At 53.9% G+C, this 123416-nt stretch overlaps 5 protein-coding genes and 2 long non-coding RNA genes across 10 annotated transcripts; 2 read left to right on the forward strand and 5 right to left on the reverse strand.

Moving 5' to 3' along the window:
- The first annotated feature begins 18800 nt into the window (after positions 1-18800).
- Positions 18801-32395, forward strand: LOC115598651. Of its 3 annotated transcripts, XR_003987807.1 has the most exons (4): positions 18801-19109; positions 20094-20283; positions 21970-22136; positions 32134-32395. It is a non-coding gene; the product is annotated as an uncharacterized LOC115598651 (long non-coding RNA). The 3 variants fall into 3 exon arrangements; XR_003987806.1 differs by lacking the exon at positions 18801-19109 and having other exon boundaries at positions 19949-20283; XR_003987805.1 differs by lacking the exons at positions 18801-19109; positions 20094-20283 and adding an exon at positions 21127-21269.
- Positions 28165-33784, reverse strand: LOC115598652. 2 transcript variants are annotated; one of them, XR_003987809.1, is made up of 3 exons: positions 33349-33784; positions 29104-29168; positions 28165-28679 (listed from the first exon to the last, which is right to left on the reverse strand). It is a non-coding gene; the product is annotated as an uncharacterized LOC115598652 (long non-coding RNA). The 2 variants fall into 2 exon arrangements; XR_003987808.1 differs by having other exon boundaries at positions 33338-33784.
- Positions 33785-41039: 7255 nt separating this feature from the next.
- On the reverse strand, positions 41040-47557 carry GLUL (glutamate-ammonia ligase). Its single transcript, XM_030455674.1, is given in 8 exon segments — positions 41040-42649; positions 42651-42720; positions 43494-43693; positions 43870-43997; positions 44441-44587; positions 44859-45020; positions 46214-46404; positions 47453-47557. Coding segments are annotated over 7 exon segments (1122 nt in total). The 5' UTR covers positions 46380-46404; positions 47453-47557; the 3' UTR covers positions 41040-42400.
- Positions 47558-55865: 8308 nt separating this feature from the next.
- On the forward strand, positions 55866-71575 carry RGSL1 (regulator of G protein signaling like 1). The gene is made up of 22 exons (XM_030455266.1): positions 55866-55878; positions 56551-56654; positions 56906-56980; positions 57702-57831; positions 58949-59053; positions 59388-59549; positions 59719-60626; positions 61159-61221; positions 62031-62343; positions 62893-62988; positions 63374-63482; positions 63906-64099; positions 64524-64641; positions 65099-65195; positions 65537-65666; positions 66840-66993; positions 67411-67549; positions 68156-68280; positions 68431-68543; positions 71015-71110; positions 71210-71369; positions 71458-71575. The coding sequence occupies exons 1-22, from the start codon at positions 55866-55868 to the stop codon at positions 71573-71575; spliced, it is 3522 nt and encodes a 1173-aa protein (XP_030311126.1).
- A 1377-nt stretch (positions 71576-72952) lies between these two features.
- RNASEL (ribonuclease L) lies at positions 72953-77723 on the reverse strand. Its single transcript, XM_030455214.1, is given in 7 exon segments — positions 72953-73587; positions 74404-74495; positions 74498-74527; positions 74844-74967; positions 75072-75262; positions 75795-75883; positions 76280-77723. Coding segments are annotated over 7 exon segments (2106 nt in total). The 3' UTR covers positions 72953-73451.
- Positions 77724-86987: 9264 nt separating this feature from the next.
- Positions 86988-91096, reverse strand: RGS16 (regulator of G protein signaling 16). The gene is made up of 5 exons (XM_008499909.2): positions 91017-91096; positions 89642-89743; positions 88921-88982; positions 87468-87634; positions 86988-87225 (listed from the first exon to the last, which is right to left on the reverse strand). Exons 1-5 carry the CDS (start codon positions 91094-91096, stop codon positions 87025-87027), a joined length of 612 nt encoding a protein of 203 aa, XP_008498131.1. The 3' UTR covers positions 86988-87024.
- A 9121-nt stretch (positions 91097-100217) lies between these two features.
- RGS8 (regulator of G protein signaling 8) lies at positions 100218-112552 on the reverse strand. The gene is made up of 5 exons (XM_030455097.1): positions 112379-112552; positions 110434-110535; positions 109483-109547; positions 102250-102416; positions 100218-100699 (listed from the first exon to the last, which is right to left on the reverse strand). Exons 1-5 carry the CDS (start codon positions 112402-112404, stop codon positions 100517-100519), a joined length of 543 nt encoding a protein of 180 aa, XP_030310957.1. The 5' UTR covers positions 112405-112552; the 3' UTR covers positions 100218-100516.
- Between the last annotated feature and the right edge of the window lie 10864 nt (positions 112553-123416).

Below are 123416 nucleotides of genomic sequence, written 5' to 3' on the forward strand. Positions count from 1 at the left end.
CCTCAGGGCAGTTTTCCTGCTTTAGAGAGCAGGAGGGGATGAGATCTGGCCCAGAGAAGGGCAGATGAGTTGTGTTTCACTGGGGTAACACTGGAAGGAGGAAGGAAACCAATGTTTTCATTTTGGTGTTCCCAGCTGTGTCTCATCCTTTGGAGAAGTTAAAAAATGATGGGCCTGTGCAAGGCTGGAGTCACCTGAAAAGAGCACCCAGTGAAGAGGGGCTGGTCCATGGAGCAGGTCTGTAAATTCCCTGTGGGATGGCTGTGCTGCTCAGCTTCCCCTGATCCCTGGGGATGCTCCTACCCAGAGGAAGGTGTGCTGAAATCCCCGTGCTCTTGCAGTTCACATCATGGCTTTCCTCTTGCTCCTCTTTAAGAAGAAAACCTCTTTTCTCACTGAGGGCTTCATACTGTTACCTGTGTGCTTCAAATCTGGAAGTTGGGGGTAGGGGTTTGTTCTGAGCAGCTCTGTTTCTGCAGACATTTTGTTGGCTGGGATGGGCTCTGAAGGAACAAGTCCCTGGGCTCAGAGCCATGCATGGGTTGGAAGGCAGCCTGACCACCAGCTTGCCATTTGACAGCTCTGCCAGATAACTACCTGGCATGGCTTGAAAAGGAACATCTCCCTGCATGCAGGGGTGTTCTTTGTTGGAGGTGGTCACTTTTACCCCTGAAGAGTCAGCATGGTTTGTGTCTTGCCCAGCCTCTGTTGTCCTGCTTGGAAGAGGTTGTGCTGATTTTATTTTTCCTCCATACTTTGACCATTGCTCCTGCTTCTAAAAATACTCCTGGTGTGGTCAGCAGGGCTGGTTTAATGACTTCAGCACGTTCTGTTGGATTGCCTGGTGGACTGACAGCCACTGAGAAAGAAGAGCTACAGAAACCTGAGGGGTCAGCAGTTGTGCAAGGATTTGGTCTGAAGACTTTTGCTTGGTAAGTGGTGTGTGATGGATGAGTTGTTTGCCTGGTTTGGGACAGGGAACTGGGAGAAGGCACAGCACAGCTCCCAGACCCCAAGGTTATGGTGCAATCTAACTGAGCTTCCCTGTGCAGCCCCTTAGGAAGATGGCTTGTGTGTGTGTGTGTGTGTGTGTCTGAGAACTTGTGTTTCAGAAGCTCTTGAGCCAGTTTTTAACTAGATTTCATATTTATACCTTATGTGTTTAAAGAGATCATCAACTTGCTTGTAGAAGTGTCTGCTGGCTGCCAAATGCTTGCCCCAGGAGCCTGGAAAAAGAAAAAAAAGGCATTGATATTTACATCAAGGAGAGTCTCTGCTCTGTAATGTGGCTCAGTGCAACCCCAGGGAAGTTTTCCTGCTGGCAGAGGGTTACAGCTGCTGGATGGAAGCTACTGGAACCTTCAGAAAACCCTGAAGCAAAAGCCAAGCGTTATGCTGCAGGTAGGGATGAGGGCAGGGGGCTGTCAAAAAGCATGGGGTTCATGTGAGGAGCTTTCTGGGACTTGGATCCTGACCAGACTGGCATCTGGTGAGCAGACACTTTGTAAATACCACTCTTTTAGCAAGAGGTGAAAGGGGCTTTCTGTGTCCTCACACTCAGCAGGTCCCTTGCACAGCTCCTGTGTCTCCTTCCCACTCCTTGTCTTCCAGGGCTGCCTCTGGTCCCAGTTTGGGGGTGCTGAACCTTCCTTCCCAAGCACTGTGTTCATGAAGCTGTGGGGAACTCCTGGGGAGTCCCTTTCCAGAGGTGTCCAGCTGAGATGCCATCTGCATGGGGATACTCCAAGGTGATTCCCATCCACAGAACCATTTCCCCTGCCCCAGAGGCTCAGCTGGGACACCAGTACAGCTGATGGGGAAGGAAATGATGCTGCCCAGTAAAACCAGTACTGCAACTTCATCACGGAGCTGCTCCCAGGCAGTTGCTGGAAAGACCTTTCAGGCAAGTGCTATAAACCAGAAAATGAAGCTTTGAGACCTTCATGTGGATAACTTGAGCAGGGACATCTGGCTGGCAAAACGTTGTTTGTCATCAGGTGAGGCTGTGTGGTCCAGGAACCAAGTGTTAAATCTGTCTTCATTTGGAAAACCCTTGGGCTCTAGTATTTGGGGAACACAGCAATATCTAGTGATTAATTATCAAGAAAGAAAGGGGAAAAAAAGAGAAAAGTAAAAACCACTTCCTGCCCTTTTGTTCTTCACAACAGAGTGGTGAGAACAGTTTGTTCCCAGCAGTAACTTTTAATTATTTCACCACTGCACCATCTCTCTTACAATGCAAGTTAGAAATGTCAGTTTAATTTTCTTTTAATTGCTCAGCTAGCACATACCTGGGAAAAGCCATTATTACCAAGTGTCTGGGCCCTCTGCTTGGTCTCAGAAAGCAGCTTATTGCTGTAGGACCATGCGTTCTCCAGGTGATGCACTTCAGGCTGCCAGGGGGTTACTTAACTCCTGGGCTGGCACCAAGGGCACTCCAGGCTCCTCTGCAGGGGACACCTCTGAGGCTTCACCCGTGAGGCCCTTGCTGTAGGGGACCTGGATTTTGGAGCAGGAGGGGGCAATGCTTCTGAGGAGCAGAAAGCCACCAGCCTGTTCCTGGGTTTCTGTGGGTCACACAGACTTATGCTTGGATCTTTTTTTTCCTCCTCATGGCTACAGAGTTTATTTGAAAGCAAGGAACTTTATTTTCTGCACTTGATTAACTATTCGGGTGCTTTTAAAAATACAGAACCTCTAAGAAACAAAATGCAGATGTCATTGATTGCAGAGGGCCCAATGCTCTGCCAGGTCTCAGGTCTGTAGCTGTTTCTGTGGATGGCTCAGGAGCTCGTGTGTTACAGACAAGCAGGAGCTGCTCCTTCTGTTCATGGAGGGCACAGCAGCTCCATGTTAATGCAGAATGGTTCAGTATTTTAAAAAAAATCTTAATAATGGTCACCTGGCCACACAGAGCATTCCCAGAGAAATAACAATAGCAAGAGGGTGAGAAAGCAAGGGAGCTGGGAGCATCTCGGAGCATCTTGGAGCTGGGGTGGTGGAGGTGGGGAAGGTTCCTGCCAGCCCCCAGGGTGTCTGAGCTGAGCATCAGTGGGTGCCGGAGGAATGTCCTGCCCAGGGACAGGCACCAGGTGGCAATGTCGCCCTGCGACAAGCGCCAGGAGGCAGGAGAGGTGCTGGGGACACAAACATCCCCTCCGGGCAGAGCATCCATCCATGCCTTAGTGCTCCGAGCAGCGCTGGGGCCCTGGCAGGGCTGCTCCTGGCCCCGGGCTAACCCTGCTCCCCGAACCCCCCCGGAGGGAGAAGGGAGAAGGGAGTGGGGGTCAGGCAGGAGCCCCCCTTGCTCTCCCCTCCTGCCTGGCAGGGGCTGCCCTGGGGCTGGCAGAGGGGTCCCATGGTGTCAGCCCAGAGAGGCTCTTGCACAGATTTGGACAGCTGGGGAAACTGAGGCAGGAAGCGTGCCTGAGAACAGGTGCTGAATATGGAGCTGGTCTGGAGAAGAGGAGGCTGCAAGGAGAGCTGCTCACTGTTCAACCACCTCAAAGGAGGATGGAGCAGGGAGGGAGAAAGCCTCTTCTCCTGGGTGCTGTGTGACAGGACCAGAGGAGATGGATGCAAGCCACACCAGGGGAGGTTTAGGTGGGATATTAGGAGACGTTTTATCTCTGAAAGGGTTGTCAGACATGGGAATAGTCTGCCCAGGGCAGTGGTGGAGTCCCCAACCCTGGAGGTATTTGAAGGGCCTGTGGTCCTTAGGGCCATGGGTTAGTGGTGAGCTTCCAGCTGGTCAGAGGTTGGGGTTGGTGATGCTGAAGGGCTCTGCCAACCTCATTCTGTGGTTCTGTTTGCAGCAGTGGGGTGAAGCTGAGCTTTGGGAAAGGTTTGGTGTGACCCTGCAGGCTGCCATGCCTTGTCACCCCCGTGGCAGGGTGTATGTTCAGGGTGTATGTTCGGGGTGCAGTGTGCGGGGGGCTCGGGTGGTCGCATCTCCTCCCTGTGCTCAGAGAACCCCCCCTCTGCCCCCCTGAGTTCCCTGCAGCCATCCCTGCCCAGCCTGGCTGTGTCCCAGGGCCACAGGGCTGTCCCCAGCAGGACCCTGGGGACTTTGTGCAGCCTCACTCTCTATCTGATGGGAGGAGAGCCAGTGCTGAAAGTCTTTTCTCCTTTCCTCCCAGCTGCTCCATCCCATCCTTTATCAGGCCTGACTGCTGAGCTCAGGGAAAACAGGAGCTGTTTTCCTGCTCGGGGCAGGTCCCCAGGTTTTGCTGACGTCCCCAGGCTGACAAGGTGCTGGTGACCACATGGGTGGCACAGAGAACAGGGCATGGGTGCTGGGTGCAAGTCACGTCAGCACCCGAGGCACCTCATCCTGAGCCTGGGAAGGAGAGGCCAGAAGGTGCTGACAAATAACTTTGGGTTGCCAGATGGTGTCCTGTGGGTCTCCTCCTGCTATTGCCCAGCTTCAGCACATGTCCTCTTGGTTTGGGACCAAGCTATGTCCCGGGGAGTGGGGTGCTGAACCACACGTACCAGGCCTGTTGCCCACTCCCTGAGCAAGAAGGCTTTGAATGGGCACAGGGCCATGGCCCTGCTAAAAAAAACCCAACAAATTAATATCTTCCAGCTGAGCACTCCTGATTCAGCATTTCTCCTGCCAGCTCTTGACTCCAGTGGGTGGGAGATAAGGAGAAGATGCCGTGCTCAGAGGGAGGGCCCTTGTCTGGGCTGGGAATCTCCTGATACCAGCTCTGCACTTCCAGCACACCGGGGACAGAGGTGGAGTTTTTGGGTCATGGAAACAGGGGTGGGTCCTTGTGGTGCCCCTGTCACCAGCTCTCAGCTGTATTCCCAGTTCCATGCAAAAGGATGGGATGTGGGCACCTTAGAAAGGGCTGGGTTTAGAATGTTCCTTAGAAAAACCTGTGACTTCCCACCACGAGGCATCAGATCAGGTCTTTGGGGTCTGAGCATTTACCTAAAGTGTGGCATTGCTGTCACCTGTCGTGGTGTCCAGGCTTTGCTGCATTTTGGGGGAAGAAGTATCATGGGATGGTTTGTGTTGGCAGGGATCTTTAAGACTTACACCCCCCTGCCTGGGCAGGGACACCTTCCACTAGGCAGGGCTGCTCAGAGTCCCTTCCAGTCCCACACATCCATGAAACATGGTAAATGGTGCTTGTCAGAGAGAGATCAGACAGAGAGTGGTCCTGAGGGATGCACCGAGTCTTCAAGCTGGGCTGTGCATTGATGCTGTGTGTGGTTTCACCTGCTCCTTCCCTCTGAGATTCTGCTTTGGTCTGCAGGAGAAACTTGGCTTTTTGCATTAGCCCTGGGCTGAGATTCCTGTCCCAGCTGGAGGAACACTGGAAAGACCAAGGCATGGCACAAAGGGGCAGAGGTCTGTCCAAGATCTGTCCAAGAGGATGGAAAGTGTGATGTGTGATGAGTGGTGACCAATGGCAGAGATGGGGTTGTGGGTACCCAGAGAAGGGGTCTGGCAGTGCTAGGAAAGCTGTGGCTAGAAAGGAAGAGGAAGGAAACACTGCCCTGGGCTCAAGATCAAAACTGAGGTGATCTTCTCCACTTGCTTTGTGTGCCAGTGGCCTGGAAGTCTTGCAGAAACTAATGGAGAGGGGAAAGCAAGCAGCACTTGAATGAACTGCATGTTATTGATGAGCTTGCCCTGCAGCAGAGCTGAGGAATATGCAGTCTGCAGCTGGGGAAGGAGGCAGGGTCAGTGCAGGACCAGGAGATGACTGCCTAGCTGGACATCGCCTGTGCCACCTAAACCTGCTGGGGGTCAGATTGCTGCCAGCATTATAAACCTCTATAATTCTCTGAAGGCAAATAGGCTTTATCTCTTGAAGTGAATCTTATTAGCTAGAAGTGGACTTTGCTGCCCCTGTTGTGGCCTTTAAACCTTGCTTCAGGCTCTTCACCCTTAAATGAAACTGAGAGGGTCTGACAGAGTGGAGGAGAATTAAAAACAAAGTGTTTTTTTCCAGTGTGAGCTGCCCTGAGCCATGGGTGTCCATGTGGCTGTGTGCTGCTCTGGGAGCAGTGCAGGAACTGTGATGGGGACCCAGGGTGGTCTGGGGGCTGTGCCAAGCTCTCAGCTTCCTTTGTGCTGCCAGGTCCAGCACACCTGCAGGGCTTCAGCAGGGCTCTACCAACCCCAGCCAAACCAGTTGGGATGCTCCTTCTGTCTGGTTTGGAGCAGGAAGCTGCCCTCACTCTGCTGGTTCAGAGGAGCTTGGCAGAGGCATTCACACACCTATTGGACTTGCTGGGCTGCAGCTCACCCCTCCTGCTGTCCTACAAGCAGGAACGTGGCAAGGGACCTCTGGGCCTTTGCTGAATGTCTTTGTGTTTGCAGGAAAGCTTTTCTGGCAAGAGCAGAAATTCACCAAGGTCCTGGTACGGGGGATGCCTCAGCCTCACAGCTGATCCATGTGGTTCCTGGTAAGGTTCCTCTGCTCCCCGTGACAGTTTGGACCTCTCCTCCCAAGGGCCTGTTTCCCTTCAGTATCTCAAGGACAACCAGCACATCTCCCCTGGGAAAGGGAGCCTCTGGCCACGGGGAAAGGGAACATCATCTTATCCCCCATGCTGCCTCCTTGTCCCCCAGTGCTCTGCCTGCCCTGCCAGGCTGTCCCCTCCACATGACACAGGGAAGGAAAACATTGAACATCCCCCAAGCCTGCTGGGGGGGTGGGTGGGACTGCAGAGGGCTTGGCTGCCCCTCCAGAGGATCGCAAAGCTGCGGAGCTCTGCGTGTGCTGCTCCCGCATCAGCAGAGGGCACTGCGCATCCAGGCTCAGCCACCCGGGAAGGGAGGGAAGGTTCTCTGCACCCCTCCAGAGCCAGAGGAACCATGGACCACCAGGGACTGCTCTCTGACTGCTCTCCAGGCCTCTTCCCCAGCTCCCTGCCAGAGAGCCCCGGGGTGCAGGGCCGCCTCCCGATGGAGAGGTCGGGGCTGATGCAGGGAACCGGGAGGTACCCACGTGAAAGGACAGAGATCAAAGGGCAGCAAAGCCTCCGTGTGGTGCTGTGGAGAGCTCTGGTCCGGCAGGGATGGGTCATCCCAGGGAAACATGGAGCTGCCTTCTGGGAAGGACTGATGGAGCAGCAGGAGGGGCGGGATCTGGGATCTGGGATGTGGGCAGGGGAGCTGGGAGGGCAGCTCGGGTTTGCAGGGAGTCAGGGAGGAGCTGCCTGCAGGATGGGACCTGCAGCAGGGAGCACGGGAGCCTTTCCACCATCTGATGGCCTCTGGTTTTTGTCAGGGTATTTATCAGCAACATCCCAGTGGGGTTTGGGGCAGGCTGTGGTTTCAGTGTTTGGAGACAGACAGGGGTCTTCCCCTGAGAGTCTTGGTGTGCAAACACAGACATAAATGTCCCCATAAGTGTCCTCATCTTGTCCATGGAAACAGCTGCTTGCTGGGGTGATCAGGAACACAGATGCTGCCTCTTACATTGCTGTAGCACTGCAGGCTTTGATGCACTGGTGACTTCTTAGTGGAAGTATCTCGGGGTAAAGGCACAGAAGATCAAAGGCTCATGGTCTGGGATGGTGTGTCCTGCTGTATTTCATGGGACAGGAGGGGAGATTGATCTACAGAGTGTTTCTGTCTCTCCAGTTTCTTCACTGGCTGAAATCTGGGCATCTCTTGAGAGCTCTTCTCCATAGGAAGCCATTTGGCACACCATAACCCCAGCTGGCTGGCTGGTTCCTGTGGGACAGGAGTTACAGCTGAAGCAGGGGTTGAACATCAGCAGGAGAGCAGGCTCCTGCATCTCCAGGCAGTACTGGTGGTTCCAAGGGCTTCACTCAAAGGTATTTCTATTTCAAATGTATTTCTCTCCAGCAAAGGTGATTGCTCCCTGGGAACCTCCCTTGGTGTTCATTTGTTCACTGAAACCTTTATCAAGAGAGTGAAGGTGATTTTCCAGGCTTGTTGATGTCCTCAGGAGACAGCTTGCATGGAGGCTTTCCAAGACACTGCAATCTCAGCTATTGCCCTTTGACAGCAGCAAAGATAAAGATCCATGAACCTCCTTCTCGAGGAATCTCCCTGCTCCTCTGGCACTGCTTCCTGCAGCTTAGGGTGTGCTCTGCAGCTCCCCAGCTGAAGACACTGGAGGTTCCTCATACAGCCCTAAGTGCTCTCTGACTGCTTTCTCCTCACCCACCTGGAGCAAGGGCTTCTGAGGAGGTGTCTGAGCCCCTGCACGAGTGCAAGAAAGCATCGTGGTGGAGCTGGCTGATCTCTGACCCTGCAAGCAGAAAGGATGGATCACATCCTGCTGAGGCTGCCTAAACAAGGGGAGACAAGAGAGCTGAGCTAAAGCCTTGTTCCCTTCTGAAGTGTTGGGAAGAGTCCTGGACTGTTGGGCTTGGAGCCCTTGGGCAGATGAATGCATATGAGGCTTCTGCTCATCACTGGTAGAAGCAGGTCCAGAAACCAATTGTGCTGTGTCTTGGAAACAGGTTGGGCTTGGGTTATTTTGTGTCCACTGGTCCCCTCAGGGGATTGCCTCGGGGACCTTCCCTCTCAGTTCTTAGGAATCCACAGATTTCCAGCAGAAATGTATCTGGGGTTTTTTCCTCATCTGTTCTGGAGCCAGAGGACAGTGCTGACACAAACAGATCTTCTCCTTGCCTCTGCTCTTCGATGTTGATTTGAAGTTGGCTTTCTTTGGCCTCGGGTTTCAGAGGGATGCATTTCAAAACCAGGCATAAACGGGCTTGAAAGATTTCCTGTAGTTTTGCAAGATCTTGACCCTCTGATAGCAAGATTAGAAGAAAGTTAACAACAAAATTAGCATTGGGACTGGGGCTGCTATTGTTAAACAGACAGCACTGTAAAGCCAGCACTTCTTGTTTACAGTCAAACTCATGAATTTTTAGATATTAATGTATGAGGGATTGAGTAAACAACCATTGTGCCTCCAAGGAATGAGTCCCAGGCTGTCCTGAGCTGGAATACTTTGTACTTTTCCTGATTGCCTTCCAAGAATTTCAAATTACTTTGTAACAGAAAAACAAGCCTGCTTCAGGGAATGCTTGAGAGGTTCCTGGGACAGCCCTCCTGCCTCTGAGCTGGGCCTGGGCTGGGGACAGAGCTCTGGTGCCCTGGGATGCTGAGCACAGAGGTGTCCACAGGGAGATGGGGATCACCAGGAGGAGTCAGGAGAGTCGGGCAGGAGGTATTAAAAACCTCCTGAGGAGCACAGGTCTGCAGCCAGAGTGGAGCCCTGTCCCTGGCTTCATGGGCACTGGGACATCACAGGCACTGTCCCAGCAACCCGGTGGCTGTCACGGGGAAGAGGAGGAGAAGGGACTGGGGGGAGGTCACACAGCAGCTCAGGGACAGAGCCTGCAAGGAAGGATTCTATGGGTCTGACCCATCAACTTTCCAGGAGCAGCCAGGGGGCCTTCAGCCCATGGGCACAGCCCCCAGGGACCCAGTGACAAGGGATATGTGGGCAGGGAATGTTCCCCAAGAGCCCCTGGGAAGCAGCAGATCTCATGCTGTACACTCGTGGGCTCTCTGGGCTTTCCAGGGGGTTCTGAGCATGGTGGCCCTGACACCACGGGCTGTGAGAGCTTGCAAATCATCCCTTGTTCCCGGCTGCTCTGTGCTGGGTGAGGGCTCTGTGGGAGCAGCCAGCTCCTTGCCTAGAGCTCCTCCAACCAAAAATAACACTTGGGACAGGAGACCAACCTGCTCAGCACCCCTGCCAGCCCTGGGCAGTGCCATTTCTCTGGTTTTTGAGCTGAGACCATCAGCCAGAAGGGGAAACAACTTCCTCTGGGGGCTGGGGGCTGCAGAGAGGAGATGCAGAAGGCAGCTGGGGGCCTGGCAGCCTCCAGGTGTCTTTCTGGCCGTCCTCTCTTGGGCACCAAGAGCAGCACTTTGGTAAAGCAGGCAGGATGGAGCCCTCACTACCTGGGTCCTTCTTGGGTTCAGCTTCCAAGCCAGCAGCCTGGAGCTATGGAAAGAGTCATGAATTTGGGTTACCAAACCATCTGCTGGCTGCATTTTAAAAAGCAATTAAAGGAAAATTGTTTCCAGCCCTTCTGTTTGCAAGATGTGGTCTAAAGAAAGATAACCAAGCCAGGATCTGCCTGCAGATCTGAGTTAATTTGATCTGATCTCTGCTGGGCGTGCAGGGCAGTGAGGGCTGGAGGTGCAGGCAGGTAAACAGGGCTGACATGCTCTTAGCTTTGAATGAAGCTGAAGCCCTGCGGGACTTATCTTTTAATTACTTTTAATCAGGATTTATTAAACACAGTGAAAAGAAAAAAAAATCCTAGGAAGTTACTCTTTGGCATGAAAGAGGATGATAGAGTATTGCCCCAGAGGGATGGGCAGCAGGTCTGGGCTGGGCAGAGCTGGGTGAAGCTGCTGAAGCAATGGTCTGGGCAGCTTTTCCCACCCAGGGTACCCCAGAGGTTGGTGGGATTGGTGTGGATGGGGGCATGGGGCCCTCAGAAGACACCTCTGCTCACACACTGGCTCCCAGGCACCTCTCAGAGCATGAACGTTTTGTTTCTTCCTTTTCTCACGGTGCAAAGAGAGAGAGAAACCCAACAGGCAGGGATGAAGGCAGGGTGACATCCTTCTTCTTAGTCCTCCTTTGGCAGCTGTCACCTTGCCAGAGAACAACCTTGTGTTGGAGGGGAAGGTGAGGCCATGGTGAGGGGCATATGCACAGAGGATTTAGTATTCTTTCCTGGGTGTTCTTGTATCCACAGGGTTTTTTTTCCTGTTCTGCTGAGAAGTCACGTCCAGGAGAAATGGCAAATGAGTCCTTGTAGGGCATGAGTGGGGAGGGCACCTGTATGCCTGGGGACTGCCTGACAGCCAAAGATGGCAGCATCAGGACACCCTCAGAGGATGTGGCATGGTCTGCCCTGGTGCTTCATGCTGTGCTTGGTGGAGAGGACACAGACCCGTGGCCACCAGTGCTGAACCCCTTGTGGTGGGTGAGTATCCCTGGGGTGCTCTGGGTGCCAAGCAGAGAAATGGGGTCTGATGTTACAGAGCTCAGCTCGTTTTTTCCAGCAAGGAAAGGTGACTGAGTCTTGCGGAGGCTGGGAGGGGAGAAAATGAGATGGTGGTGGGGTGCCTGTGGGATGGATGCCAGGGGTGGCCATGGGCAGCAGGAAGGCTGCTCAGGTTTCGTTGCTTATTTGATGAGGGAGGGGGGAAACAAACCCCAAGGTGGCAAGGAGGCAGGAGAGGGGCAGCTGCTCGGTTTGTAAGCAGAAATCCCAGAGCTGATGTAAAAGCTGTCAGCAGGACCAGCCCCGGGCTGCCCGCGCCTTTGCTTCTCCTCCCGTTTGCTTCCATGGGATGGGGAGCAGGGCCAGGGCTTGGCATTCCCTCTGCTCCTCTCGGCAGGAAAACCAGGACACAAAGCCCCAGGCCAGCCTTCCCCCCCGTGCTGCCAAAGCCCCCGGAGCAGCCTCCCCACTGGGGGTCCCGCAGCCTGGGGTGTGGGGAGGGAGGGGATGGGGACCACCCGGGGACCTTTCTGGGTGCTGCAGCTCTTCTCGTGGGTGGGTGCTCCTCTGCCTGCTCCAGCTGTGCCCATCTGTGGGTGCTGGTGGCCAAGCAGAGCTGAGCTGTGCTCCAAAACCACAGGGATCTTGTCAGGGTGGGGATGCAAACCCTGGGGGGGACGACGACTCTTATCCAACCTCTTGGCCTGGGGTTGTGTAAGAGCTGGCTTTTTCCTAGGATTCCCACTCTGGGCTTGATGGGTTGGAAATAATGCAAGAGCAGCCCTTTTTCTGTTGTGGTTTTCTGTTTCTTGGGTTTGTTTTTTTTTGTTGTTGTTGGTTTTAGGCTTGGATTTTTGGTATTTTTTTTTTTTTATTTACCCCCTGATGTTTGTGCTGTTTCACTTCCGTCCTGGCCAAGCTGAGCTGTGCCAAGGCCCCAGAGCCAGGCACACCCAGAGGGAGGGGAAGCAAAGCACCCTCAGCCCACAGGAGAAAGGGGACAGAAAGCAAACACTGCAGCAGGAGACAGAAGGAGGAGGAGAAGGGTTTGTTCCATGTCTCCAGCCCAGCAACAGCTCTCCCCAGGGATGTCATGGATCCAGTTTGGTGCCCTGTCCTCTTTCCTTGCCCCGCTGCTGGGAGAGGTAAGGAAAGGCAGCACATGGGGTGTACACAGGGTTCAACACCTGCCTGGTGGTTGGGTCTCCCAGGTCCTGCTCTGGGCAGCAATATGGGCTCAAGCTCCCCAAAAGCAGCAGCACAGAATCACAGAATCCTTGTGACTGGAAAAGGGACTCTGAGGTCCCCCAGTCCTACCATACACGCAGGCAACCAGCCAAAAACCCCAAAACCCCAAACCCCTGCAGTCTCAGCCACCAGAGCATGCCCTGCAGTGCCACATCCACAGGTTTCTTAAATCCCTCCAGAATTGGTGACTCCACCACCTCCCTGGGCAGGCTGGTCCTGTGCCTGACCACTCTTTGAGTGAAGAAAATCTTCCTTGTATCAAACCTAAACCTCCCCTGGTGCTTCTTCAGGGGGTTTCCTCTGGTCCTGTCACTTGGGAGCAGAGCCCAGCACCCACCTCCCTGCAGCCTCCTCTCGGGGAGCTGTAGGGAGCAATGAGCTCTCCCTCTCCTCAGCCTCCTCTGCTCCAAACTCCCCATTCCCACTTCCCTCAGCTGCTCCTGGCATGACACCTTCCCCAGGCCCCTCACCAGCCTGGTAGCTCTGCTCTGGACAGGGGAGATCACGGGATCAAAGCTTTCTGAAACACTCGGGGCAGTTGGCCCGGGAGGTTTTGTTCTCACTATTTATAGCAGCTGGGGCTCAGCAAGTTCAGAGTTGCAGGCAAACTTTTCCAAAGCTGGGGGCCATTTGGAGAAGGGAGGAGGAAAGGGAGTTCAGCCAGGCCAGTTTCCAGCAAACGTTGACTCCTTGCCTTAGGTATGTGTTGCTCTCCATGACACACTAACAACAGAGCCTGGCTGGGGCTGTAAAGACTGAAACAAAACAAAACAAAAAGCGAATTGGCTGGGAAGGAGAACATGAAATAGAGAAAGTTTCCAAACAGCAAAGCTGTAGCATTTGAAAGTGAGAACTTTCCTTACCAGCTTGTTTTTATCCTCTGGTCAACATCCTTCTACTACAAATACACTGGGACTGTTTTCCAGGAGACAGCAAGTGATGATTGGAGGGCAGAAAGACCAAGATCCAGCTTTCTGCAGCATATTCCATGCCTAGAAACAGTGATGAGGGGCCTTGTTATCTTCCTGGGGTGGGCTTTATTGTGCTGTCACTCAAGAACATGTGGTTTTTAATGTGCTACCCCTGACAGGCAAAGTCAGGTTTCAGTGCTGAGCAGGCAAACCAAGCATGAGACCCTTGGACTCACGTCCTGTTTGATGCTACAGCCCCTGCAGAGCATGGCAGGCAGAGCTGGGGTTTTCCTGGCCACTACTGATGGTGTTTAATGGTGAGGAGCACAAGCTTCAGATGCACACCCCAGCTTTCTGCATGCCTAGAGCCTCTCTTTTGATTTAAGGCACTCAGTGTAGGTGATAAAAATATCTCCCTAATTACCAGTAGCTTCCCAGCTCACTGCCAGATCTCTGATGCTCTGTGGGAGCTGCATCTCAGAGCTGGCTTCTCCCTAAAGGAAAGGGTGCAATTAGGTGGGCAGGTAATTATAATCAGCCTAATGAGGGGACAGCTCACAGGAGGTGTGTTTGGGAGCTGGGGGGGTGTCTGGCCCAGGAGGGCTGTAGGGGATGTCAGGCTCTTGTGCTGGCAAGGCTGGGACAGGGTTCCTGCAGGCTGCTCCATCCTGATGGAACTGGGTCCTTCATCAGCAGTCACAGGGACTACCCAGGGGCTGCCTGGGGTTGTGTCCAGAGAGACAAATCCCAGAGCTGGAAGGTTTCCTTTCACCTCCAGCATCCTCACCAAAGCTGCTTGTCCTTGCTCTGGATGGTTGGATGGCAGCAGAGAAGCCAAATTGTTACCTCCAGGGAAGATCTACAGTAGGTTTTAAAGAAAGAAATGATCTGTGTGTGGCTGGAGCAGGAGATGAAGGTAGGTCTGGCCCAAGTACACATCAGGTGGCCATGGCTGAGGTTGCAAGGGGAAATATCAAGCAGAAGTGGAGGTTTCCCCTGGAGCTCTCCAGGCCATTCTTGTTTATTATTTCTGTGAATTACCACCACAAAAAAGCAGAGGAATAGCATTGACATGTGTGGATGGGGCAGAGCTGGGGCTTGTCAGGGGTATAGAGGAAGTTATAGGTGTTTTTAAAAGAGAACTGGTTGGCCTGCAAGACAACAACAATGATATGAAGCTCAGCAATATAAAGGACAAGGTCTTTGAGCTTGATACGCAACCATATATGATAAGATAGGACTTCATGTTTCCTGGAGGTGACAGGGAAGGGCTTTGGACCATGCACTGGTCTCACACAGTTCCTGAACTGCCTGAGCACTCTGATACAAAATGCAGCTGCACTCTGCTGGGCTCTCACGACAAGGGCTCTCCATTGGCATGAAAATCCTCAAGGCAAGAGCCACCCTGACCTCCACTGGAACAGTGGGTACAAATCTGATTGTCCTTTCCCTAGAAAAAGTTGGAGTCGAGAGAGTGCAAAGCAAATCCACCATCCTGGCTGCTCCAGTGGTGCCATAGGTGTGAGGGTCAGATGTGGTTGTCCTTCTCCCATCTTGTTTTTCCAACGTGGCAGAGATGGGCTCCGAGCCCAGTTTCTCCCCCTACCCAGCAGAAGAAAATGTTCTTCTCATTTTTGCCTCCTAATGATGATGATGATGACCATTCACATCTTGTTTATCTTGTTTTGTGTGTGTTCTTGCTATGAAAGACTTTGCTTGTGCTTGGAGCTCATCTTCCCAGCCCTTGGCTTTGAAGGGGTACCCTGCCCGACTGGACAGTCATTTGGTTCACTGAGAGTCTGTCTGTTCTGCAATTAACAGACAAAATGCCCACTGCTGTGGTTGGAAAGAAGTTTTAATTAAAATCCCTTGGTATTGGCTTTGGCCAGACTGTGGAGTGAATGGGAAGAGGGCAGAAGGCCCAGGTCAGGGTCTTGGGGCACCCTAGGAGAGTGTCAATTGTGCTGAGGCTGAACACAAGGAAGGACCTGGTTTATAATTGCATTGGCCTTGCTTTTACTTTTTTTTTTTTTATTTTATTTATTTTCTCGAATGACCTGCCCAGTGGGCAATTTCAAACTGATAGGAGCACAGATAGTGCCAGCCCAATGTTGGGATAGGTCCACAGGTCGCTTGGTCCTAATGAGGAACCATGAATAGAGGCTCACATCACACGAGTGAAAAACACCTCAGTCTCTTCTCTAATGAGTGAGGCTCTCCAAATGCTTTTTGTCTTGGGCTTTGCTTGGCTTTCAGGGGTGCCCAGGGCTGCATCTTCCAGGCTGGCCTCCAAGCTGTGGTCACCTACCCCATCCCCTCTCTGATGGCCACCAGGAGGGTGCCTGATGCTGCCCTGCAGCAGCCCTGTGTGTTCCCTGGGGGGGCAAAGTCCTTGGAGGGGTAGACAGCTCCTTGAGGGGATGTGGTGGGTCCTGGGTGGTCTCCCCTGGGTGGAAGTTGCCCTCTGCACCCTTGCCTGTGATGTGCTGGTCTCTGCACAAGCATTCACGTTGCTCCATGTGAGATGTTCCCCAGCAGTGCTGTACCTGCAGGAATGTCCTTTCCTCCCCATGTCAGAGCCCATTAATTAATGCAGGAGTCACGTAAAAAGTGCCAGAAAACTGGAACCATGATGGGTTCCCCTGTCACTGGCACAGAGTGAGTCCTGCTTGCTTCCATGGTGCCAGCCCCATGAGCCCATTTATGTTCTCCCTGGAGTGATGGACTCTGATTTGCACCAAAACAAGCAAAATTAAGATATAAAAAAGATGAATTTGTGCCAGCCCCACAAGCTGTCACTTGAAGGCCAACAGAAGGGTCCTACCAGCCTCAGCTACCCCTGAAGCCATCTGGATGCTTTTTGAAACGTAACTCCAAAATCTCTTTTATTTTTTCTGATTGTTAAGGTAACTTTTGGGGGCCAAATACCCTCCTCAGTTCCACGCATGGAGCCTTGACTTCCACACATAATAAGGGGGAAAAAAATCCTTTCTTGCTACCATTTGCTTTTTTGCCTTCTGCTTCCAGGTTGAATTTTGTGCTGTCGAGGTGCATGGGAGCTCTGAGGAGCTGTGGGGTTTCTCAGCCCATCCTGGTGATGCAGAAGCTGATGTCCAGGTGAGCCCGGGGCTTTTGGCTGGAGTGGGTGCAGATGCCCCTGAAGGCAAGGAGGGAGAAGGGTCAGTTTGGGGGGCTGAGAAATGTGGGGACAGCCCCAGTGGTGAAGCATGAGGGTAGCTCTAGGGACCTGTCAGTGGTGGCATTTGGGGCCACAAGTGAAACATCCCTGCTGGCATCGGGGTAGCCCCGTGCAGGAGCAGCCACCTGAGCAAACCCAGCTTTGGGGATGGAATTAGCATTTTGGGGCAGTGACAGGGATGTGGTTTTTGTTTGGTTTTTTTTTTTTTTTTTTTCTGTTCCTTGAGAAAAATGCCATTTTTATTGCCCAAGTGCAGCGGACAAAGGGCTTGGCTCTATTTTCCCTTTCCCTTTCAATCCCCTTTCCGCACGGTGACATTTTCTACTTCCAAACCCTGGTTTGGTTTGTTTGGGGTTTTTTGTTTTTGTCTTGTTTTTTCCTTCTTTTCCCCCCTCCTATTTCCCCCTCTCTCCCCCCAATTACCCCCCTGGGAGCACAGCCGCTTTCCCGGGGTGCCCCCCTTGCCCTGGCAGGGTGCCGGGGAGGTGCCAAGGGGGGGGTGGCCGCTCTTCCCCCTCCTCCCTGCCAGCACAATGGGGACATTCAGCCCACGGGGAGGGAGGTGTCACCGTGTCCCCCCCCTCCTCATCGCCGTTCCCCAAATCGTGTGGTGAGACAGAGAGCAGCTGACGCCAGTCCCAGCGAACTGGGATCCAGCATCACCCAAGCAGCCCCGCACAGCCTCCCCTCCCCACGCAGGCGCCTGCGTTGTGTGTGTCCCTCCCTCTCTCCCTCCATCCCCCCTCCCAAAAACCATCTCCCAAGTCTGCCCAGTAACACGGAACTGGGCTCCCTTTTCCCACCCAGCCGGGCCAATCCGCTCCTTGCCAAGCGGCCGGGGGCTCCGGTGCCGGGGGGCGAGGGGCCGGGGCTGCTCGGAGGGGCAGGGAAGGAACGGCGCCTTTGCCACCTCCTCCTCCTCCTCCTCTTCCTCCCCACCCCGCCTGGGTTTTTAATTCGGGGCTGGGAGGGCGGCGTGGGTCAGGGCTTGGAGGCAGCGCTGGTGCTTTCGCAGTAAGGCAGCTCACCCCATGCAAAACAAAACAAGAAACCCAGCACAAAACACATACCAAAAAAAGAAAAAAAAAAGAGAGAGAGAGAGAAAAGCAAAGAAAAAAATCTCACTCCTGCTGAAGGAAGCCTTGTTTTTAACCGCAGCTGATCAGCGGTTTTTGCAGGGCTGGGACGAAGGAGGAAGGAGGGGCAGCAGATGGAGGAAAGCAAAGCTCTGTCCTCCTGGGGTCCAACCCCAGCTTTTCAGGCTCTGCCTGTTCCGAGGGTGTTGGGATCCCCCCTTCCCCCCGTTTGTGCTACGGTGTGTGCAGAGCCAGAGGCTGGGGCTGGTGAACAGCCAGGGGTGCCGGGGGGTGGTTGATACCCAGCCTGCTGCCCCCACCCAGAATCACAGATCAGGGGTTGGAAGGGACCTGTAAAACCACCAGACACACTGGGTTTCAGGGGGTTTGACTGAAGGACTTGAGCTGCTGGTCCCTGTGCCTCCTCCAGCTCTCAGGACTACTTGCAGGACTACTTGTTACTGCAGTTAACAAAACAATAATTACACACCATGTGGTCTTTCCTGGCATGGTCACCTTATCACGAGCTTGCTGAGGTGTGCATGAGAGCACAGAGGTATTGGGGATGTCCACGGGCCCAGTGCCCATCCCTGGTGTCTGGGATGGGTGTTCGGAAGGCAGGGTAAGGTGTTGCCCAGTTGTGCTGAGCTGCAGCAGTGCCTGGTGATGGGTGGAGACTCACGGCTGCTCTGCAGATGTGGAGAAGTGATGCCCATCCTGCTGCAGCTCAGGAAGGCTCGTGGTGGCTTAATGCAACCAAATCCTTATGGGGTGTCAGGAAGTTGAGGACAAAGGGTGGAAAGCAGGAGGCCAGGTAACCTCACAGCTTGTGTCTTGCAGGGAAGTGGCTGCCAGATGGGATTCTCCTGACATCTGAGCACCTTGCAGCTGCCTCCAGGAGTGTCACTCTCCCCTGGTCCCTATTGTGGGTGTGGGGACAGAGCGCTGGCTGAAGGGGAGGACGGGACAAACGCCCTCCTGGCTCCAGGCACCGGGGAGAAAACAGCTGCTGCAAAAGTGGTGCCCGAGGCTGCAGAAGAAGAGCAGGAACGGTGGGATGGTGCAGGCACCGTGTGGGTAAGTGGGGGGCCAGAGCTCCTGGTGGGACTGCAGCCAGAGCTGTGGGGTGGCACCATGTCCTGTGGGTGCTGGTGCTGCCCCACCCCGGGGAGAGGCTGAGCCCAGGGCTTCTTGCACAAGCTGTTTGTGTAGGGTGAGGAAAGCCGTGGCCTGGAGGCACGGAGCAGTTCGGGACGTCCCGTGGCAGCTCTCCCAGCCAGGGCCTGTGCTGCAGCTGCACCAGGGATTACAGCTCCCGAGGATCCGGTTACATGGGATCGTCCCTCGGCAGGGATGGGGCTGGGGAGGGCTGTGCTGATAAATAGGTGTCATTTCTTGGAAAGACTTTAGGGTGGTTTTTTTTCCTCCTGTGCCCTGCTGCCCCCATCTGCTTCTCAGCATCTGCCCTTCCCATTGATTCCACTGAATTGTACCAGGACACAGAACATCTGAGCAGCACACCCCTGGCATGGATAACCAGGACCACCACTGCTTCCCAGCTCTGCATTCCTCCAGCACACAGCCAGAGGAGGAGGAGGCTGTAACTTCCAACGCCCTTACAGCCCTTCCGAATCCCACCCATGGACACCATCCCCACCAGGGGACAGAAAAGCAGCTGAGGCCTCAGGACAGGTCAGGAAGCAGAGCTGGGAGCATGGCTGGTGTCAGACAGGGGGGGTAGGCAGGGTCTGCAGGTCAGCTTGCTCCTGGCAGGATAGAGCTCCAGCCAGCAAACTCACTGCTCTGCTTACCCATGAGCCAGAGAGAGGGCAGGTGCTGGTTATCTCTGGGCTTGTTGTGGTATTCACTGGGCAAACTGGTCCTCCCAGGCACCTGCTCACTCAGGCTTGAGTGAGAAGGAGGATTCAGGCACAGCGTATAGGATCTGCTATATGGCTATAGGATGCAGACAGTTGGCAGTAGAAAACATCCCCGAAACTAACAGGATGCAAAGGGCTGTAGGGATGGGCAAAGGCAGGAGGACCCAGCTTCCCATCAGGATTGTGGGATGAATAATATGCCCAGGAGGGTGTTAGCTGGGCAGGGCTGGTTATGGTCATTCCCTCACTGTGGGGCAGTGACCTCAGGGCAGGGCACTCCACAGAGCATCAACTGTGACTATTGATTCCATTGGCTTTTAAATCTCAGAGGACATTTCCCTGGCAGAGTGACTTAGTTTGGGTTTGGTTTTTTGTCTTTTTTTCTGAGAAAAGATAATCTCCTCCTCCTCCCCCACTGCTGAATACTCTGGCATGGCACCAAATAGCAAAGTCAACATGAAATACACCCTCATTTCCTGGGCCTCCTCTTCTCAGCCATCCTCCAGCACAGAGGAGTGATAAAGCCTCTGCTTTTCTAACTACAGTCCTTTTCCAGGGCTGGGTTTTTGTGGCTTTTCAGAGATGGTGCCAAGAGCTTTGAAATCCATTCAAGACATAAAGCAAGAGAGCATTAAGGAGCAAGCAGCCTGCCTTGAGCCCTGCCTGCCTCTAGCACCCCAGATGCCTCTGGTTTGCTCAGCCTTTTAAGGAACATTGGTGAAGTCACCAGCATCCTGTGGGATGGCACAGCCTCCTGGGGTAAGAAGTCACTCCCAATCCCTTCCTTCCACTGCAGGCACACAGAAAGGACAGAATAAGGATGTCAGCTCTGCCCTGGTGACCTGGACACTGCTGTCCACAGCTAGGACATCGAGTGTAATTTATGTGCCAGCCAGGATCAGGAGAAGCTGATCAGCAGAGGGAGGTCCCACTGGTGTCTGCCAGACCGTTTGCCTTCAGGAACTGGAAGCAAGATGGGATCAAAGGTCTGTATGGTATCCACTGCACCTTCATTGCACCAGCAGCCTCTCATTTCCGTCCCAGTTCTCTCACAGTGACTCAGGAGCTGGGCAGGTGGCTCTCACCTCTCACTGACCCTTCCTGGGACAGTGCCCCCTGCTCCTCCTTGGCCAATGGCTTGATGGACCCCACCAGGATGACCCTGGGACCAGTTCCCAGCGATTCTGGTTCCACAAGCATGTGGAGCTCCTCTCCACCCCCTTGGGCTTTTGGCTGCTCCCTGTGTACCGAGGAGGGATGTGGTCTGGCAGAGCCAAAAGCTGACTGTGGTGAGACTGGAGGCTTATTCTGTGGCAAAGCAAAAGCCAGAGCAGCTCTTTCCTTGGTCTCTGGCTGCTCGAGGGTAGCACTTGGAAGAGCAAAGGCACCTCCATCACTTGGAGACCCTGGGCATCCTCCAGCCCCACCGCAGGGTGCGTGGCAAGGACCATCCTGCCCTGCAAGGCCACGACCCGCCCTCGAGCGTGGGGACAGGCAGTCCCAAATCAGCTCTTTGGAGGTAATGAGCACTCCAGCAAATGCACTAAAAATAAGGAAACAGCAGGCGAAAAATAAATCACTTTCAGGAACCTCCAGCGGGGCGGCTCCTGCACGCTGGGGCTGACTGAGCCCTGATTTGTGGCCTGACCTTGGCCACACTCATTGAACATCTTGGGAAACCCAGCAGAATAAAAAGCAGGATGTCAAGGCTGAGCTTAGCTTTTCCTTCTGCAGATAAATCATTGGCAGATGAGGAAATTGGCTGGTTTTGTTTGCTAACAGCTTTGCTTTGGGCATGCCAGGCCTGCCTGAACAGGGTGGCTGTGCCGGGCAGCTTGCAGGGCTGGGCTGGGAGGATGAGCAAAGCCCCCAGTGCTGTCCTGAGCCTGGTGGGATGGAGAATCAGCCCAAAGAATCAGTCTGCAGCTGCACAGGGTACCCGGGGAGAGGCATAAAACAGCGAGGTGCCAAGGTAAGAGTGGAGGCACCCTCCTCTCTCTAGGAGAACTATATAAGTCATCTAAAAAGGGGGGAAAAAAAGAGCAGGGTTTTTTTTTCAAGAATTTTGCAGCTGCTGATTGAAGAAGTGTCTTTATCCTTTCCTTTTCACGCCATAAATCTTTTACTTGGTGCTCCTGCACGTTGTGCCATCCCGGGCTGTGTTTTGGGGGAATGGGGTGGGTGTCCTGACAGTCTCCATGATGCTCTCCGGCTCTTTGGGTCCTTGTCAGGCAGACACGGCGTGTTTGCATCTAGGAGCTGGGAAGTCAGGATGGGTGACAGAGCCAATCGGGCTGGAAAGCAGGCGGAGCTCATGGATATTCAGATCCTAGCAAACACCCGTGCTTCCTGCAGGAAAGGGTTTGCCCAGGGGCACCTTTGGCTCAGCAGCTGCGGTGCTTGGAGCATCTCGATTCCCAACAGGGAAAGTTCTCCAGAGCACCCAGTTCGTCCCTGTGTTCCCCGGGGCTCCCAGCAGAGTTAACTGGAGGTTCTGTTCCCATCAGGAGCAGAGTTCACTGGAGGTTCTGTTCCCATCTCCTCTGCAGCTGAATCCCTGCACACAGCCAGGGGGTGGTTACACCAGGCACTTGCAAGCACTGCAGAACGGAGCGGCTGTGGGAAGCAGAATTAAAACTTGCTCATTTAGTGTTTTTCTGACTGCCTGCCAGACTTGCATCTGCTCTTCAGCCGACGCAGGGCTGGCTAATAGATGGGAAGAATGTGAATAATTTTTGTCACGTGGAGGAGGAAGAGGGAGCAGAGACTGTGGCTGCCCGCTGAGCTGAAAACTGATGCTCACGTCTTGTTGACTGATACGGAGAGGATGCCAACACAGGTATGATTTTTAGTGTTGCTTTTGGAGAAGGGCTTTCTAGAACTTTGATAACATGAGAAGTTACCCAGCGTGGCCAAACCAAGCAAGCCCTGAGGCCTGCAGCCATTGTCATGTTGTCCTTGGTCCCATGCTGCTTCTCCACAAACATGACCGGTTTGCTTTTTTTATGGATAAAACACACAGGGACCAAACTTTCAATTGCCAAGTGTTCAGAAAGGCAGGAAAACATGAAGTTGTGTTAAACCTCTCCAATTTAACCCCTGTTCTAGGCAGGGTTATGTAAAGCTTTGCATTGGCAATTCATGATGAGTTCTTTATGATTGAAAGCAAAGCTCAAAGATGTTTAGACCTGGGGACAAGATACCCTCAAAAGCCTTTTAAAACCCTATAGCCTATACTGAGCCTATAAAATCTTGCTTACAGCATGAGTCTGAATCAAGTTCCCCCACTTTTCTCTCACATACATACCCCAAGTCCCCTTATCTTGTGCTTTTATATGGATCAAGCATCCTCCCAATCTACTCCGAGTACTGAGCCACAAAATGGGCTGGTTCTGGCTGGGCCCATCTCTCCATCCTCAGCAGATCATCTCATGGGTGTGGGAAGGAGGGAAGTGCATGATCTTGGAGGCACCTGGGTGCATGCTGACACCTCTCAGGAGGCCCTCAGAACCTTCCAGAACACTCGGCTGCCCTTTCCCTGTCCTTTCATCCCATCTCTCACCACCGGAGAGCTGGGACCGCTTTAGCTCCATTTATTTGAAGCCAGGGAGGGAGGAGAAATACAATTACTGGGTCAGAGATTTATCTCCTGCAGGGAGCCTCATGGGCAGCGTGTCTGCTGAAACAAAAATTGCCATTTGTCTAGCCCTGGTAATTTCATAAGTGGCTCTGGATCCATGGATGAAACACGGCCATTCCCAGGAAAGGTGCCTGCTCTTTGGTGGGTGCTGCAAACGGCTGCTGCCTCTGGGGTGAGCAGGGATGTCCACAGCAGCTCCAGACACACCCCAAAACCTCATCCTTTCTTTATTCCCATCCCAAGTGAAGGTGCTGGGGTGTCCAGTGTAAGTCTGCTGCAGGGAAGCAAGGGTTGTCCCTAGCTCAGTGTCCCTGCCACCCCAGCAGGGTGACCCCAATCCAGCACTCCCACCCTGCCCCCGTGGCTGCATCCCTCAGCTGTGGGATCTCATCCCCACTGTGCTCCTCCCCACTGAGCAGCCTGTGGGGCTCCTACCTGTGCCCCACTCTTCCTCAGGGCTTCAGCCCTGGTGTGCCTGCAGCATCACTGCATTTCCTCCGTGTTTTTCCAAGGAGCAGGCTCACATCCTAAACGTGCTCAGAGATGCCCAATGGGCCTGGGTGAGCTGCACCCCTCAGACACCCAGTGCTGCATCCCTTAGGGGTGAGGGGGACACACACATCAAAACCCAGGGTATTTCCCACAGGAAGGTGGTGTCCAGGAGAGGGCAGGATTATCCACCAGGCACTGCCCAGTATTTCAGGGCCGGGACACTTGCCCACTGACGTTATTTCCAGCCCAGAGCTTTGCCTGTTCCACAGCTCTTCTTTTTCCTACCTTCTTTTTTTTTTTCCCCCCAGAGCTTACCCCCCTCGCAGAGCTGTGTGGTTTGTCCCTTTTCTGTCCCCTGCCAGCCCCGGGCTGTCCCCACAGAGCCAGGGGGCCCAGCAGGCTCCTTGTTTACTGCGTGTTCCTGGTGCTGAGCCATAGGTGGCAGCTGCTTCTCCCGGAGGCACCGTCTGTGTCCCCCCCCTGCGGGGCACAAAAAACCCTTCAGGGTAACGGGGGGATCGGTTGCAAGAAGCTTTGCCCTTCCAGGAAGCAGGGGCAGCTGCTGTCACCCTTCCAGCAGCCCCGTCTGCAGGGAGCAGGGTGTGCCAGGGGCTCTGCCCCACGGGGAGGATGCTGGAGAGGGACCAAGGGCTCCGGGAGGCAGTGGCAGAGCTGGCAGCACCCTGAGAGGCTGAGCACCCATCCCAGCAGCACCGGGTGTGGGTGAGATGTTCTGCCCAAGGAGTGATGTGCTGGGAAAGCCCGTGCTTGACTAGATCAAGAGGCCAGGAATAAATAAGAGTCAGGGTGGAGCATGAATGGAGAGCAGCCCTGAGGAGAACACCTCGGGGGTGCTGGTTGATGAGAAGCTCACCAGGAGCCAGCAAGGTGCACTTGAGAAGCCCAGAAAGCCAACTCTGCCCTGGGCTGCATCACCAGCAGCATGGCCAGCAAGCCAGGAAAGGGAGGGATGCTGGCTTCAGCCCCATGAGCTGGAGAAGCATGGCAGGCAGGGCATGGTGCACAGCAGGGACACGGCCTGTTTGTCCCTTTTCCTCCAGGGACATTGTCCCCAGACACCTGGGCAGGTGCAGGGCTTCGAAGGGTGGTTGTCACCATGTTTTAGGGGTGGTTGTGCCATGTTTTGAGGCAAGCAGTGGTTTGTCTCATGAGGAAAAAAAAAAAAAATACAGTTTCCTTGTAAGCAAACAAAGCTTGACTTTATTGCCCTTAAAGTGCAACCAGCACAAACAGTGGCAAAAGTGCAAACACTGATAATGCTCAGGACATTCTGAGCTGTGCAAACAGCCAGAGGTGGAGGGCTGTGTTGAAATGAAGGGGTGAGGGGACCCGAGAGGGAGGAGAGCCCTCAGCCCCCCCAGGCAGTCCAGGTTTTGGGTGGAGGGCTGAATGGGAGCCCTGCAGAGCACACAAAACCCCCACAGAGATGGGATGCAGATGTTATTATGACTTTTTTTTTTTTTTCCCCAACCTGAGGCTCTACCTCACCTCTTCTTTCCTGGGTAAGCAGCCTCACTGCACACTCCTCATGCTCCTCCTGCAGCTTTCCTGTCCCATCCACCTCTCCAAAGCCTCCTGGGGGTGATGATCCATAGGTGGCTGCTGGATGCCCTGCTGGCTCCTTGTCTGGTGTCCCCAGGGCACATTGTTCCCTGGAGAGGGGAAGGAGATGCCTGGGAGGCTCAGTCTTTGCAGACCTGAGGGCTTCCAGGGAACCAGAGCCCCAGTGCAGGAGGTAGGGATTAAGGTCCAGCTCCTCAGGAGACATTTGGGCATCTGCCTCCTATTACTTAGGATTACAGAGCAGGAAGAGCCCAGGGGTGGCTCAGCAGAGTCAGGCAGGGTGCAGGGACCTCAGCTCCATCCCTGCAGCTGGAGCATCTCTCCAGGCTGTTTCTGCTGCCAGGCTGGGAGGGGAAGAGGTGCTGGGAGTCAGGGCAGCCCTGCTCACCCTGCCATGAAGGGATTACCATGGTTTGTGTCTGGCTGACAACCTCTTCCCTAACCCAGCCTTGGGCAGGGGGCTAAAAGCTTTTTCTCATTAAATCCATCCCCTTCCCCTCATCTTGCCTGCAGCATTCCAGGTCTCTCCCCTTTCCACCCAACCTCTTGACTTGGACACCTCCCTGGCTGCCCAGTGCTTCAGCTGATGGGGGTCACCACCAGTTGGGAGCTTTGGGGAAGGCAGGGACCCAAGGAGCTTTTCCCTCCCTGCAGCACATCAGCTCAGCCTCCAGCACTGGTACCTATTATCCTGCAGCCCTAAGAGCTGAATATTGGGAAGGAAATGAATGGCTTTGCCAGACCTACCCAAAATCAGCCAGCTCAGCATGTCACTGAGGGAGGGGACAGGCAAACAGGATGGCGACACACTTGCTGTTGTAAGGCTTGAGAAAACAGGCTGAAGTACAGTACATAAAGTAACAAAAAAATAGACATACTGAGGGAAGTTCAGTTGCTTCGGGACAAAGTGATCTATTTTTTTTTATATATTTTTCAAACCCCAGACTTCCTTTACTTGTGCTCTTAATTCTGCCAAGTCTGAGTGAGGATTTTGGGAGTTTTCCCAGCTGGACTCCACTTTCTGGTAGGAGAGGCCAGAGCAGGAGCACCAGCAGAGCCCAGGCTGGGAGCAGAGAGATGTATATCAGACGTGACACCCAGGGTGGTTTTGGCTCAGGGTGTTGCACTTACCAAGGCTGGAGACCAAGGACAGTCAGGGATTAGAGTAAAAGGGCTCAGGCAAGCAAGCAAGGGGCTTTCTCAGCAGGGTTTTTCCAGGTGATGTGGGTGATGCAGGCAGGTGAGCAGACACAGAGCCCAGGACACACTTTGGTGAACCCAGTGTCCCGTGGGGATGCTCATGGCATTCAAGGAAGAATCCAGACAAAACGGATGCTTGGTGCTGTCAGCTTTTCAGAACAAGTTATTCTCAAAGAGGTTTTCTCCCCTGTTTGGTTTCTCACCCCAAACACTCACCTCCCTTCCAAAAATTGCAATGAACACATCTGGAGTTAGTGGGACCCCCCCAGCCCCCTTTTCCCCCATCTCTGCCCCGTGCCATGAGCAGCTGTCACCTCACCCATGGGGTGCTGGAAGCTGTCAGACCTAAAAATTCACAGTTCCCAGGGGAGGAGAAAAGCTATTTTAGAGCCCTCAGTGCTGTGGCAGCTCAGATTATTTCCTGAAGCTTCCCATGAAGTTATTCAGGCATCTGGCTCTGCAGGTGTAGAGCAGCTCACACAAACAGCACTCCCTGCTGATTTTCCTGAGTTCTCCCTCGGTTAGTTTTTCTCTGCACTACCAGGATGTGGGGAAACAACCTTTGTCTATTGAGCTTGCTCAGGATGAGATGAGGGGGGGTTGTCCAATCCTGGGTAAAACGCACCCAGGCATGGCAGGGGGGACAGGTGGGCTTGGGGACAGCTCTGGGAAACAAAGCCCCCGTGTCCCTGGAGTGCTCAGTCCGTGGCAGCCTCTGTGGGTTTCCTGTGTGGGGAGGAGAAGGGGGGGTCCCTGCAGAAGGGGGGGTCCCTGCAGGCAGCCCCTGTTCCAGCCTGGTGCCCGGGTCAGGCGCCCCGCATCACGCGCCCCAACCATCACCATGGGCTGGCACTCCACAGCTGCTTTGAGGTCCTGCCAGGGACAGCAGGTTGCCACTGCCAACAAATCAGAGCCATTGTGCTCCATCCCTCTTCCCCCCCTCCCAGTCCCCCCTTCCAGCTCCTTTCTCCCCATTAATAGCCCCTTTCTGTATCCCAGGAACGTGGTGCTGCATCACCAGCTCCAGGCTGCTGCCTGCACCCACCAGGGACCAGACATGGACCATGGCCCTGTCACCTGGAGGGGGCTAGAGGAAAGCTGGGGAGGGACTGTTTATAAGGGCATGTAGCAGCAGGACAAGGGGCAATGGCTTTAAACTGGAAGAGGGAAGATTTAGGTCAGGCATTAGGAAGAAACTCTTCACTGTGAGGTTGCCCAAGGACGCTGTGGCTGCCCCATCCCTGGCAGTGTCTCAGCCCAGGTTGGATGGGGCTTGGAGCACCCTGGGCTGGGGGAGGGGTCCCTGACCATACAGGTGGAGTGAATGGGGCCAGATGACCTTTAAGGTCCCTTCCAACCCAAAGCAGTCTGTGATCCTGTGACTGATTCTATGATGATGTCCCAGCTGGGGCTGACCCACAAGAAGAGGGTGCACATCTAGCCCTGCAGCCCCCCCAAAGAACAGCACCTTGATATTGTATCAAGGTATTTATGTGGGGTTGGTGCAGCTCTGCCACCACTGTATCCATGAGCTCTTTTCACAAAAAAATGGGTTTGATTCTCCCATGGCTGCAAAAAAAGCATCTCCCCCACTCACCCCGTGGCTGATGTTGGGTACAGAGGAGCCGTGCACAGCAGTGGGTGCCCAGTGTGAGGGCTGGAGCAGAGAGGGGGGTTTGGAGCCCCTCCAGGGACACGAGCTACCTAGCCAAGCTGTTGTTCTCATTTGTTATTCAGTGCTAAGGAAATCTGCACCATTCTCTCGTCAGCCTCCCCATCCTGGAGGATAATTAATGCTAACGTCATTCATTTCATTTTGCTCCAGCTGCTGGGCTCTGGAACAGATGTTTTATTGTTCCGACTGAACACACACACACACACAACCCAAAACCCAACAAAACCCAACTAATTTGTGCTTTCAGTGAGGTTAGCCACAGTTTCCCCTCTGCAGAAATGTGAGGAGACAGAGCAGGAGCCCCAGGGAAGCCCCGGGCCAGGTTTATACATCCAGCTCAGTGTCAGCCTCCTGCAAATGCTGCAGCACTCACCCCAAAACCAGCAGAGCCCAACAGAGTCCCGTTTCCCCCAGTCCTGATCTGTCACCTTTAGGTGGGGTGCTCCATAGCGACCTTCACGTCCTCCCAGGAGCAGAAATCCAGCCTGGGGTTTGCAAGGAGGAGAGCAGCACTTGTTTAAGAGCAAGGATATGTGTGTGCTCCAAGGAGCAGACAAAAATAGGTGGGAAAACGTGCCAGCCACACTTGCATCTTCAGGGCAAATGAGGTCACCCCCTTTTCCAGCTCGTGGAAAGCAGCCTGGGCATTTGATGCTTCAGCACAAGAGGTGACATCTGGAAGTCACAGGCTGGTCCAGCTCTGGCCCAGCCAAGCACCCCACTGCATCCTTAAGTGTCCCAATGAAGATACCACCAGGCAAGCTGTGGAGCAAGTGGGAAACCATTGAGAGCTGTTTAAAAAAAAAAAAAAAAGCTTGCTAAAAGAACTTTTAAAACCACCCAGGCTAATAGATGCTTAGTATTAATTTTCTCCCTAATAATAATAATAATAATAACCCCATATTAATAACACCTCCGGGTGTGTGCCACGTGCTTGGCATTATTTCTGGCAGCTCCCTGTTCCACAGAAGGGGGATGTTAGGGGCCCAGTCCTAAGGGATTCAATCCTATATGGAGCAGACTGAAATGCCCTGATGCCTCTCAGGGGACTGTGCTGGGCCTGGGAACCAGCACGTGGCTTGGGAAGCCCTGGCAGCAGAACCACCACAGGGTCTCCTCTGAGCAGCCCAAGAGTGCTGGGAAGCCACTGACTTTTTGTGGTTGCAAATAAACCAGACCTCATCCATGGAGATCCCTGGGCTCTGCAGTGCCTACCCTGTAAATCCAGCTGCAGGGGAGCAGTGCCAGATGTGACTGTCTCCTGAGAACAGCAATGGAGTCTGTAAGGCAAAAAAAAAACCCCAGCAAGAGCAGTAAGAGGATGGAGCTGGAAAACTCCCTCCCCACTCAACTGAATCCATGTCCCCTCCTTTGCCAGGTGACAAGTTGCTCCCAGTTCAGACCAACCCCCCCTGCACCCCAGCTCTGGCCCAGGGATGCTTCTCTGCTGCTCTGTGTGCCTGCAGCATCCCAGCACCACAGGGATCTTATAGGTGAATCTCTGGAGGGAAGCAGCTGGGACACCCTGAGTGCTCGGGACACCCCAGCTGAGGGATGCCTGACTTTGGGGAGGCTCAAGCAGAGGGAACCACCCCCGAGGAGAGCAGCAGGAAAAGCAGAGGAAGAGGTTTCTCACCTCTCTAGGAGCAGCTCTCAGATGATGACTCTCAGTACATCTTGCTTGTCCTAATCCCTAAGCAAAGCACTTGTCTTAAAGCCAAGCTCTGACACTCTCTGCTCATCCCATGAGCATCTCTTGCTACACTTCCCAGCTGGGTCAGTCAGTGTCTCACTTTATCTCAGCTTTACCTCATAAAATGATGATTTCCTCCCCCATGGGGGCTGTGACTCCATCACCCTCTGGACCCTCTGCCCCAGGATGCTGCTGGCATGCAGAGCAGTGCCCGAGGTGACTCAGGAGGTGGGACAGCCACTTGCCTGACTCACTCAGCACTCAGCCCAAGGATGCTCCCTTGGGGACACCTCATTTCTTGGTGATGAAGAAGAGGAGACCCAAGGTCTGTTCTGTGCTGTGCAAACCCACGCCTTCCCCTTGGCTGTCTTGGTGTCCCCCCCTTTCCTCAGCTCTTAACTCAACAAAATGCCAGCTCACAGTACAGCCCAGTCTCCTCCCCAGTTTGCCCCAGTCTCATCTCCCCATCCCCAGCTCCTTTGAGGTGAAGCCCCAGGAATCCCCTCCTGAAGGAGAAGCCCCGGGCACCCTTTGCCCTTCCCCAGGGGGTCTCCAGCACTGCACAGCCAGACCCCCACTCCCTGGGGCTCTTCCAGGAGGGGTCAGAGCAGGAGGGCTGCCCCCAACCCCCCTCCATCCTGGCTGCCCCCCAGCCCAGCACTGCAGGGACACTTGAGCCCTGGCTCAGCTGTTGCCTGCAGCCCGTCCCCAAGGAGCAGGATGGGGACAGGGACAGGGACAGGGAGCTGCTGCAGGGTGGAATTTCACTCACTCCGGTGACCCCGTGCCTGCAGCACACTCTAAAAATACAAATAAACTGGCGGGTGGCACCCAGCCCACCCCACTTCCAGCAGTCAGGCTCTGCCTGCCCCAGCCATCTCCTCCTCTGGGAGAGAAATGAAGCTGAGGGCAGGGGAAAAAAAAAAAAAGTCCAAGTCCTGTTTGTCCCCTGATCTCAGCTGAAGACTGAACTTAGAAATCGAGTGCAGCCAATTTGCTGAAACCTGGGTGTGGGGTGGGGTGTGGGGAGGCTCTGTGTGTCCCCTGCCATGCTCTTCCCATCCCCTCTGGGCCCCTCTGTTCCTCTGCCCACCCATCCAAACCCATCAGGTTGGGGGCAGGGGCTGCAGTGGTCCCTGCACTGTGGGGACCCCATCGCCACCCACTGAGAACTTCTCATCCTCCAGGTGGCCTTTTCTTCACCCCCGTTCATACCTCCCCAGGTGTCCCCAAGCCTCACCTGGAGGCTGTTAGCAGAAACCTCATTAATATCACTCAGGGATTGGGAAATCCCCTTCCCACCCACCCAGAGGACACAGCCAAAGCCAGAAGGCCCAGGTACCCTGCCTTTGCCTTCACCCCACAGCGTCCCCTCACATGTCCCCAAGCTGGGGAGAAGCCCCTCGGTCCTTCTTTTGCCCCCCTCTCCCCCTTTGCCATCAGCCCCATGCCCTGGCACCCCCAGAAGCCACTGGGATGGGGAGAGCTCCCAGGAGGGGGATTGGGCTGAGTTTCAGGGCAGTGCTTGCCTGATGCTCCCCAGCTCCCTGCCCCACATCCCCTGCTGGGAGGGTTCCTGGAAGTGGGAGTTGGTTTTGTACCCTCCCTCCCTCTCTGCCTCCTCCCCTGGACACACTTCCCATCCCATCCCAGGGCTGGCCCCAGTTGTTTTTTTTTCAGTTCTTTCCCTCCTCTGAACTCTGTTTAACTCTTCACATCTCTGCACATAAAGCAGAGGCAGTGGGATGGTTAAACGCCTCATTTCCTCCACACTGTGGCACCAGGCTGCTCAGGTGACACCAGAGCCCCAGCCATCCGCTCTGGGATGAATCAGGCCCTGGAGCTCAGGCTCCTTGGGTGGTTTGTGAACCTTTTGCCAGTGCAGGGAAATGGGGGGTGAGTCAGTCAGGGACCCTGAGCATCCCTGACAAACCCTGGTGCCAGGAGAGCTGTGCCCTGTGTGGCAGAGGATGCTGCAGCCCCAGCTGGCAGACAGGGCTGGAGGAAGAGGTAGAAGGAGGAAGATCTCTCCCTCCTTCCCTGGGCCATGCACAGACACACCACAGAGCTCTGCTACCCCCAGACCCTGCCTGGAAACCTCCCCTGCCCCGGGCACACAGAGGATGGGGCTCACCACACCCCACCCAGAGCCCCTCTGTGCCCCCACCCCAGCAGAGCAGGGCAGAGGGAGATGAGGGCTTGCAGATGTGCAGGTGCTGGTGCAGATGTGAGCCCATCCAATAAGGGCTCACAATATGCATATTATACACCCTGCAATATGCAGCTCCAGGGGCAGGAGGACAGCCCTGGCTTTACAGCCTAGTAGGAAACATCTTCTCTCCCTTGCTTTCTGGAGCAGCATCATCCATAGGACCATCCACACCTGGAGGCCCCCCTGAATTACTCTCTTTGTGTAACATCACCCATCCTGAGCTTTCAGAAACCCAGCACTTCCCCAGGGCTCTGGACGTTGCTCACTGATTTGCTTTATGTACAGCCCTTCTCCAGTCAGGTTGGTTTTGTATGTCTAAATCTTTCTATTCTTATTCCAGATTTCTTTTTGAGACAGGCTGGGGTTGCCACCAGGACAAAGGTTTCCCTCAAAGGTATTTACATGTTTGGGAACACAGGCTGCAAGGTCTGCTCTTGCAAAGACTTGTGCACATCTTTGGCTTGAGACACCTGCACTGCTCCTTCATGGCAAGTGAAATAGTTTCAAGCTGGAAGTTAACCTACACCTCCTGCCTGGCTTTTTTGTTTTGTTTTGCTTTCTGGTGGACGTGTTTCCCTTGTAAATAAAGAGCCAAAGAAAAGCACCTCAAATTCTTTTTTTCTGTTTTGTTTTGGGGTTTTTTTTTGGGGGGTGGGTGGGAGGGAAGCTTTGGAAATAAATAGTTGGATTTGCAAAGGGTCAGCAGAGCATCCATCCCAACAGGGTGAGCTCTGGGCCCATGGGTGGTCAGTACTGCTGCATGAAAATGAGGGAAAGAGAAAGGGAAAGATGGAAAAAGACAAGGGAAGGACAGGAAAAGAGCAGAGACCCTCTGGAAAGCTTCCATGATCATCCCCAGTTTCAAGGTGACCTCTCCCAGTGCTCAGCACTGTTACCTCATGGGGATGGATGAGCTCTGGCCACGTAGGGTCTGGATCTCCATCCCTGATGTGAGAACACCCTGTTCCCAGCCTCCCCAACAGTTTGGGAGGGACCCCACACCAGTGTCATGGACATGAGTAATCTCTAGGCTGCCTTTTGCCCTAACCATCCCTTCCTGCCACCTCCTCTGAGAGCCTCAGCCCTGCTGCAAGCTCAGCCTCTCCCATCACATCTGTCTCTTGTTGTCCCCTTCCTCCAGCAAACCCCCTCCCACCTTCCTTTAATTATAAATATCATGTAAGCCCAGGCAAAAACCCAATTAGCAGCCAGGCTCCTGTCAGCAGCTATTATCTCCCTGTGTTAGCTCCATCCTTAGCCAGCTGCTTAAAAATAAAGGCAGAAGGAACATTGCCCACGGGGCAGGAATTTTCCACCGGGTAGGTATGGCCAAGCCAGGTCATGGGGCAGGGGCTCTGCCTTGCCTGGCTGGCAGGCTGAGAGGCAGCTGAGCAGCCCCTTCCTGCACTGCTTGAACCCCTCTGCTGGGGCACTGCCCAAACAAGCACTTCTCATGGGCCAGCTGAACATAAAACGTGGCTGAGATCACCCCAGGGGCACAGGCTCCAGTCTCCAAATTCCATCCCATGTGGCCACAGCCTCACCTGGGGCTCACCTGGAGTCACCTGGGCACGGGGCTTCATGTGCAGGAGGGTTTCATGTGGCCTCTTGTCCTCCAGACGTTTGTGATGAGCAGAAAGATGGGGCTGTTTTGGTGATGAGGCTGTTTTGGTGATGAGGCTTTGACCTGTCAGGTTGCCTGCAGGGGTCTTAATCGAGTCCAGTGCCAGTGGTGTTCCTCAGGAGAAGAAGATGGAGACCAAGAGGTGTTCAGGGATGAAGACACATCTAGGAGGGAAGACATCCTCACCTTTGCTGGGGGGACACTGCCTTGCTGCAGCACTTGAGAAGCCCACTGGTGCTGATGCAGAGCAGCTGAATAGCTTGGCAGGGCAGCCCAAACCACTTCCCCTGGCCACAAGCAGTGAGATCCAGAGGTTTTCCAGAGGAAAACTCCACTGCCCACTCCCCAGCCCTCTCCCCAGGCTGCCTCTAGCTCCCTGCTACCCACATCTGGAGGGAAGCATCAGGCACTTCCCTCCTGCACATCTGGGAACCGAGCTCTGCTTCATTGTGCTGGGACAGGGAGGGGGTGCTGGTGGTATTATTCCAGCCTGGCCCAGAATCCAGGGAAAACAAAAGCTGTTTCCTTGCCAAAGGGAGGGCTGGCCAGAGCCAGCTGCCAGAGATGAGGAACTGGGCTATTCTCTGGGCTTGTAGATGCTACATCTGGGGGGTTAAATTTAGTACCAGATTGGAACTTTGCAGCCATGAGCCCTCCTGGTGAAGCAGCATCCTTGCTGGCTCTTGTCACCCTGCAGGCAGGACAAGCAGGACCCTGCCTGTCCCATGGGCTCAGCCTCCAGCCCCAGCACCCTGGAGCTCCCCCCCAGCAAAAATCCATCCAGCCAGAGAGCTGTGATGGGTGGGCAGGGCAGTCTGGATGGAATAAGAATGGACTTTGGCCATCCAGTCTGCACGGGGACAAAGGAAGATGCTTGTACGTTTTTCTCACCTCTCCAGGCAGATGATCAGCTTTAGCACAGGACAATGGAGATGTCAGGTGTTGAGAGCCCTGGCCTTGCCCTCTGTCACTGCCTGAGCCACCAGAAAGCCATATAGCTTTTGGCCCCTTATACTCCATCCCTTAAGCCTTGGGATGCCAGTTCCTTGCCTGGGAAGGGAGCCAGTTTCCATTTTATCTCCATTATTGCAATCCATTTTCTCCACCTTAACTCCAGAGCATAGGAATGGCCTCAAAGGGAAAAAAAAACCCACAACCCTGTTCACAGCAGGTCTCTCCCCTCTCCATTTAGACCCCTAGCTGCAAGAGGCACTCCCTTTTTTCCTCCTAATATACACAATGCAAAGGCTCCAGCCAGAAGCTGTTTCCACAGAGCTTGGTCAAACCACCTGGGAAGCTGGGCATGGGCCAGCACTTGCCAAAGTCCATCAGCCCCCCACTGCCCAGCTCTGTGGTGTCTGCTTTGGTTGGCCACAGGAGTACAAGCAGGCAAACAAGGAACCCGGGGAACACTGCTTATTTGCTAGAGTTCTGCAAACAATTAATATGGCCTTGTCCTTTGGATGAACCTGGTCTGATAAAGATCCTATTCATGTGCCAGTGATTCCTTAAGAACAGAAAGCTGAATGCAAGGGAGCAATCCAGCTCTGTGCCTCCCAGAGGAACCTGCCTGCAGGGCTGGAACCCCTGGGAAAAGAGGGGAGCTCCACGATTTCAGGGCTTTTCTGCACAAAGCCAGTGGCTGCTGGGACACACCCTGTGGATGTGGAAGGGATGGGACGGTGGAGAATCCCTCTGTGCAAGGTGACACAAGGTCACACAGCACCTCTCCTGCAACTGCCTTTTCTGCAAAAAGCTCTTCATGCCCCAAACCCAGAGCTGAGGATTTGCTCAGAGCAGCTGAAAGGGGCCATGGGCTGGCTGGGAAGAACTGGAGTTGGCTGTGGCTGGAGAGACAACCTTACTGCTAAAGGACACTTGAGAACACAGACATCACAATAGATCTTCTTTAAGACGAATGGACTGCAAATTGCATTTACACACAGATGAGGGTACTAGAATAATGCAAAGAGCCCAAACCCCAATGCCATGGGTTCTTATCAGAGGAAGCTGGTCCTCTCTGCACCCAGCTCCCTGGGGATGAACCGTGCTCAGCTGTGACAGGGTTCAAATGCACAGAAAGGTTTTTGAGCACAAACAGTCCCCAAAAAACCACAAAGGTAGCTTTGTGCTGACTGTATCAACACTTTTTTTTCTTAAAGACTAATGGCAGCTTGAAGATAAATACACCAAGTGCACAGAAATACCTGCTCCTCTCTGGGGAAGGAGCTGTGAGCACACACTGCCGTGCACAGGCCAGGAGGAGCAGAAACACACCCAGCTTCATGCTGAAAAACTTGTCCTGTGACAAAGGGAACCTTGTGCCACTGTATGGAGAATTAAATGGACTCAGTGCCTCGCTCCAACATACGCTTTGCTGAGCCTGTGGTTCATGGAGGATGGAGCTGCCTCTGCACCAGATGTAACCAAACACAGCTGAAGTGATCCTGGAGACCTGGGGAATACAGGTTAGCTCTGTGTAAACCAGCTCAGCTGCTCTTACAATCCCCATCTTTCCCCTGCCAAGTGCTTTTTGCTTTAACCACTTTGATTGCTTCCTTTCCCCGGTGAGCTGCTGCCTGGACAGCTCTGGCTCTGCCAGGAATGCTCCCAGCCTCGGGTTACAATGCAATCCTGTGGCTGTGGAAGTGGGAGATGGGATCCCAGTGACCTGCAGAAACTGAGCCCACGGCTACATCAAGTGCTACCAAGGAGTAAAAGGAGATGATGCCACCAAAGTGAGATGGTGCTGCTCAGGGAAGCCCTGGGGAGCAGATCCCAGCTTCATTGGGTTCCTATAGGGTTCCTATAGGGTTCCTATAGCATGGGCTGTGCTTGGAGATGACCTTGGTGGTTGAACCACAGACTTAAGTCCAAAAGGAGAACTGGCAGTCCATAGGCACCAGAAGGACATTGAGCTGTTTGTGTTGCCCCAAAGCCCTGTGTCTGGGCCTTCTGTCTGCAGGAATCTCTGACACTTTTGCAAAGGTTTCTCTGACCCTGGTAAAAGGGAAGTGTCTCTGGACAGGGTGCCACCCCCTCTCACTTCTGCATGCTTATACAAATACACACAACAACTCTCCAGATTGTTACCACCCTACTAATTCCTAGAGACATGAGCCCAGTCCTTCCTGGATGCCAAGTGGATTTCACAAGTGCCAAGAACTTTTGAAACAACTCCAAGGAACCGGGCAAGACACACCTGAAATGAGCAAAGGCAATCAGCTGAAACAAAACAAACCCAAACCCAAATCTAACCAAACACCAGCAAAATAAAAAAACCAAACAAAACCCCAAAATCCACACCACTCCTTGAACTCATCCTGCAGATGAGGAGAAGGGGGGGCAGAACGCCAGCCACATCCCAGCAGTGGGGATGGTGTTGGGAGGACAACCCTAGCACAGCCTCCCGCTCCAATCACCCCACTGCCTGCTCCTGTTGCTACAGCCCTGGGCTCTGAACCTTTGGAAATTAGGTAAAAGGTCTGAACATGAAGCTTTGGGTTTTTTTTTCTCCTCCCCCTCGCAGTGGTGCCCCTGGCCTAGCACAATCCCTCTTCCTGCTGAGCTCCAGGAGGAAAGCAGCTGGGATGAAGAATTAACTCTCCAGGTCCCAGGGGCTTTCCCAAGCAGGAGCAGCAACATGCAACACAAACAGCACCCTGAGGACCTACGAGCAGATCTTGCTTCCCACCTGCCCTGTGCTGGTCACCAGAAGTTTTTCTGTGTTCACAGACAAGTGTGAGGATGGATGCAACCTTCCCTGCCCCCAAAAGGGGATGGATTTTAAGTAGGTTTCATGCTGGTGGAACAAGCTGCCTGGAGATCCAAAGGGGATGAGATTTTTTTTCCACCCCCTGGGTAGAACTCAGCACTTCTAAGGATGCAGCCTGCACCTGGCAGGACTCATCTCCTCTCCTTCCAGAGCAAAGTCCCAGTACCTGTGCTCGGGGGTCTCCGAGCATCCCCTTCAGCCCGGCAAGGGGGTGACTCTGGGGAGGTCACAGGTCCCCCCAAACCTCTCCTCTGGGTACCGAGCCAGGCACCTCGCTGGCCCGGGGCCAGGCAGCTCCGCAGGACAGGGAACAGCCACAAAGGCATCTTTGTTTCTCCTGCCTGCTTGGCTGCTTCACCCCAGCCCCGGTGTGACACCCACGAGCTGGATGGAGTCCTCTTTCCATGAACCCCCAGCAGCGTTTCCCGGATGCGGTGTCACTGCCCCAGAACCATCAACCCCTTCCCAACCAGGCACCAGCCCAGGAGAGGAACCAGGAGCCTCCATCCAACCCTTCAGCTGCTACCTGGTGTCTGCACTAATCCTGCCTGGAGCTGACCCCCATCCCCATCCCCCTTGGCTCACCTCCCACCCAGCACAGCCCTTCCCAGTGCTTTGGGGTGGGAGGCTCTGGAAAGCACTGTATGCATTTTATCTTCTCCCTTTCAGCCTTGTTTACATAGGAAAGTGAGGATGAAGAAACTGCAGGTGTCCAGTCCTTAAAATCTCTCTTCTAGTGAGACAGCAAGGAAAACCCCAAGGAGATGCTGGCCCAAATCCACCTGAGGTCAGAGACAGCACAAGAGCTCCTCAGACCGAGGGCTGAGCAGGAGCAGAGGGAGCCCTGTGCCCCCTTTGAAGCTGGCCATGTCTCTGCTTACACATTCCTTGTTTTCCTTCCCTTGTGCCAGGGGCTTCTCTGCTTTTCTTCCAGCAGCCATCAAGCAGCAGTATTACCTCTCCTGACAAACACTGCCTTGCCCATCACCTGAAACCAGCCCAGCAGCCACAACGATGCTCCTGCTGCTCAGAAAGCTGGGTCTGCCTTCCTGCAGATGATCTCGTTCAGAAATAAATCTGTTTGGCACCAGGGCTAGATTTAGCTACAGCAGAACATGACCACTTTTAGAATATCATTATGTTCTTTGTCCGAGCTCTCAATTCCTCATTTAGAAGAAGCTCACCCTGAAAACAAAACAGGGGGGAAGGATCCCACCTTCACTTGCTTTCTGGTGTTTTAAGGCATTTGAGGCAAGCTCTGGCTCAGGACAGAAGTAGCTGGGCAATTTGGCCAATTGCTCAGCATCTCCCCAAGCCATCTGGATGTGCTTGAGCCACCCAGCTTTGTGATGAGAAAAAGCAGCCCAAACCTGTATCAGATTAATAATTCTCATTTTAACAGCAGATTTGGCACTGGGGAAATCTGGCAGCAAAAACTGTGGAGTCTGGTGTCTCATCCACCCACAGAATGTGAAAACACAGAGCGAGGCATTGGTGTCCTCAGCTTCATCTCAGACCTCAGCAGAGGAAGAGGACCCTTCCTTCTGAACCTGCACGGCCTCTGTCCAGCCACACAGAGTCTGGAAGATCACCCATGCTGAGCACAGGCTGAAGGCTGCTCATTCTCCCAGGCTACTGGGGAGCCAACAAACACCCTGCCAAGCACCCACAGGATCCCCATGGCTCCCCCAGATCCTCACTGGAATGTGCTGCAGTGCAGCAGCCTAGGAGGGCAGTCAGTGGTGGGAGAGATGAAGAAGCTGCTGTGGTCTTCCTCAGGCTCTGCATCCCCCCTGCCAGCCCAGCTTTGCTGCTGGGTTTGGAGCTGCAGAAGTCTCCACTTCCATTTTTCTCAACCCCCACTCTTTCTCAACTTTCCAAACCAAAGCCACGGAGCACAGAGAGTGCAGCACACAAGGGGAGGAGGGGAAGGTCCCAAGGTGTGGTGGTGCTCGGCTGGGCCAAGGAAGCAGCCAAGGCAGGGGCTCAGGACCTGCTGCTGCTGAAGGCAAGCAGGGCTCCAGCACAAACATGCCAGCTCCACCTTGGGCAAGGGATTAGAAACCCTGGCCCAGCCCTGCTGTTCCTCCCAGCAACCCCACTGTGTCTGGAGGCAGGGATTACACCCAGGGGCAGAGGAACACGAGTCCTTCCCATCACCCAGCCATGTCCCCACCGGAGATGAGCTTTACATAATGTGGGTTATGAAATAAAAGAGCCCAAAAGAGCCCGGCTGTGCCAGCCTGTGGGCAGGCCAGGACAGAGGGAGTTGGGGGAAAAAAAAATTAAAAACCCAAACACCTTTGGCTGAGCCAAAGCCTCCTGAGCTGTCTGTCCCCTGCACTGCCAGCCCAGCAGCCTGGCACCAGCTCACCAGGGGAAGGAAGAGAGGAGCAGTGATGGAGAACAGGGCTGTGAAGAGCTGCTCCAGAGACACAGGTTTTCCACGCCACATTCCCCCTCTGGTTTCTCCCCATCCAGGCAGGTTTCTTCTGAGGTCAGCCCATGCGTGCTGTGTGCCAGGCCAAGGCTGATTTTGGGTGCTGATCCACAGGACCCATTCCTTCCAAACAGAGAACAGATACCTCGGGGAGCAGCAGCTGGGAGAGGCTCTGGTCCACATCATGTCCCAGGGGGGATGGAGACCCTGGAGTGCAGAAAGCAGCAGGGCTGGGGCTGTCCAGAGTCCTCCTCTGCATGTTCTCATCAGAGGTCATTGCACAAGGGAGGGGGACAGTCCCCAAAACCCCAAAAGAGTCCCCAGACACCCAGCACTGGCTCAGAGCAGAGTCACAAGGAGCAAACACCTTTGGGTCTGCCCTCACAGAAGTTTTCTTCATTCAGATGTGAGCCTTTTTTCCCTCTGTAACATCTCCTGGGAAGGCAGAAAGAAGAGGAGCTGCTCCTCCCACCCCAACCTACAATCAGCAGAAAAATCCCAGCATCTCTGGGCTCCTGAGTTACTCCAGAGCATGAGTTTCTTCTGCCTGCAGTAATCCTGCCCCAGCCCAAGTCCTCAGGGCCATGTCACACCTGGAGGAAGGGACATCAGTGTCCACTTCACTTCAGCTCTAGAACACCCCACAGGGGCAAGGGGAGACTTGGTAATTTTGGGACTGTGGAGGAGGGAGATGCAAAAGACCACTTGGTTCACAAAAACGTGATGGCAGAACAGCCTTAACAGCCCAGTAGGATGCTCCCATGTGGCTAATCCAGATTTAAAGATGGAAATGGTTAAAGCATCCACCCCCAAAGGAAATTACCTCTCAGGGAGCTGGAATACGCAGCACCACAAGCTAAAGGACTGGCATTTTCACCACCTTTTTTCCTTTCCAAAAGCCTGGGTTGATACCAGAGGTATTTGGTACAAAGATGCCTGTTCCTTACCTAATAGGATGAACAGCATTTTTTGCATGGGAAGAGTGGGGAAGGGTCCTCTTCCACAAAGCCCCTTTTCCCAAGTTTAATACAGCTGTGGGACTGCTCCAGGCTGCAGAACTCGGGTGCAGAACAAAGACCTGTGCTCATCCCTTACCCCTCCCTGGGGGCACACTCACTCACACCCCATACCCACACAAGGAGATCTGCTCTCTGCTCCCAGCTGGACCATCACTCACCACAGAATCCACAGCCACCTCCATAACCCTCATTTCTGGAGAGCACACGTGGATTATGAGACCCCCAGCCCCATAAATCAAAAGCCACAGCCTACCCACCACCAGGGTCACATCTCCAAATGCTGAAGGCAACAAGCATACAAGAGAAGCTGCCAGGCTGAACCACAGAAAGGAGGCAGAAGTCAGAATTAAGGTTTTGTTCTTTTTTTTCTTTTTTTTATTATAAAAAAAAAAAAAACAAACCTATCTGGAAGTCCAAATGCAACAGTATATAACTGGCACCATCTACGAGAGCCAAGTGTAAAATCCTGGAACGTTCAAAACTCCCAGCATGAGCTAGGAGGTAGCAGAGCTGGCCAGGAGGGACAGGTGGCCTTTCCCTTCTCCTAGCCCAAATCACAGCCAAGATGAAAGACAGCCCGAGATCCAGGACACAACAGTGACATCAACAGTCTCTGTACAACCATTCAGTTTTAGAAACTAAGAACATTATGAAAAAAAATAATCTAAAACTTTTATTTTTTTTTCTTTTCCTTTATCAAAAGCCCTGCTTTAGTGACATGCTAGCCCTGCTGGAAGGGTCAAACCCCTACAGCTCTGTCCAGAAGGCAGTGAAGTTGACCGGTCAACTTTGAGTTCAGGACAGCTTCCTCCTGCTGCTCTGCCTGCTCACGGCTGCTCAAGCTACAGTGAGAAATGCTCCTGCAGGCTTCCCGGGGCTGGGAACCACCCCCTGCAAAATCCACTCCATGCTGAAACAAATCTCATCCCAGTCTCCTGCTCCGAGCCCTCCAAGTTCCCCCTCAGTCCCACCTGGAAGCCCTCGGACAGCATCCTGAGGAGCTCTGTCTGCTCTAGCCAGGCGAGTCCTTGGAACATCATCTCTTTGTCTTAAAAAAACAAAAAACACTTTCATATAGAATTTTTTTTGTTTGTTTTTATATTTAAATAGAAAAATACTACTCCACTCTGTGTTATGAGCCAGAGACCGGTTGACTTCCAGTGACAGAACTGCGGAGTTCTCCTCAACACTCACATGCTGAGGAAGAAGATTCCCAGAAATCTCAGGAGTGGCCAGAGGGTGCAGATCTCCCCATCACACCCCGCAGCCTGGAGGACACGGGGCTCCATCCCGGCTCCCGTCTTCCCCTCTCCTCACAAAGGCCCCGACCTCAGCAACCCCTTCACCTGCAGAGACCCAGCAGAGGGGCCAGAACCACACCTGGGACTCTCAGGGAGGTCACTCCTGGTTCCAAGCTCCCCACTACTGGCCTGCTGGCTGGCTGTGTGTGCAGCCTGTCCCTGGAAGCCACCGGGTCCCGTCGGATGTACACATGAATTAGACATAAAATAGAACAGTGGTTAAGAGTTCTCTAATACCCCCTCCTCCTCCTCCTCTCGTCTTCCACAGAGTCAATGACAAACAAGACACGGATAAAACTAAGTTTGCCCTCCTCCCCACCTCGAGACAACAAGAGTTACTGAGACACGGAACGTGTTATCTTGTACCCTTGGGATTACAGCTAGAAGGGAAGCTTAGGGGGTGCGGGAAGGCCGGGGGGCAGGCGGTGGCCGCGGGCACGGCGTCCCCTCAGTTCTTGTACTCGAAAGGTTCATCCCCGGTCTCGTTGAGCAGGCAGGTGCGGACCAGGGCCTCCGTCACCGCGTAGGGGTCACAGTTGGCAGAGGGACGGCGGTCCTCGAAGTATCCCTTCTTCTCCTGGCCCACGTTCCTGGGAATGCGGATGCTGGCGCCGCGGTTGGCCACGCCGGCGGAGAACTCGTTGATGTTGGAGGTCTCGTGGAAACCCGTCAGGCGCCGGGCGTTGTCCAGCCCCCCCCTTGGGGTCGTAGGCACGGATGTGGTACTGGTGACGCTTGCTCAGCTTCTCGATGGCCTCTTCGATGTGCCTGGGGGGCAGGGAGGGAGAGGGGGACACACCGCCCGTCAGACACCCCTGGTGATCCTCATCCAGACCAGGGACAGCAGACATCCAGACCCGAGGAAGCCTACACCCTGCAAACTCCTTTTCTGATCATCTCCACACAGGGCTCCTCTCCACTCCTACTGCTGACCCAGGCTGGGCCTTGGAAAAGGATCCTCATGGGTTCCAAATGTCCCTCACCAGTGGTGTGTGTGGGACAACACCAGTTTGATCCACAGCCAAACCCCACAGACGCATTTGCCCGGGGACCCTGCTCTCAAGAATGCAGATTGCTGAACACAGAGGTTTCTATATGGGGAGGTCACACAGTCATGGGTTGGCTCATTATCTCAGGGCACAAGATTAAGGCAGGAAAACACAGGTGCCAAGAGAAATCCCTTCAGAGCTCCACTGCAACCCAGGTCCCTCCCTGCACTCAGCACCTCAGTCCCGGATGGGAACTCAGGCTTTACATCCCCAGGATCTCCAAGAAAACATGGCATTTTCCTCCACAGCCTGGCCTAGCCAGAAGCAAATGGTCTCTTTCCTCATGATTATAAAAAAAAACCAAAAAAATAAAAAAGTCTATGTCAAGAATTTGTCTGCAGCACTGGCAGAACACACAAGACTCAAACACAAAGCTAGCAACAAGTGACATCTCCTCAAAAGCTCTGCAGAAACCTTCCTGCCAGCAACCAAGCCCAGCCTGCTGCCTCGCAAACAGAGACCAGCTCGAAAATAAAAACCCCACAAACTTACTTGAGACCTCCCTCTTCCCTCATGTTCTTGGTGCTGAAGTTGGTGTGACAGCCGGCACCGTTCCAGTTCCCAGGGATGGGCTTGGGATCGAAGGACACGACAACACCGAAGTCCTCACACACCCGATGGAGGATGAAGCGAGCAATCCAGAGGTGATCCCCCATCTCAATCCCTTCACATGGCCCCACCTGGAACTCCCACTACAAGGAGGAGGGGTCAGTGCTGCAGAGACACCACAGCCAAGCACCTCCCATCCCCTTCTGCTCCCTTTATTCACAAAGCCACACAGGTCAGAGCTAAAAAGCTCCCACTGCCTGGGAATTTTTTTTTTTTTTTCTCTATCTACCCATGCTAGGAGGCACCCAAAGCAATTTACCTGAGCTGGCATCACTTCTGCATTGGTTCCTCCAATTTTCACCCCAGCATAAAGGCAGGCTCTGTAGTGGGCCTCCACGATGTCCCTGCCATAGGCTTTGTCTGCCCCTACCCCACAGTAGTATGGACCTGCACAGGTGAAGAACAAGGGCACCGTGAGTTTCCAGCAGGAAAAGGGCTTAAATTCAGCAAAGACCACACACACACACACAGGGAAGAACTCTGAAAAGGCTCAGGGTGTGTGGGAAAAAAAAACCCAAATCTGCCACTAGCAGAGCACTGACACAAAGCAACTTCCTCTGAGCTTGTGCTCCATCACGCTGGACAGAAGTCATCTGCAGGCTAAAAAAGCAAGCAGCACATTTGAAGCATGGCCAATCTTCATCTTGGCCTTTCTGTAATGGCCCAAATTCCAAGGCAAAACCCAGCCCAATGTCCCCATTGCTATTACCCCCCCTTTCCCTTTGATAAACACCTCGGATCATTCAGCTCTCCTGAAGCACTTAAACTGCATCCCAGGGATCAGTCTCAGCACTGCTGAACTGGTCCAGCACAGGCTCCCAGGAGGTTACCTTGGGGTCCTGGGAAGCCATTGGAAGGCCAGCCAAATGGATGTCCATCTGTCCCCAGAAGGGTGTACTCCTGCTCCATCCCAAACCAGGGGTGCTGGTTGGACACCATGTCCATAATCCGCCTGCAGGTGTGCCGGAGATTTGTCTCTAGAACAGAACATCAACACGAGGTTTATCACCACCTCCACTCCCCAGCTCCCTGTTAGTTACAGCGTGCATCCCAGCAGCACTGGGGAAGGACCCCAGGGCCAGCCCTTTCTCCACCACCAGCACTTGGTTTGCCTCTGACATTCCCAGCAGAATTCCCAGTGTTATTTCTGTGCCAGGCGCGATGTCAAGGACACGAAGAGCAGCCCAAGGGCTGTCACCCCTTCCCCTCCCCAGGGACACCACCTCCCCCAGAAGGCCCGTTCCTTACCTGCAGATTGTTGGTTGTATTTGAAGACCTCGCAGAGGACAAGTTTATTGGGGTCCTTGCGGAAAGGGTCCCGGAACATGGCAGCAGGTCGCAGGTACATGTCACTGTTGGAGCCTTCAGACTGGTAGGTGCTGGAGCCATCGAAATTCCACTCGGGGAGATCTGCAGCAAGGGAGAGGAACAAACCATAGTCACCCAGGGCTCCTGGTCACCAGAAGGGTGCACTCAGCGAGGTGAAGGTGCTTATAGGAAACAGACCTACAGGACGTTTCACCCCAACTCAGCTGATTTTGTTCCGAGTGGGGGAAGCCAAAGAAAAAAATAAACAGAACACCACCACAAAACAAACCACTAAACAAGCAAAAAATCCAGCAGAGTGCAACTCCCCAGCCACCCTGGGAAAGGCAAGGAGCTGGGCTGCTGGCCAAGGCCATGCAAACAGAGCAGCACTGAGGACATTTCCCATGTCACGACAACCACCAGGATGAGCAGAGCACCCAGTCCCATGGCAGGGCTGGGAGAGGGCAGGGGATCTTCATCCCCTAGGAATGAGGGGAGCCATGAAATACCCTCCTCGCTCTGCCACAGCATACAGAAGATGGGGAAGCAAATTCCATACAGTTGGAGTCTGATGGGGACAAAGTATTGACCAGCCTGGCCCCTGCCCTCCAGGTCAAAGCACAGCAGGAGAAGCAGTGAACTCCACCCGGGCCATGTTATCTCCTCCACTGCCTGGGGGCAAAGGGGGAGGATGGGAAGCAGAAAGATTGCAAAGGAGCTGTGCCAACCACTCCCTTAAAGGGAAAAGGGGAGAGGAAATGAAAAAAAAAAAGGGGGAAAAAAAAGGAGATATAATTCTGCTCAGTCACACACAGTATTTTCATTTCATAACAGTCTCCAGCCAGCACCATGGCAACCTGAGGAAAATCCTAATGCTATTATTGTGTAAGCTGGGACTGTTTGTTCTGAGGGACACAAGCTCTTAATTACACCGGATAGCTCCATTCTTTCCCCTCCACTTTCTTCTGCCAAACTACTTCCGGCCAAAACGAGTACTTGAGAGCCAACGGGCCACCGAGCCACTGCCAACAGCCCCCAGCCCTTGCCAACAGCCCCCTCCGCAGCAGGGAAGGGCCAGGGAACAGCTCCCAACCCCAGGCATCTCACTGGAACTCCACATCTGGAGAGCTGGCAATGTCCCCCCTAGGGTATCTGGAGGAAGGAGGAAACTGGGAAGGGGAGAGGAGCAGCATCTTCCCCAAATACCATCCTCCTGCCAGGAAGTGGAGAAATGGCATCCTTTCTCCATTCCTCCACCTGGAGAGGGGCTGTGAATCCTGTACCAGCCCTCTCACCTTCAATGCTCTTGGGCTCATGATCCAGCGTGCGGGTTTTGCAGCGGAGGTGCTCCCCTGTCCCATCGATCCAGATGTACATGGCCTGGACCTTCTCCCCCTGGGGCAGCTTCATGTACATGTGCTTGATGGCTTTGCTCAGCTGGGAGCTCGCCGAGGTGGCCATGGCTGCAGACCTGACCAAGGGGTTCCTGCAGGGGAGGACAACAACAACAACAAAATAAAAAAGCCCCATCCGTCAGCCCTTCCTTGAACTCCCCAGTCCTTCACCCCCCCAGCCAGGGAGGAGCAATCAGACAGCTCGGCCACAGAACTGAGCCACCTCCAGAGACTCCATGGTGGTCTGGCCAGCAGAAAACACCGTAGCTCCAGCAGATGCAGGCAGCTAGGAAAGCCCTGCTCCAAATTCAGGGGATGCCTTCAAACCATGCCCAAACTGCTGCCCACAGCCTGCCACTCACCTAGATCTCATCCACCAAGTGACAGCCTTCAAAAATGCTCCTCAGCCCAAGGGTGAACTTTTTACCTCCCAACTCACCACCACTCCAGAGCAAGGCCAAAGCACACGGAAAGCTTAACTGGGGCTGTCTTAACACCACTGCCTGGGCAAGGAGAGCTTGTCAGCTTTTCTCAGAGCAGCTGAAGTTATCCCAGCCTTGTCCGGGGCAGAAGGCAGCCCAAAGGAAAACAACAGGCAGCCCAAGCAACCCAGGCAGCGATGTGGGGGCTGGAGGGGCTCTGGTCCCTGCATCTCCACCAAACCCAGTGCAGTTTGGAGCGGGGCCCCCGTCCCCGCGGGGGTCCCCGAGAAGGAGCTCAGAAAAGCGAACGATTTCGGCAGTGCCAGGGAGAGGTCACTCCGAGCCCTGACACCCGCTCTGCCCGGACCAGCCGGCGCTGGGGGTGGGATGGGGACTCCCCCCGACCCCGCTCCCCTCCCGGCAGGGCGGACGGCACTCAAGCTCCAGCCCCGCCGAGGAAAAGCTAAAAAAAAAAAACAACCGTGCAAAAAGCATCTGTTTTCCCGAGAAAACTCGAGCTGCCTCTCCACAACCCCCGCCAGAGAAAAAGAAAAACAGAACAGGAATTCTCCCCCAGAAGGTCCGCTCGCCAAACAGCCGTCGGGCAGCGCACAGCAAAGCCGTCCTCACCCCCCACCCCCCTTCCCGGTCCCGAGGGGGCTCAGGGCGGGGGTCAGGGTGGCCGGGGACACCCCCCTGTCCCCGGAGGGGCCGTTACCTGCTCCGGGAGGCTGCGGAGGGGCGCGGGGATCCCACGCTCGGCTCCCCGGGGCCGCACCCGCCGCCATTTAATGGCGCCTCAGCGCCGGCCCCGTCGCACTGATTGGGCAGCGCCGGCCGGGTCGGGGGCAGGACCGGGCCGGGGGCAGGACCGAGGGGGACGACATGGGGCCGCTGTCCCTCCTCCTCCGCCCTCTTCCTCCGGTGGCTTCGTGGACGGGGTGATTCTGGTTCCAGTTCCCACCCCCAGCCACGGGAGGGAAGCTCACCCCCCACCCCTCCCCGCCTCGCCCCACACCGAGGGAGGGGGGTGTAGGGGGTGTTTGGTCCTTTTTGAATCCCTCCCGGTCCTCCCCCCCCCAAAATCTGGCATCGCTCCGGGAAAGCGGCGTCGGGAGCAGATCCAGGGCTTTCCGCCGGCGTTTACATGAGCGGCTGCCTTTGCGTAACCTGCGGGGATGGGATCAGCCCGGGGTAAACAGGGCAGAACGAGAAGCTTGGTGCACATGGGGCGTCTTTAGGGGGGGAACAGACAGTGCCTTTGCAATGCCCCCCTTTGCCCCTCGGAGCGTCCATCAGCACATGGATTTGGAGCCGAGATCCTCCAGAGCACAGGTCGGTCAGGGAGGACAAATCCACCCCGCATCATGGCTCTGCAGGAAGCTCCACACGCTCCGGCAAGGGGCACCCAGCAAACTGCAGGCACTGCCCAGTATTTTTCCACCCCAGCAGCTGGCTGGCTGTCCCATCCCGGCTCATGCTCAGCCCAGAGCCGGGAGTGCGATGGCAGCACCAGGAGCTGCTCGCTGCCTGCGGGCACAGGCCAAGCACAGGACACCCACACCCCTGGCTCAGGGTGACAGGATCCTGGGCTACACCGTGCCAGCCTTAAGGAGAATGACACCAAAGTGCCATCCCTACAGAAGATGGATCCTCCTGGCCCCCACAGCCACCCTACACAACCTCTGCACAGCCAGCAGATGGGGAGAAAGGGTCCACAGACAGCTGAATTTTCAGCCAGAAGATGGAAGTACGGGCTAAGGCCTCACCTTGATCTATTGCCCATCTCAAGAGTCGGGTCTCAAGACCCTACCCTCCAGGGACAACCCAGCTCATTCTTTACCAACCACGAGTATGGGTTAATCCCCTGAGGCTGTCCAGGATATGGTGAAATTCAGGAGCTTTTCAGCTCCTAGCATTGCTTGGGCAAGAAAGAGCCACCAAGCCTGACAAACAGAAACTGCTTCCCCCCACTGCCCCAGCACCCTATGTACAGAGCAAAGGTTTCAGCACAGAAACAAATGCTATAGAAATACCTATAGAAATTAGCTCAGGATCTCACATTCAGACCAAGTTCAGTTGGGGTCACCTGAATCCTGCTGAAGCAAAAGGAGGCTGGAGCTGTTGCTGAGACCCACTGGGGCCCAGAGAGACCCAAAATAGCTCTGATAAAGAGGAGCTGTCAAGCCACAGGCAACATAAAGCGGTGTCCAACCCTGTTCCCTAGGTTTGCAGAGGGGGTTTGTTCAATCGGGACACTGATAGCTCCAAATTCTTAGAAATCTGCTTGCTCCCTGCAAATTTCCCTGTAACTTTGGCCACCAGAGCTGCCTGCAAACAAAAGCAGGGCATTTCTGGGTGGAAGTCCCTGTGGTGTGGAGTGACCCTTGCCCCATCCGAGCAGCTCCTCTTTTCACCCACTAAGCCCTCAACAACCCAGAAGAGAAGCGGGGAGCAAAGGCAGCAGCCTTGCGATGGGAACATCTCCCCATCCTATCACCACTTACCGGTTGGCAAGCCCCTACCTGGGAGAGACCCTCACTCTGGTGGAAGGTTTCAGGCCTGGGGTGGGAGGATGTTGCTCCCTGCCCCGGGGGAGGTTTGGTGGCTGTGTCCTCCTCTTAGGGCCCGGCTTACCCTGCACAACATGTTTACGAGACAGCGGAGAAGCGCCGGGCGCTGGAGCCGCGGGGCCGGCGCCCTCTCCCGGGAAGCCGCGGGGTGGGATCAGCCCTAGCCCGGCTTGCAGGGCTCACAGCAGCTTGTTTACCGCCTGCCTTCCCCTCCTCCCCTTGCCGGCTGCCGGATTTTTCTTTCGGTTTGGTTTGGGTTCTTTGGTTTGGTTTTTGGTGGGTTTTTTTTGGGGGGGGGGAGGAACACGGCTCAGGCGCTGCCTTCGCCCAGCTGCGTGCTCCAGTGACCCTTATTGTCGCCAGTTCAACGAGGCAAAATAAAAAAACCCAAACAAAACCCAAAAAACCAACAAACCTCACGGTGAGCTGGGGAAGGCTCGATGCCAAGCGGTGCCACCTCCCAGGAGGGGATTTCACTCAAGCCTTCAAAGGGCCCCGGCTCTAAAAACACAGCGAGCCTGCCGGAGACAATGCTGGGCTTCAGGGGCGAGCCCGAACCGGCACAGGTTTTGCTTTTCCCTCCTGTTGGAGGGAACACCTCCATCAGCACACCCAGGCACTTCCCCTCCCGCAGCTCACAGCAGCCGGGATTTGCCAGAAGAGGGCTGGGGCTGGGCTGGCAGGGCTGGGCTGGGCAACCTCCTGCTTCCGATGCCATCCTGGCACGGACAGCACCAGCCAAGTCCCTGGTCCCCCCGGGAGAGGTCAGGGGACAGGATGATCATCAGGCTCTCTCACAGATAGCATGAGACAGAACCTCTTCTATGTGTGCCCAGGCTGACACCACTCTGGTACTTCTTTTTCTGACCAGCCCAGAGACAGGCAGCACCAAGGGGCTTCCCTCCCCACCAGGCCTTGCTGGGGCTGCTGTGACCCATCCCTCTCCATGTGTTGCCCTCTCATCCCTGTCCTTGTGTCCCCATCATCCCTGTCTTCATCTCTGACCTCCATCCCTGTCCTCACGTCCCCCTCAGCCATTCTCAGCAGCTTGCTCTCAGCACAAGGGCCCTGCAAAATTTGGGAATACCTTAACATGCAGAAATGTACCTGCACAGGGAGGTTAAAAAAAAAAAAAAAAAAAAAAAAAAAAAAAAGTGGCAATTTGAGGGTTTAAAAGGCAGGATGTGAAACTGCCCTGGGGCCCAGGCCCTGGGGCAGGTAGCCACTGGCTTTGCTGCTGCTGCAGTGCTGGACTCTTTTCTCAGCACCTTTGGGGCCATTTCAAAGCCTGGTCCCTCACTGCAGACCCTGGCCACCCCCAGGGGTCTCAGCCACAACAGATTAGAGACCTGGTCCACTAAGTCCAGGAACCCATTTGCCATTCATCATCACTAAACCTAAATAATTCTTAAATAGAAATTAATTATTTCTTTTTCAAAGAGATGTCACATAGGGAGGAGGAATGGGCCACTTTTTTTTTGTTGTGACCATTTGGATCCCAGGAGGAGGCCTGATGCACCCAAAATGTTCCAGCCCCTATGGCACAGCTGGAAGGGAGGAGGGATGAGCAGAGAATCACAGAGTGGGTTGGGTTGGAAGGGATCTTTAAAAGTCCTCGAGTACAACTCCCCTGCAGTGAGCAGGGACATCTCCAGCATCTCCCCTCTCCCTGCATCCAACTCCCTGAATTCCCAAATTCAGCTATGCCAGTTTCAGGCCTATCCAGGGAAATGCTTGGGCTGCAAGGTCCTGCCTGAGCATCTGAAGCACACCAAGTGAGACAGACAGACCCCGGCTGCATCTCCTCCATCTCTGCCCACTGCTGGGCACAGCTGCCTTGCCCTGCACCCACCACGCTGTGCCCACCACCTCTGGGACCCGGGCTCTGGAGGGAGAAGCTGAGCCCCCTTTCACCCCTGGGTTAGCAAGAGCTGGGAAATGAACTCAACACCTGAGCTGGACTGGTCACCTACAAACTGCCCCGACCAGGCTGGAACAGGAGCTGCTGGCTGAGGCTGGGGAGCTCATTGCTGCCCTGGGAGGGTGGGCACTGACCTTGTGTGAGCAGCAGTGGCCGAGAGGTCTCCCCCCGGGCGCAGGGGGAGGCTGATGAGTCCCCCCAGGGCGGGGAGGCGATGGCTGCTGGGCCGAGCAGTCAGCAAACATTGCAGGCTCCGCAGCAAGCCCATGGCCCTTTGAAGATGCTGCCAGGGTCAAGGGCAGCCCAGGGCTGGTGACCAGAGGGGCTTTCGGAGACTGGGCAGATTACTTGGGCTGCACAGGAGGGCAAATCTGAGGAAAGAAAATTAATAAATAAAAATATACAAGGGTACACACAACAACAAAGCAAAACAAACCAAAACCAAAACAAAACCTCTCTCCCCATGCTGCTCATCTGCAATACCCACCCATGGCATATTGTGGGGAAGAGGGGCTTTAGGAACCCAGCAGCCAGGAAAGCAAGCCCACCTCCCGCCCACCCCCCACCCTATTTGCAGCTCCTCCCCAGGCTGCTCACACCTCCCTCTCCACCCCTTTTCTCAGCCATCCTGGTGCCACTTGCCACACCTGATGCCCACCCTGCCACCACTGGCAGGCAAACCATGGCAGTGGCTTTGCCCCCCAGCTACCCCCCTTCCCCAGCTCCTCCCACACCAGTCAGGGGGGGATTTTTGCAGAAACCCAGGCAGGCAGCACCTACCTCTTGCTGACTGTGCCCCAGACCTTGCACAGAGGCCAAGTGTCTTCCGTGGACCAGGAGCCACCGCCGAGGAGCACGTGCTGGCCTTCAAAAGCCACCCTGGGGAAGCTGGAAGATGAGAACGTCAGGGGCAGGCGGGATTTGAGACCTAGAAATTGCTTGGCTGGGTTTGCTCTGTACAAGGGTGGAGAATATCCCCGGGAGTGCTCAGCGCATGCCTTTCCCTGCAGTTGGAAATCGGGCTCAGTGAGCATTGGCCGGGTATTTTTATTTCCTTTTTTTTTTTTTAATATCTTTTTCCTTTTTTTTTTTTGTGTGTGTGTGTCTTTTTGGTTAGCTCTGTTCAGGCTGCTAAATGCACTCTCAGCTAGATCAAGGCTGCATTCTGTGGCTGCCAGATTCATTTCAGCTTCCTGCACTCCGTAGCTCTGCAAGCCGGAGCGCAGCCACCGGAGTCGGTGGTAGGATCCAGCCTGGTGTTGTAAATCAGCAAAGGTAACTAGCAAAGGGCTGCTGTCCCTGTCCCTGTCCCTTCCCTGCAGCTGAAGCAGGTCCCTGGGGGGCTGGTGAAGCCAACAGCCACATGTATAAGGTTACATGAGCCGGTTTGCTGGAGCTGGAGAAGAGGCAGGAGACCGCAGGGCTCGCTGCGGGGGCTGTCAGGTGTAAGGGGTCAAGGACCAGCCTGCCCCATAAATCCCCAGCCAGGAAACCCCTGACAGATGGCAATAGGCTCCAAAAATACCTCTACTCGATGTAAGAAATACCAGAGATGTCCTCTTTCAGCAAAGCAGTCTTAGGAACCCACGAGATTGAGCTCAAAAAAAAAAATCACATTGAAGGAAATGATCAAGAAAGGAATTAATATTTAATGCTGAACTGCAGAACCCGAGACCTCAGACAGCTCTAGTTTTAAGGTGCTGTGGGCCCAAGAGGACCAAACCCATTGCTTATAAAACCTTTGAGCTGTCCTAAACTATTTGTATGAAAACAGGCTGGGGCTGTATGGGGAGGCTGGGAAATACCCTGCTCTTGCCCCAAAGCTCACCCTGTGCACACAATACATCTTCTGGAGGGAGAGCAGGGCTGTGCAGCAAACCTGGAGCTGGAGATTCCCAGCTTGCAGGGGCTGTAGACCATCAATGAGACCAAAAGCAATATGGCAGTGTTGGGGGATGCTGTGGGTTGGGGGGGGGCTGACCACAGCCTCACCATCAAACACAGGAAAAGTCTGCCCAGGGCAGTGCTGCAGTCACCAGCCCTGGAGGGATTTGAACAGCCTTAGGGACATGGCTTACAGTGCTGGTCAAAGGTTGGACTGGATGATCTTGAAGGTCTCTTCCACCCAAAGACACAGCACCAAGATGGGCAGATGGGGCTGCCTGGGGGAGGCTGTGAGCTGCCAGTGACCCCACAGCTGGGAAGCCTTGGACTTTGCCACCACAGAGATCCATGCCAGGTTTTGTTGAGCAAGGAGAAGAAGCCCACCCCGGGAGCATCCAGAGGTGGCCTCAGGTCTGCTCCATCCCCTCCACTGGAGGGAAGAGGAGATGCAGGTAACTCGGGCTGGGGCACAGGAGGGGCGAAGCCCTTCTGATGTGTTTGGTGTTGCAACCCTGCCCTTGGTACAAAGAGTCTGGCACTATGCTCTCCTCTCTGAGCCCCTTCCTAAATCTGGGCTGTGCTCATGTGTCCATCTATTCTGTTAAGCCTCTTTTTTTAAGCCTTTTTTTTTTTTTCCTGAATAGCTCACACAGCTCACCTGAGCTTCTCTTGCCAGGAGCCTTCACAGCAAGATGACCAGGGCAGATGTGCCTGAGCACACTCCAAGCAAACCCTGGGGATCTGCAGCCAGGCTGAGCAAGGAATCCATCCTCTGGGAGTCTCTTCTTAGGGACAGACTCCATGGAAATGGCCCTGTGCACTCCTACAGCGACCATGTCCCTGCTCACAACCTTGGTCCTTTACCAGCCAGAGTCCCCCTGAGGGCAGCCCAGAGCCAGGTGGGCAGCAGTGCAGCTACAGCAGCATCTGAGGACCTTACTGGGCATCTGCCCAGTTACCAACTGGCAAATACAGTTGCCATGTTTTCCTGAGGACTTGTGAATCTTTCCTCTGTGAGACAGCCACCACACCACTTCATCCCCAGCTCCTCTCATCTCTTGGACTCAGCAGCACCAATCCATGTGGACTGGGGATCAGAGCTACTCCTCTCCAAGGTCCCCCATAACTCCTGCCTGGCACCACTAGGTCAAGAAGATGTTTTGCAGGTCATGGCTGGCCCTTCTCCATGTCAGTTTGGGTTTTGGAGTAGTGACCGAGCTGTGACCAAAGGAAGGTGAGTGTGCATGCTCAAAGGGCTTGTGCTCCATCCCATCCCATCCCATCCCGTCCCATCCCGGAGCCATCCTGCAGCAGGGCACAAACCTGTCCTCACCCCCACCTCCCAGAAGCAAAGCATCACCCAAAGCACAACACCCCTTTGTTGTCACCGTGAGGACACACACATCCCACCTGCACCATGGAGTCACAGAATGTCTTTGGGTGGAAGGGACCTTCCAGATCACCCAGTCCAACCCCTGTAAGCTCACCACTAAACCAAGTCCCTAAGGACCAGCTCCACAGGCTGTTCAGATACCTCCAGGGTTGGTGACTCCACCACTGCCCTGGGCAGACTATTCCAGTGTTTGGCAACCCTTTCAGTGAAAAAAAAATGTTTCCTAAAGGAAACATGATTTCCTAATTCATGATTTCCTCATAGACTCGCCAGCACTGGACACCTTTAGGATTCAGCTGAACAGGGTGCTGGGACCATCTTGTCTAGACCATGCTTTTGCCAGGTGAAGTTGGACCAGATGAACCTTGAGGCCCCTTCCAGCCTGTTCTCCTGTGGTTCTGTTATTCACTTGAACAAAGGCAGTGTGGTGGGTGCCCTGCAGCAGGCAGGATGTGACCTCCCTGGGGCACACACGTGTGCAGGGACAGCTCAGGTGTGCTCTCTAGCACGTCCCATAGCACCAGTTAGCCTCCTTGCACAGCCCAGCAAAAAGAAATAGGCTGCCTTGCTCAGGGTGACAGTGGGAGCTGGTCCAGTAGCCCGGGACAGTCACCCTGGGGTCCCCAGCACCAGCCCCCCCGATCCTCACAGATAACCAGGACCAGTTATCCCCATGCTACCTGCAGCTGTGGAGTCCCAAGCCCCTTGCTGAGCTGCTGAGCCCCTTTGCAGCTCGGGGACAGCTTCACATTCCTGGTGTGACAGCGCCATCTCCTGAGGTGTCCCCGCTCCGGGCCCCTCCGCAGCGGCGGGCACAGGGGATGCTCCTGAGGATGCTCGGGGGAGGCTGTGCACACTTACACCTGCCCACGCGGGTGACAGAGGGGGTGTGACACTCAACACGCCACAGCTGTGCTCAGGGCTTCTTAGAAACACGAAGCTGGCAGGGTCTGTCCTGCAGCCTCCTCTCAAGAGAGAAGGGAAACCACAAAACCTCTGCTCCAGCCTCTTGGCAGGACACAAAACCTTTGTTCTGTGCCAGGCAGCCCTCACCAGGTCTCCCGTGAAGTTTCCATAAGCACCTCAGGAGACACAGGCAGGAACCCCACATGGTGCCTGGGGGCTACCAAGAACCTGGGGCTTGAGGGCAAGAAATTTGTCCAAGTGGGGAGAGGGAAGGGGTTCCTTTCAGGACTGCCCAAGAAGTGATCAAAAAAAGTGACATTTCCCTGAATGACAGCAAAGAGGGAGGTGCTGGGAACCCTGTGGCCCCAAGAGCCCCTCTGGCCCCCAAGAATCTATGAGACAAGTACGTCACAAGCAGTGCTCACTCCAGAACACACCCCTGGCACACGGCAGCATGACGACCACCGGTGAGTGAGCTCTGCTGGAGGCTGCAGCCCCTCCAAGAGTCCCCAGAGGGGACAGCTGGGGGAAAAAGCAACCTTAGGCTTCCGAAACGTGGGTCATCCCTGTGACACCGCTGTGCCCTCACGCATCTGGGCATTGCCAAGGCTGATGCCAGCTCCCTTGCACCCAGATCTTTCAGACATGAACAAAATTCCAGAGGACAGTGGGAGGTGTTGGGCACTGCTGGCCCACTGCCTCGATGTCCTAGGTGCACATCTGCAGCAACTGTCAACCTACCCAGAGCCACAGCCTGCTCCCAGCCCCATGATGCCTGAAGATTTGGGGGAATTTGCTACCAGAACATCAGCAAGAGGACTCAGAGGGCATGAGGGCAGTGGGCCTGGAGCAGCAGCACCAGAGCACAGCACACGGTTCCTCTTGGTAACAGCAAGATGCTGCCATTCAGACTTCCCAGCTCCCACACGCAGCTCAGCCTGATGCTTTCCAAGCACCTCGTGCCACCCACCCACTGCACATGGATGTGCTGGCACCCAAATTTCATGGACTGTCCCAGGTCCAAACCCTCCTGTGTGCACACAGGACAAGCTCATGCCACCCACCCAGAGCTGTTCCTCTCCAAACTCATCCTTTGGTTCAGATTTTTATCATACTTGGCAGCACAAGGCCCAGGTAACATTCTCTTCTCCCCCTTGCAGCAGCCATAGCCTCCACGAACATCTGGCATCTGCTGAGGGATGATGTTTTTGTCGACTTTTTCAACACCTTTCTGAATCTTCCTGTAAGTCCACTCTGAACCATAAAGCCCGGGACCTTTCTGAGATCTTCTCAGGGGAATTCCTGAGTAGCCCCAGGAAAATTAGGAATGTGCTATGCTCAGGCTGGAAAAAGGAGGGGGACCTGAGGGACCTCAGCTTGGAGATAGGAGTCTGAAAGAGAAGATGATGCCTCCCTCTGTAGTGAGGACTAAGTAGAACAGCTGGGCTCTGGGCTCTCCGTCTCTTTCAGCCCTCCTCTTTCCTTTTGACCCAGGTTTTTGGCCAGACACCTGTTTACAGCAACAGTAGAAGTCGGTGGGACCTCTGGCCAGAGCTGCCAAGCTGCCTGGTAAGAAAGTGCTCATTGAGAAGTGAGGGTGAGGAGGAGGGAGGAAGGAGGAAGGGCACAGGGCAGAGGAGGAGGAAAGGGATCCAGTTTCTTATTGCCAAAGCCACCCTCTGGCTTTCCTGTTCGTGCAGCCGGAGGTTTATTTCAAACCCAGGCGTCATTTTGCATTTCAGCCCTAGGAGGAGCACCAGCCATTTAAAGTCCTGGTGCAGCTTACGGGGTCCGCCCATCCCTCAGTTACCATGGGCAGCTGGGGCTCAGGGGGTACATGTGGTGGCAGGGAAGGACAGGAACACCATCCCCTCACGTCCTGCAGCCCCAAATGCACCAGGACTCAAGTCCTGTTGCTCCTCAGCCCTCCCCACGGACATCCCACAGCCACAGCCACAAGCACCCTCCGGGAGTGCTGGGATCCCAAACAGCACAAGGGAACCTGCAAGCAGCTGCGGGGGAGCAGGCAGGCTGCCTGCAGCACCATCCCTGCGGCTCCCGGGTTTGCAGGGATGCAGGCAGGGGCTGGAGCTCCAGCACCATCCACCACCACCCCCCCCCCAACCCCTCTTTCTCAGCACCCCAGGGACTTTTTAGCGTCACCGACCCACAGCAGGGCTCCTTCCCCTGCACCTCCCCCGTAGCAGGGCCCGTTTACTCACCCCGATCCCCGGGAGAGACGGCTCCTTGCTCCGCAGCTTAATCCTCTCCTTGGGCTCTGGGATTCCAGGATCCCAGCCCCCCGGATTTATTGGCTTGGCTGGAAAAGCACCGGCTGCCTCACTTCTGCAAATCCAGCCTGTGCCTCCACCTCATCCTCTGTCAGAAGCTCCTGGAGTTCGTTCGGTCGGGGGAAGCAGGTGAGTCAGCCTGGCAGGGAGCAGAACCGGAGCCAGCTTCTCCTTCTCCTTCTCCTCCTTTTCCTTCTCCTCCGCCACCGCCGCCGCGAAGCTTCCTCAGCCACCGCCTGCTGCCTGCCCGGCGGCTTCTGCCTCTCGTTCCGGGTTAAAAAGCCCCCGCACCATCCCCTTGGTAGGGACCCAGCCACATCCCGAGGGATCAGAGGGGATGAGAGGGCCTTTACCCCGCGGCCCCGGGGCTCGCTGCCTCCACAGAGCTGCTCGGCAGGGTTCATCCTGCACTTCACGGGTGGAGCAGAGCTGGAGAGCATCCTGGGACATGGAAACACCGGGCTCCTGGTGTTTGGGGTTTGCTGCTAGGCAGGGAGCACAACTGTGCTGTACTGCAGAAATACTGCTTGTCTGAGGTATCCCACGCTGGGACGAGAGGTCTGTGCTATCATCTGTCTTACCAGCAGCAAAAGCCTGGGGTGCGCTGAGTTTACCCCCTAAAATGAGCTGTCTCAGCCCAGCCAACTGCTCTGGGTGTCAACACAAGGAAAGGCCGCCAGAAAGAGGGCTCTGGCAGCAGGGAGGCCAAGTTAAATTTCAGAAAAACCAGCAATCCACCAAAGCTTGCCCCAGTGCCATTGCTGAGTGCATCGCTGCTCCTTCCCCAGCCGGGCTGAACCTCAAGCTGAAGGAGGCACAAACAGGCAAAAAAGATGGAAGCTTGCACAGGGAAGGGGCAGGATAGCTGGGCAGACTGGCACCAACACGAGGGGGTTGCATCCTTTCAAACTGGAATAGACCAGTTAAAAACCTCCATCCCTGGAGGTGTTTAATTAGAGGCTGGATGTAGCATTTAGTGCCATGGTCCTGCCAATGTGGTGGTGTTGGGTCATAAGCCTGGCTTGATGATCTCAGAGGTCCTTTCCAGCCTCAATAGTTCTGTGCATCCCACAGCCCTCTCTGAAATGCCCGTTGGGTGTGATCTGCTGGCCTCCTGCTTGGCAGCATCACTGCCCTCCAGCAGAGAGGCTGCGGAGACACCAGCGGGGTCTGGAGGGTTTCTCTGGGGGCTTCTCCTGCCCTGCCCTCCCCTCCCCAGTGCTGTGCTCTGCTCTCTCTCTGACAGCAAAACTGCTGAACTGGCAAAGTGCTGACCAGTGGCTGCTGGAGAAGTGCATCAGTGGGAGCCAGGGCATGTGGCGTTTCCGAGCCTTCATCCAAGGAACGCCAGGTGGGCACGGGGTGTTCTGCAGTCCCCTCTCCACCAGCCATGGGCCAGCTGCCCAGTGGGACACTGGCACAGAGCTGAGGCCACAGGTAAGCACTGGTGGGGCAGGAGACACCACGATCCCAGGGATGGCTTTGGGAAGCAAGCCAGCAGCAGAGCCCCAGCCCCAGCAGAGGTGCTGCACACTGGGGCAATGCACAGCCCTGTCTCTTCTCTACACTGCTCCCTCTGTTCATCCAGGCAACCTCTCCCTCTTTTTTTCTTTTATTAAAGCAGAGGCTGCTCCCCCATCATCAGGGGGCTCCCTCCAACTCCCATCCCTTGTCTTGACCCACAGGGGAAGAACTGACTGACTTCTGGCTCACCACCGAGAGGCTCCTGGGGCTCAATAAGTTGGATGCAGAGCAGAGGGACACCTACCTGTCCTTGGTCCACAGGCTGAAAGCCACTCACCTGCGTGAAGGCTCCAGTGTTGTCACACTCTGCGGGGCCACCAGTGGTAAGAAACATGGGAGCTGGGGGTAAGCAGTGACCTTCCAGCAAGGTGAACGTGCTGGAGATGGGATAGGAGATAGGATATCACCACTAGCTATTCCTGGCTGGCAAAAATAGGTCTGGATGGAGCCAACTCCCTCCTGCCCCGTCATAATCCCCTGCATCCATTTCAGGGCCAGGGCCAAAATCCAGGTGCATTCAGACCAGCAGCACCACCAGGGAGATGCTAAGCATGATGCAGGAACAGGCCCTTTTTGTGATTCAGAGTTACTGGCTCCCTAAATTCTTCATCCACTGCAAGATGGGCATGGCAGAAGAGGAGTCGTGCCAGCCTCTGCTGCAGGAGTATGGAGAGCGTTTGTCACGGGCTGACTCCCAGGAGCCCTCAGACTTTTCACTGAATCTCTACAAAATGCATATCAAAAGGAGTCGGGGTTCCTCAGGGCCTTACTGCAGCAAGAAGTCCAAAGTGAAGATCTGGACCATGGTCAAGGTGGGGAGAAATACCCAAGAAATGAAGGCACCTGGTTTTCCAGCACAGCCAGGAAGGCATCTGGGGCCAGTTGGTGGCAGAGAGGAACCCTGTGTGGATAAGGATGCTTTGGGACTGTTTCCTCCTGCAACCCCTGCCGTTGGGGGCAAAGGAAGAACAACCTCTCTCCAAAGATCTAACGGGGGGCAATGTGAAGATGAAGCCCTCTCTGACCTGCATCCCTCTGCACCCAGTGCCCAGCAGCCAGCTGAGACCTTGAGTTTCCTTCCCTGGGCCCTCAGTGCTGAGGGCTGTGCGGGTCGGCCCTTCCGCCACTTCTTGGAGTGCCAGGACCGGCCCGTGGAGACTCAGCTTCTGGACCTGTGGCAGGACCTGGAGGAATTTCTGCCCGTGGTGCTGGACCCTGGCAGAGAGAACAGTTTCTTCCTGCGTCATCTGATCGGGGAGAAGATAAGCAAGAGCTACCTAGGGGAGGAGACCATCAGGCAGCTTCCCTTGGAGGTGGAGACCCTCAGGAGCTTGCGGAACCATCTGATGGCTGCAGAGTTCTCCCCCTGGATATACAGAGCCCAGAAGGAGATATGCAAGGTAGAGAGCAGTGCTGGGAGGTACAGCTGGCATTGCCACCCCTGGGCTGGTGTGAGAGCTGTGGGCAGCTTGAAGAAGAAAAGTATTCAGGCAAGGAAGACAAAAAGAGATTAGGAAGGGAAAAAACCTGACAGTCCCCCCCACCTTGCACTGGAACCACTGAGCAAGGCTCACGGGGCTGCTGGAGGGGAGCATCCTCAGGGTTTGCTGGGAGGTGGCCCAGGGGTGAGCAGTCCTGTAGCAGCTGGTGGCCTGGTTTCTCAGATGCACACGGGCCAAGGGATGGCAGGGCAGTGGCTGTGCTGTCACAGCTGAGTCACTGCTTCCACCACAATGTGAGTAAAAGACATTTGCAGCCCAAGCCCTTGTGGACAGCCCGTGAGCAGCCCAATGGACCAGTGTGGGTGTCTGTCTCCTGGCAGAGCTGTCTGGGGCACCTCAGCAGGGTGTAACCTGCCCACAGCAACCTCAGGGGCTGCTGGGGCTGCTGGGTGGCAGCTGCTGCTGAGGACAACCCATCCTCACCCCTCAGGTGCTCTGCTGCTCCTACGAAGAATTTCTGGCTGATGATGACAGAACATTCCTCCAGTTCATGGTAAAGGGGATGGAGAGGGGGCACAGGGTGTTGTGCAGGAATCAGTGGGGATGTGAAAAGTGGGAGAGAGGGAGGGAGAAGAACCCCAGCATTACCTGTAGGAGTCCAGCATCCCATGGTGTACTCCAGCCAACGCTGCCACAGTGCCATAGGGCAGAGCCCTCCCTGCTTCCAGCTCTGGAGCAATGATCCTCAGCTCTCCCACCACAGCATTCTGTGCTTCAGCAGTGTGCAATATAAAATCAGCAGCTGATCCTGGAGGTGGCAAGGAGGGGCTGTCAGGGCTAATGCCCCCATAGACCTGGCTCATAGGGATGCCAACATCTGAGAAGTCAGCTGCAAGCTCCTGACCCTGCCTCATTAAACGCTCTGAGCTGTGAGGTAATTAGCTGCCTAGATTTGTTGTTGGCTTTGTGGGTTTTTTTAAGAATCTCTTGTCAAGGGAATTACCCCTCAGAGCACAGACCTGGCCTGGGAACACAATTAGCAGCTCTGCAGGTGATGAGGCTCTTGGTGGGCACCTTCCCCTGAGCCAAACTCCTCCCGGCTCTGGCTGCCAGGGGAAGTGCTCAGGGGCTCAGCAGGGTTATTTCTGGAGCTCACTCTCAGAAACCAAACACTCTGTGCTGAGCTTCGTGCTCACATCAATTTCTTCCAGAGAGTTGAAAGCTAAAGCAGAGGTGAACCTCAGGTAGGTTGGTGCTCCAAGGCACAGCAAGACATGCAGGGAGCTGCTGGGCACAGTGCAGGAGTGGCTGCTCAGCTGGGGACATGCTCTGTGCAGCCACCCCCTGCTCTTCTCCCTGCAGGCTCCTCAGGGCGACATGCAGATGCCCAAGGTGCAAGGCCATGCTGTTGAGGAAGATAAATGTTTCATCCTGTCCCAGAGGATAAATGAGTCCTTGAAGCTGAGCCAGGCCTTGCATGGCACGAGGAACTTGGAAAGCCTCTCCTCTGAACACTGGCAATTAATTGCCATGCCCGACCCCTGGGAAGAAAGCTCCATCCCGTCCACCCCCAAAGAACAGTCCATCCAAGCCCCCTCTAAAAGAGGCTCCATCCAGGTGCCCTCTGAAGAAGGCTCCATCCTGGCAGAGGTGGAACCTCTCCCGTGCAGCTCTGGTAAAAGGAGGCTCTGAATTTCTGCTGTGGCTCCTGTTGGTTTTTTGTTCACCTGTGGTCACCAATGTCCCCAGCACAGGGATGCTGCTTTTCTGCACATCACGGAGTGGGTTGGGACAGGGCAACTGTAATCCAAGCTTTGGCAGTGACCTATGGGCCAAATTCCCACCTGCCAGTACCAGAGGCACCAAACACCACATCCTTGCATCCACCTGGGTCACCAGAAGCAGCAAAGTCACTGACACCCAAAGCCAGCAACAGCCACTGTCACTGTCACTCCTCTCCCACACCCTGCCCTTCTCCCAGGGATGCCAGAGTGCTGCCTCAGCTTTGTCTGCTCACAGCTTCTTGGGGAATGACATCAAGTTCTGGGCATCTGTCAGGGCTCTGAGTGACAGCGAGCCCAGGGTAGCTGCTGGGGCTCAGACCTCAGAACTGCAGTGTCCTGGGAACAGGACAGAGAAGGGGAAAGGAGGTGACCACAAAGGGGCTGAGGGGCTGTTGTGGCAGAAGGAATGAACACACAAACTCTCATCTCTTCTCTGCCAGATGCAGACTCCCAGAAGCCGGTGCAGGCAGATGAGCTGGCTGAGGACAGCCCAAGCAAGGAAAAGGAGCCTCCTTGTCCCAAAAGTCCAGAAGATGGTGAGTCCACTCAGAGCAGCCTGGAAGCAGGGTGGGCTCCCAACCATCCCACCCTTGCAGGGGCTCCAACATACACTTAGGGACTGGAGAAGCAAGGATTTTCCCTGCTTGCGTCCCATCATCTGGGAGAGTACCACCAGAAAGAGAGGGAGGCCAAGCCACCTCAGAAGGGGGTAGGTTTTGGGGTGTTAATCCAGCCTGAGAGGGTGGGAGTGGGAGGGCTTATCTGAAGCACATGGCAGGTTGGTCAGACCCACAGCATCCCAGCCCTACTCAGGATGCAGGCAGCAGCACGGTGGCTCTGAGGTCCTTTCCTCTGTGGAGAGCTGTGAGTGGGCTCTGGCTGCCACCTGAGGAAAGGGACAACCCTGTTCTGTCCCCACAGACACTAAAGCCAAGATCAGGAAGAAGAAGACTGTTGTTGTGATAGGATCCCCAGCAAGCCCAGCAGACTCCACCACTGTTGTAGTAGAAAAGCCATCTAGAAGACCCAGGTACCTTGCAGCACAGGGCTTGGCTGGTTTTTTGCCACTTCCACTCTTTCAGCAGGTAGGTTTCTCCCAGTGCTCTCCAGCTGGAGGCACGGGGGGGCCCTGGGACTCAACCACAAAGTTACCAAGGAATGGAGAAAAATCTTTTAACACCCTTCCCAAACCCCATAGCTGAGATTCGCTCCTCACTGCATCCTCAGTCATGCCCTGGCATGGCACCCATACAGCTCACATTCCCAGAAACATCCCTTGAAACCACTCTGTGACCACCTGCAGCTCTCTGGAGTTCTCACGTCCCACCTCCTGGGAATACTCCAGACACGAGTCCTTGCAGCTCCACATGGGAATATAAATTTCAAGCAGGACACAAGTCCTGGGTAGGAGCAGGTCCCACTGGTCACATCTCCTTTGCCATCTCCTCTACAGGCACTTTGTGAAAGTCCTGCACAGCTCTGCCCACCTGAAGTTCTTCAAGTGGTTTCTGGAGGAGCACGATGCAGAAGAACCCCTGAGCTTCTGGCTGGATGTGGAGAAGTTGGTTGCAGAGCCCAGCCCCAAGATGAAGAACTTCCTCATTGACAGAATCGTTAGAAAATACTTCCATGCCCAAATCCCAGCTGGTAGGCACCCTCCCACCCTGCACTTTACTCCATTCGTGAGGAAAGCCTCTTCTCCCTGAGCTGTGGACACCGGGTGCAGATCTTCTATCCTCTTGCAGGAACTCACCAATTCTCCTTTGCCATCCAGTGCAGATTTTATTTGCTGAGGACTCCCACTGCCACTTAAATTTCAGTTCCTGCAGTGGCAGAAATAGCTCCTCCCTGGCTTGTCTCCTGTAGATGCTTTGGGATTCACAGGGTCAATCCTCAGGTATGCCCCTAGCACTGCCCAGGAAGGAAAAAGAATGAGACAATAAAACCTGGGAAAGGCAGGGCAGGCAGAGGTGGGACAGGGTGGCCCTTGCAGATGTGAGGACAGGAAGAGATGTCCTGGTGGCTTGGGGGTGGCTGGCAGGGGCAGAAGGTGACTGGACTTCTCTTCCAGAGGAGCAGCTGGGCTGCCACTCTTCTATCATCGATGAAATAAGGGAGGCCAAAGTAGTCAGCCCCTTAATGTTGATGACAGCACAGGTCTTGGTCCAGAAAACAATGGAAAAACGATGGTAAGGACCTGGGTGGAACTGGTCCCTAAGCTCAGAGGTTACACAGACACATCCTCGCCATGGGAGGGAGCCCCAAGGTGACAGAGAGCAACTGCTACCAACATGTCCCTGTGAGCTGCCTGCCAGAGCTAAGTCCTGGCCAGACCCTCACCTCAGCAAAGCTGCTGCTGGGCAGGGCTTGTCCTGTGGGGACCAGGTCCCTGCTGGGGACGCGGGGTTCTGGGCTGGAGGAGCAAACCTGCTGCAGAGAAGCAGGATGGACACCCCCAAACCTGAGCCCAGGGGAGGGGACCCAGCCCCCTGTCCCTTTCTCCAGCCTCCTACAGGAACAGGAGCCCCACAGGATCCCAACCCCAGGGTTATCCCTGCCAGATGCTCCCCCTAAAGCACTGCACCCCCTCCTGATGCACCAGGCTGCCCTTGCTGCTCACTCTCTCTCTGATCTCTCATCTGGCAGGTTTAAAGAGTACCAGGACCTGTTCCCTCCAGAGGACACCTCTAGGGCTGACCGTGGCTTGCGGCATAGGATGGGGAAGTTCATGACAGGCAAGAGAGTAAGGAAAGAGCTTCTGACCTGGGAGGCTGGGGCAGCTGTCAGGAGAGGCGTTGGGGTGAGAGCATCAGACCTGGGGCCTTGCAGAGAGGCAACGGATGGGGAAAGCCTCAATCCTCCAATCCTCCTCCAGCCTCTGGAGTCCTGCTGCATGCAGGCTCCACCAGGTTTGGTCAGGACAGGCTCGGTGATTGACGCTGTGAGACCCAGAAATCCCAGAGAGCAAAGATGATGGCAGGGCCACCGACCCCTCTGCTGAGGCTGGGGGGCTCCAGGTCCCAGTGCTGGGTGCCAATGTCCCCCCAGGCTCTGGCTGATGCCAGCTGTGCCATGTCTCTGCAGCAGTGGGCCTGGTATTCCATCCAGGCCATCATCAGGAGCATCTCCAAGTTCCACAGGGAGATGAACAACCAGAAACGCCGCGTGGAGTTTGAGCACTTTCTCCGTCGGGAACTAAGAAACAAGGAGGAAAGTATGGCTGGAACATTGGCTTCTCCTTCCCTTCCCAAGGGAATTCCCCCTCCTCCTCCCTCCCCAAGGCAGCCCCAGGTTTAGGCAGAGGACAGAGGGAACCTGAGGCTCATCTCCCATCCCTGTACCCTGGTGTGGCTCTGCTGAAGGCACAGAGCCAGGAGGCAGTGTCTGAGGATCCCAGGCATTGCTGGGCAGACATCTGCACACTCAGCACTGGAGCTGGGAGACAAATTCTAGAATTTTGCCCTGGCAACATGGACACATAGGTGTTCACTTACCAGCTGGGCTGGTAAGTGCTGTTGCATCTCCCTCAAGCAATAACATACAGGTCAGCTTGCACCACTTGCACAAAAAAACCCAAAACAAACCCAAAACAAATAACCTAGGAGGCATTAAATGAATCTAATGTGACACAGGCCAAAAGTAAACAGATGGAGATGGTTCTCCCTGTAACAGGGAGCTGAGCTAGAGAGTGTTTTTCCCAGGGATGTAGATCATGAAGGTTTAAAGAGGATCGAGATCCAGGTTCCAGAGGACTCTGGAAAAGCTGTTAGAAAATGAATCCACTAAAACTGCTGAATACACAGAACCTCCATCTAGATCAAGAAGTCCCTGGAAATTACAACAGGGAGCTGGAGAATGTTGTAACTGGGGGAAGTAACAGAGATGCTTCACCTTTCCTTCTCATCTGCTTGTGTCCCTCTGTCAGAGACAGGATAACTATAGAACAATAATTAGATAAGATAGAACGATAATTATGAATGGGTTGGAAGGGGCCTTTGAAAATCATCTAGTCCACCCCCAAAGAAAGGGTAGACAGACACTCAGACTTTTGATTTCCTGCAAACCCATAAGCACTCCCTGGCTGCACAGAGCAGGATGATAGAGGAGGTTGGTAAGGGAGGAGAGAAGCTGCCCCAGGATGGAGCTGAATTCCCTGGAGAGCCTGACTGCAGGAAGCCTGGAGAAAGATCCTCAGCAGGCAGGGGAAGGGAAGGTGCTGAGTGTAGCTCAGCCCCAGGGGCAGCAGGACAGGACAGGGTGGGAAAGGAAAAGGAAAAAGGAAAAAGGAAAAAGGAGAAAGGAAAAAGGAAAAAGGAAAAAGGAAAAAGGAAAAAGGAAAAAGGAAAAAGGAAAAAGGAAGGACAGATCAGCTCTTCCCCTCTCTCAGACCTGCCCAGCAGCACTCCCCGCATCCACGGATCCTCTGCCACCAGCTCACTGGAGAAGGAGGGGAGAACAGTGAAACGTCTGCTGTTTAACAGCCAGCTCATTACTGTCAACTTCCTCGTCAATGACCTCCGCTTTTACCTGGAGATCGACAAGTGAGTGCCCTTCCCCCTGCCAGAACCTCTGTGTTCCCTTCACACAGCCCCTCAGCTCCTCTGGGCTGCAGCAAAGAGCTGCAGGGTTCCTGCCTGGCTGTCCTCGGAGTCCCAACCCATCCAACACCTTTCCTGGCATTTTCCCCATTCCCTGGCACACCCGTGAGAGCAAACCCTGCCCAGTGCCCCACACCCAGCACACCCCTGCATGTGCAAGGCCAGAAAGGAGAGGGCAGTGGCTTTTCAGCCCCCTGTTTCACTCTTCTGCACCTCGTACATTGCTTTTTCTAGCCCAGTAAATGCAGAGCTAAGGACTGAGGTCTGACTGCTGCTCAGCTGAGATGAGAACCAGGACACAAGTGCTGAGAGCAGGAGTCAGAGCGTGGTCTCAGAGCAACACCCCTCGTGCCTCCCCAGGTTCTCCAGGCTGGCAGATGGAGCTGAAGCTCAGGCAAACCTCAGCAAGGCATCAAAAAAGGAAGTTGCCTTTCTCAAGAGGAAAGCTGCAGTCATCAGCAAACTCTTCCTGAACTCTGATATTCCCCCCAAACTGCGGGTAAGGTGCTGGGACCCCCCCAGGAAGGCTTGAAGGCTGCTGTCTGCTAATTGCTGAAGAGCATCCTAGTGGGGCTTAAGGGTAAAAAAGGGAAAGCAGGCAGAGGTCTGGTTCTGCTCCAACCAAGCATGCTCTGGAGCTTGGGACCTCCCCCTGGGCTCTGTGGGCTGGGAACTGATCCACCACCAGGCCCACACCAGCACTTGACCCAGAACAAGCCCACGGACATGGAGATGGTGAAATCCCTTGGCAGCTGGAGAAATGCCAGGACTGCTGCACCAAGATGGGTGCTGCACCCCACCAGTTCAATTCTTTCAGTCTCCAGAGGTCAATATCCTCATCATCCCCTCCCCACCTTTTCCCCTACAGTAGCTGTGGCTCCTCTTTCCCTTTGGAAAGCACAGCAGAATGCTTTCCCCTGAAATCCAGTGGTCATCCCATCCAGGTGTCAGCCCCTCCCTGTACTTGGCTCAGCCAGCCAGGACCTAACTCCTGTCATTCCTCTTAGAGACTGCTGATACCTCAGGTGGGAGAGAAACAGAGCTCTAGGATCCACCAGAACTGCCACAGACTGCTTGGGTTAATTCAGGTCTCTTCTTTGGCCAGGTGAACATCTCTGAAGAAGACAGAGATTTAATCTGGAGTTTGTCTTCCAAGGGGCTACTGAATCGTGCTCTCTACCATAAGGCCAAGGTCATCATCTTCCCCATCCTGTTACACTTCTGGAGAAGGTACCTCTCATCCCCTTTCCCCCGAGGTGGGGAGGCTCTGGGGGTGACAGTCCCTTTCTACATCCCTCTCTTCTTCTGACACGATGAAAAGGCAGCTCAGGAGCTCACCCGTAGGTGTCTGCTCAGAGTTGTGCTGTGTTTCTCGTGCAGGTTCTGCACCTGGAAGGTGATGAGTACCTTTCCAGTCTTCATGAAGGACAGAGCAGCAGCAGCCTCTTCACACAGCAGGAAACCCTCCAAATCATGTGAACTCCACAGCCCAAGTAAGGACAGTGCCTGTGCCCCTGCTCCACCTTGGTATCAGGCTTCATCCTACCCTGCAGAGAGGTCCAGTGCTGGGGTTTCAGTGTCCCATGGGCCTTCCCTGGAAAATGCCAAACTCCTTCCTTCACAGCATCTTTGCTGCTATTCCTTCTGGTCAGATTCATTTAAAACTGCCCAGTTTATTTCTTTGTGGGTGCAGAGACTTTGCAAGCAGAGTTGTTGCACAGCTCCTGTTTACTGCAGAAACCAAGTTAAAAATACTCTAAAGCAGAACTCCAGCAACTGAGCTTTGGGGCTGCAAGTCAGGATGGGAGGGAGGGGGAAAAGCAGAACCATGCAGCCAAACACCAGGGTCAGTGGCCTTACCTGGAGGATGCTTTCAGCATCTGGAACAGAGGACAAGCTTCATCAGGATGTGAGGTGACACTCACTAGGACATCTTTGAGAGAAGGGTTGTATTTTTTCCCCCCCTTTTATTTAGCTTCAATACACTGAATAACTCTGAACTGAAAACCACACAAAAAGTGGTGCTGCCTGCTGTCAGCCTGCCTGACAACCTGGTTCCATGGCTGAATATTCATTTGGTAATTGCCTAATTGATTTTTGATTAAAAAGGAAACCAAAATAGACATGTTCTAATCTTGCTTTGATGGCTGAGTGGGTGTCAGCAAGCTGGTGTTCTGTTCCCTGCCATTTATCATTGTCAAGTTCTGGTAAAAAAAAAAAAAACCCACAACAAAATAGCTGATTTTCAAGATTCTGATCCCTACATTCAGGTGCTTGATGCTGGGGTAACCCACCCCCATCCTGCTGTGCTCCAAGACCACCAACCATGTTGCCAAGACTCTAATCTTTCTCCCTCTGACATTATTCCTGCAGGGAATGTCCATGGGATGTTTGTCCCCGAGCCACAGCAGCTCTCAGGGATGGATGAGGGGAGCCAGGCAGAGCAGGACTCCTCACCTGGGGTGGTGTTGCCATGGGAGGAGATGAGAGATCCCTCAGAGCTCTCTGGTTTCTCCTACCCCAGCCTGTGTGGCCAGAGAGAGGAGGGAAGGGCAGAGCTGTACCCAGGGGGTGTGGAGCAGGGTGGCACCAGCAGGAGCAAACCAAACCAGCAAAAAAACCCCAAACCAGCTCATAGAACCCCAGAATCTGCTGAGCTGGAAGGGACCCATCAGGATCATCAATGCAACTCCTGTCCCTGTGTAGGACACCCCCAGGATCACACCTGAGAGCATCATCCAAGGGCTCCCTGAACTCAGGAAGGCTTGGTACCAAAACCACTTCCCTGAGGAGCCTGTTCCAGTGCTCAAACACCCTCTGTGTGTAAACCTTGTCTGGATCTGACCTAAAATTCCCCCAGCCCATCTTCCTATCATTCCCCGAGGTCTGACCGCTGGTCACCAGGGAGATGGGGGCAGTGCCTGCTCCTCCTCCTCCTTCCCTGGTGAGGAAGCAGTAAGCTGGGATGAGGTCTCCCCTCAGCCTCCTCTTCTCCAGGCTGAACAGACCAAGTCAGAAGCTGCCTCTGACTGGGCTGACATCTGTGCCACCTTTTGCTCAGGACACTTCTCTGCACCTTACCCCACTTTCACCAGTGACTCTTGCCACTTTTCAGACGTTTGGATAAAGAACTTTCTTCTTTTCAGATAGGGGAGGGGAGGGGGAAATCGCTTACATTGTCGTTTTAAAAAGGCACTAAAACTGCTGGAGAAAATAGCTGAAAATAGCTCCCGAGCCGCCCACCCCTGGGCTGGGGGCTGCAGATGCGGTGGGTGTGTGGCTGAGGAGGTCCCGGAGCGGCTCCATCTCCATCTCCCGGCACCAGGAGTCACTGTGGCTCTGCCCTGAGGCCGAGCAGAGCTCGTAGCTCCAGCAGGACCCCCCTGCACCCCAACCCCACCTCCCGGGCAGCAGCCTGCAGCTGCTTTGGGGAGATGCCACCCGCGGGAGGCACAAACCCGGAGCACATCTGTGCCCGGGGGTACCCGCTGTGCCCCAAAACAGCATCTCCTCACCAGCCCCCTGGCACCCTCTGCAGAGCCCCAGCTCCCTCAGCCTCTCCTCCCCAGGAGATGTTCCACTCCCTTCAGCATCTTGGTGGCTCTGTGCTGGGCTCTCTCCAGCACTTCCCTGTCCTTCTGGAACTGAGGGGCCCAGAACTGGACACAATATTCCAGATGTGGCCTCACCAGGGCAGAGTAGAGGGGGAGGAGAACCTCTCCTGACCTGCTGACCACCCCCTTGCAATGCACCCCAGCTGCCATTGGCATTCCTGGCCACAAGGACACATTGCTGGCTCATGGTCATCCTTCTGTCCACCCCTTTCTTTGGGGTTTGACCCCAGATTTAGATTTGACCTCTGTGCGAGACCCATGGGATGCCAAGGGGACAACACCTCCTTTCATTGTTTGCTACCAAAGCAAACACACTGCCTCACAGTGTTTCCCCTCCTCTTCCTCACCAGGCAGTAACACCATCATTGTCTTCACACTTCGGAAAGGTGTCCAGATCCTGCTGCCACACTCTCAGAAGAAAACAGAGCCTCAGGAGGAGCAAAAAGGTGAGCAAGGACCAAAGGGGGGGAAGAGCTGCTGCTGCCAGCCTGGGAGCTGGGTGTTCAGTGTCTGAGGGGAGGTTTGAGCACATTTGGTTTCCTCAGGTTCAGAGAAAACTTCTGACACAGGACCCCCACTCAGGAAGGTGTCCTCACAGCCCGTGGAGCAGGTGGGTGGGCACAGAGGCAGTCTGCATCCCCCAGACCACACCAACCCCTGGAGCAGCAGAACCACAGCTCCCTTGCAAACCAAAAGGCCAAGGGGGTAGGATCTGGGCAGGATGCCACCACCACCACCACCTCCAGTAACATTCACAGAAAATCCCTGCTTGTTGCCCCCTCTGTGCCCCCAGGAGCTGTGGTGCTCACCCCCAGCTGCCTCCATCACCCCTGGCCACTGATTCAACTCATCTCCCTTCCCTGCAGGCACCCAGGGAAGACCAGACCTCCAAGGAGGGACAGAGCTCCTAGCAGGACACACTGAGCAGGACAGGGATGTGTGCTCCATGGAAGATGAGCAGCTTGGACACACTGCAGTTTGTGCTTAATCAGCTGCAAGAACTAAAAATAAAGCAACTCCTGGCATCCCCCAGCTTGCCCTGCTCTTCATCTCCTGCAGGGATGTGCCACAGCACACCCCCTTGCACCTCCCACCTCACCATGGTCCCACAACCCTCTCCTTCCTCACTTACATCTCTAAAACCCTGCGTCACCCTTGGCTGGGACCCAGTAACAAATCACACTGAGTGCACAGTGTGCCTCCACCTTTGAGCTCTTCCCCAAGAAATTCAGAAGGTTATAAAAGCCATAAAACAGTCCCAGTCAATACTCTGCCCAAGGAAGGGGCTCCTGGGAGCCCCCCTCCCCCTCGGGGCTGCTGCAGAGGGAGCAGAGCAGGATTGCTTTGCTCCTCACCCTCCATCCCAAACCAAACACCTCTGCCAGTGGCAAAGCCACAGGAGCCCACCCTGGGGGCTGGGATGATGCCTGTCACACCAGAGCCTCTCTCATTTACCAGCCCAACCCATCCCACTCCTGATTCAGGGCCAGCAATGCTTACAAGGTACTTGGTCACCTCCCCTTTCCCCAGGTGCAGAAATCTGAAGTGTTCTCTGGAGCCCACCAAGGGAAGCCCATGCCCTTTATTGCTGCTGGCTGCTCCCCAGCCAAGCTCCCAGCTTTAACTTTCAGCAGGTTTTAGCTACCTTTTAACCCCCAGATCCTGGGAATAGCATAGGTGCATTTAAGGCAGATGATATTTTTTTCAGTTCTGGTCCTTCCCAAACCAAACCGTTCTATGATCATCAAAACTTTGGCTCTGGGAGAACAAAAACCCCACACCAGAACCTGAAGTCCAAGAACATTTCTATAAATGAAGGACTTGGGAAGCTGATTCCACTCCTGCAACCTGACCTGTGACCACCTTCTCAAAACATCCCTCGTGCTGTAACTTGGTTTTGCCCCATCCCCCAAATCTGGCTGCACTTCTGCTGCACAAACACCTCAGGCTCTGCAGCCAGAGCCCAGCTGAGCCCCCTCCTCAGAAGGCTTCACCCACACACCTGAGGCTCATCACAGCAAAACTACAGCTGAGAGGGATCTTCACTCCACTGCTCCTGGGGATTTCTAGTTTTTTATCACTTCTTTTTCCTCCCCCCAGTGCCACAGATGAGAGGCACTGACCCGGGGCCATCCCTGTGCACACAAGGATGGGGAGCACCTGATCCCATCGTTCAGGGGAGGTTGAGGCAGAGCCCCTGGGCTCAGCCAGCAGAAGGCAGAGGCACAGCAAATGCTCAGTGCCCAGGACACTGCAGTGTGCAGGGCCAAACCAAAGTGCCCCTGGGCATCACCCAGGCTCTGCTGCCTGCATGTGCAAGGAGAAGGCTCACACGGGTTCAGATGGAGCCTGGAAAGGCTTCCAGATGGGCAGGGATGCCAGGAGCCATCTGCACATCGGGCAGCACTAACTCTTTGTGCTTGGTTGGCTGGTTGGCTTTTTAAGAGCAGTCCCATGCTGTCTGGCACTGGCTGAGCCCTCAGATGCAGTGGTACATGGGGGCTGTCCCACATCCTCCTGCTCCCCAGAGGGATCAGGGCCTTGAGCAGAAACACACAAGCCCAGAGGGACAGACAAAGTCAAGGGGGCCCAGGGCTGGCACTCAGCATCATTGCTCTCCAAAGGCAGTGGCTGTTGCACCAAATGCTTCTGAAGCATTCTTAGTCCAAGTCCTCCATGTTCTGCCCCTGCACATGCTCTCTCCCACCTCCTTGCCCACTTTCTTCCACTCTTTTGCACATAAAAAGAGGCAGCAGTGGTGGGTTCAGACAGAGGGAATGAGGCATCCTAGGGAGAGCCTTCCTGAATGTCCACGAGGTGACTGTATTTGGAATTCTGGCGCAAGCTGTTGTAGGCATAGATGGTAAGTGCTGGAAAAGCCTTCAAGAAATACTCAGCATAATCTCCTATCTTCTGGCTGATACTGAAAGAGAACAAAAATAGAATGGATTTTTAAAGCTTGCCCAAGGAGTCAAGCATCCAGAATGCCCTGGTTCCTCCCTTGCAGAGAAAAAGCCATTTCAGAGGCTGATAACACAAAGTTTTTCCTAAGAAACTGTTGAGCTGCAGCTTTTCTGTATCTTCTGTAAGATCCTCAGATCCATTTCTCTGCTATTCCTCCAGCACTTCCATTTGCCTGGTCCCACCAGCATCTTCACTGAAGAGCAGTGCGGGGCCCCAGCCTCAGTGAGAGCATCACCAGGAATTACCCCCACACAACCCCCAGCCTCCTGGGTGAGTGCCTGGGGCTGGAGAGGGCTGGAAACTCCAAGATCTCCTAAAGAGGATCTTCTAACAGGACCCATGCTTCCTGCTCTGCACCTCAAACCACTTCAGCACAGCAAACATCAGCACTTTGGAAATACTGGCCTGGCAATTAAGAAGGCTTTTTACAAGTTATACAGGATGCCATAAGTATTTGGGTGATCTCCAAACCTTCCTTGGTGCAGGAGACACCGGGCTGCAGCAGAAAGAGCAGCCCAGAGGGACACATTCCTGATGTCCTCTGCTGCAGAGCCATGACCTGGCTTTAGCTCAGGCAGTTTCCACACCATTGTGCTGCCAGAGGAGATAATCCATAAAGCTCATCTCACCAGAGCAGCTCTTCCCCACACCCTGCTTCACCTCTCTGGAAAACCATCTGCAGAAGGCTTTGCTCTCAAACTCACCGGTGCCTGCAGACACCCAGAGGTCCCCACAGCAGTGCAGCTGTGGCAGGAGCAGGGAAGAAAACATGTACCTGGTATCTGGGTGTTCATCCAGGTTTCTGATGAGCCTCAGGAGGCTTGTGACATCATCTGTATACATGAATGACTTTTTCATGTTAGGAGGACGCTCATGGTCTCCAGAACAAATCTGTCAATCTGGAAAAAAGCACCATAGATCATTCTCTGCCTTTCAAACAACAGGAAAGCAACAACCCTGAAGATTTGCCAGCTAATTCTATAACAACCATCCCCCACTACCACCCCAGTCAACAGGAGCTCCTGCCAGCACCAGTGTCTCTGGCCTGATGCATTTTGACCGTGGGGCTTAGATGTGTTTGCCCAAGTCACCTGTATTGGAGTGGGGCTGACTTTCCAGACACTCTTTTAAACAGGACCTGTAAAACACCCAGGAAAAGCTTCTCCCTGAGAGTCTACCTCAAACTTCCTATCCAAACAAAGAGCAGAGGGTCACCTTCTTGGTCCATGAAGGGTAAGGAAAAGTTCCATCAGCACCAGAGGCCTGAAAGGCAGCTTCTCTGTCGCTCTGTCTGTGCCCTTTGATTTCATTCCATATACTCTTCAGGAAGTTGAACCTTCTGTGGGACGAGGAGCTTTGTTAGCTACAACAGGACATCACTGTTCCCAGCACTACAGCCAGATCCCATTCCAAAAGCTTTTGCTTTATTCTCTCTGTCTTTACCTCTTCTTACTCCAGAAATAGGGGTGGCTGCTCAGGCCTTCCAAGCCTCGCTCATCGGGGGACTTCAGGCTCTTTACAAGGTCCAGAGCCTCCTCGTAATCTGGGGAATCACCAGCCAGATCCTCAGGACTGACTTGCTGAAATGGTTTCCTCCCTCGTGTTAAAACATACAGCAGGAGCCTGCTGAGGTCCTGCAAGAGACACATCCACATCACTGCTCCCAGCCCAGGAGCAGGGGCTGCTTCCCACAGGGGAGAGGGACACACACCAGCATCCCCAGGGCTGCAGCAGCACACACACAAACTTGGAAGCAAGAAGGCAAACAAAGCAGACAAAGCAACAAAGGCAGAGGAGACAGGGACCACAGTCAGGCTCAGAGGGGATCTGTGGGCATCCCAGCCCCAGCCTTGCATCCTAAGCACCATCATTCTTATGACATCAGGAAGAAATTCTTCCCTGTGAGGGTGCTGAGCCCCTGGCCCAGGCTGCCCAAGGAAGCTGTGGCTGCCCCATCCCTGGCAGTGTCTCAGCCCAGGTTGGATGGGGTTGGAGCATTCTGTGATTCTTATGCAGCACCTATTGCTGGATGGGCTTTCCCAAAAAAAAAATTAAGGGGTTTTCTAGTTGAGGATGCAAAAAGGCTTCCCTTGGGATTCACAGCAACAGAAGGGAGCAGAGAGTGTCTGCAATTTCACACCATACACTGATTCCCAGGGAAGTTACCTCTAAATCAGAGTTTACAAGCTCTTCCTTGCCTTCAATCAACTTTCTTTTATTATCAAAGTCCGCCAAGTAAATTTTGTGACATAAATCTGAGGAAATAAGAGAAATAGTCAGGAAATAATGGTGGAAAAACTTGTTACAGTCTGTGACCGACTCCCAGATGGCCCCTTCTTTAGAAAACAGTTCTCTGAAGAGATCTGCTGGGGGTTGCTCTGTCTGCAAAGCCCTGGGAAGGAGGGCAGAGCTAATGAGACATGTAAAGGTGTTCTGCTCGCTCCTCCAAGGCTGTGAATGTATCGATATTGTTCCAGGATCACAGCTAGTGCCACAGGTGCCTCATGCTGCATAAAAACATCTGCAATGGCCTTTCATATGTTTGGGGGTTTTGGTTTGTTTTTTTTTTTTAAAGATGTCTATGAAACACCTTCTCTAAACTGCAGGCACCAGGAGAGCAACATGGAAAGGCTGAGAAAGGAAAAGATTACCTATGAAAAAGTTTCTGGGATACAGATCCTGGTGAGCAAATCCGAGGGAGTGCAGTTCTCTCACTGCCTTGAAGATCATCCTCAGAGCATCCTTGCAATCCATTTGGTCTCCTTGCTCCTGCAGATGTTCTTCAAGGTTCCTCTCCCAGAGAGGGAAGCACAAGTACATGCAGCCTTTGTCCTTCTCAGACTGGAAGAGCTCCAGGAGATGCTCAGAGCCACGACACTTCTCGAAGAAGATTTTGTCTCTGTCAGAGTCTGCACTGCAGCTTACTCTTACTGCCACCTCCGTCCCATCGTGGAGCCCCAGGTAGATGGCACCCTGGGAAGTGTTCTGAATTCTCTGCTTGATGTACTGAAATATCTTCAGCTTGCCAACCATGGGGCGATACATTCTGTAGAGTTCCTTCAGCTGCCGCCTCCAGCGCTCGCTGTTTGGCTCCCAGCTGACAGGGGTCTGGGGGACAAACCTGGCCTGGTGCTGGCGCAGGAGACTCGCCATGCCAGGGGCACGTCTCCTGTCTGCCACTTCAATGAGGTTCCCAATGTCAGTCCTGGCTCCTCTTTCACACAGCAGCTTTGCTATCTGGTAATGATTTTTCTCTACAGCCACCATCAGCGCCGTGTTGCCCTTCTCGTCCGCATCATCGATATTTATTTCATCCTTCTCCAGTAAAGCTTCCACCAAACCCAAGCTCTGCCATCCAACAGCTAGGATGAGAGCCGTTTGCCCCCACTCATCTTTACTTTTCACATCCACACCGTGTTCCAGCAGGAAATGGCTTATGGAGATAGCAGACTCCTTCTCCTTGTCGGGATCCTCCTTGAGGGCATGGATCAAGGCATTCCTGTCTCTGTTGTCACACAGGTTTATGTCAGCCCCCATCTCCTCAACAAGAGTTTTTACAACTGAGAAGTGGCCCTTCTTACAGGCATCCATCAGTGCTGTGGCTCCTCCTTTGTGCAGCTTCTCCTTCTCCTCACTAACTGCCCTCCTCAGGTTCACATCTGCTCCTTTCCTGTACAGGAATTCCAAGGCCTCCTCCTTCCCATACCACGCAGCCTCCATGAACGCCGTGAAGCCGTTGTCATCGTGCTCGTTCACCTCTACCCCGTAGCCCAGGAGGAGCTCCATGATATCCACCTCTCCCACCATGGCTGCCTCAATGAATGCAGTGCCACCGTTGTCCTTCCTGGCGTGGGGACAAGCACCCCTGTCCAGGAGGAGCTGGACCAGCTCCCGATTCCCAGATCTCACGGAGCTCTGCAGCGGGGTCCAACCAGCCTCTCCTCTGGAGTTCACATCTGCCCCTTTCTCCAGCAGCTCCTGCACACTTTCCCAGTCCCTGTTCCTCAGAGCAGTATGTAACCTCAGGGCGAGGTCTTCTGCTGTCTCTGTGCTGGCAGCTGATGCCTCCTGGGGGCTCTGAGCTGGGGGCTCCATGGCAGGGAGGGCCCCGCTGATGGCCCCAGGGTCCCACTGGAGGGTGGGAGATGTTCAGTGATCGGTGCTTTCCTTGGGGGGGGAGGCTCTGGGCTGGGGTGGGCTGCTAGTTTGAGGCCTTTGTGGTCTTCACCTGATTATTAAACAGAAAGTGTTGTTTTATTAGGCTGTGGAACCTCACTGTCTACATTTGATGGATGTGATGATACACGAGGGGCAACTAAGGCCAGCAAGGCTCATGCCAGCCCAGACCTAAGGGCTTGGCCAGAATCATAGAATCACAGAACTGGCTGGGTTGGAAGGGACCTCAGAGCTCATCAAGTCCAACCCTTGATCCACTCCCCCCGTGGTTCCCAGCCCATGGCACTCAGTGCCACATCCAGGCTCTTTGGAAAGATCTCCAGACACGGAGAATCCACTACTTCCCTGGGCAGCCCATTCCAATGCCTGATCACCCTCTCCAGAAAGAAATTCTTTCTAATCTCCAACCTAAACCTCCCCTGGCACAACTTGAGACCAGAAGCATGACCTCAGCTCTTATCCCCACCAGGTTTTCTTGCCTGGGCTCAGCAGTAATCACAGGCATCCCCTGGGACAGGGGAGAGCCCAGGGTGTTCTTGCTATAAAGTTATCTCAGATTTAGCAGAGGTCACTGAGGAAGCAGCCTCAGGGATGTGTCCAGGCAGAGGGACATTCCCCTTCAGCTCTGCACGGCAGGCACACACCCAGGTGCTGGGAAGTTCCCCATCCCATACCTGGAATGGGACAGAAAGCCAACCTTCATCCCTCCTGCTTCCCCAGGAGGAACTCCCTGACCTTTCCTAAGTCCTTCAGGACATTAAGAGGTTCATTGGGTAGAACCTGGTCTCACTCTATCCACCCAGCCTCTAGAACAGCAGAACTCCAGTACCCCCTTTGTCCTGGCTGCAAAGGTTGGTAACAAGAGACCAGCACCTCCTGGTAAGCTGGACTGGAAATAAATTACCTAAGCACATCAGAAAAGGGACAGAGAAGTCCTCAGGTATAAAGCCAAAGCATAAATTCACACGAATTTACCCCCAGGAGAGCCAGGGGCCATATTATGGCCCCATTTTATGGTTTCCCTCCCCGCCCAGCAGGAAACAAATACCCTGTCTCACTGGCTCAGACACGTTTCATCTCATTGGAGGAACGTCTGTACTTCCTGCCACACAGAGAAGAACATAAATAAAATATTTTTTAAAAAGTAAAATAAAATATAATATAATACAAAATATAAAATATAAAATAAAATATAAATTGAAATATAAAATATAAAATAAAAATAATAAAAATTAAAATTAAAATTATTTAAAAATAAAAATGATTTAAAAATAAAATAAAAATAAAATAAAATGCTACCTTCCTGGCCTGAAAAGCAGCAGAGCAGCACCTCCTGGGCAGCAGCTCCTCACCTCAGCCTGGGATGGCAGCAGCTGAGCCCCTTCCTCCTGCTGGGTGCAGCAGAACCAGCAGAACCAGCAGCCCAACCCCTGGGCAGCGTTTGGGTCCCGCCCCGCTGGCTCCCTGCTCTTTGTCACCCAGTGCCACCCACCAGGGCGGGGCTGTCACCCCGGTGCCAGCAGCACATCTGGTGACTGAAAGGACCCCTGGACACGTTGTGTGTGTGTCACGGTTTAACACTGGCCCGGCAATTAAACCGAATAACAGACACTCTCTATTAATGTCTCTCTCCTTGATAGAGAAAGGAGAGAAAATAAGGGAGAGAGACTGATGGGTTGGAAACTAAACTACACAACTTTAATGAAACAGTAATGATAAATAGGTAAAATTACTAAATATATACAAATATACAGGAAAATGGAAACCACATTCCTCCCCCCTTTCCCCCAGTAACTCTCACGTCACCACTGAGGCTGCAGGGCAGCCCTGGGAAAGTCCAGGCTGGACTCCTGGAGTCGGCAGCAGTCGGGAACTGGAGGCAGGAACACACAGATATGGGCTGGCACGGATCAGGACCACAGGCAGACGAACGGACAGGATCCTTCCAGGATGCCGAGAAGGAAGGGAAGCAGGAAATCAGGAAATCCAGAAATCCGGAAAAGATCTGGCTCGGCCCTCGTGATGCCTCAAATTTATACTGAGTATGACGTATACGGGATGGAATCCTCTGTTTGGTCAATTCTGGCATCTATCTTGTCTGTTCCTCCCCAAAGGAGGGCTCAGGCGGGACCTCTGTATCCTCCTGGACGGTAAAATGTTCTCCTCAGAGCTGAGCAGTGTCCTTGGCTCTGCACACCAGTCTCTAGCAGTAACTATAAACATCAAGTGTTATCAATCCTAGAAGCACACACTGTCTGAGAAACTTGCTGTTAATTTCAGCAAGTGCAAGTAAAAGTACAAAACAGAAAATCACCTTTATCCTGGCCCAAACCAGGACAGTGTCCCAGGTGTTCCCGGTGCTGAGAGAGCTCCCAGAGCCACGCGTGGCGGGGTGGCACCCACAGGGCGTGGGCACTCCTTGTGCTGACGGGCACGGGTGGGTACAGCCCTCTGGGATCGACAGCAGGCTTCCTGGAACTGCCTGCAGGACTTACCCGGTTTCCTGGAAATAACTGTGACATCTGAAGTCTTTGCTGGTTTCCTGGAAATACCTGTGATACCTGAAGTCGCTGCTGGGGGGAAGGGGTGTCTTCAGTGGCCTCCCAGGGAGTCTCCGGGGATGTCCTTCCATCAGTCCCTTCTCCATCAGTCCCTTCTCCATCAGTCCCTTCTCCACCAGTCCCTTCCATCAGTCCCTTCTCCATCAGTCCCTTCTCCATCAGTCCCTTCCATCAGTCCCTTCTCCATCAGTCCCTTCTCCACCAGTCCCTTCCATCACTCCCTTTTCCAACACACACTTCATGTCCAGCTGCTCTCAGCCCATTTCCATGCAGAAGGCCCTCAGCTCCCTGCTCTGTTTCCCTGCAGGAGGCCTGGGCACAGCTCAGAGGAGCCCAACTCCACATCCCAGTGTTTAATGTCAGGAAAGAGCCTTCAGGAGTTCCAGGAGCAGGGCTGGGCTGCTGGGACCTCCATCTGCAGGGTGCTCTCTGCTTACTCCTTTACCCAAGAGGACAAAGCAGAGTTTTACTTCTATACCTCCCTGCAATAAATTTATTAAAACTTATTTAATTTATTAAAAACCAGCTTACCCCAAGGATAAGGTCCCCAGAGCAGAGAGCCCCTGGGACTTCCCCCATCACCTCCACCCAACCCTGCCAGCCCCAAGATTCAGATCACACCAGAAACGGGGCTGAAAATGCATCAAGGAATAGACGCCTGGTTTTCCATGGGAACAAAACCCATGAAAACTCTGGAAACAACCTCAAAGCTCTCAAGATCTTGCTTTAATTCACAGGAATCTGCACAACTCAACAGCATCTCTCTGCTTGACCACAGCTGGGACTGTCAGTGTTTAACTACCACATTTTCAGGCTGGAAAAGAGATGAACCAGCTGAACAAGGGGACATCAGAGCCTCAGAGCCAACAATAGAAACATCAAAAAAAGAAAAAAAAACAGCCTTAAAACACCTACCAGTACCAGGTCACCCAGCCACCCAAGCCTAAAAGCCTTCCTGGGCTTGCTGGTTTCATTCAAGGAGTTGATTCCCTTATGAGGGGAGGAGGAAAAAACCCTAGGATGACAGGAACCCCAACCCCAGGAATAAGGGTGACACAAGCATCCTGTGACCATACCCCAGAAAGAAGGATTTGCTGGTAGCACTTTCCCTCTTCTCTGATCCAGACTGCTTTCCACAGAGTCCCAAATTTAAACTCTTACTCACTGGGACAGGCAGTTTATGGGGAATAGAAGAGCTTTGGATGTTTTGTAAAGCACAGGAGTCACAGAGCTCCTCTCCACAGCCATCCCTCTGCACTGCCTCATTCCTGCTGCATTTGTGCTTTGGCAGAGCCCTTATTTACCCCCTCACACAGAGGTGAGCTGCTGAGACACAGGGAAATGGAGGGCACATCTCAGGAAATCTTCCTTCCCTTCCCCCCTGATGGACCCACAGCCATTCTGCAGCCCTGCCCCTGGCACAGCATTTCCAAGCATCCCCACCCTGGCCCCCAGCCACAGATAAACATGAACTAAAACATGGCAACAAGAACTGCCCGCAGAAAGCCATAATAACATTTAAAGTGGCTATGAATAGTAGGATGGGGTTTTTTCTCTATGTTCCCTGCACTTGCTTCCTTGTTACATTCACAAATGGGAATATCCCAGGGTTGATGTGCTTGGCCACGCTGAGGTGACCTTCAGGGCTGGAACACAGCCCTGGAAAATTGTCCCCCGAAGGGCAGGATTTAACCATGGACAGGTGATGCTACCCGTGCAGGAGTACTGACCACATTTTGCTTTGCTGGGGATGACTTTTACATTTTTAATCTGCATTTCCCAGCTTTTGAGGCCATAGGAGTGGGCTGGGAAGCAGAGGTGAGGGCAACAGCAAGGCAGGGAACTCACCCAGCAGGGCTTGGTGTCCTGGGCAAGGAGAGCAGAGCAGATCCATCAGATGGATGCCAGGCCAGACAAAACAGGTCCCACAAGGAGCCAGGCAGAGGATCTGAGCTTAAATGCATTTCCCCTGAGGGGAATTTCCCCCAGCTGCCTCTCAGCCCCTGCTGATCCCCAGGGATGAGCCCAGGCTGCAGCTGCTCTGGGTGACAGCTGAGCTCCAGCACCCACAGCTCAACCTCAGGAGGCAGAAGGGATGCAGAGCTTGGCATGGAACCATGGAATGGTTTGGGATGGAAGGGACCTCAAGGACATCTACTCCCAAACCCCTCTCCATGGCCAGGGACACCTCCCAATAGACCAGATGCTCCCAGCCCCATCCAACCTGGACCTGGATGCTTGCAATCATGAACACTCTCATTAGCCTGGTCTTCATTCCTGAGGCTCCCTGGGGCTGAGGATCCCTGCACACACCCAGGCTGAGTGGGCACTGAGCTGCACACACAGGGAAAGGGACATGAAGCCACATGAAAACACATCCCAGGTGATTTCTGGTGCTTTATCTGGGGCTGTGGGATGGGAAGCTGTGGGATTCAGCTGCTGGGCAAGGTGTCTGCAGCATTTGCAGTGTCTCAGTGCATCCCTTCCACCTGGGAGCTGCCTGCCAACACAGCCCTCAGCAGCACTGGGCAGCATTCCTTGGCAGGATGTCTGTAAAAAAAAACCAAATCATATGGGTACTTCCATGCAAACCCTCTGTCTGGGATTTGCCTGCATGTCCCTGTTGTCCTGCAGGTGCATCCATGCTCAGCCACCTGCCCAAAGCCAGCTCCTCACGGGGCCACTTGTGCACACACACACTGGTGCCCTGAGGATGCTTGGTCCTGCTGGGCTGGGGACCCCCTGGTGCTGGAGGAGATGGGGGGATGCCACCCACTGCTGGGAACACGCCAGGTCCCAGGGCAGAGGGAAAAGGGTGGGTTTGGCTGCTATTTTTTTTTTTTTTCCCACCAAATAAATCCACCCCTCATCCCAGCTCATGGAAACCTGGCCCTGGAGCAAGTATGTGTCAGCCCTGGGCCAGCACCAGCCCACACGTTGGCTCCCTGGAGCTCAGGATCTTCTCTGCTGCTTCCAGACCCACAGCCTGGGAAACTGGAGCAGGGGTTTATTGGGAGGAACCGCAGGCAGCCCTGCCCAAAGGGAACCTTGGGCTCCTCTTTCTCAACACAGTTTTGTGGGTTGGGGTTTTTTAACCCCCCAAGGCTTTAAAGGTTTTGTTGTATTAGCACTGGGTTTCACACAGGACAGGCTGGGTGCAGCGTGGCTCTCTTGGCCAAGTTTCCTCTTGGGGAAGCATCTCAGGCTTGCAGAGATGGAACTGGGCCATCCCTTTCCATGCACATTGACCTGAGGATGAACAGAACCCCAGATTTCCTTCTAAAGAAAGCTCAACAAAATATTATCATTCAAAACCTTTCTTACCTTTTTTGATGGGTCAATTTAAATATTTGAAATGGAGAATAAGCTTTAAATTCATTTTCAGGCATGCAAGAAATTTTTTTTTCAGTTAGAAGCTGCAGGTTTGGTTGGTTGGTTGTTTTTTTAGCAAACAGTATTTTTGTTTCTGCTGTTTCTGGGTTGTTTTGCTGCACCACATTGTTCTTGTTCTTGCCAAATAATTGAAATATTTCCCAGACACCTTCCAGCTCACACCTTCCCTCTGAGAGGAAATCAGGCCAGGTACACACCCAGCCCTCTGGGGTTCTGGAGTTCCTGCCCTGTGCCAGATAAGACCAGGCCACACTTGGTGAAAGAGCTCATGAAAGATAAGGGGAAATTCAGCTGCCTGCCTTGGCTGGCTGGGTGGATGGATGGAGAAGAGTCCACGTGTTTTATAAAGAGCAATGATCCTTGGACATTGCCTGGCTGGGTTAGAAAAGAGAGAAGGTTCTGTTCCAGGCACAGCTGCCTGGAAAAAGCTTTTCAGTGGCAGAGTTTGTGCCTCCAGGCTCCTCAGTGTCCCCTGCCCTGCCAGCCCTTCCCTGGCCCTCTGCTGACACCTCACCTTGGATCCCAAAACACGCAATAAGTAGAAAGAAGCCAGCTTAAAAACAAGCTTTTACTGTTTTTTCTTCAGGGCCTGGCAGTCTCTGAGCTCCACTCAGATGCCCCCATGGTCCCTGGGGAATCACACACCATGGACACCCCCAGAGCATCCCGTGGGATCCCAGGGGAGCTCTGGGACCTCCCGGGCAGCACAGGCTGCAGCAGGAAGGATGCTTCCTAACACTCCCTTCCAATACCAGATACTTCTCTCCTTCCAAATGAATCCAGTCAGCAGCTGAGTCATTGATACAACTCAAATATTATTTATGGCAGCAACCCAGCAGCAGTTTTTCAAAGAGCAGCCCTAGCTTGAATCCTCCCCTGTTTTCCAGACATCGTTGTCCCAGCGGGGTTTATGAGGTGCTGGGAGCTGCAGCCCTGGCAGGAGGCTGTGGGGAGGGGGGTATTGGCCTCTTCTCCCCAGTGACAGGAGAAAAGGGCTCACGTTGCACCAGGGGAGGCTCAGACTGGAAATTAGGAAAAACATCTTCACCAAGAGGCACTACTGGAACAGGCTGCCCAGGGAGGTGCTGGAGTCACTGTCCCTGGAGGCATGGAAAAACGTGTGGACAAGGTGAGTGAGTGGTTACAGCCACGCAGAAGTGATGGTGAGACCTTGAGGGTCCTTTCCAGCCATGGTGATTCTAAATGCTCAGAAAACAGTGAGCAATACAAACAACACTGACCACCCCCACCACTGATACAGTCATACCTTAAATCTCCCTTTCATTCTTGCCCTGCTCTGTTCTCTTCAGTGCCATGAGGAAGCCTCATTCTTCACAACTCTTCCCCTCCCTTTCCCATTTCTGACGTTGCAATTGTAAACGCCCCTCGAGCCATCCAGCACCAGCACCTTGCTTTATTCTGCTTTGCCAGTCAGACAAAATTAGAAGGCAAAAAATTAACTTATAAGCCCACACCCAAAAAAAACCCCACCCCGTGTTGTCTCAGTATTTTCCTCTTTACGTTTTATTTTATAATGACAATATTGTGCTAGGAATGCAAACAGATCATAGTGCATCATTCACTTCAGTAACACAACAAAGGTGGTTCCAGTTGTAAAAATAAATATTAAATAAGAAAACAGATAAAATCTCCTTGTAAACGCAGCCAGCACCCACTGAGGCTCAGAGATTGAACCAGGATGGGGAAAGTGGGAGAAGACTCAATGCCCCCAGACTGGTCCTCAGCCCCTGGCTCTGCTCAGCCTTGGAAAGCCCCAGAGAGCCTCAGGTCACGCAGTGCCAGGGCTCTGTGTGGTGCCAGGAAACTCTGCTTTCCCCCACAAAGAGTGAGCACCAGCAGGATAAACACCCCAGATTTGGTCTGCAGGGATAAGCAGAGGCACACGTGGAGGTCCCAGACTGTCTCAGTAGAAAACCAAGCTGGGGGCACCCAGCACAGGGGCTCCCAGTGCCCACCCAGTGCTGCCAAACAGGACCCACAGCTCCCCCCAGACCCAGAACCCCCTGCACAGAGCTGAGCCCCAGACCCTGCTGGAGCTGATGGAGTGTTCTGCTGTCCCCTGGGATGCTGAATTCCCAGCAGACGTGGCTGGGTGCCTGGCTCCCTGGGTCCCTGGGGAGTGCTGAGGCTGCAGACTGGTGTCACCAGCTGAGGGAACACTCTAAACCCAACTTGAAATCAGGGATAAGCCCTGGGTTTCCTCTCCCACACATTTCAAACAAAGTTTTCAACAGGAACCCTTCCCAAAGCGCAGGTTTCACATCCCTGTTCTCTGCCCAAGACAAAGTGCCAGGCTGGGTGCCGAGATGCTGTCGCCAGAGCTCTCTGGAAGGGGAGAGAGGAGGCAGCACAGAGGGTAGAGCATCCTCCCAGTGCCATCCTCCCAACCCTGCTGCCTCCAGCAGCCTCAGCTCTGGCTGCTGCTGCCCTCCTGCCCCTCTCATGCCAGGGATCTGCCCGCTCCCCTCTCTCCTCTGTTCTCACACAGGAAAGAGGGGAGGGATGCTCAGGGCTGCAAGATCAGAAACCATTTAATTGACAAAGCCCCCCGAGCGAGGGGCGTGCTCCCAGCAGTGCCCTGCCAATAAATGTGGGGGTGTGTGCTATAAAACCCTGGTGAGCAGATAAATAACAAGGGCTGCAATGAAAAGCTGGGTGTGTGGCCTAGGGGCAGGCAGGATCTAAAGCTTCTGTAGCTAAGCAGGGGGTAAAAAACCCCCAGCAAGGGACAGGCTGTGCTGGGAGAAGCCGCCAAGCTTTGCTGCAGGAGGTGCAGAGGAGAGGGTGGGAGCTGGGCGTCGGGATCAGGAGAAGGCAGGCACGGGGTCTCTCCAGCTGGAAAATCCTCCTTGTCTTTGGAGTGTTATTCTGGAGGCTGCTGGGCAGGAGAAGCCCTGCAGCACGTCCAGAGAGGATTCCCAGCTCTGCAGAGCCTGCTGCAGGAGAGCCCTGGTTACAGATGGGTTACTGATGCTCAGGGCAGTCCTGTCTCTTTTCCCTGGGTTTGCAACCCAAATCCAATCCCTGTCTGTCCCCGTGGTGGTGTGGGTCTCCAAGGAGAGGCATCGGGTTCCCACCTGTTCTGCTCTCCTGGGAATGGAGGACTTCTCATCCCAGAAGCTCAGTGGGAAGCGGGAAGCACTCAGGGTTCTGGGGATCCTGCTAAAGTTCCAGGGCTTCAGCTGGAACCACGCCACGTGGGCCTCAGCCCTGGGTGATCCCCCTGTGGTGACTTCAGGCTGGGGTCAGGTATGTGACCTCTTGCTGATGCCACGGCTGGTGGCCTGCTTGGCCATGTCCTGGTAGGAGGCAGACTTGAGGAAGCGGGGGTAGGAATCCTTCTCCATCAGCGTGCGGGTCTTGGCTTGGGCTTCGTTGAAGCAAGCCGAGGTGGCACCCGTGAGGTTCTTCCGGGTGATCTCCCTGGTTTCATGGTCGATATTCACCTGCAAGGAAACAGCACCCACAGATATTAACACCCGTGGGGGGAGAAGAACTGCTTTCTCCATCTTCAGCACAAAGATGCTGTCAAGGCTTCACACCCACTGCTGTTGGCACACCCTGTGAGGTTAGACATGGAAGCTCTCGTGAAGGAGAGCACCTCTTCCCACTTTCATTATATCCACCGGGATATTGAACCCGTTTTCCCACCCTATCAGATGCCACTTGAGGCAGAAAATGCTCTCACCTCCCTGGGCGCCTCGTTTTGGACAAACTCCTCGAAGATCCTGTTGGCCTTGGATGCCAGCTTGGTTTTTGATCTGGTCTTTTTGAAGTCCTCACATGCCAGCCAGAAGTCAAGGTTCTCCTCACTGAACTCTGTCTTCAGGAAGGTGTGGAAGGCAGTCACCCCACCTGGGTGGGGAGAGGAGAGCCATCAGCTGGGGCAGAAGCAGGGGAGGAAGAGGAGGATGGCTGCCAGATGCTGCCCGCCAGCATCGCCCTGGGAGCTCAGACCATGACATCTGCAGATTTCCTTTCCCTCTGGGCAAATTCCACTCTCTGAGACACTGCTAATTGGCCTCTGGACTCCAATAAAATCCTTTCCCACAGACAAGTAATCCTCTGGTTTTATTTATCTGACCTTTCTGTAACGAGGCTCCAGAGTATTTTCTTTACAGCTCTGGAAAAGAGCTCATTCTACCTAAGGAGAAACCCTCTGAGGTTCCTGCAGGAACTGGGAAGCGACTGCTTAATATTCACTTCTCAGCTGAGATCTAAGGGAAAACTGAGGAGTCTGGGAGAGTAATTGCAGCAGGGACTGCAGAGCCAGGCTGGGGGAATATATTAAGTTACAAAGCCTGAGATGCTCATCAGCCATCACCACACATGAGGAGGGCTGGGGAAAATAAATAAAAAAAAAATCACTGGCCTCAAAGCAGCACCAAGAGGGGACCTTCCCTTGCTATGGAATAGCTTTTAAGGTAGACAGCTACTTTTATATTAAAATTTGGCACTCCTACTGCTGTGCACCTGCAGCAAAGCCTGGGGTAAGGAAGGGGTTAAGTGCAGGACTCAAAAAGTTCCCTTCTCTGGGTCCAGAGGCGCTGGACACAGCCCCTTGGGGAAACCCTTCTCATCACCACAGGCAAAGCAAATTTTGGAGGGTAAAATGGCTGTGTGTAGCTCAGCAAGGAGGCTGAATTCCTTCTCCTGTGGCAGAGCCACCCCTGGAGGCACACAGCACATCATTTGTCTGAGACACAGAAGGCACCCATGGGGAGGGGGCTGCTGCTGGGCAAGGGAGAAGGACACAGGGAGCACCCACGCTGCCTTCTCCTGAGCATTGGGAAAGGGCCCATGGCACGGAGCTCCCCCCGAGGGACCCCTCCCCACGGGATGCCCACCAGGATGCTCCTGTCCCAAGGAAGCAGGGAGGTGTTGGCAAGACAGTGCTGGTGCCCCCCCAAAGCAAGCATGCAGCCAGGAGGAAAGGGTACAGCTCCCCAAGGCTGGCAACCAGCCCTCTGCACCAGCCCTGCCAGAGCAGGAGAGGGGCCCCGTCCTGATTCCTAAAGCTGAGGAGGTGGGACAGGGTGTCCCCAGAGACTGGCCCCAGGCATGCGGTCACCCCCTGGCTCCCTGGGACCGTGCTTGTCCCACACACTCACACCAAGAGGAGAAAAGAAGGTCCTACTCACTTTTACTCTTCAGGAGCTGGTCGAAGGACTCTCTCCACTCAAGTGCCTCCCGTGAGGAGTCTCTGGAAAAGACAAAAAGACATAAGGCTCACTCTCCCACCACCACCACCTCTCCTGCCCCACAGCACTTCACCCAAGCAGCTCTGTTAACCAGAGCCAGCCCCAGGACAGCAGCTTCGGTAGGAAACCAAAGGGAGACCCCAGTAGCCATTACCTGTGGGCTCTCTTTCCTTTCTCCCTTTCTTTGACCTTCCCCGATGGCTCCCCAGACCTCAGCTCCATGGTGCAGCTTCTCCAGAGGATACTCAGAGGAGCCCTTTCTGCTGGTACAAGCCTAGCAGAGCTTCCTCTGCAAGAAGACACTTTGCCTTCAGCAGCAATATTGAATATTTTGCTTTTACTGCTGCCTCATTCCCTGGAGGCCCCAGGCAGCAGTCACAGACACCGGGAGCTGCAGGAGCCCTCTGGGTTTCTTGCCTCTTGCTAAGGCCCTGCTCTCTTCTGCCTAATGCCAGAGCATCCGTTCCCCAGCCCGATTTTATAACTGGTGGAGCTGGGAAGTGATCCGCCTTCCCTGCCTGCTGGGGTGGGACTGTGGGGGGAGCAAGCTGTAGTTCTGTCCTCCCAGCTGTGCAGATGGGCAGGAGCATCCCCCGGGACAGCCTGGCCCACGGGGATCTGTCCTGGGCTGAACCTGGGACGCGGCACAGCCCTCCCTTACCTCCACCTGGAGCCCAGCTGCAGTTTGCTGGGGGTCCCGATCCTGTGTCTCAGCTCTGGTGTGTGAAGCAGGATCCCCAAGCGGGTCTTCAGACCCTTGGCTCTGGAAGGAAGGAAAAGTAGAGGTGGGATTGCTGCCTCCAGCCCCCACAGCTCACAGACGTGGCACAGTCCTTGCTCCACAGCTTCTCTGGCTTCCTTGCCTTCTGCTGGAGAAAATAAATGTTCCTGCTCTTGCTTTTCCTGCTCCCTGGCAACCACGCTCAGCAGTGCATTAAGCCCAGGGGACCGTGTTCTCCCCCCTCTCTTCCCAGGTAACACAGCAGGAGCTTACAAAGCGTTGTTTTCCCTCGGGAGCAGAGCAGCTGCTGAGAGCCCAGCGGGAGCCCCCACACCCACTCCTGCGGCTCCCCTGGCTCCTCTTCCCATCCCTCTCTCCTGGCAGTGCTCCGGAGTTCTCAAAACACTGGGAAAACACACAGACTGCAGATCGGGAGCATCTCCCTGCCGGGGGGCCGATGCTCCCCTGCTTTTTTTGCTTTTTTTTTTTTTGGGGGGGGGTCTTTTTTTTGCCTGCCCTTGAGTCACCAGAAACCTGTCTCCACCCCGTGGAGATGGCAGCTCTGCTCTCCTCGGTGGCACCATCCACCTACCCCATGCCTCCGAGACCCAGCCGGCAGCAGCACAGCGTCCCTGTGCCCAGGCAGGCAGGCGGCTGCCCGTCACCGTGGCTCTGCGGCGGTGGCACCAGACACGTCCCTGCAGGCAGGTCCCTGTGGCAATAGGGCAGAAGCTACGGCAGAAGGGGTTCCTGTCCCCAGAGTGTCCCTCCTCCAGCAGCCCCCCTGCTATTTGCCTGCTTTAGCTCCTTCGGGCATCCCTGAGTACTCGTATGAAAACAACCAAGCGTTTAAATGCCAAGCCGGAGCGGGATGCTCTGGAGCTGCGTTGGGCGGGAGGAGCCAACGTGCCGCTTAACCTTTCAGCCGCCTTGACAAAAATAGTCCTGCTGCCGTCAACCTGGAGCAAACTGTGCCGAGACGGAGCCGGAGGGGCAGCCCGGGCGCGTGTGTCCGCCCAGACAGGCACAGGGCAGCCCCCTCCGTTCCCCTCCCTCGGGGGGTTCAGCCCTGCGCTCCCCTCCCGGATCTGGGGGGGGGGGAACGGACAAGGAGGGGGATGCTGACGAAACAAATCCCTCGGGCCACGCTTCGCCCTGTGCTTCCTTGTGGTCTGCACCCCAATTTCTACCAAAACATCCCGGCAGCAGCAGCAGCAGCAGCAGGGGCTGGCTCAGCCTCTCCGCCGCTATGGTTCAGCTTTTTACCCCTCTGCACCCCGGAGCTGCGGCCTGGAGGAGCCCTTTCCCCCCTTACCTTTCCAGACAGGTGACGGGGAGCGCGGCTAAACCCCGGCACATGGCGAGAGGGGGGCACCCAGGCACCCAGCAGCTCATCGGGTCCCGGAGGAGGTGGCAGGGGTGTGCAAGAGGCAGCTGCCCACACCCAGGGTCCGGTGCTGCCGGCGGGGAGAGGGCTGGGGAGCCGGGATTTATAGCGGGTGGAAGGTGGGAGGGGGGCCCAGCACAGCTCCAGCCTCCAGCCAACCAAAAGCTGCTCCCGGCGAAGATAACAGCTTAGGTAGCTTTGTTTTCTGCCGTGAAGGGAGGGGGGGAGTGGGAGGCCCAGGCTTGTCCTTCAGCATCACAGTCATAACGCGATTGCTTCCCCAATAACAGGAAAAAAAACCCCTACAAAAAACAACAAACCCAGACCCGGGTGGTTTTCATCGACGTGCGGAGCCTGCTGAGTAACCGCGGGGGTGGGAGGGAGGTGGGAGAGGGACCGGGACAGGCGCTGTAATTCCATCCATCCCCATGCCCCAGGGCTTCCAGTCCTGCCGGTGCTGCTGGGAGGGCAGCAGGATGCTTTTCCCAGGGGCGTTCAGCAGAGGATGCTCATCCCCAGCAGAGTTGGGGTCTTTGGGAGCATCCCAAGGGCAGGTGCAGATCCTGGGATTTCCAAGGCTTGCCCTCCCCAGGACACCCACCTTGCACTGCAGAGAGAGCACAAGGTTCTGTGCAACTTTTGCAGTGTTTTTACACCCACCCAAATTACACTGCCAGAATAAAATAAGGTCTGATGTCTGACCCCAGGAGCCAGAAGTTGCACTTCATCAAAAATTCTCTGCTGGGGTGGGAGAAGAGAAGGGATGTGCATCAAAGCAAGTCTGAACAAAGCATGGGAAAGCACCAGGTAAAGGTGGAACCAAAGGGGAAAAGATGAGACTAAAAGCAGGGGAGAGGTTGGAAACTGGGGGAAACATCTGAACCAGCAAAGAGGAAGGATGAAGAGGAGTTAAACCAGTGCCAAGCTGCAGACCAGTGAACCCCAAGGTCTGGTGCAGCAAACAGAGAGGTCTGTGAGAGCCAAAAGGTCCCCAGTGCTGAGGCCAGGCTCAGGCAGTGTCCTGGGATCTGCCCCAGATGGTGGCTCTGGGATGGAGCTCACCAGGGGCAGGAGAGCAGCCCCCACCCAGAGGTTTGCAGCTGTAGGATGCTGCAGTGACTCTCCTGGTGTTTGAAGCATCCTCCAAGCCCAGAGGAAAACTTCTGGGAGGCTGTGCACGTGTTACAGACACACACATCTGGAGAGATGACTTCTGGCAGCAGGACCAGGACAGCCCCTGTGCTGGGAGCCACGTGCTGCCTGAGGCAGCTGGGGAAATTAAACTGGATGGCAAAAACACAGCCAGGACGGCAGGAACACAGCTGGGATGGCAGGAGCACAGCCACAGCCCAGGGGAGAGGAGCAGGGATAATGTGAGCTGGAGCAGAGAAACTCTGCACATCTCTGCCCTGGTGTGAGACAGCTGAAACCTTTCCCCATCAAAATAAAAGCCAGCAAAATAAAATAATGGGGTAACTGCATGCAGGGTTTTACCTTGTCCACACGTGTGGGTTTGCTTTGTCCCCTCCACTGGGCTCAGGTGAGGCAGAGCTGGCAGCAGGACAGGGCTGGGGGGGGAGCTTGGTCCCCCCCACGTGAAGGAGACACCTCTAGACAAGCTCACTGGGAGGGAAAGAGTCTACCAAAAGCTGCATCTGCTTGGGCACCACAGTTGCTCAGCCTGGGTCACAGAATCATTTAGGCTGGAGAAGACCCTTAGGATCATTTTGTCCAACCATTCCCCCAGCACTGCCAGGGTCACCTCTCACCCATGTCCCTCAGCACCACATCTCCATGGCTTTGAAATCCCTCCAGGGATGGGGACTCCATCACTGTCCTGGGCAGCCTTGGCCAGGGCATGACAACCCTCTGGGTGAAGAAATTGCTCCCAACATCCAATGTAAACCTCCCCTGGCAGCACCTGAGGCCAATTCCTCTTTTTTCTGCCACTTGTTACTTGGGAGAAGAGACCAGCAGACACCTCACTGGTAGGGCAGGAGATGCTCAGCAGGGCTGGGCAGGTCAGCAGCCCGGGATGCAGGAGGTGCAGCATCTTCTAATCCAGAGCCCTTCAGCAGGGTTGTGCAACAGCCCCTGAGCCCAGGGCTGTGCTTGGACTCAGATGTCTGTGTGCTGCTCTGTATCTCATTTAATTACGTGCTTCCTGCCTCATTTAGCTGAGCAGCCTCCTGCAGCTCCAGCTCACTCACTGCCATTATCAGTCCTTGTTTTGGAACACACAAAAAAATTCATCCGTGTCGCAATGCCCGGGGCTGAGCTCCAGCCCTGTAACTGCTGCAGCCTCTCCAGCATGAAGCCCACCTCCCAGCCACCAGCCTCAACTGGGCTCACAGTTCTGCCAGGGGGGTCCCAGAAGCCCACCAGGGAGACTGGGGGGGGACCACTTTGTCACAGAGCTCAGCTGTGTCACAGAACCACAGAATGAGGTTGGCAGAGCCCTTCAGCATCACTCACCCCAACCTCTGACCAGCTGGAAGCTCACCACTAACCCATGGCCCTAAGGACCACAGGCCCCTCAAATACCTCCAGGGTTGGGGACTCCACCACTGCCCTGGGCAGACTATTCCCATGTCTGACAACCCTTTCAGAGATAAAATGTCTCCTAATATCCCACCTAAACCTCCCCTGGTGTGGCTTGCATCCATCTCCTCTGGTCCTGTCACACAGCACCCAGGAGAAGAGGCTTTCTCCCTCCCTGCTCCATCCTCCTTTGAGGTGGTTGAAGAGAGGAAGAAGGTCTCATCCCAGCCTCCTCTTCTCCAGACTCAACAACCCCAGCTCCCTCAGCCTCTCCTCACCATATTCCATGACCATGGAGGTTGTGAAGGCACCTGCAGAAGCCCTGCAGCACATCCAGATGGAGCAGGGACACCACTGAGGCTGCAGCAGCAGAAGGGACACCCCAAGGGGTCCCCAAGGAGCAGCTGAGCCAAGCCAGGGACACACTGATGGGACAGGGAAGAGCCTGGCCCCATCCATGCCTCTCTCCAGGGTTTCTTTGGGTGTCACAGCAAAGCCCAGTGGGGAGCTTAACTTCTTCCCAGCAAAAGCACACATGGAGCTCAGGTGAGGAAATGGCTGCTCTGGAGATCTGTAGCAGTGTGGAAAGAGATGATGGAAATAAAAGAAAGATAAAACATATTTTAAAAATTAGAATGACAGCCAAGCTGTTCCTGGGGCAGCTGTTACCCTGCCCACCCTGCTCCTGTGCTGGCTCTGGGCAGGGAGAGGTAACTGAGAGCAGCTATGGGGAAGCTTTGCTTTCTCTTGCCAGCACCTGCTCTTTAAAGCCACTGAACAGGAAAAAAACCACAACAAAACAAAACAAAACAAAACCCACCACCAAGGGCAATGACTAAATATATCCCAAGTAAGAGGGAGAGGCAGAGCAGCACTAATGGCAGATCCTTCCTTGGATGCATGCAAATTGGTTTGGCTCAGAGGGAGGCTCAGGAGAAAGAAGCAGCAAAAGAAAAGGAAAAATTATAAAAGGAGGGAAGGGAATTAGGGCAAGAAAGAAAGGGGGGGGGAAGTAAAAAGAGGACAGAGCAACTGATAAATTCCATTGCATTGGTTCCCAGAGAAAAACAAGCCCATTTAGTGCTTTGCTTGTCTGTTTTTAATGGAAGCCTGTACAGACCACATAGCAAACACTCACCTTCGGGCAGGGAGGGAGGGATGTGTACACCCTGCAGTGCCCTCTGGGCCTCCCCCCTTCCCTGCTGAACCCTTTTCTGCAGGTGAGGACCAGCCCCTGGAGGTTTGCTGTGCCCTTACCTCTGACACCTCCCCAGCTCCTCCCCTTGTCTCTTTAGCACCAGGGATTGCCCTCAGCTGCTGCCTGACCCCTCCCAGGCTCCTCTGGACACCCTGAAGTGGCCTTTGGGGTTTGCCCAGCTCCCCAGAGCTGCTTTCCCTGTCTGCTGAGCCCTTCCCACCCCATCACCCCCTCCCCACTGCCAGCTCTCACCCTGGGCTTTGCCAGGGGAAGCTTTGCTGCAGCCTTCTCCAAGGACAACTGCTCCTGCCCCTGTTTCCACACAGATCCCGGGATTTGGGGGGGCAATTTTGGTGCCTGCTGTCCCAGGCAGCAGTGGGGTGTACCCAGGGAAGGACAGCAATGTGCTGATGGAAAGCTCCTCAGGTTTCCCTTCCTGCCCATCCCCTGACAGTGTCATTTCTGACCCATGTCCCCAAACTGTACCTGCAGGGAGAGCTCTGGCTGGGAAGGAATCAGGCTGAGCAGCCCTGCCCAAACACCTCCTGCTGTTACCTACACCCCTGCAGAGGCACTGAGCAGCACCAGGACCTGATTAAAACAACAGCGTGGCATAGAGGAGGTTTTAAAAGCACTGTTCTTTCTACCCAGGGACCTGGTGGCTCAGTTCTCAGTTCACTTGGTACAGCAACACCCTCCTGAATCCTCTCGAAGCCACTGCAGTGGTGTTGGCCAAGGAGCAAATAGATCTGAAACAGCACCTTGCTTGGGACTGGTGCTTTGGTTTGGGTCCTGGAGTCCCCGTCCTGCCAGGGGGACAGGGCCATCCCTGTACAGTGAGGGTGCCAGAGAGCTTCAAGGAAAAATCCAGATTTTGCACATTGAATTTGGTTCTGTTGTACAGGAGAGGAGAGGAAGGATGAGCCACTTTGATGGTGGGGATGTGTCTCAGGATAACACCTTTAGCAGTGCTGCAAATGCAGAGCCCAGCAGCCCCTCACCTGCCAGGGTTTGATCCATCCTGGTGCACACTGGAAGTTGTGGGGTACTGGAGACAAGGAGCTCACCCCAAGGCAGTTCACCCCATTCCTCCCTCCAGAGGCAGGTACTTCTTTTTTTCTCTTGTGCCTTTCTGCCAGAAATGTGCTGGGTTTGGTTTCATTTTCTCTCTCAGTCAGAAGCTCATGCCCTTCTACCACCCTCCTCCCATGCCCTCAGTTCCCTGAACTCCAGTTGGGTTCCCTGCAGTCCCCAGTTAGAGGAACATCCCTCCAGTAACACCAAGAAGAGGCACAGAACAGAATGACTGACTTTACTAATCAAATACAACACACACACACCTTTATTTACAGTCTTTTTTTTTTCCTTCTTCTTTATATCAGAAAGCCAAGGGGGAGCCCAGCAGTGCCCCTGCCCCAGCCCAGCTGCCCTCTCCCTTCACCACAGGACGTGGAGTGGGGACCAGGTGAGCTTCTGCAAAGGAAAGCATCGAGGTCTAGTAGCAAAATGTGCTTTAATCTCAGTTCTGGGATGTAATGCTGTGATGCTGGAGAAAACACCGTGCCAGGGAAGAAGGGGACTGCAGTAGCCCCAGGAATCAAAGATAACTCAGGGACTATGAGAAGCTTTTTCTCCTTAGGCAATGGGGAAGGAATAACTACTGGGAGCTTAGCAGCAACAGTAGGAGGTACAGAGGGAGGTGACAAGACAAGAGATGAGCATCTGGGGACGTGAAAGGCAAAGAAGAGAGGAGGGGGAGCTGGGGCTGCAGGGAGTGGGACGAGGTCACCTTAGACCCAGGCTCAGATGTAGGAGGCAAAGCAGTGGTGTGGGAAAGGCAGGGGGCATGGCCAGGAGTGCGACAGGGAGGAAACCCTTGGGAGAAGGGAAGCCCAGAAGGAGAGGTCTGGAAGAGGGAAGGGTTTGGAGGGAGAAGCAAGAGGATTCCAGGGAGGGGAGAGCTCGCAGTGAGTGGGGAGAGGCACTCCAGGGCCAGCGTGAGGTATGCTTTGCTATTGCTCTGAATGCTGTAAACATTTTGGGTTTGTGTCTATCAGTGAACATTCAGTTCAGTTTGATACATGTGCTCTTAGGGGTAACTGGAAGCTTAGCAGAGTTTTACATCTCTTAGTACTACTCAAACTTAATACACGAGGCAAACACAACACTGGCTAAAAATCTCTTTTTATGTCATTTGCGCCTAATTCTCCTATTTTATCATGCACATCTAGGTCTCAGAAAAGCTTCTCTAGTAGGAGAGACACTAAGTAACACACACATGAATCCACATGCACTCTAATCCCCCACACCCCAGACACCTCCCCTGCTCAGGTGAGCAGCTCTGTGCCCCTCACACCTTCCCAGTCAGAGGGCAGCCACCACCAGTCCACCCAGTCAGAGGGCAGTGACCACCAGTCCACCAACAAGTCCAGCAGAAGAGATGGAAATCATCCCATCCCAGCTGGATGGCTCAGGAGAAGCAGGAGAAAGAAACTCAGAGCAGATCTGAGTGGTACCTCTGCCTCTGGAGTCACCACCTGAAGCTCCCAGGAAAGGGAATTTGTAAATCCCTCTTCCCTTTGGCTGTCAAAGGACTTGGGAGCTGACAGCACAGGTGCCAGCAGACACACAGAATAGAAGGAGCTAAGCCAAACAATTTGGGGTTTTTTGTCCCTCTCTTTGTGTGATGGCACACTCTGACATCACTTGAAACAGGAGGAAAAAATCTGGGAGGGTTGTGCTTGTGGATGGAGGAGAAACGTGGTTTGTAAGTGGTGAATATCCCTTTCCTATCAGGAAGAGATGAATCAAAGATAGGATATCTGTCCTTGATAGGGATTAATCATCACTCAGTGCTTTCCAAAGCTTTGGCTCAGTCATTATTTCCCTAATCAGGCCCTGGTTTAAGGGGAAGAGCTACAAGCTGCCTACTTTAATTCACTTCAGACTGACATTTGGCATAGAAGAAGCAGCTGGTGCCAATTTCTTGTTAAAAAAAAAAAAAAAAGAAAAAAGAAAAAGAAAGAAAAGTAAATATTACTTTAAATAACTAGTCTGCTTTCCTGCAAGAGAGCCAAACTGTAAGAGCAGCAACCAAAATAACCATGACAGACTCACAAGCCTTAGCCACTTCTGCTCCTCTCCATGCTGGAGATGCTTCCCTTGGAGGATTTCACCTGGCACCAGTTTTATGGGCAAATCCCCTCTCCTCCACCAGCAGCAAAGCCACCTCTGAGTGTGCCTGCTGAAAGCAATTTCCCAGGCTGATGGAGGAGAGAGGGAGCTTGGTTGTGACAGGGTGTTGGCTCCTGGGGAGTTTTTCCATGAGCACTGACGCTGGAGGAGCTCCCTGGGAGAGGTTTCCTCCTGGGCTTTCTGGAGTCACAGAACAGGAGCAGCCATCAGGGAAGCCTGGGAATCATCCCCACTTCTGAGCTGCTCTTCCTCAACAACAGCCTCTTGGTTCTGCTCTTTCCTCAGTGCTGGCTGTGCAGGTGTAATGGACAGGGAGGTTCTTGGGAAGGAGAGTCCTGCCCTGCCCTGCCCTGTTCCCAGCCAGGGCCTCTGCATCCTCCCTTCCAGGTGAACACTGGGGGTGTTTCACCAGGACCTGGGATGAGTTCCCCTCCTCCTTCCCTGTCACTTATAGCAGGAGGGGCCCACACAGGTGCTGTGGCTCTGTTCCACTTGGAGACACGACTCCATCCCTTGCTCTTCTCTGTGGCTCCTTCCAGAGCACTGCACAAGCTTCCCCAGTCACCTGTCCCACCAGACCTTCTCTTTGCCAGGTGTAAATCCCATGGATGAACCTGGGGCACTTCCCAGTGCCTACCTGCACGGATCCTGTCCTACAAAACAACTGGAGAGTTCTAGAACCAACCAGCCAGGTACTGCAGCAGCTTTCCCACCAAAACATACCTTTGGGACTTGCACTGAATTGAGACTTGGGTGTCTTAGAGACCACAGGAATACAACTCCAGAGTAAACCAGACACATTTACCATCCCTATCTTGATTCAAAATCTCTTTGTCTTATGTTCTGCACAGCATCCTTAAAAAAGCCTCAAAACCTGCTTCCTACCTAATGCCTGGACAGTGACTTTTAATATCAAAGAGCAGGTTTGTTGTATCTGGTTCCACACAGGTTCTGCTGAGCTTCAGAATTGAGTCTACCTGGTTTATACCACACTACACTAATATTTACCCAGTTTTCTGATGGATCAAAACTACCCACCACCCCAAACTGGAGCAGAGTTTTACGGCCTCTGCTTCAGAGAAGGAAGAAATCCATGGGGTCATTTTCCAGGCCTTCATAAAACCAAGAAAATAAACCTCTGGTCTGTAGGCTCAAATCCCCAGACAGGCTGTCTGCTTCTCCAGGAGGAAATATTGCAAGAATCTGAAAGCTGATAAGCTGGAGCAGCAATGCCACAGAAACAGGGGCCTCGGATGCTCCACATCCCATCCCAGCACAGAGAGGTCCCACACCAGGGGCATCTGCACAGAGCCCTCCAGACGTAGGGGAATGGGGCCAGAGGAGACTTCACAGACCACTTCCCACCTGGATACTTGTCCTGCTCACTCTGTGCTTCCCTGGGCCCTGGTTTTAAGCAGGCTCCCTGCAGCTGTGTCCCCAGTAGCTCTTCACATGGCAGGGAACCCCCATGGCACCCAGAGGTGACACATCAGTGCTCAGTAAATAACAAACTATAACTTGTGATGTTCCCTCTCCCTGCCATGAAACCTGTTATCTGCCACTCTGGGCAGGTCCTGTGCTCCTCTGAGACCTCAGCATGGGGCAGAGGGGACATTCCTGCTTTCAATCCCTTCCCAGCACCTGGCAGGTTGTTCCCTAGAAGCCACTGAGTCTGTTGATGTCTCTGGTGGCCAGGAGCCTCCTGGGGTCAGGTTTTGGCACAATGAAGCCTGAATGAGAGCTGGGATCCTGAGGCTGAACTGCTGTACAAATAAATAACATTAATGAAAACCAGCCATTCACACTGGGAGAGTGGGTCCAGCGAGAGCTTTTGGGACCCCTTCCTCATGAGAAAAACTCAGTTCCTTGACAGACATACAGAAAATAACTCTGAGCTCCATCCTTGGAGGACAAGGAGAGGCTGGTGCCACAAGGTGTGCAACTAAAATGGAAAGGGGAGCTGAGTTCACTGAGGGTTTCTGCTGCAGGAAGCATCACAAATCATGGACCTTTGTCTTCTGTCTCCCTCCCTCCCCTCCTTCTCTCCTCGTGGTCTCTGGATCCAGACCCCAGCAGCCAAGGTAGGAGCTGATGGACTCACCCCCAGGAGTTTCAGAACTGTCCTTAGGGGCCCCTCCAGACTCAGAGGAGAGGTGAGAGCCAGGGAGATGTCTGGAAGGATGGAGAGGGGCAGTGGTGTTATTTCCACACAAACCAAGGCAGTAATTCTAAAGGAAACTTGCCTTACCCTGGGACTACAGAGCACTACGGGTCTGTGCTGGAGAGAGGCAACAGCTGCAAGATGCTAACCAAAAAAAGCACAGAAACTTAAAAAGTCCCAATGCCACATCTGGATCACACTCTGGAAGCCTCCTCTTCCCCATCTCCCTCTTTTCTCATTCCCACTGCTTTTAACACCAAGGAAGTTTCACATTTGGGTAGGGGGGTTGGTGGCTGTGGGAAGCAGGTGGTTCCTGAGGGCCCCATCACTGCTCTAGCTGAGTCTCCTCTGGGTCTGAGACAGCAGGTCTGTGTAAATTTTGGATCTCAGGAACCTGGGGTAAGAGTCTTTCTCCATCAGGCTGTGCACCTTCCCCTGAGCTTGGTCAAAGCAGGAGAGGGAGGGCTCCTGCATATTTCTTCTCGTCAGCTCCCGTGTCTGGAAGTCTATGTTCACCTGGGGAAAAGCAGCAGAAGAGAGTTTGGTACTGAGGACCAGTGTGCCTGCTCCCAGTGTTTGCCTGCTCCCATGGCACATTTCCTTCCAGCCCTGCCTGTAAAATCTGGAACAGAACCAAGGTCCCACACTCGTCCTGAACAACCCCCCCCAGACCCTGCTGGGTCTCGTGATCCAGTGTCACAAATCCTGCCCCAAACCTGGGAAAGCTGAACAAGATTTATCTTGAGCTGAGCACTTCTGGAATCAAGTTATTTTTGTTCAGGCTCTTCACATCTTCTGAGAATGCTGACACAGCCTGACCCCTTCTCCTGCTGACCAAGGTTTCTCCATTCACTTGATTCTTCACTGCACGCCAAGTACCAGGAGGGATGGGTTTTCAGCTGAGTTTAACCTATTAGCATATTCTTCTTAGATGTTTTTAAATTCTGGTTTATAAAATAAATTGTTTGGCTTTTCCCATAGCATCTTTGTGTTACATTATCTGGAGCAGGGACTTCAGAAAACAAACCACCCCGATGCTGTGGCTGCCATTGGTTTGCAGGGCAATCAACCTGAGTTTTCCTGTTTTCTTTCCCTAGCAAAGCAATCAGCCTTTGTTATTAGAGTTACTGTTTAAAACCTGGCTGGAAAGTTGTTATTTCTGCTTATTAACTCAGTGTCCAGACTTGAGGGAGTCTGGGCAGTAAAGCTCAGCTGGCAGCACTGCACCTCAGCCCTCTGTCACTTTAGGGTCACTTCACAGCACCCCACAAGGATGGCAACAGAGCCAAGTTTTAGGAAAGATGCCATCCAACCTGCCATCACTTCTCTAACCCAGACCCTGGCAAATCTCCCTGGCTCCCTGAAAACCAGCAGGAGGATGCTGGGGGTGCTGTGGGTTGAAGCATGACCCTTAGATGCTTCTCAGGAGATGGAGTAAAGAGATTTATTTTTTTTTCTTTTGGAGGGGTGGGCAGGAGGAGGTGTAGTCAGTACCCTCCTGGTTGCAGTGACACAACCCAACACCGAGACATTGCCTCCTCCTGGCAGTACAGTCCCAGGCTTGGGGTTGTGGCTGTGCTTTCCTGAGGGACTCCTTGCATCTTTTACCAGGTTTAATTGAGCTGGGAGTTACTCAGCAAATAAACACTCCTCCCACCAGAGTCAACAAGTTAGGCAGTGTGGGATGCTCTTACACAAAACCTCCTGTGAGAAATGAGCCCACAGCCTGCTGGGGGATGTGTCAGAGAGAGAGAGGAGCAAGGTGAAAGGAACTGCTCCTGGGAAGCTCCCAGGGGTTCAGAAATGTAGGATGCAGCTGCCCATGAACTCACTGGCTGTGACTAATTTGGCATCAGGAGCAGTTGCCCTCCCCAGGGGATGAGTTGCCAGGAGCAGAGGCAGCTCCAGCAGCCTGGATGGCATTCCTGCATCCCTGCATCCCTGCATTCCTGCATCCCTGCATTCCTGCACTCCTGTCCTCCCCAGCATCCCCCTCCTCCTGGGGGCAAGGGAGGACACCCCAAAGCTCCAGCACCCACAGGGATGCTCTGCCTGCATCCACTCACCTCTCGAGGAGCGTGCACATCAATGAACTCCTCAAAGATCCTCTGGGCCTTGGAGGCCAGCTTGGCTGCTGAACGGGTCTTCTTAAAGTCCTCACAGGCCAGCCAGAACTCCAGGTTCTCCTCACTGAACTCTGTCTTCAGGAAAGCCCGGAAAGCAGCCAGCCCATCTGCAAGGGAGGGAGGAGGTACAAGGGGAGGAGAGATTGGGCAGGGAGAAGTCATCCCTCCACCCATCCCTGCCTACCAAAGACCAGGTGATTTTCTCCCAAGTTCTCTGATCCCAGGACGTGTCCATAACTCAGGCTGCTGCATCCCCTGCCTTCTCAGCTGCCGACAAAGCCAAACATCACTTGCTGGAGCTCTGGAAAAGCAGTTTGCCAGCTAACATATCCAAAGGCAATCCTCAGGACTGGGGTACCTAACCTTGGGAAAGTTCCTCTGGAAAACATCAAGCTCCAGAGATCCAGTCCCTGTTCCATGTCCTTCCTGTCACCAAGACAAAACCTTGGACAAAACTCAGAGCCCGTGGACTTGACTCCTATGTTTTCTGCCACTTTGCTTTACTGCCTTGTGACATATTCTTGGTTCTTATTTAAACAGAGGGAGGATCTTGGAGAGTCCAAGTGTTAGAGCTACAATAAAGGGGAGAGGGAAAGGATGGGGCATAATTACTGCTTGTCCTGTCAGTGATAAAAGGGCTCTTATCACTTGTTAATGCTTAGCAGTTGTGACATTTCAGTAATGTAATCTGAGTCATCTGGGGCAGATTAGAAATATGGAAAGATTTATGAGGCAGTCTGTGTCCTCTTAAAGCCCTGCCTGGCTGTATTTAGGGACACAGCTATTGTTTCTTATTTCTTTTCCCTAAATGGCCCCAGCAGGGCTGAAGCAGTCGAAGGTTTCACACATGCCCTTTGTCCTTCCTCTAGCCTAGAAATAAATTTGGTTCCTAATTCTTCTTTTTCCAGTAACATGTTTCTAACTTTTCCCTGGTCTTTTTCTATAAAGGCTGAATATTTGCACTGCGTGACTGGAAAGCTCCTGAATCAGCACTGGCTCCTTCCAAGCAAGTGTCTAAAAATATTGATGGGATCGGGAACGTACTCGGCAAGGTCAGACTCCCCAAAAGGATGTGAGGGGAAGGTGCATGTGTGCCTGGCAGGGAGAGACAGGGGCTGAGGAGGGTTTGTAGGACCTGAACTCCTGCAATACAGTGAGATGGGGGCTCCAGCTCCCCACTTTTTGCTGTGGGGACCTCAGCAGTGCTGCCTCCCCCCTCTCCTCCTGTCTTGGGGGGCATGGGATCTGGGTTGGAGCCCAAGGGCTGATGCCTGGGACAAGGTGAGGATCATTTTCACATGTCCACAGCAAGTCCATGTCCAAGAGAAGGCTCCAGAAAGGCCTCATAGCAGCCCTGCAGTGCCTGAAGGGCCACAGGGAAGCTGGAGAGGGACTTTCTGCAAGGGCAGGTAGTGATGGGATGGAGGGGAATGGGTTTAAGCTGAAAGAGGGGACATACAGGTTCCTGCTTCTCTTGTTTCCTGTTATAATTCAGGACATGGAGATATTTTTCATTTCTGGGTCCTGAGTCTCAAGCCCTGAGAAACATCCCCAAGTGCTGAACAGCAACTAACAATCCCATCTCTGGCTGCTCATAAGGCAGGGGAGATGCCTGGCAGCCCAGATCCTCAATGGGAAAACCAGAAAAGATATTAAGTGCCAGACAGGACAAAGCACAGGCTGAGCCTCTCTTTCTCTGAGCTTCTCAAAGCCCCTCCAGTCCTGGGCTCTGCACTGCACAGGGCAGAGCAAGCAGCAGCTTCAAGGAGCACATCCCACTCCTTGTCCTGCCCTGGCTGCTCCAGCCTGCCCCAGGAGGGCAGCAAGAACCAGCTGCACCACAGAACCACAGAAACTCAGGGATCCCAAAAGATCCTGGGGTCCTCCAGCCCCCTGCCAGAGCAGGGTCACCTCCAGCAGCTGGGGCTGTGTGGGAGCCAGGACAGAGCAAGGAGCCTGTGCAGGAGGAGAAGGAGAGGACACAGCAGCAGGCTGACAGATTGCAGAAAGAAGGAAGTAAAAAAGGGAGAAAGCAGTAATTTCCTGAGATCATTTTATATCCCATCAGCTCCTGAGCACACTGCTATGGCCCCACAGCCCCTGCTCTGTGTCCCTGGAGATCTCTTGCTCCTTTTTCCCTGCCCTGATCTTCCCTCCACCCCAGCAGCCTCCACAGCAGCCCCAGGGCTGACAGAGGATCAGTTGCAGAAATAGCAGCTTCGTGTGGCAAATATAATATCTGCAGAATATAGAATCTGCTAAAAGAAGGGGTTGTCATGATTGATGAGGTGAGAAAAGCTTCTGCTGCAGCCCTGCCCTGGAAAGAAGCTGCAGCAGGTCCCTCCTGGGACCAGAAGGTTTCCATATGCTCTGCCTCCTGCTCTCGTGTCAATCAGCTCCTTTTTATCTTGAATTAAGCTCAGACAGCAGATAGGTAAATAATAGTGTCTGGCTGCTCTCCACTTCTTTATATATCCCTGTCGTGCCCTTCTCACAGCCTTTGAGGAGCTGGAAATGGTGAGGCTGGACCTCTCCTGACCTCTGATGCAGGAGAGGTCACCCCTGGCCCAAAGCTGCCAGGTTTTCCCCAGATTTCCTTGGATCCTTTGCCTGCCAGCACCTGCAGCTGTGCCTGGGAGAGGGGAGCCCAGGAAGCTGCACAGCAGTAAATCCCTGCCCACAGGTCCATCACAGAGCCGTGATAAACCTGATGACAATTCCATCTGAGCTGGAAGTTGGCCTGGGTGTTGACTGGAATCTGCTCCTGCACATGAGGGCTCTCAAGGAAGCATTGCTGATGAGTGATCAGCACTGCAGAACTCATCCCACCCACTGGGCACCTTCTTGGCCGGAGCAGCCAGCACTGGGTCACAGTGGGGTATCAGGAGAGCATCACTACTGACCCAGCCTCCTCAGAGAGCCTGAGAAGTGGTCAGAGCACCTGAGGAGTGGGATCCCAGGGGGACACTTCACTGAAAAAGCACAGAAATGAAAAGCAGGATCTGACCACCAGACCCATCAGCTGTGCAGCCCAAAGGCATTGCCCCTCAGCAGCACAGAGCTGTGCTGGGGTAGGTGCCCTCCAAGACAATTATTGGGACAATTCTTTGGGAATTTGACTCAAGAGCAGTGACCCTTGCCCCAAGCCAAAGGAGTGGATGGGTACTGGTAGAGCAGGCAGGATGGAGTCAAAGAAATGGAAGCTCTTCTACTGAGTTCCAGGTCTGCAAGAGGAGCTGAGGACATTTGCTTTTTGCTTTTCCAAAGTGCAGTGTGAATGCAAGCTTCAAAACTGGGCTGCTCTCCATTCAGACAGAGCAAGGGAATGCACAAGAGGGTTGCCAGGCAGGGTTGGGCAAGTATTTCTGGACAGTTCCAAACTCCTGCAGTACAGCTACAGCCCTGCAGATCACCTGCAAAGGCTGAGAGGGGTAAGAGATGGGGACTGCAGGGCTGGGAGAGGGGAGGATGCTCCTGACAGCCCATTCCAATGTTGTCCTGCAGGCCACAGAGAGTGGAGGAAGGGACTGAGCTGCCTGACACAAAGCACAACCCAGGTCTCAACTAAAGCAAGCTCTGGAGATAGGAGGAAGAGCTGAGCTGAAGTGGCCTGAATCATTCAGGCAGAGGGCTGAGTAACCAAGCATCAGCCTCCCTCAGAGCAGCAAAGTGATCAGCAATCGTTTGTTTAATGCACTGTTCCACACCAGCAGGACAATGAGACCACCAGGACAGCTGATGCTGCTCTGAAAGAGCCAGGAGGAGGCTGCAATATTCCTGTGCTGTGTGGGAAGCAGAGCAATGTGTGGGCAACAGAAGGAGAAGGAGGGCACTAAGGTTTGTGCAGAAGAGCAAAGAGACCACAAAACGTGGGGGCAGGGGGATGGGTGGGGCAGCTGAGGGAAATAATCTCAAGATAAAAATGGAAATCCAGCTCAGAGGTTTCCTGTGTTGGATGCTTCATTGAGAAGTGAGTGAAGGGCTGAGGACAGGCTGTCCTGCTGCATTCTGGACAAATGACAAGCCATGTGTCCATCCCTGGAGGGATGCAGAGTGAGACATGCCATGGCTTCCATCTCCCTCCAGCAGCCTGTCAAATGACATCTCCATCTGCCTGCCCTGTACCTCTGGCCATGGGCACAGAGCAGGGACTACTCCTCTCTCACTCACGTGCATCAGACCACACTGATGGAGCCATCCCTGGGAGCCATCCCTGACCTGCACTGGCACAGAATGGGAAGAGAGCCCAAGATCAGAGAGGACCTCACTGCATGGAGCCCATCACCTGGGGCAGAGCTGCTGCATCCATCCCAGTCTGCAGTGCTGACCCTGAAGGATGCTGGAGTCCCAGTGCCAGAGGAAAAGGAAGGTGGGGGGTGACAGAGCCAGCCCTTCTGCCTTGCCTGCTCACCATCTCTTGCCAATGTCAACACCAATTATTGTTCACGTTGCCTGAGAATCAATCCAAATCAGACTGCTCTATACAGAGGGGTTCTGCCCAGCCCAGAGATCTCTGCAGACATACAAGTGCTTCAAAACCTGGAGGCTTCCAATCTTCCACTTAGGATGCTGCCAGGATTAGCATGTCAGGATCAAACAGCAGCTCCAGAGGGCATTAAAACCACTGGGAGAGGGAAGAGAGGGTTGGGGGGGGTGTGCTCCACAAGGCCAGCACAATTCAAGGGATATTTGAGAAAAAAAAAGACCATCCTCTCCATAGAGTCTGTATAATGCTCAGTTCCTGCTCAGGTCACTTCCCTGTGGAGAACTTCTGAAGACTCATGAAAATAGGAAGTGGAAAAGCACACATTGCTGGCCTTGCCCATAAAGAATACTGCAGCCCCACAAAGCTCCTGTGTCCTGTGTCTGGTCACCTTAGCACTTCAAAGAGTCCTTTGGGGAGCTCTGATCCACTTTCCTTTCCTTGGAGCTCTTTGTTTCCACACTTGTCCAAGCCCTTGCTACACAAAGATTGCCCCATTTTCACCTGGGATGTCCAAGTCCTGAGTCCCACCTGAGCACTGTGGGTTGGGGTTTTGTTTTTCCTCTAAGGATCAGGTTGGAAGGGACCCAAACCCAGACTAAGACCTGACTGCAGCAGAAAGCCCCACTCAGCCTCCTGAAACTGTTATCACAGCTTTTCCTCCAAAAAATGGGTGCTCTGGGTGTCCAGCAAAGGGAGCTGATGCCAGCTGTGCCAAGCAGGAGCAGCTTTACCTGCTGGTGCCTCGACCCTCAGGGAAATGCTCCCTGAGCCCAGCTGATGCTCCAGGCAGGAATACCAACTTCCCCTGGCTAATGGTTTTCACCTGGGCAGTCACAGAGAATCAGACTGAGGCAGTTGTGTCCTTCTCCTGGCACCAGAAACAGAGAATTATCTGGCAGCTTTGCTGCAGACAGCTGCAGGCAGCCCAGGCACTGCTTCTCCTGCCGTCAAATTTGGGTCAGATAAGGCACAAGACTCCTTTGCCTGTCTAACAGCAGCAAAACCACTGCTCTCTGCAGATATTTGGTAATTCTGTGTTCTGAATGCAGCAGGCAAGCAAAACCCCCATGATTTTGTGGTTCCTTTTATGGACATACCCTATTGTCCTCATCACAGGAGTGTAACTGAGCCAGCACCTCTGCTTCACCAGAGCTTTTTGCATTTGCATCCTTCTAACCTCAGGCAAGCAGTTCCAGAAACCTCATGTGCAGAGCAGCTGCAATATATTCCTGCAGAAAGTAGTTTATTAGACTTTTTTTTTTTTTTTTGTCACTGCTCACCAGGCAATGTCATCACCATGACTGCTGATAAAAAAAGCTTAATTGAAACTTTAAAGATCTGTTGCTATTAGGAACTGAATATCTTTCATTTGGTGCCAGGGAGTTATCAGGACTACTTTCCGTTCTAGAGACAGGGAAAATTCTGATAACTGACTTGCTAATAAGAACAGGCACTCTTGTGGAGTCTGTTGGATGAAATAATTGCAGTAGGGTTTGATGGTCTGAGCTCACACTGGCAGCAGGCAGCTGAAGAGGACCCAGGCTCTGTAACGTCAGCACACGTCTGTGTGAGCTCCTGGCTTTGTCACCAGAGAACTTCTGCTGCAGCCTGGATCCAGCAAGGGAAATTCTGACTTTTGCACTGGTGAAGGAGGAACAGAGGCTCAAGCACAGAGTTTTAACAGTGCTGAGAACAGCCTGTCCTCCCCACTCCCCAGCCAGCCTCAGAGGCTCTTCACTGCACTATTCCCTTCTTGTTTTGAACTTTAACAAAAGCAATGTTCCCTCCTAGCTATACCCAACTACACCATCCTTTTGTTTTCCTTAGCTATACCCAACTACATCATTTTTTCCCCTACTGGCTGCAAGACCAATGATCTCAAGAAGATGCTGCTGCTAAAATGATACATCCCTTTTTTCTGCCTCGGACAGCCAGCTTGTATAAAGTTGTCCACTTAATTCCCCAGCAAAACTGTTGTCATCTCAGTAGTTATCCAGCACAATGACACTGCATTTAAAAGAATAATACCATTCCACACTTACATTTTAAAATATAAGTGCAGAAAAAAAAACCAAACCCTGAAGCAAAGCCAGTTGCTCATTGCACTGGAGCAGCTCTGCCCACGGTGACCTCTCCCCAGCTCTTGTTTTGCTCTCCACCAGCATCACAGCACTGAGCCCACACTCTGAGCTTCCCTCTCTGCTTTATGATTCCCCAGTGAGGCAGAGCAATAATTCCTGAACAGAGGTGATGCAACTGATCTCCCAGTGAGGTGAGCTGGGTCTGCAGGAGGGTTTTAAATGTGTGATTTCTAGGGGTCAGTGCCAGTCAGCTCCTGCTGAGGGCTCCTTGCCTATAAATGATTGTGACCATTGCTGGGGGCAGGGATGGTTCCTGAGGGATGGTTCCTGAGGAATGGTCCTGAGGGATGGTCCTTAGGGATGGTCCTTAGGGATGGTCCTGGAGGGATGGTCCCTGGGGGATGGTTCCTGAGGGATGGTCCTTAGGGATGGTCCTTAGGGATGGTCCTTAGGGATGGTCCCTGAGGGATGGTCCTGAGGGATGGTCCCTGAGGGATGGTTCCATTCCCCTGCTGTGCAATGCACACTGCCCTGGCTACAAGCAGGAGTAGGGATGCTAGAGGGGAAAAGCAAAAAAAACAAAAGTAGAATTTGATCTCTACTCACATTTATGGGACAAAAGGACATCAAAAGAGTCTGCCCATCTCGTGGCTTCTTCTGTTGACAGTCTCCTGTAAAAGGAAGAGCCAAGTTACAGAGAAGCCCTGGCTGCTGCTCCCTTCTGGGGCTGTGTGACAAGGACACCTGGGAGGCTGGCTTCTTCTCACCTAACTCTGGAGGTCTCGATGCAGAGGTGTCTGGGGGAACAATCACCCTGAGTGCCCTCTGGAGTCAGTGAGGAGGCACCAGGGTCCTGCAGGGAGCTGACTCCTCACCTCACATCCCCAGGCAGGTGGGTACAACAGGCCAGAGGAATCACACCCAAAAAAGGACCAATTTGTCCTCACTGACTCGAAGCAGAGGCCCCGGAGAACAAGTTCAGATGCAGACATTTACATCATAAATGCCCAAATGCAGGTGAAATGAATCCCACCCCTGCAGAAGTGTTGACTCCTCTCTTCTGAGTTCAAGGCAGAGGTTTGACTCTTAGCTTAGAAATGAGCAGTGAGCTGGGGGGTCACACGAGTCCCATGGCACAAATCAGGACTCTGGATTGTCTGAAGTACCTTTTGTAAGTGGTGTGCAACCAAAGGGAGGGGTTTTGGTAGTGTTTAAGAACCAGGCTCAGGTAAGAGGGCTCAAAGCCAGAAGTGACCAGCAATAACAGGGCACAGCCCAAGAGCTCAGGCTTTGGTTTTTGGTGTCAGACATCTCCAAATGCATGCAGAGATGTCCCACCTACAGCATGGGACCACCTGTGTGTCCATGGGAGAACTCCTATCAACCCCCCAGCTGCCCTGCTGTGCCACTGCTACTTTGCTTCCCTCCTTCCTGTGGCTGCAAGAACTGGTCAGAGCTCAGCCAAGGGGCAGGGAAAGGAAAATGACACTGGGAGGGGTGGTGAGCAGGGAGGAGAAGGAGAGGAGTGGGGCTGGGGGATGCTGCAGCTATACTCACTTCAAAGCCCGGCTGGGCTTGTCCGGAAGAATAGCTGTGAAATCATTACATGAGTCTGATTTGTGAGCCAGGCAGCCCAGGCGAGTCCTCATCCCTCTGTTCCTGTGGCAGAGGTGGGGGAGCAGAGGTGTGAGCAGGGGAAAACCAGAGAAGATGGTGATTACCAATTTAGACACAGTGGGGGAGGAAAAAAAACCAAAACAAACAAGCAAAAAAAAAACCCAACACCTCCGTGGTTCTGTGCCTCATCAAACCTGTGTCCTGGGTTCCCTCATCAGTGGGAGGGACCCTGAAACACCTCCTGTGAGATGCCAAGCAGAGGCTAAGGATGGGCACGGCAGCAGAGCAGCTGAAGGCTCAGCCCCAGCAGTCATTCAGCTGCTCTGTCTGGCAAAAAGGCTTTTAAAGGCTGCACCTTGGGATGGTTTCTTGGAAAGAGTTGCTCTGGTGTGGTGGGAAAGACCTGCTCTTGGTCAGGTGTGGGAGGACAGCAAAGGGCAACCAATACCACGATCCAGCCAGCACCAGAAAGAAGCACAAACCCCAGGGCTTGAGGGCAGGAGGGGGCTGGAGGAAGAAGAGAAGGAGCAAGGCACCTGTGGGACAAGCCCATGAGACCCAGACAGGATCCCAAGCAGCTTCTTTAGACTCAGGGTTGCATAAGCAAACTAAAACTGCCTCTTTCCTGACGGGCTTATCCAGGCAGAAAATTTCTTTATTGCTTTTTTTCCTCTAAATTTCAAAGCAGCCCTGGAGCCCTCACTTCTCTGCCAGCCCCTCGTGTCCTTGCCAGCCCCTTCCTGGGATGGCCAGGGTGCCCCCAGCATCCCTCATTGCATAACCTGGGGTGGGAAGGGACACAAAGGGAGAGGGAAACGTGACACACAGGCGTTGTGCAGGACTGCCAGGGTCTCCTCTCAGAAACACAAAGGTGCCCATTAGTGGTTAGACAGGGTCCCAGGAGGGCAGAGCCTGTGATCTGCCTCTCCCACCCAAGGACATCTCTCCTACAGGATTCCCCAGATGTCAGGAGGTCTGACCACAGCAGGAGGATTTACAGTCTCCAGTCCTCAGCTGCTGGACCCACTTCCAAGTTGCAGAAAGCCCTTCCCCAAGCCCTGCTGCCAAACAGATGCCCAAACCCTTTCGGTGGCTGCAGAGGGAAGCACAGTAATTTTCCCTTCCATCTGCAGCTCTTGCAGAACATTTCAGCACCAGCAACTGAGCCAATCTGTAGCACGCCTCTTTCCCCCTTCTCCTCCCGCCCTTTGGAGAGTTGCTATTATTGGACATTTTAATGTAATCCTAAAGCAAATTAAATTTTAATTAAATGCAACGAGTGTCTCCCAGGCGCGGCGCAGGCAGCTCGCAGCCTTCCCACAGCCCTGGAGCAGGGGCTGCTGCACAGCCCCAACACAGACCCCTGGGACATCACCCCAACCTCAACCAGCAGGGCAAAACCACACTGCAGAACACCACTGAACCTGCTGGGCTCAGGCACCGACTCTGCTCCAGGATCTTTCCAGCACCTTTCCAGCTGCCTCCTGCCCCCAGCCTTTCTCTTCCCTGCACTGCTTTTTGTTGGCTTTTTTTTTTCCAGCGAGCTCACGAATTCCTCAGGAAGAGGTGTGACAGGAGAGTTACTGCAGTGCTGCTGGGATCTCACTCTGATGCCCCAGATCAAGGGGCTGCAGCAGGGAAGCAGAGCTCAGGGGACAGGGATGCTGTGCCACGAGCAAGGGGCTTGTGTCCCACAGAACACCCAGCTCAGGGTGAGCACTTCCAGGACAGGACACAGGAGAAAAGGCAAGAAGCAGGAGGAGGAGAGGCAAGGGAAGGGCAGGAAGGGAGAGGGGACACTGCAGAGAGCTGCAAGGGCTCACTGGCAAGGCAGAGAGTGAGAGGATGGGCAGGGCTGGGGGGTGCATCAGGCTTTACCAGTTACCTCCGTGGGATCAGCAAGGCAGCCATTCAGGCATCCAGGTACAGGGAGCCCTGGAACGGGCTGGCTTGGACAGCAGGCAGGGCTGTGGCAGGAGGCAGGAGTGCAGAGAGGAGAGATTTACTGTTTCATGTCCTGGCACTTAATAATATACAAAAGAATCCTCTGAAGAAAAAAAAAAAAAAAAAAAAAAAAAAAAAAAGGAGGGCTGCTTGTTCTCAACCCATTTGATCCTTGACTCCTAGTGTGGAAGGTCAGGTCCTCAGTGGAAGAGGTTCAGGGCTGAGGGAATGATCACAGAGGGAGAGCCAGCTTTCCTTCTAAGACAGGACTGCAGGTTGAGTCCGCTTCAGGTCTGAAGTGATCCAGACTTGAGGTGTCCACAGCTCAGCAGAGAGCAGCAGGAGTTGGCATATGCACTCATCATTCAGCACCTCTGAAGGTCTCTCCTCACCAGGCAGAGCTCCGGGCTGACCTCGCTAAGAAGACCAAACTACCTCTGTCCCCTGTCCTCCAGGTCATGGCTGAGGTTACTGGCCAGGCATCCTGGAAAAGCTGGCACTGCGAATAAAAACAACAGGAGGAACTTCATGGGCCTTTCACCATCACAGGCTCAAACACTCACACAAAAAATAACTCAGAGAAAGCATCTCCTCTTTCAGGGGGCTGGGAGCCTCTGGGGGGGCACCAAGGAGATGGCACAGTCTGCAAAGGGGAGGGGGGATGGAGGGGATGGCAGTGTCCCCAGGAGCACAGCACACAGGCAGATGGTTGAGCAAATCTCCCATCACAGAGTGAGGGAAGCTCCACCAGCCAAGAGGCCAATGGGACAGGGAACAGGACTGCAGAGTGAGCAAAGGGCCAAGGTTTCTTATTTGCCAGGGTAGGGCCGAGCTCCAGATAACCTCCACGTCCTCCTGTCCAGAAGGAACAAACTGAGGAGGAGGCAAAGGAGCTGCTGAGAGCAGGGACTCTGTTGCAAAGGAGCAGAGGGTCCTGCTCAAGCTGGGAGCTGGGGAGATCCCAGAGCTCGGAAGCAACCCGGTGCAACATCCCTTTTAAAAACCTGATTACACTAAAAACCCACAAGCCTCTTCCCAACTTAAATTAATGGAACTGGGATTGTGCTACATGCCAGGGGGTGCAATGTCCCTTAATCCCCCCTCTCCCCCCACCGGCTGGTTCCATGAGCTTTAACTGAAATCAATCCCTCTAAGTCCCTAAGCCCCTTTCAATTTTCCTATTAACAGCCTCACCCCCCCTGTAGGGGCCACAGCACCCGAGTTCCTAGAGGCCAGCACTCCCTGCCCTGTCCCACGCCACTCCCAAGGGATGCTGGAAGCAGAGCTGGTGCCCTCCCCCTGGCAGCCCTCCTCTAGCAGAGCCCTTTTTTGGGGCGTTCTGTTATGAAACACCCTGATGCTCACCCCCGCTCCCACCCCTGCCAGCAGCCTCCACAGCCCTAAACCTGCAGAGGAGCGAGCAGCACCCAACTTCCTTCCCGGTGCTCCCAAACTCTGCCTGACTCAGGGATGCTGAGACCGATATTCCCGGGAAAGGCCAGTCCCCACTGCTAGGCTGGCATCCCCATGGATCAGCTCCTCTGATGCAAATCAAGCAGGCAGCTATGAATTTAGATTATGAATTTAGTTATGAATTTGAGAATGCCATCCGTGGCAAAGGCAGCTGGTGAGGGTGTGGTGAGGGTGGGATTTTTGCCTTCTGCTCCATCATTCCTCCCACCTCCCCCTCCCAGGAAAAGGACCCCGGTGGTCAAGAAGAATTGCCAGCCCCATCATGGATGTGTTTTGGGGGTTCTCCTTGGGCACAGAAAGGGAGGGGTGTGATTATGCCATTCAGGTAAACCAAACCAACCCCGGGGGCTCACCTGAGCAAAAATAAAGAAGCCCATCCCAATATCAAACCCAGCAGCACGAAGTTAAAAAAGCCCAACAAACCAAAACAAACCATGAAATCTCAGGGGCTTTGAGAGCTTAAGACCATCCACTCACACGCAGAGAAAGACAGAAAAAAACCCATATTACACAGAGGCACTGCAGACAGACAGACAGACAGACACGGAAGAGAGAGCTACTCACTGCTTTGGCCCTTCCTCTCTGCCGCTGGGTCTGCGCCGGGAGTGCGCTCAGAGAGGCTCTGGGAAGGAGCAGAGCGTCTTCAGAGCCAGCCCCACTGCACAGCCTGAAAGTCCCACTTGGACCCAAGCCTTTCCCCTCCTCCCCCCCTCTCCCGAGCAGCAGCAGCAGCAGCTCGGAGCGATCGTCGCATCCAGCAAACACCCGGCGGCAGCATCAGCCCGGCTGCGCAGCCCCGGAGACCCCCTCAGCAGCACCTTTCCTGACCCCCCCCGGCAAGCACTTTCCTGTTTCTTCCTCCCTGAGCAGCACCTTTCCTCCTCCCCACTTCCTGCCTCCCCTCTGAGCATCACCTTCCCTGCCCCCCCCTGAGCAGCATCACCTTCCCTGCCCCCCCTGGAGCAGCAGCACCTTTCCTGCCTCCCCTCCCGGCTCAGCTGCCCCGCAAATCCCCGCGTCTCGCCGGGAGGAGCTGCAGGATGGCTCGGCAGGCACAGCCGGTTGCCCGGTGCTGGCCGGGAGCACGGGGGGGTGGGGATACCCGCGGAGGTGTTGGTGCTGTCACCCTCCTTGCTGCTGTCACCCCCCCTCGCTGCGAGGAAAGCATCCTCCCGCAGCGCTGCCAGCGCTCCTCCGAGTGCAGGGAAGGCTGCAGCCCTCAGACCAAAGCAGCTGAGAGAAGGGATGGAAGAGTTTTAAGGGAAGAGCCCCGGTGTAAGCAGGGCACCCCAAAAAAATTTTAAAAAAATAAATTAAAAAAAAAAAAAATAAAGGAGGTGAGGGAGCATCTCACTGCAGGGCACGGGATAACAGAAGAAAAAGAATTGCACAGGCAAGCCAGGGTTGTGCCTGAGCCCTTCCTCAGCTGGGGTGTGCAGCCTGCCTGGGGCAGCCTCCCACTCTGTGTCACCCCAGGACAGACCTCCCTGTTCCATCTCCCCCTGCACCCACACCTTGCCCTCCAGAGGATGTGCAGGGGTGCCATGCATCCCCAGGGTCATCACAACAAGCCCAATCCAGCTCTGGGTCAGCCCTAGTCACTGGTACCAGCACCCTGCTGTCACACTGGCACTGGTGGGGGTGCTGGCTGGGGGTCCAAACCATGGCACCTCCTTTTTGGTTTTTTGATTCCAACAAAGCTGATTGACTAATGCACATGTATATAGAAAATACAATAACAAAAATAAGTTCTCTGCAGTTAAACAAGTCACTGCTCTTCTTCTGGAAGCTTGTAGTCACTTGCTTCTCTGCTAAAGCACCACTGGGCACTGACTGACATCTAGTGTGCTAGCAGGGAGAATGTCTTGGGAGAGCACATTATCCATGTGCTATAAATCATTACAGTGTCCCTGGGGAGTGACAGAGTCCTGCAAACTCACTACAAAACACAGGGACTGGTAGCACTGCAGCACTGATCCCAGCTCTCCAGCCTCTTGGAATCCCCCTCTTCACAGCTGCAAACTGAAAGAATCCTTTGCTTGGCCTCATTCCCCACTGCAAAGTCAGGTCATCCTGCCTCCAGAATAATCAAGTCTCCAGTTATCAAAGACAAGCACTGAAAAAAAAAAAAAAAAAGTCCTCAGCTGATAGAATCTCCTCTGAGCCAGGGTCAAAAGGTGAGTTCATCTGATGCCTCTGGTAACAACAGGTTGGTTTGTTCAAAATTAAAGAACTGACACTTCAGCCCTTGTCCCAAAACCAAGCCAGATTTCACACGACACCAAAGGTTTACTCTAATATGTAAAAAATCTTCAATGCATTTTCACACTTCTCAGGTTCCTCTGGGCATCTGCAGGAGTCACAATGGCAACATAAGCACAATCTTCCAGAACATCCCTGGATCTCAATTACACATCCAGACAAGGCGAGGAGGAGAGAGGTCAGCAAGGCAGCAAAGCCCTGGATGGTTCCTGGTCCCTCATTCAGCTCTCCTGGGCTCTGCTGCAGCCTCAACTGAGCATGACTCTGGGTGGGAGAGACAGAGAACCACAGGAGTCTTCTCCTGCTCTTTATGCATGTTGTTATATGTCACCATCTCATTGCATGGCCAGTATGGACAGACCCCAGTGCCTGTCTCTCCAGGATGGCAATAACCCTTTTTTCTGACCCTCAGAGAGACACAGGAGTGACCACACAAACAACCCTGAAAAGCAACAGATTTGTCTTCTTGTTTCCTGGGCCAGGTGTGAGTTAATAGAACAACAAAAATAAGTGGACTGCATTGCCAGGCACTAATGTAATCTAAATGAAGATAAAGAGAATTATTTTTCTACATGGTAATATTTTAGAAAGCTTCGTGCAGTAAGAGAAGAGGTTACAGCATTTTCCTCCAAAATAGCCCTCCTGCTTCGGGACTGCTCTGCAGCTTCTATTTAAAAGCTTTTAATAAATCACTCATTTTGATATAGGTTTGAACCTATTCATCCACATTTTAAATCTCTCCAAGAACACTTTAAAGCCATTCCCTCATGGCCTGCTACCAAGCAGCACAAGAGGGAACAGTGCAGAGCTGGCTGCCAGCAGGCAGGGCAGAGGAATTTGCCAGCCTCTTCTCAGGACATTCTCTTCTCCCCACCATCCCCAGGGTCCTGCACACCCTCCCTGTTATTTTAAATTGCTCCCTACCCCATTACCTCCCCTGTTTTGTCATTCAAGTCTTTTTACCCAAAAAAAACCTTCTTCCAGATCAAACACCTCCACCAGTTCACTTGGTCCCATTTCCTGCCTCCCAGCTGCCAGGTAAGATTCCATGTCCTGGTTTGCATGTTCTCTCCAGTTCAGCTGCCCTCACATATTCCAGCTCTGGCTGGAAGCTCTGTGGCTTTTCCCCCTCCAGACACAGGGATGCTCTCCCAGGGCTGGCAGCTTCCCACCCTTCTCAATCTGGAGCTGGGAGCTCAGAGGATGCCTGCACTGAGCAGCTCATTTGCTTGGCTGGTGTCTCCACTGTGCTGCCCTTAAATAAGCTCCTTCACCTTGACATTTTAGCAGATTTCTCCCTCTCTTCTCACTCTTGCTCTCGTTGCTCCAGGCTTGCTGCCACTCTGGAATTCCATTCTTTTACACTGACTGAGCCATCCATCCTGCCACTGCTGCTTCCACTGCTCATCTCTGACTGTGCCCTTGTCACCTGCACACAGATGGATGCCACAAGGGATTTCAATGGCTCTGGGGCCACATCCTCTCATGCTTTGTGACTGTTCCTGGGTCTGTGCCAGCATCTCTCCTTTCCTAGTACCTCCCTACAAGGACCATGTTTGAGGGCGAGCATCAGGGCTTGCTGGCCCAAGAGGTTTTTCCCTCCTAGCAAAAAAAAATAGTGCTTCTTCAGACTGCTGTGGTGTTTGGCATCCCAAATATATCAAGAATCCAGCAGGTACCTACATGGACCCAACCTGCAAGTAATTCAAATTAGCAAAAAAAAAATTACCTGCAGAGCTTGCTGTTCTGCACCACTGGTTGCAGGTAAAGCCAGGAGGAAGTTGTTAGTAACTGGCACGGGGCATGCAATGCTCTGCTCACTCTGCCTGATTATTTAAGGGTCCAGGGCAAAACACACTTGGTCCAGCATGAGGTGCCTGTCCTGGTGACACGGGTACCTTCCCAAACTGCAAAACACATCACAGGCTCGGCTTACTCGTGAAGAGAGCCAGCAGAACAGCTGCCCTTTGAAAACAGGAGCTCCAGTAACATCAGGAAACCTCTGGAGATGGAGCTCAGAACCCTTTTTAAAGGGTTAATTTCTCTGTTCACCTTAAACCTGAAAGAACTTTACACATCAGCCCAGGTGAGCAAGAAATCCTGAAAGGTGAACCCAGGAGCTTGAGTTTGAAGGGTACACGAGGAAAGCAAGCAGTGGCTACACCGGGGCTGGTAAGAGAAGCCACTTCATGGGTGCTCAGAAGGCAGGGCAGGAGCTAGGAGACACCCACTGAGCTGAGCTCCCCTCGAAAAGAAAAGCCTGTGTTTAAAAATAAAAATGAGTTACATAAAGCACGATCCACACTTTCTATCTCCAGCTCAGCTCAGGAGCATGGCAGCAATTTAAATTCTCCTTAAATTCTCCTGTGTCATTGATCAAAGCATCTCCTGGACATGTTTGTGGCTCCTGGGCACTGTGACTGCTGGGGGGGGAGCAGATGCCAACCCTGCCAGGGGCTCCTGGCTCCCTCCCTGCCTCCTCCAGGCAGGCAGGCACAAAGCCCGTGGCTCAGCACTGGGGGGCAGGAGACAGGACTGAAAGGGAAGAACTGACCCTCGGGACAGCTTCATTATGGTTTCAAAATCCTCCCTGAGCAGAAAAGCTGCCAGCACCCTGTAAAGCAGAGCATCAGTGCCTCATGCCGGGCTGGAGAGGAATGCAGGGCCGAGGGCAGGGAGGGCAGAATAGGGATTGGAGCTGACACAGAGCTGCTCCTTGGAGCCCTCCAGGCTTCTCAAGGCAATCACTGCTGCTGGGCCAGCCTGGCACGAGGTTACGGGACATGGGCTAGGGGAAGGATGGCTGGGAAAGCTGAGGCAGGATTCCAGAGAGCTTCCACAAGGGACTCCTCCTCAAGCTCCCCCCATCCCTTCTCCAAGGGTTTTGATGGGGTCTCGGTGCTGGACAAGGGTCAGGGAATGTGGGATTGCTGCTGGGGTCAGGTAATTTCTTGCTGGGGATGATGCAAGGGGCTTTTGTGAGCAAGCTTGTGCTGTGGAGCTGAACACTGCCAGCTGGTCAGGCACCTGCAGGACAGGTATCACCCAGGATCTTGGGCTGCAGGCACAAATCCATTTATGATGGGCAAGGTCTATGCTGTTTGCTCTTGTCTCTGCTATTTGCAGAAGACTTGGGCTCACGGGGCACCCCAGGCCCCACAGCAAGGATTTCCTGGGGTTGTAGGACACACAACGTGGCACTGGGACCTCATTCCCACTGCAGCAGAACACCTGAGCACGTGCTCAACCCCAAACATGTGAGCACTGGAGTGGATGTTTGTACAAGGAAACACAGTTAATGGCATGGGTTAGCAGGGATTTCTCTTTCTCTCTGGAGGCTGCTGCTCTAGCCTTAATTAAACCATAAATGAAGTGCACTAGATGGGCTCATCCTCTTTCTCCAGCAGATGGTGGTTCTTTGATGAAAACGTCTGCTGCATCCAGCATCAATTCCTCCTTGGGAGACAATCCTGACAGTCTGGCTGGAGATGCACTTTGAGCTCTGAGTCCAACCCTGAGGACTGGCTGAAAAGAGGGCAGGACAAGAGTCCAGGGCTTGTCCTGCCAGGGCAGGAACTTTGCTGCTCTGGAGGAGGCTGCAGGAACAAGTGAGTCTCAGAGGAGAGGAGCAAAACAGGGCAGTGAAGGCACAGCCCTTTCATGCACCTTTTTATGTACAGTCCCCAGCTGGAGGAATGCAACTGCAATCCTCTGGGATACCCTCTGGGATACCCTCTGGGATCAGGTGCAGTGATCATCAGCCACAAGGAGAAGATGCAAGCACAATGAGCCCCTTGGGTTTCTGAGCTGTGCCAAAGCTCCTTCCCCTCAGCCATCAAGTGACACAGAGATGGCCCTTGCTGCTGCAGGGGTCTCCAGGAGTCTCAGCAGCCCACGGCCTGGGCTGCAGGAGGAACAAAACCCCCCCTCCTGCCATCTGCAAGTTCTGCCCCATAGCCCCTGCTCAGAGCTCTTCTCCCACCTCTATCATCCCCTCCTTTCTCTCCAATCAGTCTCATTTCTAATGAGCTCAGCCCCAGCCTTTATCCGGGGTGTTAGACACAGTCTGACAGACACCCCAATACTCACAGGAAACACAATCCACCATTTCAGAACAGCAACAGCAGCAGAGGGAAGGGGGGGGATAATGCAAAGATGGCGAAGCTGTCAGGGCTGCAGGCATCAGCACAGCCCCACGTCCCCTCCCTGCATCAAAGGGCCCTGTGCTAATCCCATTAAAGGGAGATCCCCCCAGAACCAGCCCTGCTCCCTCTTATCAGCACAGCCAGGGAGCAGGGAGGATGCTGCCTCTTTCCCTGCCTGCTAATCAGAAGCCACATCCGTGTCCCTGTGACCACTCAGAAGATGCCAGGGAAGATTAATGCCCCAGCACAAGTGCTGCTGTCACCTCAGCAGGGGTGACATCTGACCAGCACCCTTGTCCTCATGCTTTGCCTGCAGAGCCAGGAAACAGGGGCAGGGGGGGGGCAAAACCCCCACCCCCAGGGGTTCGTAACCAAGCAAAGGACCCCAGGACCTTCTGTCACCCCCAGGGCCCTCCCAGCCCTTACCTGTCTGGCAGCTGGCAGCAGGGTGCTGGCTTGGTGGCTTTTGGAGCTTGGTGGCCATGGGTGGCTGGGTCCCCGAGGAGCAAAGTCTGCAGCCTCCTGGTGCATCGGGGAGGGAGAAGGAGCCAGGCTGGGCACAGCTGCAGCAGCACTGAGCCACTGCTCCTGGCTCCCTAGTCCTGCATCTGCTGAAAGGAACAGGAGCTTGGTGGAATGGAAAGAGGGCGGGGTCAGGAAAGAGAGGGAAGGGAGAGCAGGAGCTGCAGGCAGAGCAGAGGCTGCAGGGGGTGGCACTGCCTGACCACAGCTCTCATGATCCCCACCAGCATCCGCTGCTGGGGAAGAGGGACAGGAAGGAGATTAGGGCCTCGTGGACCACTGGAGCAAAACAACCCAACCCAACCCAAACCCCACTGCCTGGGCACCCCGAGCTTTGCTGTCTGTGCTTGCTTTTACCTGGGAGAAGGGCCCTGTTAGAGGGGAAAAAAAGGAATGTCCTGATAGAGACCCCAGCTCCTCCTTGGTGACTCCTTTCCTCCTTTAAACATGACAAAAACAATAATCCCTAAGCCCAGTCCTCCTCAGAGGGGTGGTTTAGGGCTTGCCTGATCAGAGCTTTTAAAGATGGCATTGGCAATGAGACAGACAAAATGTGGGTTGCACATGCCCAAAGCACCAGCATCACCTCCCCCCATCCTCGTTCCCAGTATCTGGGTCATGCCAATACTGGCCAGAGGTCTGGCAGGGCTGCTGGAGGCTGTGGAATGCACTCCAGCACCAGCTGCCCCCAGTCCCCTGCCCTGGCTGATCTGCTGCAATGACAGCCCCCAAAAATGCAGGATTCAGCCATAACCCTCCCAAAGAGGAGGAGCAGAGGGGGGGATCTCGGGGGGATCCCCAGGGCAGTGCCCAGGGCTTGCAGAGCCCCTGCAAGGGACAGGTCAGCACCACTGCCCAGCACCACTGGGAAGGTTTTGTAGGGGTGACTTCTCCTCCCTGGGGTGTGCCAGGACTTCCAGCTGCCTGCAAAAAGAATCAGAGGGCTCATTTCATACATGTGCAAAAGCCTAAACTTAGCAAGAGGGATGTTAATTCGTGAGGGGAAAATAGGCCACATTTATGCAACTGGGGAAAGCTGCAGCGCAGGCTGGGGCTCCAGCAGGAGAGCAGCACATGTACAGGGCTGACAACAAAATGTGCTATTCACTGTCAGGAGCTCCAGCAACTGCATATTTCATCACCCAGCACCCCGGAGAACCAGCCCGGAGGCTAAGAATAGAGGTCTTGTTGTGTTTGCTGCTCCATGGCCCAGGTTTTGCCCGGGATTAGAGGCGCTGGGGCTGTAGCAGCCCAGCACGGTGACCTGCAGCATCTCTGCAGGGCTGGCAGCAGGGTGAGGAACCCTGAAACAAAGAGGGAATTGATGCCCAGGCACAGGGGATGGCATCAGTGCTGGCCCTCTGCTCACAGGGACATCCCCCGTGGTGGGTGGGTGGGTGGGTGGCACACTGATCAAACACAAAACCCAAGCAGGGATTCCCAAGCAGGCAGCCTGGGCAGGGGCCATTACCAAAAGGACTCAATTACTGCATTACTCAGGCCAGGCTGTGAACACAACCAGCCCCAGAGCTTGTCCCCCCAGGAGCTTTCCAGATGCCCCAAGAGCTCCACGGCTCCAGCACCACCCTGGGGAGCAGCAGTGATCCCACCACTTGTCTGCCTTTGAATTAGTGACCCGGGGACTTTACTGGCTAAGCTGGGCTTGCAAATGACAGAAAAGACAAATTTGCTCCCAGGGGGAAACCAAGAGGAAATAAAATTTGATTCCATAGGATTTTGGCTGCTTGTGTAGGGAGCCCTCTGGTTCCCCCACTCCCTGATCCTGGGACCATCTTCCTGGGTACCCACCTGAAAAAGCAGCAGGGGAGGTGACTTCCAGCTGGGATGCTGGGACACAGCAGAGCTCTGACCACAGAGGGGCTGCCCTGGAGCTCCTGGGAGAGCAAAGTCCTGCCTGGGGGGTCAGGGACCCCACAGCCCCACAGGGAACCAAACCCACCAGCATCAGGTGTTGTTTTCAAAGCAATGGAGACAGGGAATGATTTTTTGAAATGTACAAGAAAAAGGCTCTGCAAACCAGATTAATGTCCTGAGGGAAAGCAGAGTCTGCAGAAAAAGGTTTTTCTTGCTAAAATATCACATAGCAGAGGGCTCTTTGGAGAAAGGATGCTTGAGATAACCTCTCCATTCTGAAGTTAATACCCCTCGAGCAGCACTCTTGGTGAAGTGTTTTTCAGGGAAAGAAAAAAAAAAAAAAAGGCTGTTAAATCTGCATTTACCCTTGCTGCAGCAGCCACTTGCAGAGCTCAGAGCTGAGCCATCATCTGCCACTGCTCCTTCCTAACCCCAGCCAAGGAGGACACAACCCCCAAGCTGCTCTCACCTTCCACAGAAAGTCTTCTGGTTGGGTGCTGAGAGCAAGGGGAGGTCAGGACCTCACTCACCCTCCTGAGCATCCCCATCACTGCCCAGACCTCTGCTCCTCTGCCTCACTAATCCTCCAGGGGATAAAGGAGTGAGCCCTAAGAAGTCACCTTCCTGTCAAACATCACTTTCTGTTTATGAATGTTAAAATGCATTAAAAATTCTGTAGCTGCCCATTACGTGCTGCCTGCT

The sequence above is a fragment of the Calypte anna genome, chromosome 8 (genome assembly GCF_003957555.1).
Source record: "Calypte anna isolate BGI_N300 chromosome 8, bCalAnn1_v1.p, whole genome shotgun sequence".
NCBI classification, from domain to species: domain Eukaryota; kingdom Metazoa; phylum Chordata; class Aves; order Apodiformes; family Trochilidae; genus Calypte; species Calypte anna.

Bases quoted from the DNA above. Each gene is read 5' to 3' on its own strand.
- RGS16 (XM_008499909.2), bottom strand. From the start codon at position 91,096: ATGAGCTGCTGGGTGCCTGGGTGCCCCCCTCTCGCCATGTGCCGGGGT. The intron at 87,635-88,920 runs GTGAGTAGGACC...CTCCCCACCCAG, and splicing joins CCAGCTCCTGAAGAGTAAAA to GTGGGGTGACTGCCTTCCAC. The intron at 87,226-87,467 runs GTGAGAGCATTT...GTTTCCTTGCAG, and splicing joins AAAACGAGGCGCCCAGGGAG to GTGAATATCGACCATGAAAC.
- RGS8 (XM_030455097.1), bottom strand. From the start codon at position 112,404: ATGGCTGCCTTGCTGATCCCACGGAG. The intron at 110,536-112,378 runs GTAACTGGTAAA...CCTCTGCCACAG, and splicing joins GCCTTGCTGATCCCACGGAG to GAACAGAGGGATGAGGACTC. The intron at 102,417-109,482 runs GTGAGTAGAGAT...CCTCCCTTGCAG, and splicing joins TGTCCTTTTGTCCCATAAAT to ATGGGCTGGCTGCTTTCCGG.
- RGSL1 (XM_030455266.1), top strand. The intron at 65,196-65,536 runs GTAAGGAAAGAG...ATGTCTCTGCAG, and splicing joins AGTTCATGACAGGCAAGAGA to CAGTGGGCCTGGTATTCCAT. The intron at 68,544-71,014 runs GTAAGGACAGTG...CTTCCTCACCAG, and splicing joins ATGTGAACTCCACAGCCCAA to GCAGTAACACCATCATTGTC.